Here is a 144,179-nt window from a genome sequence, read left to right as displayed (position 1 = left end):
AACAGCCGTTTACTGATCAGATACCAGTCTCTAGTTAATAGTAGAGAAATATCTATGACAGTTTTATTTTATCACTAGAGTTTAAGGGTGATGTCTGTGTTTGCACTGACTTGTGGCTGTCTTTCACTCTGACACTTTCATGTCATTCTGCCATTTCAGAGGTCAGTGTCATGATATTGCCTAAATACTCCTGTTGACTTTTTTGAAATTAATATTGCCATAGTTAAATTTTTAAGATGAAAATTCCCCATTTTTTTTCCTTTAGCTTGACCTTATTTTTCCTTTTTGCAACATTATTAGTGATGCCAAATGTTAATTTATAGTTATTTAACTTTTCCCTTCTTCCAAACAGTCCTACTGAAAATAGGACAGAACTTGAGTACTGGCTTTTCAGAAATGACTCAGTTTTCTCCTCTCCTGATTACATCAGTTTTACTGCTATGAGTTTTTCTGTCTTCTCAGATTTCTCACCTGCTTATGACACAGAATCAGAAAGATGTGACAAAGGTGGCATTTTGTCACACTTTCAGGGTCCTGGATATGGCCCATTCACCAGAAACACTGCAACTGCAGCTATCACAGTAGCACTCCTTTGTTTTTTTATTTTCCCATTCCAACTAAGTTTTAGTGAAAAGGGGGAAGACTTGTTTAAAAGTACATAAGGAATCCCCTGTTGGAGGAAAAATCTTCAGTTGGAATGGCTGAGCCAACTTAATATCTCTTGAAACAGCTTTGAGGGCAGGATTCTAGGTTGACAAAATTTTTTTCTCAGAGAGTTATGTTGACAAAAAGTGAAACTAGAGTGAAAGTGCAGATCTAAGACGTTTGTGGTATGAAGTCTCTGGGGTAAAAAGTTGTGTGTAGTATCTTTTGTATGTGAGCACTTGAACATCATGTGAGTGAGAATGACTCAGAGCTGTCTTTCTTCAATTGAATAAAATATCATCACATTTACCAGTAATATGTGCCAGCCCTTTTTGGTAAACTTATTTATTCTATATTGTGGCATGTGTCAGTGGAAGGTAAGACAACAAGTATAATTTATAGATGAATAATATTGTTTGGAGGTCTTCATGCTCATAGAATAGTTGGAACTAAAAGAAAATAGCCACTGTCTTAAAATCATGATGTGCAGCTTCTAAAAAACACATACTGTTTCTAATAGAGAGATGTATTTGCCTAATAAAATTAAAGAGCCAGGAGAATTTTTATGTTATAAATCTGGGGAAAGGGGGAGATGATTTTGTTATGATGAGTTGTTACTTTCCATGTTTTTGTGAATGATACTCTAATGTTTCAGATTTTTGTTGAAGTGTTGGAAAATTAATTAGTCAGAAGAGCTTAAAAAAATAGAAAAATGACTGCATGTGCAAGACAAACAAAAAAGGTCAGATGTTTGTATAAAGAAAGCAAGATTTAAAGTCTGCTTACATGAACTTTATGCAGATTTTTAAACCGAACTTTTCATATTCTTTTCATTTTTTCCCCTATAAATCTACCATCTTGTTTAGGATCTAACAGCAGAAAATCTGGCAGCAATCATATGCATGTGCTCCTCATTGCATGCTTGGGAAAAAAAAATCTGGCAGATTAAAACCAGTTGCTAAAGAAGAACTGTGTGCCTGTGAATTCTCTAACTTCCTGCTACTTCCTGGGAGGGTTATTGTCTGGGATGCTCTGAGCATCCAACCCACTCAGTTCCAGTCTTTTCTATAAGCATCACTTCTCCCATACATTGATCAGTCATGGGCCAAGTTACAGAGTGCCACTAAGTTGCCTTCAATACGTATGCGCTCTAAGGATTCAAAGCAGGAGTTGCTCTATTTTTTGTTGTAGTTTGTTTTCCTCTCTCTAGCTTTCTGTGGTTCAAGTGTGATGGCATTCATCAAAACTGGTGTTACCCTGTCAGTGAAATGGCAATACCAGCTTCCTTTAAGTGGAGCTTTTTGTAACCCCTTTGTGCTTCAAATTGCTCTGGGTATCTATGCTTAGTCCCAGCAGATTTCCCAAGCACAGCTGGTTACAGCAGAGGCACTATCTTTCTTTCAGAACGACAAACAGGCCTATCTCTTTGCATCAGTATTCACACTTTGCATAAGCCCCTTAGAAGAAGATTTCCATTTTTAATGGTTTTAATTAGCATTTATGAAAAACTGGTCTCACATGATATAAAGCAACAGATTAAATTTGTTAAGTGGATAATAATAAAATGTGGGTTGATTTGTTTCACTGGAGTTTAAAAGGCTTTTGCTCAATGGGGCCTCCATGTTAATTCATTAAGCATGCTTTAGACCTTATGGAGATTTTTTTTTTTTTTGGATTTAATTAACACAGATCAAACTCCCAGGAGATTTTATGTCCTCCACAGCAGTGTCTGATAGAGACAGTAATTTAAAACTTATTTATAGGTCTTTGTGTTCATTTACTGGAAAAAGGGATTAAAAAATTCTATGAAATCATTCTGAAATGGCAGAAGCTACTGAAGTACTTTAGAGTAGGAGTAAAATGTGCTTATAAATGATGTAAGAGCAGACTGGGCTTCAGAGGTCTGTTTTTTTTCCTGACAGCAACAATGGCTTGTTCTTGCTAAGCAAGCCAATTGAACATTTTCTCCACAAATGTTTTAATCCATGATGCAGAAGCCAGCTCTTGAGTTGGGTCCCAAGACCTCTATCCTTCCTTCTCACAGTGTTCATCAGTGGGCCTGGCTGAGCTCTATCTTAGTGTAAAGAATGGGATGAAAATTTGTGGTGTGGTTAGGGCAATCTCCTGGGAAGTAACAGGCTGGTGGTTTCTGCCTCAGCAGCCTGAGGAGGTCCTGAACAGTTGCTGGAGCACCGCAATAACATCTTACTATAAGAAATCACTTCTAAAGACTTTTTTGTACTTCTCTCAATGTGATTACCATCATTTTTCATTGAAGCCAGTGATTTCTAAGTCTAAGAATGCATCACAGATCAGTTCCCTCCTGTCTGTTTTTCATAGTGTTTTGGCTGAACTGCAGTAACCGGCTTCTGCATGTAAATTGTTTCTCAGATGATTTGAATTAGAATCAGAGGGGAAAAAAATAAAAATCACTTGCCTACAAAAAATAATGAGAAGTGGAGAAAGAGGCATTCAAAGAGAGAGAGAAAGTATTCATTGAGGAATACAATAGCAAAGAAGAGGATAAATACTCCCAAGTAGATTCTGTAAACCATAGAAGGAGATCTCAAACAAGCGTGCAGTGTCTTCTTCTATGCCTGAAATTCTCTTACTGTGTGTCCTATCTGGTTGTTTCTGTTTTCAAATAGGGTCTTGAGAGAAAATTATATGATATTGCAATTAAATAACATATTGTGTCTCATACTCAAAGGGCAGAAGAACAATTGCATACAGCATTAAAGTTGTTTTTCCAAGACAGGGTCCAGGCTGATTCTTAGTGGAAGCAGACGGAACAGAATGAAGCTATGCTTTACTCATGAAGTTCCATAATGTCGTGTTTTAAAATCCTTCAAAGAGATGGGATTTGCTCTGGATTCAGACAGCCTTGTGTCCACCTGTGAGCTAGCTGTCTAAACTCACTTGACCTCCGTGGATATCTGGTCGATACGATCAGAACTGCCTGGAGAGTGATTCAACTGACCAGCTTCTCCAGTGGGAACTGAATTACTCTTGTGTTGCTGCCTTGAAATAGCTGGCTGTAATGGAAGCTTAGATACCGAATGCAGTGAGGATTTCTACATACAGGCACTCAAACTGGTGTCTCTTAGTCTTGAACCTCAGTCAAAGAGTCCTCTTGATATACATGATTTTTGGACAGATATTACCTGAATTACTTCTGTAGCAGTGCATTTTAATCTATATGGTCTGATGTAAAAGTATATGAACACATGTTTTTACATTTTTTTTTTATGATTGTACTGATGGCTACTTTATACTCTTCAGAGTTCAGTAAAGATTTTTCAGTAGTGGGTAGAATTCTATGCGTGCTAAAATGTTCAATGATAAGAATTTTTCTATTCCATTCTATTCTGAGAAGTGCTATGTGACAGTAATTGGGCAGATCTGTATTTCAGTACTGAGATAAGGGATCACTGTCCTTCTGTCTTCTTTAGGATCATTAGGAAAACCTGGGCTCTACTTCCTTCATTCTTTTAGTCAACAACAAATATAAAATATGTGGGACTGTGTTGGAAGGTTGCTGCTCCCTCAGATAAAATGTCAGCAGTGTCTTTTCCAAATTTGATTTTGTGCATCTCAGAAGTTAACATTAAGTTATTATTAGTAGTATTTTATTTTTTTAATTATTTTTATTATTATTTCAGTTATTAAAATTATTATTATTCTGATCTGTTGCACTTTGCAGATTTTAGCAATATTCCTGGGGGATTTTTTGTGTTGCATTCCTTAAAATTGTGATTATATTTCTAAGCATCATAAGGATTTTCTCTGTGCTATGCCTTTCAAAAAAAGCATTTATTTTGTCTTTGAGGATTTCTTTTAGGAGCTCCCAATGATTACTGTCATTGCCTCTTCACTGCTCTTAATTCTTGAGAATATTTTAATCTCTATTCAAAAAAAAGAGAAAAGAAAGTGAAATTAACATCTTTTTAAGGTGTTCCTAGATTGTAATGATTTAATGCAGGATCTGAGGTTTTCCTGAGGTCTAGCAGAACATCTGATGGTCTGGTAGATTTTATCTTAGAAAAGAATTACATTTGGAAGGAACTCCTAGCAAGGTTCTCTTAGGAACTCTTAGCAAGCAACTAACAGCTGTTAAAATTGAACTTTCAAGGGAAATATGATTCTTTTAAGCCTAAGCTAAATTAAAATAATATGTTTTCCAGAAAACAAAATTCTGAATCCTTCAGTTTCCCCAGCACTTAAACATATACCTATGAGTGACAGTGCAAGTGACACAAAAACTTTACCAACTTCTGTACAACTGATGAAGAATGTTCCAGAATATGGGCTTATTACATCCATGACCAAGACATGGTCTATTCTGGAAGAGTATTACATCTGACAGCAGAAAGAATGTTAGTTCAGACCATCTATCAGGCTGTGTTAATACAAATCTATTTTTTTTTCTGAAAACTTCATGAAAATCCTATGCCAGCAAAGATTTTTGAGTTTCATCTTAAAAGAACATAGGAGTTATAGAGTATAAAAAGATAAAATAAAACTGTGAAGTCTCAAGGGAAACCCACTCAATTCCATCTGAACTCCATGCCATAGTACACTTTAATGCCTCATAATATAATGAAATAATACTGTTTTGACCACAAGAGTGTCATTAGGAAGCTTTATTAAAATACACAACATATTAGTATAGTTGGGAATTTTTAAAACACCCTCTCTACAAGTGTTTATACTGAACAAAATACCACTTATTACAAAAAAGATATAAAGTATTTACCACCTTCTTTACATTTTCATGTATTATTATATTATATTATATTATATTATATTATATTATATTATATTATATTATATTATATTATATTATATTATATTATATTATATTATATTATATATAAATATATATTTAATATGAATTTTTCATTTGTTTATGCTATTTCAAGATGGGAAATTAAAAATCGCAAATGGTAAATGATATTCCCAACTGCCTCTATATAAGTACAAAAATTCTTCTGATTCAGCAAATTGTTAGGAAAGAGCACCTTCTCCTGTTTCATGAGCTCTGGATCAAGTAAACCATTCTATGAGTTTCCTGCAGGAAAGGCCTTAAGTCTATATGCAGCTGTGTGTCACATACTTATACAAAATAGAGTTCACTTTGGAAGTTCCTCGTCCAGGATTCTGGAGCTGTATATGTATGTCAATCTGTGGATGACTTTAAACTCAATACAGTGTCAGTTAATTGGCCTGGGAATGGAGTTGTGGATTCTGGCAATCTGAATGTCCTTTTTTAGGGTGCAATTAACTTTGTGATTTCTTGGCTTCTAACCAAGATATGCAATATGTTATTTTTGAGCAGTGAAGTGGTGAGATGGTGGAGGTTCTCAGAAGTAATGTATCCCCCTTTTCCAGACATCACATCTTTTGCAGAGGCACAGGCATGACAGGCAACACTAACCTTTTCCAATATTTGTATAGCATTTACAGTCTGTTTTTGGCTCAGCAGATCCACTACTTTGCAAGTTTTATAAATCATGACATGCCTCCTTCCTTTTGAGGCTCCTTGAGATGCCTCTGCAATTTCCAAGCTACTAGTGAATGGAGGAGCAGAGCAACTACTTAAGGGGAAAGTTTTGGTGAGTGGGACTTAAAGTCATCTCATCTAATTTTCATCAAAGCTCATTCAGTCGAAACTTTTGTCTAGACTTCTTCTCAAGAGGATGGGGGATAAGAAATAGAAAAACTCCTCCCAAGGTGAGTAATTTTATCCTCTGAAGTTTTAAAACAGACATGAAATGAATCATTTTCCATGTATCTATTGAGGAGCCTAGATGGCGAGCTTAGACCACACATGAACTTTCAGCAAGATGAATGTAGTCTGGAAAAAGATGAGAAGGATAAATAAAGCAGAGCTCAACTCTGTAGAAGAGGATAATGAGTAGGCTTATGTAGTCAATGAACTTTCCCTTCTTTATGGTATCAGGACACTTGAACCACTGAGAAAGCATATGGTTTTCTAATAGGAAGTAGACAAAGCAGAGAAGTTGGGAATGTGGAGGGAAAAATGTATGAGTGTAGCATATGACAGAAAGAAAAGCTGAGGTTTTTACCTTGTCCACCAGATAAACTCTATGGGGTATCAAAGGGGAGTTCTGTCTGCAGACAGGAAAGGGTAGAAGAAAAGAGATGATCTGATATATTTGGCAATATTTCCCCTGCTTGATGTCTGCAGAAGGGGAACCCCCAGAGAGCTTTAGTCAGCCTGCCACGTGAACTTCAGGGAGGAAATGTTCTCCTTTTACATTGTCAAACATCCCTTGTGCGCAAGTTACATTTTGAACACTCTGAACACTATTTCTACCACAAAAAAAGTCACAGAAATTTTGCACTGTGTTAATTCAGATACTCTGCCCTAGTTTTGGACAAAATCCAGACAATCAAAGACCTCAGCTCTCAGTTTTGGATGTTTTGGGATGCTTCTATGAATTTTAGAGTACAGAGAAGGTAAAAGTCAACCCTTGCACATTATTCAGGGAAACCTTAACTCTGTGGTAATTTACTTCATTCTGTTTGTTAGTCAATAGAAGATGCAGTGAGCATGCAGGCTATATAAAAAAGACTGGTTCCTAGAAGCTGATACTCTCTCACAGACTAACACAGAATTAGGTTGGTTGCGTATTATCTCTGCTTTGCAGTCAGGGGTGCTCAGAGAGGCAGCTCTTCAGGGAACTGAAGGTAACACAGGAAGCCAGCAGTAAAACTGTGTTGCTGACTTTTGGACTAATGCCCAAGCCATTCATTTCAATTTGTTTGGCTTAATTTGCTTGAGGCCCAAGTGAAGAAGCATCAAATTGACGTAGTTTCACAAAGTGCTGACTGCAGCTAGTTGTATGTAGAAGAGGATGCTCCAGTTGTTAAAGTCACAAAAGATTGAAAGAAAAAGAACAGGAAATCTCATCTGGCTTATGTTTAGCCAGGGTGGCTACTTTTTCTAAGATATTTGTGACACCCATGTTCCTCTGATTTCTCTGCCCAAGCAAGAAGCAACTGAGGCTTCGTGTTGCTGCGAGAGGGAGAAACCGTTTGGTGAGGCAGGGCAAGCAGAGCAGGAGCAGCTCTGCTCCTGGTGTATTTGTGTTGCTGTGTGGGAGCGAGGGCAGCTGGAGGGTCCCAGCCACCCCAGACCTTTCCCATGGCCTGGCAGCCCAGCCAGGGCAGCTCTGATCTGTCCTCACACACTGAAAACATGCCAGCCCCCAGCCCTGCCAGGCCCTGCACGGCCCAGAGCCACAAGCCACAGAAGTGTGTAAGTGGGAGGTGTGGGAAAGGTTCCCAGCTGTGGAAATTCAGGCTGACTCCTGAGGCTTTGGTAGCAAACCCTGGGCACAAGCTGCTGCAGGTGACAGCAGTCGGGAACTCCTTGTGGGCCAGACGCTCAGAAGGGGACAGGGAAGCTGCTGCAATGGGGTCATTCCCCTGGCATAGGGGAATTCTTTTGTTGCTTTTCTCTATGAAGAGAAAGAAAACAACAGAAAGTTTTGAAAATATTTCTCTCTATTCTCTTTTACTCTACTTTTTACTGCTTCCCTGTTTGTTTCTCTGGGTCCTGCAACACTGTTGTTTCACCATCTCTTTTTTTGAGAAAGTACTGATCATCAGGGCTACAGAGAAAAAAAATCTTTGAGAGGAACCACCTGAAAATTTTCCTTCCAAAATCAAACCCTACACAAACTTGTAAGATTCCTGTCGTAAACAAAGTAAAAAAGCCTCTCAGCAGCCTTCTCAGCCAATTCACCTTTAAGACTCCCATTTTTTCCCACTGTAAGATTCTTTCAAATCTTTTACACAAAAGAAAAACAGAAAAACCCCAGAGAAAGTCCCCTGGTAGCAAAGAGTATGTGACTTCAGTTCTGGAAGTAACAAAGTTACCTAACTAATTGTAACAGATGGATGGGAACAAGAGCACTGGGCTTTGTTTCACTGCTTCTCACATCTTGTCATTGTTTGTATTGGCAAAATTATGCCTTTATTGTCACTGTGAATGCCGGTGGCTCTGCTGATGTAACCACTGGAAGGTCGTGGGCCTCTAGTTAGTGTTTATCATCATTCCAGGGAATGACTGAGTTGCAGAGTACTTGCTTTGGGTTATTTTTTTCTCTCTGGTACAGAAGCTGCTCATCTAGACAGCACTAACATTTTAGCTGATCCCCTGAGAGTCAGAAACATGCTGCTAAATGGTTCTAGCGAAGGCCCCCTGTTGCCTTTTACAAATCCTTATTGCATCCCTCAAAATAAGAGGCACAGCAGTCCAGGGCACTGCTCTGCTGTATCTGTGCTTGCAGCTGGGGTTTGCAAAGCCCAAAAGCCTGGCAGAGCTCGCCACGCCTCAGAAAAGGCAAAATTAGTTGTAGCTCAGTTTACCTGTCTCCAAAGTCTAATATGAAAGTTTTGTTTCCAACCTCCTACATTTTGGGGAGGCGGGAAAGGCTTAAAATGATATTTATGGTCATTCCAGACTTTGGTCTCGTTTTACTTTAAAAATCCATTAAAACTCAAATTAAGCAAGACTCCTGCTGTTAGCTCAGTCAGCTGTGAAGGGCTCTCTGAAGCTGCTGCCCATCCTTTGAAAGTAACTGAGTAACAGGGAAAAAAAAATCTGCTAAGGCTTCCCTTTTGATATAGAAGGATTTGTACAACAAGGTTTTTCATTTGTTTTAAGACATTGATTACTTAAATATTTTCAGAGAAGAAAGCATACATGATTCTTAATTTCTCCCTAAACTGGGAAACTGCTGTATCTTAAGCAAAGAATTAAATCGTTGTGTTCTTCTTGAGGATCTGTGTCTTGCTAATCTTCCAGACAAAATGAACTCTAGAATGAAATCATTAATCATGATATCTTAATAACATGCACTTCAAAGGAAATGTCTTCCCTTTCAGATAACGAATATCCCATCAGCGAAAGCCAATTGTACTGTGACTGGCTGGGGACATCTAGTGGAGAAAAAGTAAAATACTAAATATTCCAGGAACTAAAATGCTGTTGCCCTAAAATCAAAATCAGGATTTGCACGAGTGAGCAGAAGCTAGCTTTCTTTAAACCCTAAATTAAATGTTTCCGGACAAAAATAAAATAGTTTCCTATTTGTAGAAGATTCAATTGTATCTTCATAATTGTCTTTAAATAATACATTATAATTAATTCAATTTCATTATGGATGTGGGAGTTTATTTTCTGTTTTTTTTTTTTTTTTTTCCATTTTTTAATTTGTCGGGAAAATAAATTACATTTATTTCAGATTCCTTGCCTAACATAAAACAAAGATAATGTTTGCCAAATAATTGTTGCCAACTATTTTATTAATTTTGGGATGTTTGGATGGAAGATGCTACAAGCAGTTAAGTACAGCTAGCTTGAACATTTCTTTCTTGGAAAAGAATCATAGAATTCAGGCTTTTCAGAATTAAAGCAGTCAATTAAGTGGATTTGTATGACTGATACTACCAATGTCATTACATTTAATCTTTGACATTTTATATATGACCTTACAACTCAACTTGGTTTTGGAACTGTGCTGTCATACTAGCAAGAAAAATGCTTACTTTGACTACCTCAAACATAGATTCAGAATCCTGAGTCCTTCTCAGGGCAATTTCAAATCTTTGGGAAGTGGGATATTGGCTTGCAAGGACACCAGTGAGAGAGGTGTTCCTTGAGATTGGCCAATCGAAGGAGCCTGCAGGTTTTAGAGCCAACTTGGGAGTAGTATCAAAACAATTACTGACAAGCCATTATGATTGTAGACAGGCCACATGACATTTAATAAGCACAATAACCATCCTCCTATCTATCTTACTACACTTATATACTCAATTCACTTAGAAAGAAACCAACACAGGTATGTACAGTTGGGCTTCTAATATACTAAATCACTTCTTATGAAAGCAATCTGAGAGTGATTTCAGGAGCCAAAGACAAGGAAACCACCTCATTCCAAGCAAAGTTTCAGACTAGAAAACATGGGAGGTCAGGTGTTGTGGTATAATCTTAGAATTCTGCAAAGGTTTGGGTTGCAAGGGACCTTTAATGATCAGCTGATTACAACTGCCCTGTCATGTAGAAAACCATAATAAGGGATGCAGCTAAACTGAGCTGTAGGGAAGTAGTACACCACCAATGTGTGTTGATTTACATTTTTGTTGGTGAAAGAGTGTTGTATTTTTGGCCAATGGCAGCAGTGGTTTCAGACAGGGACACATAGTAATGCCTCTGTAAAGAAGCAGGGAAACACAGCTTGTGACAACCACTTTAAGGAAGAACTGGGCTACTCTGGGTCTGCAATCTGAGAGAATCAGGAAACAGTAGCTTCTCAGAGGTTATATTCAAGCTATTCTGCTCAGTCTATGCTATATTATTCTCAGTGCATCAAAAGATCTTTTGATGAAGGGAAAGGTGCTACAGATTTTTAGTTTAGCATAGAGTTTTTGAGGTCATTCTTCAGAAAGGCAAAATTCTGAAGGGGAAAAGTCAAATAAATGTACATGAACCCTGAGCCTTACCCATTGGGAGTTATTCTAAAAAGCAGTCTTCAGGAAGGCAGGTAGATTGAGGGAGTCCATGAACAGGAGTAAAATTTACCGCCTTAGAATTGTAGAAGAGTGTCCCTTCCTCTCTCCAGATAAATCTCATGATACTTCTCTCTCCCCCAAACTGGGTTACACTAACCAGGTTCTGAACAGTTCTGACTACTGTTTTCCAGAGACTAGTGACAACTATGTGTGGTCAGGCACTGCTCCTATGGAGTTCTATTGTAAGATCAGCAAAAGAAGAGACTCAGCTTTTTGTGTATTGGAATCTATGGGTTTGTGATGAACTGTTCCTTTATCTGCTATTAGTTTACGGGAATTTTCCTTTGAACTCTTCCCTTTTGCATCCTTCTTTTAATAGGCCCTAGGTAAATAGTAAAAGCATCTTTGGCAGAAGAATCAGTAATGAACAGTTATTTAAATTAGATTTTAAGCCTAAGAGAAAAGTAAGATTTTCCAAGATTCTGCATCATATAGTTAGTCATACAATACTGAAGTCCAGCTCTTACTCCAGTGAGAACCAGTCCCCTGGCATCACTAACTAGCCAAATACTATGGGTATTGGGTACTGTGGGTACAAATACTTTTGGGGACCTTTTTCAGCTGTTTCACATCTGAGAGAGTTTAATTTGTAGCTCTGATGAAACTACATTTGAACTGAAAATAGTTTGGGCATGTGTGTGAGTGGATTAGAAAAGAAAAAATTCATCCTCTGTTAGACAAAACCGCACCAGAGATTTTTTCCTGGCTGTAAGCAGAGTCCCTCTTGGATCAGTTGACCTCTTTAATAGAAGAGTCTGTCCTTCCAGTAAATCAAAGGGAACAGAAGTCAGTCCTGTAAGCAGGTGGTTGTCTCTGGGTGATGTCCAAGGTCAGAGTTTCTAACTCTTGTCTGAGTTACTGGGGAAACTGCCCATGAAATTGGAGACATTGTGAAGGTAGAGGCTAAACAAGCTGTTCACTCCCCTGCTAGTGTTACAGGGACTCAAGACTAATGGGTCTTTGTGAAAACAGAAATGCTTAAATTCTCGCTCTCAGACTTATGAGATTCTAGATAAGCTGCACAGTGCATTCTTCTTTATGGAAGAAAGTTAATTAAGTGCTACAGCCTTCTAGACTCAGTTTCAGCATTAGGTGAACCAGCTCATTGCAGAGAATGAAGGTATTTGTCCAATGATACATCAACAGCATCTTATTTCTATCGAGCAAAAGAAAAATATATTCTCTGGGGTAAGGGTGGCTTGGATCATATTCAAGATCAGGTGCTGATTGCAAAAAACCTGAAAAATATAAAGTGAGATTTTTTAGGACTGGTTTATCAAGGTGGCACTCGATATAAAGCCACGTGTAGGGTAGGTGGGATTTACTGAGGTGAGGTGCTTATCCCAGGGGTGTGCCTGTCACCTTGTAAAACAGTGGAACTGTATGGGAGATCTGTGCCCTTTTTAAAAATGGCTGCCTTAGGCAATAAAAAAAACCAACATTTTCTGAACTCATTAATGTGAAAAGTTTTAAAATGACAATTAGAGTGGCACAGCATAAAAGTCCATGTCATCTAAATTCGGATTTTGACTAAACTTCCAGGCATTTCTCAGTCGCAGATTTGTTAAAGTACTCAGCTGTGGCAGAGTGCTGTGAGGCAAAGGAGATAATCAATTGTGTACTTGGAAAAATAAGAAAAATCTTGCTTGACAAGAAAGTTACTTGCAACTGTTGAAAAAGAAGGCCCTGCATTTTTTAGTTCTTAAAATGTGGAAAATCTGACAATATTTTTGTCTAGTTACTATCTTTTTTACCCTGTTCTGTTTGAAACACTCACTTCTAGTATTCTAGCTACTTGATTTGAAGAATCTGACCATCGTTACTGCAAATTTCTTCATGTTCTTCCTGTCATAGAGTGTTCTTGGAGATGCTGCATAGAATTTTCAAGAATAAATGAAACAGAAGTCTAGTGAAATCTTGCTAAAATAAATCAAGATAGAGTAAATAGCAGAGGGCAATACTGGGAAAATCATCCAGATAGTGTACTGGGGATTTTTCAGCCCTGCCATTCTCTTTATCAAAACTAAGACCTCTAATGAAATGTTTACAAGCAGCCTGTTCAAATACTTACCGTCTTAAAATTTAAAATGTTCCTATTGATAGCAAATCTTAATCCTTTTAGCTTTTATCAAATCTGCAGAGGGCATGAAGGACAGTGTGTTTCATACTATCTATAAAGCCCTTTCATATATTGAAAGAATATTCCCTTTTTGTTTTTTGTTTTTAATAAAACAGAATATTTCTTTTAACAGGCCTTGGAGGTAATATCTTCTGTCTCTTATATTGTTAACTACTGGGCTGTTTCCCAAAGGAGAAGTAATCTCTGTATTACATTAGAGTACCCAAAAATGAACACTACACTCTATGTGACGTCTCCTACCCTAAACAATTATTATGTCTTGTATGTGATGCTCCTCAAAGTATGTCCTTGAATGCCTTTTTACAGTGGTATCACATTCTTGGCTTAAATCAAATGTCTGATCCACTAAAAGCCCAAGGCCTTTTTTCAGTATGGCTGAATAGTCAGCTATTTCCCTATTGTATTTATCAGTTGAATAATCCTTACTTAGCACTCAACTGAGCATATACTGAATTTTACCATGTTGATTTCAAGATGTGCCTTTTGTTTATTAACATTACTAAAAATATTTAAACCAAATTCTGCTGAACATTTGTAACCTGTTCTACTTTGAACAGCTCTGCAAATGTGACAAATATGTTCTCTAGTCAGTCATCCCAGACACTGAGGAAATTACTGAATGCAGTGTGCAATGGATGTCTACAGCCTGTCGCTTGTTTTCTTCTTACATCTGGGCTGATAACTTTAAACAGCTACCTTGTGAGTGCTTTTTCCTGGGTAGTAACACACCTATTTACCAAAGTTCACCAATTTGTACTCTGTATTTCTGTATTTTGTGAGCAAGAATGATATTTAAAACACTGCCAATAGCATTACTAAATGTACTGTCTACAAATATCTGATCGAATCACCCTTTGTGAGTGCTGAAGCAAAGATTATACTAACTTTTCAGCCTTTACTATCTGCTGCTCACTTTCTTTCCTTGTTAAGTAATAGACATTCTTTTTCTTTATGTCCTCCTATTCCTAAACTGGTTTTCTTGTTGCATTTTATGTTTCTTGTTAGATGAAATTAATATTAATTTTGATCCATACTGCATGTTATTCTTTTATAGTCTTACAGCTATTCTTGTAGGTCCTTGCTCCTGCTTGTGTATTTCTCAATGTATGTTTATTTATATTTATATTTTTCTGCTTTCCTTTTTCTTTTATTGTCTCTTAAAGAGCTTCTAACGGAGCTATCTTGCTCTCTTCCTGTGCTCCATGTTCCTTTTGCATCATGAGTGTCTACCACTGTATCTTTAGTATATTCCTTTTCAGTAGCTGTGTACTCTGTTGCAGTCTTTTTTTCCCCCCTTAAAGTAACTTCCCAAGAGTCTGCACCTTCCAGTTTCCTCAATCTGATGAATTCTACTTTTTTTTGGACTCCACTGTTCTTATTCAGCTGCTCTGATTCCTCCCTTTTTTAGATTTGTGAACTTCATAGTTTTACAATCACTTTAACCAGGATCACTTTCTACCTCAAACTTCTCAACCAGATCCTCCCTATTAGTCAGAATCAGTTGTAAAACAGCTGAAAAATTCTTAGAATTCTTAATACCTTCTCCCATCTTCCTAAAAGAAAGTTGTCCTCAATATTTCCTGAAAGCCTACTAGATTTTCCTCATCCTGACATTATTTTGCAGCACTTTTCTGTATATTGTTCAAGTCTCCCATAACAAGTAAGAGGGCACTCTTTGGATGTTTGCATAGAAAAAAAAAAGCCTACCCCAAAATGTACTGAGCCCCACTCTTCTATGTCCTCCTGATTAGGTTATTTCTATCATATCCATATTATGACATTTTATATATTTATTTATTTATTTATTTATTCAATTTAACCTTTCTCCTTGACATAATTAATGCACCTCTTCACCTCTTCTGGCAGCAGAGCAAGGATCTACACTTTTGATGTGCAGTGTGGCATCTACTTCTTTTTCCCTAGAGCCTGTCTTTCTCAACAAGGTCTACTCCTTTATCCCAGCAGCTGGAGGAAACAGCATGGAAACATAAGCATTACACAGCAGTGAAATCACAGGCAGCTGCTTAGTCCATCTGGGACTGTTTCTGTGTCATGTTCAATACCTACCTAATCAGTAACTCTAGTAGTTCTAGGGAAAAGAAGATTTTAGAAAGTTCCTCAGTTTTGTCATACAGTTACCTGTGTTTTTCCATCAGAAGAAAAGGCTTCAACAAACTTGAGTCTTGCTGGAAAATTAGTTTATGGAGCAAAAATAACCTCCTTTAATTATTTACACCATACAAAATTGTGGCAAATATTCCATCCTGAAATCTAGACCTTACTGGTCTGGATCTGGTCAGAAGATCTTATAAGAAACAGGGATTGTATTATAAATACCAGATTTTAGGTGAGGAAGGCATGGGAATTTTCCAGCAGAGTGGGATTGATTTTTCCTTTAAAAATTCCAGCCTATTCTTGCTGCAGTAGGCTCTTTTTAGCTGTGAGCAAATTTATTCCCAAAGCTACAGATATCTTCATAAAATTGGTGCCTCCCTCTAACCTAGTAGGGGTTATTTGGATTGCTATGAAGAAGCCACACCATTCCTGACATCATCCTTTCCAACACTTCAAGGGCTTTTAATAATTTCATGATGGAAAATACAAGCTCTCCCTGTCTGGTAAATAGCTTAAATTCAAGCAACAGGGGATGACAGCTACAGAGCTTCCCTGGGACTATTGCATAATTATGGAGACAAATTCAGAGCATTTATCCCTGTGTCAGAAGTTATTCATGGTGTCTTTGATTCACTTGTCCTGAAAAAACACAGAATCACTGAATGGTTAATTTGAAGGACCTCTGGCAATCCCCTAGTCCACCTTCCCTGCTCAGAACAAGGTGAGCTATAATACACTGCCCAGAGATGTGTGCAGTTTACTTTTGAATATTTCCAAGGATGATGACTTCACAACCTTCTCAGGCAACCTGCTTCTGTGTTTGAGCAGTAAAATAATGTCTTTTCCTTACATTTAATTGTTATTTCTTGTATTTAAATTTCTGCCCAATGTCTCTTGGGCCAGTCCTTGTGCACTGCTACAAGAAGTCTGGCTCTTGTTTTACTCCCTGCCATCAGGGATTTAGACTTCTCTAGGCTGACTAGTCCCAGCCCTTTCAGACTCTTCACCTGTCTCATCATCTTCATGGTCTTCTTTCCTTCTACCTCAGTAAGCCTGTGTGTCAGTTTTCCCCCTGTATCTTCATTCTTGCCCACCTTTGAGGTTGACATTTTCTTTCTTCCAGGAAATATAATCAAGAGAGGCCTCAAAAATGATACTTTGTGCTACTAAGTCTCATGCAGCTGTGCAAGAGTGGTGATTTATGTCAGACTTCCCTCTAGAGGAGGGGATATCTTTCCAGATGCCAGTTTGCAGTCTCCAGGGGCAGCATGCTGGCAGTCCCCAGGCACATGGGGTGGGTCCTTGTGGACTGGAATGCAGGGGAAAGGCATTTCCCATTTTTTGCAGCAATACCTGGGCTCATGAGTCAGGACACTGAGTTTTTCTCCCCTTAAAAGGCAAGATTTAGTACTTTCTCTCCAAGTGGTTCCTATCCTCTCTCCTTACTAAAAAACCCTAGAAGCTAAAAGCCTGTCTTCATTACCTGAGCCAAAATCAATGGGAGTAGAATGAGGTTCTCTGTGAGTTTAGATGGTTTGGATTTACAAAAAGGCATACTTTGTACACCAAGTATACATCACTGATTAAAATGCACTGATTGGAAAGGAAATACAAGTAATAATGCCATAAGCTTTTATTCAATAGCTGTCTGAAGAAACAACACTTGGTTGTAATGCAAATACGCCAACACATGCAGCCTTTCTTTCCAGGTATGTATTAAAAACTCTTGCCCTTAGACGCTCTAACAATTTGCATGTACAGAAGCCACTATGTGGAGCAAAAAATGACTTGCATAATGAATTCCACATGAACAAAAAAGAAGGTGTGCAAAATAAACACATCAACTAGCTGAATACTAATTACATATATGCAAAATCTGGAGACACTCAGTATGCAGAACCAATCAGTTATCACAGCGAACACCTATAACTAATTTCCTCCAGGAAGAAAATTTTCCATTAGCTTTAGTGAATTTATACCCATTATAGAAAGGTTGTAGCTAAATAAATATTTTTTTAGTTTAATTGGATTAAAAATTAGAAATGCAAATTCTGGTGCACCATGTCTCTGAGTCCTTGTCTCCCTTTTTATGGTAATACCCTTCTAATGGTTTAAGCCTATGAAGAAAAAACACTGAAGATTTTAACTAGCAGCTTTGCAGGGGGGCAGAAAGGAGCAAAGAAGATTTAGTGGTGAAAAGAGCAAATAAATAGGTGCTCCAAGATTAAAAAGAGGGTAGAAGTGCATGCTGAGCTGTTGAAAGACCTCTCTGTGTTTAAAGAAAAATATTGTTTGGTTCTTTCACCAGTGCATGATCAAAATAAGAGGTACAAATTAGTTCATGGCTGCTGAAGCTACAAAACATCATGCAGAGAGCTGTCTTTGGGAACGTTTTAATGAGGAGAAGAGGTCATCAGACTGTGACATTGCTTTTCAGAATTCTTCAAGAACAACACAGACTTCCTGTTCCAAATGTGGTAAAGAATAAAACAACCTTAGTAGTAATCGTACAACTTTTGAACCGTGTTCCTTGGAAATACTGTACCGTGCTCATTTTGTAGCTTTAGTTAGCTATCTCAAAGGAACTCTTCCATATTTTCCATGTGCTCTTATTTCAAAAGTACAGTGAAATGATAGAGCTTCAACAAGGATTATATTTATAAAATAAAGTTTTATTCAGTCTTCTAAAGAGATTTTAATGTTTTCATTGCTCTAGGTGAAATGGTACACTGTGGCTCTGTTCATTAACATTTAGCATCAGTGCAAAAATCAAGGATTACCACATACAGTTTGAAAGGACATCCAAAATGACTTTGAAATTAAATTCACTACAATCTTAGTTTTGCAGCATTTTAAACATGATTTTAAAATGTATAAGATAAGTTAATGGCATTCCAGGTCAAATATTCCCAGGACAATAACAAGTTTCACATAGAATGTCATTATTTAAATTTCTGGCATACTGTATATGATGACTGGGATTGAAGAAGTCCTCTGAAAATTTAATAAATAACATGTGTACTACCATGCATTTATTGTAAAAGAGGTTTCCTTAAAGATATTTAGACTATTAGCAAAGAGAAGATACTGGTAAATCAAATAATTATTCTAAGTTATGGATATCCCACAACTGGAATGGCATCAGGGTTGCCAATAATTATTGAAAAAAGGAAATAACTAGCAACTGACAAGAGTTTTTACTCCTGATAAACAATTGCTCCTGTGAAAGAAATAGATATTAAAATCATGATTTCTAACCCTCCTTTTCAAAGGTTTCTAATGGTGAGAAAGAATACAAATATATGTAAAATAATCATAGCCAGGTACTGTAGTTAAAATTTTGGCTAAAAATTGACTTATCTATTCATTAAAACAGAAAAAGCTGTATAACAGGCCTTTCTATTTTTAGAATGATTGAAATAAGATTTTGTTTGGAAAAGCATCAGCAACAATGATATAAAGCTAGTGTAGATGGTAACAGAAATTTTATTTCCATCCTTTTGTTGCATGCCCTTTTAAATTATAGTCACTATGGCAAGAGAGTTAAGGAGAACATAAACCATAATGAATAACACCTGTCTTTTATTTTTTCACTAAAGGGGTAAAACAAATTTGGTAGCTATCTTCTGAAGTCAGAAAGAAAATTTCTATCGTAGCAGTTTCAGTTTTTTCCAGACCACTAGTAAATGTCCACCACATGAAGTACGTAATTCTAACCTGAAGTCTAAGAAAACCCCATATATCTAATTGTTAACAAAGGTGTGCTCTCATTCAAAAATATATTTTACTAATAAATATTTATTTTTATGCCAATAATCTTACAGCTTCAGATATTAATTATTGCCTGCTCATTACACTCAGCAAAATTCTCACATGAATCAGTTTACTTAGGCATTGATTTTATATTCTGTGGTATTGTTTTCTTGTCTTTTATGTATAAATAGGCAGCTGGAAATATTTTAGTTGTCTGTTTCATATCTAAAAAATCCCGATGCAAATTTTTCCCACAGAGGCTAACGAGTGTGTTGGTTTCCAGTTTAAACCTTTAATCCTGTTTGAATGGATTGATGTCTTTTTCCTTGATTTACCAGATTCTTCTGTCAGTGATTAGGGCCTGGGAGTTTGGGCTAATCTGAGATTTCTCCTCTTTTTGTATGGTCATTCTAGCGCCCATTATTCTTTTATTTTTTTTTTTCCCTTTCCAAGAATACCACTGTATTCTATTCAATAACCATTGCTCATTGAAAGAAGATGTCTTAGATAGCCAATTAGCTGTTATGCATAGAGATTTTAACCAGCATGGTAGCAGTATTTGTTACAGGACTGTAAGCAAAGCATTGAAAAATAAGTGTTTTAAAAGAGAGGGGAGGAAAAGGAGATTCTGAATTTCTGAATTTTGCTTTCAATTATCCCAAACTACATCTAGAGCAGTAATGGCAAGTGTAAATTTTACAAATCAACATGATAGGAGAAAAGACTCTTTGATTCAGTGAATAAACTGTGATGTAGAAATCCTGCAGCAGTTTGACTAGTAAGCATGCTTTTATAATTAGAGTATCAATGATTCTCTGACTAAAGCAAAAGTGTTTTAGGGTTCTTTCATAACAAATGTGGGCAGCTCTTGGAAACTTTCATGTAACTGTCACAAAACAAGACTACTGATTTTGCCTGAACTGAATGCCATTAAATCCTTTATTAACTTCATTGACTGCAACAGATATCTGAGTTCTTCTTGCAACATAAAGATGTAAGTTTTGCAAAAGCCCTCCACATTTAGAAAGAGGTATAAAATAAAGGGTATAATCTAGAAAAAAATATATCTGTTACATATCTGTATATATAATTTTTTTTTCTGTAATCAGAGCTTGAACTACCACTCTTCTGTTAAAATCGTTTCTCGGTAAAGAAAACAAGCAAAATACACAACAACAAACAAAACACGTAACAACATACAAAACAAGTTTTTAAGTTTTTTTTTTGTTTACATAAAGTGATGTTCTTCATTAAATGGCAAATATACATCTTCAAAATGTAATGATCCATAAACTAAAATATCTCTAAGATTATGGAAGCAACATGCTATATGTGAATAACGTAATGTGACATTAGTTGAGTATTTATTTGTAGTTCTTTTAGTGGTTTTATCTTTTTAATCAAAATGTATAAACTGTAGTTTGATTTGAGCGTCTTCAAACATATTTGATTTGCTTACATAAACATATTTTTTAAAAGTTTTAGTAATATTTTTGTAAAATTCATATATTTATATAACACTTCTGAATATTTATCAAACATCAATTCTACAGAAAAAGAATTGATTTCTGGATCAAAATTAATTTTGCAACTTTATTTCATACAGATTTGTCTCTCAGTGTGAACTTTTATTTAGTCAACAAAAGTCTGCAATATTTTTGAAGTGGACTTATGTGCTATTTTGGGCAAAGTATTATAGCAGATCTTGAAAACAAGAGAGGTCAATCACTATAAAACAGAAAAGGCTTCTCAGGACTTTTCTATTGTAGAACATGGTGTTTTAACACAGAATTTTCTCTTAAGAAGCTACTCTAAATGTCTACTGGTACTACAGGAAATGTCTGTTGGTAGCAAAACAGCTGCACCCACGTTTTAATATTGCAGAATTAAATACAGTACATCTTTCTGTATTTTATCCCTAAAATTCAGTGCAAACAGAACATTCTAGTGAGCTACACCTCATGGGTCCTTGGCAAGAAGATGCCAAGATCTATGTATCATTGTACACCACATTATTATGTTCTGCATGCTTTGTGATCTTGTCAGGACCTAAGAAAAATATTTAATGAGTGTGAGACATACAGAAGGACAGTCTAGGTACTGTACATCACTATGGAAATATTTAAATAAAATTATTAGCTGACTATGTAATAAAGTACCACTGTTGCCATAGGGAGCTGTGAGACATTTTACATTGCCGAGTTATTGTTTGAATGAAAAAACCCCTAACAGTGGGTTTCATTGCAATCACCACACATTCCAAGGTACTTTTAGCAGGATGAGGAATGCTGAAATATACCCTAACTGATTTCCAGATGAATTTGTTAGGTTCAACACATCCATGGGGTTTCTCACACCATATACTATTGCATGGCTCTGCTTCTATCTTTTAAAAAGCTGTCGTGTGTCACGGGTTACAACCTTCTGTCGTGGTTGTTCTGTCAGGTCCGAAGGAAGCTGCCAAGGTCCTTACAGGGAATCACTTCCATAGCTCGTGGGTTTTTCCTTAACTAAAAACCAAACTAAAACCAAACTAAAACATGTTAAACCATTACACCTTCTTAGAAGGAAATTCTTTGTACTTAAATGGGAGAGGCCATTTATAAATGTGTTTACATGAAAAACACATTGGTAATGGGTACCTTGAGACTGGTGAACGGGGAGGGTCCTAAATCATAGGATTCTGAAAAAGATAACAGCTGTAATTAAAAAAGAATAATTCTCAAGAACTCTATAACTGATATTTCTTTCAGCAGTGTTATATATACACACACACACAAACATATATATATATATATATATGACAACAATGCATATGTAATCAATAATTTAATTAGGTCCAAGGTTTCTAGCGTGCCAAGACAGGAGCACTGATCTCAGCAGAGAATGGTTGGGATGGCATTTAGTCTTCCCTTGAGAATAATTCTTCTTGTCCTCAGGGCCCTCTGTGCATTCCTTCCATGCAGCCCTGCAGGTTCATGCTCAAAGACTGAAAGGTGAAAGAGAAGAGGAGAAAATCTTTCAGAAATTTCACAGAAGCAACCTAATAGACAGTCACAGTATAGTGAGGCAAGGGCAGCACATTGCTTGAAGGAGCCCTGATATGTGAAGGTAAATGGCCTTATCATTAAGATCCAGTAATTTAGGAGGCCAAACTTCCATTTTGTGGCAGTCATGAGAAAAGAAACTGTATCCAAGAAGAGGAACAGGAAAGGAACTCCCTGAGTAAAAAGTATTGGCCTGTTATCCCTGCAAGTCCAGCACAGAAAAATCTTACTCGGGGAGAATAAGTGAGAAGAGAAAGACCTAGAGGGAAGGCAAATAGAGAGAGAAAAAAATTGCACAAGATACTCATAACTGGTACTATTAGCTTGATGCTGCAAATTTCATACTCAAACTTGTGGCTTAAATGTACTATCAATGCACCTGTGGTGGTATTTATCAAAGCTTAATCTAGGTGATTTAAAATCCTAATCTTAGGACTCAGGACTCATTCAAATATTATAACTATGGGTAGGCAGAGGCTTTGATCCTTTTCTCTAGCACTTTGGGTTTCCCTTCATGATTGCTGATGAGTTGAGAGAAGTTCTACCTGGTACCATGCACATATCATATCAAGCACCCAATATGAGAAGTCAGGTGACATTTGCTTATATTTCTTTCCAATCTTCTGCAAGATATTTTTCCTACTTATACAAGAAAAAAGGTTTCAGACACTTTTCTGTTTCTCTTTTTCTCAGACTTGCAGACACATATTCTAGTTTTAAAACTTCCTTGCATGTAAACCCTTGTTTTGAATATGAGTGATAAAAAAATAAGTCTGGAGTCCACAATCCCTAAGTCCTTTCAGCTCCATGGAGATAGGCATTTCTATTCATATACCATGAGTCTTCTAGAACTGAGAAGGCAAAAATGAAGCATGTGTGTTTCACAAGCAAAACTATCAGGTTTTTCTCCCTCTAAGGCTGCTTCTGTAGTTACTAAATGGTAATTTATTATCTTGCCTAGGTTAAAATTTGACAGTTTTTGCAGATCTTATAACTGAGGAAGCTGCACAATTGCATATATAATTTTTACAACATCATAGATTGAAAGAGAATTATGTGAGATCAATTGTCCTGAGAAGTGAGCTCTGAAAGTAGGATGTATATATCAGCACTTACTTGATAACATAATAACTTGATAACTCAGCACGAGATTATCCATCCAAGTTCCTCACCATACCAGCACCTACTATGAGGAGCAAGCAAGCAAAGCGTAACAAGTAAATACATTTTTCAGCACAGGACACCCTTAAAGAGTGATACTCAAAGATTGAAGTTATTGCATTAGAATGAAAATTATCCTGAAACCTAGAGGAGGGAATTCTTGGGCTGCTTTAAAAGATTTTTGAAAATATCTGTGTATTCTGGTAAACCTGACAGAAGCATCTATTATTTAGACTCTCTAAACTTGTTAACCATATAATTGTTTCTGAGCTATTGACTGTTTTAGTTGAAACATTCTCATTCCTGGGCACAGCCCCAGCAAATTTTTGTGTGCATGTTTCTGTACAGAAAGCACCTCTGAGAGCAAGGTTATGGACAAAATACACTAGGCAAACATTAAAACTTCTTACAGTTTTCTGTTGGAAAAACAATTGTGCTACCATGAGGTAAAAATGATACTTTACCTTTGCCCTGCAGGCTACTGTGGATCAGAAAAATCTTATGTATGTAAAACATAATGATGATGATGATGATAATAGACATCATCATCATATCATATTATTAGATTCAATAGTTGTAGATTGCATATAATTTCTTGGGATTAATTAAACTATAGCAACAAATCTCTTGAGCATTGCTGCAGCATATATTTGCAGAGATTGAGAAAAAATTTTTGCGGAGCTGTTCTTTTGCCTGCTGAAGGTCACAACATGAAGATCAAAGAGATACCTCGTCTTCATTTCCAGGACTCCCCTTGGTACAGGGACAGGGAGATGGAGAAGAACACAAAAGCAGGAAAGTCTCCTATTAAAAAGTTGAGAAATATCAGGAACTTGAAACTGGCCAGCAGGTATTCACACTCTCTGTGAATACTTGTGTGTTCAGGCTGTCTGTGGAGGAATTTCTGTGCTCTTCATCTGGTTTAATATGTAGTAACTGTGCTTCTGGTAACAGAGCAGCTGCACACATTGTTACAGACTTCTCAGGGAAAATGTAGGACTGACAGGATTATGCCTTGCTCTCAATTTCTGTGGGTGGCTGCTAGCCCAAGGTCTAGAGCATGAGGACCTGGTATTTTTTTCCTATAGAAAGGTCACACTTCATGTATTAGAGTGCAATCCTCCTTGGAACATCATGACATGGGTATTAATGTCATTGGCAGCTTTTTTCAGATGTATATACCCATTTATCTAATGTATTATTTTATCTTCACTTCCTCCCTTGATACTTAGCTTAAAAAATTTAATACTTGGAGTAAAAATACAACCAGATGTATTCTTCTGATATGCAGCCCATAACAAGTATTGTGATTGTACATACAATGAAGATATTTTGTTAGTATTATGTGCTTTTTTCCTTAATGTCATACTCCCTCAAATTTTATGAATACAATAGTCTCATACATTCTACCTTTCAAAAATAAAATATTTTGGCTCTTCTGATACTGAAAAAAAACCTGAATAGTTAAGAAGCTGAAACCAAAACAATGATTTTTAAAAATTAATTTCATGAAATAGCATGCTTTTTGTACATTGATTGAACTCAATGGGTTCATAGCACTGCTTTAGATATACTTTGCATAAGGAGAGAATGTCAAACTTATCTGATCTGAATTTGCATTCCACACAGGATAGAATGTATTTTCATTAGAGGGTCCATGGAAATTGAATTTGTTCTTCGTTCATCTGAAAGACAAATATTCTATCAAAGGTCATGGAGAACATTGCATTGCATTGCCTAGGGGGTACTAAGGCTCTTACTGAAGGGACACTGAAGGATTCTGCAGAAGGCCCAATGAGGAAGCAGCCTGAGGTGGTTGCTGAAGTTTTTGGGTGGAAGTGGAAAGGAGTGTACCACAGTCTTGCCTTTTGACTGTGGTGAGATGGCCCTGTGCCTGTGTCACTGTGCTCACAGTGCACCTGGTGTTGATCAGGATGTCTGTGGACTGTCAGCAAAGTGGTGTACCTTGTGAGGGAAGCTCTGGGAATGGAGAGGGCTGTATGGAGTCTTCCTGGGCATTTCTAGTCCATATACAATCCCAGGCATTTAATGTAAACTAATCCTGCTGATTCACTGAGACACGAACTTCACGATGTGGTGGCACAAATGCTGTGTGACAAAGAGAGGTTACTTCTTCCATCTGTTTGGGGTGGACAGGATTCTTGTGTCTTGGCAATATAAAATGAACCAATCAAAGGATTTTGTGTTTATTTCTTTATTGTTTGTGGTGAAAAGTATTAATTTGTTTTATGGAGTTACACACTGCTTCAAGCATGTATCCTTATAGGCTGTATTATAAAAGTTCATGATTTTATCTTTTCAGACACAATTAGTTGTATTGATTAGTGGGTCATCTAAATGGAACAAAACAACCCCACTTAAATTGCAAAGTTACATTGTTCATCTTGACTCCAGATTGCTGATGAAGTTTGTTTCCCTCCTGGATCCATTAGGAGCCCCTTCCCCAGGGCCGAACTGCCCAGCACAGTGGGATCATCTGCTCCCAGAAGCCCTCACACAGAAGAGTTGCCACTGTGCTGGTAATTACATCTGGTTTTGGCTCTGTGAGCTGGAAACCTAAATCTCAGCATATAAACAGAGTTGTCCCAAGCTGAAAAGGAGCTTTCCAAATGAAACTACACATTCTATGTCAATATCCAGACTGATCATTTGGCAAATGTACTATTTTTAAAGAGATGCCTATACATAGTATTCATAGTCTGTAATGTTCTCGTTAACAAAATTAACAGTGCTAATCAGCATTTGAATACACTACTTGGCCACGTGCAGTTCTAATTTCCACTTTGAGTGCTGTAAGGCAATGTATTGCAGCCATGAACTGTAGATTGTTGTTAATCTGTATCTATATCTGTATCTGTATCTGTATCTGTATCTGTATCTGTAAGATACCAGGGAGTAATTAATCAAATAATTGCAAAATTACCATATATGCAGAAATACTATTAAAAAAAATAGATAAAATAGTATTTTTTAAAAAAAGAAATATTGACAATTCAGTTTGTTTTTCAGTATAAGAGGCTGAATGGTCTTTGATTCAAAAAACAGAAAATATTCCCTTTTTTTTGTAGCCTGGTGAATAGATTAATATTAAGGACCCCGGGACAAATACTGTAAGGAACACCTTCCAGACTGGAAAGTGCTGTGACAGCTGAGGTCATCTAGAGCTGGTGATCCAAGGCTCTCTACTAATTGTATTATAGACTCTGATGTCTGCTACTGTGATGAAATATTCATTTAATGAATTATTGGGATTTTATATCCCGCATTCCTGAATCTGCCTCTGATGCTGAAGGCAGGAAGATGCGCTGAAGAGGAATTTTCAGACCCCCTTGCTATGAAGAGCACATGCCCTTCCAAAAGGCCACGGGACTTGTGTTACATAAACACTCCTTAGAATTACACCACAAGAATATATAATCTAATAAATTTAGATAGTAAATTGATGGTGGCTCTGATGCATTTTAGTCTGGGTAGAAAATATAGTTGTGTTTACATGAGTGTGCATGTACACATTCAAAAAGCACAGCAGAAAGTTAAAACCAACAATGTCATAGAATACCAGAGGGTGTAGATAATTTCTCATTAAGATAATCCTACAAAGGTGACAATATCTTGTTGTTATACATTGGAAAAGAGAAAAAAATAGGTGTTACCTTACAGAAGACTTCATTACTTTGTCCTATGTTCTCCTTTCCATGTTGTCTCCCCAGAGATGCTCTTTGTTTCCTCATATGAATGCTTTAAGTGACCTCAGATGAAGCTAACAGCAAATTACAGGGCTTTGGTTCCACTTCAGAAGGAGGCAGAATAGGGTGGCCACATGCACAGACAGCCCCGCTTTGGAGCGTCATTAGCTGGAGACTTACTGATGCTGCCCTTTCTCTATGTCTTCTTACACTTATACATTAGGCTGGACACTCCTGCAGAGGTGACACACAACCTTAGTGGGGATGTAAGCAGTCCCATATTTATATTTAGCAGTCCCATATAATATTTATCTGTCCCGTTCACATGCTGTAAGCCTGACACCCAAGACAGCTGAACACACTTCTGACCTAGAGTGAAGTTGGAAGCCCTCAGGAAACTCCAGGGCTGGTGCTCAGACTTTGTGTTCACCACAGACCCAGGCCACAACAGATCTTAATAACCAGGGGTTGCAATTTTGTGTCACCACCTCCTGCTTTCATTAAGAGAAACCCTAATTGCCACCAGGGTCACCAGGTTTTTCCTGAACATCCTCACATAAAATAGATTTCTTTGGTTCTAGGTTATTTCTCAAACATTTTTCTTCTAATACTTTTGATTGCTAAAGATAAACTGGAAGTGGCATAGACAGGCATCAATGAAACTATTGGTAGGAGCTTTTCTTCAAAAACTGGTCTCTATGAGAATGGTAATCAGGAAAAAAGTTTGTGCATGAAGTCATGCTATTGCCTTACCTTTGAGACTTGAATTTTCAAAAAAGTTGATGGCAGGGGTCTGCACATTTTCTTTGCTGCTACTCCAGCCTGATCCCTCTGCATTTTGCTTTTCAATGTCTTAAAGTTTAGTTTTCTGTGCAGTCATTCACACTGAACCCTGAAAAGAAGATACATATATATTTATAACAATAAAAGAGAAAGAATTTCTTGACTTTTATGGGCTTCTGATATTTTATTAGCCAGTCTACATTCACCCTCACCCTTACTGGTCTCCCTGTGGTAGCTCTAGCTCTGCTGTTCTTGTAGACAAATGATGGAAGCATCTGACTTAGAGCCTTTTAGAATCAAAGAAGATTGAGAGGGAAAAGACCTGCTAGGTCATTTTGTCCATCCCCTGCCAATACAGGATCATGACCTACTGTACAAAAACTTCACTAATGTTTTGCCAAGTCTCAATTTAAACAAATCAAGTGGTGGGGATTATATCACTTTTTTTTTTTCCTTGGGAGCAATATATCCCTGTTTTTCCATATTTTCTATGAAGAATTGTTTTGATATTCTGCTTAATACTCTTAATATCACCATAATTGCAAGAATTATGTATTTTCTTCTTGTAATGTTTGTTTCTTTCTTGGCATGCATGTTTTTAATATATATTTTAACACATATAATTATTATATATATTATAATATATATAATATTTATGTTAGAAGCACATATATATGTTAGAATTATATATGTCAATATGTATGTTAGAATTATTTATCATGTAATCCTTCTCAGCTTTTTTCATAGCTCAGATCCTAAGTCCCTTAATTAATACAATTAACACTTGCTCTTTACTTCCATTTAATTTCCTTCCACTTTATTAATCTTTCTGGTACAGGCTGCTCAAAAAGACATATATTGCTCATTAGATTATTCTAGGTGTGATTCTCAGGTGTTAGTGTTCCACAAGCAGGGCTTTTTCTGAGTCACATTGTGATGCATCTGGATGTGTATTTCCAAATCTCCTCAGCATCCTCCCTTTTAACTTAATGCAGCTGACCAGTTCTCATTCCTTTCTTTTATTGCACCAGGATACCTTTTCCACACTGCTGAAATTCTGTTTTAGTTAATTGTCTTTCCAGTTCTCAAGAAAATCAACTTGCTCATTATCTTCATCACTTAGTATTTGAACCCATCCTATTTATTTCGCCCTTTGTAGAGTGTAAAACTTCTTTTTTTCAGAATTTCTGCATCTTATATTTTACTCAAACTGGAAATTAAAAAAGAACAAAACAAAAACAACAGCAGACAGACTTTGCATAACATGAAGTGTATTGAATTTTTAAACATCAATTTATTTTTACTGGAGTGGCAAGACTAAACTGCTACCAACATGAATACACATTTATTGCTTGCCATTGCTACAGATCAGAGTTAAGGCTATAATGGATTTTATTTGAATATTTCCAAACCAGTATATATTTACTTTTCACTTGAAGTTAACTTTCATGCAAATTTTTTATGATATTTTTTTTTTACTTTGAAGTAATTCATACATAGTTTTAATTTTAACAGAGCTTTCAATTATTTGTTTCTGTTGGAATTCTTTGACTTGATGATCTGACTAGAAAATTTTGAAAGCCCAAAATTATAAAGAATAAATGAAAAAGATATTGCATGATTTTTAAATAATTTTCTGGTACTACTTGACCTCTTCTGAATAAAGCAAATTGCATTTGAAATGACTGTAGAAATTAATAGTATTTATTATTTACCTTGGCTACTTGTAAGATATTGTGCAAACCATATAATTTAATTTGGATTTCAGCTTCAAAATATTATTTTAACAATATAAAAATATTTTTTAAATTGTAAAATTGCTTAAATAAATTAATATTTTATAAATGGAAGCATGTTTTAAGTTTCTGTATGTCTCTTATACTTAATGTTTGTGTAACTGTCCTTCTCTTTCCCCAATAATATAACTGAAAGATAATAAATATGTATTCCTTAATAAATACATATTCCTTCACTGTCAAAAGTAGCTCCAGGCAAAAAATTGGCAAGTAAAGAGTTAACAAAAAGGTCAATGAAATGTGAAGACATCTGGTTCTCAATGTGTACAAAAATAATGTTTGTGGCTTTTAGATGTCTTTCATGTTTCAGTTGTGCAAAAATAGATTTTTTTTTGATTGAACATTTTCAGCCTTCCATTGACTTAAATAGATGACTGAAATGACTGCCTTAGGGCGTTTTTGGAAGGGAAAACTAAAAGAAAAATGACTAAATTTCTTTGTTCAGAACTGCTGCTCTGCATATCCAGTAAATTTTTTAATACAAAGACGTATCAGTCAATGGGGAGTATATAGTTTGCAAAAGGACTGCAAGATTAGGTTTTTATTATGCAAGTGTGACCACCAAACAGGCATGATGAGACTGGTGACCAGGAAGGAGCAGGCACAGTCACCTTCTCATTTTTCATTTTTCAGAACTTTACAGGTATTCACATTGAAGTAGTCTCTCCAAAACAGGAGAGAGGCCAGGGAGGTAAGGAGGAGAAGTTGTTCACACTGCAGAACAGCTGGGAAGTAACACCAGCTAGTCCCATGGTTAAGGCAGCTTGATGCTCTGCCACAAGACCAAGGTGACTTTCTGGGCACATGGGAAGTCTTCAGTTTTTGCTGAGCTTTAGTCTGGAGCTGACTATGCATGTACCTGTAGGGCTGGTAAATAATGCAGGCACAATGGATCAAAGTCTGTGTACAAAAGAGCTCTCCCTGGCTAAGGAATGACATCACAGTTAGGAGGTATAGTACCTTATTTCATTTATTTTTGAATCAACACAGATCTGTTAGCTAGACTGTTCCTCAGCTTTCCCTCCTACTTGTATCTATTAGAAGAAGTGAGAAGCGGTGCTGTAGTTTTTGTGGTGTATGTCACATCAGAGCCTGAAGGTACACTGAAAGAAAAAAAGTCAGATCCTTGTTCTATCTGTGGCCATCTGGGAAGCAGCTTTGCAGAGAAGGCCCTGGAGACTGGTGGGCTATTTTTCAACAAGAAAGTCCAACAGCCTCTCCTTGGGTGCATCAGAAACCACACTGCATGACTGCATTAAGGGTGATCCTTTTCCTCTCAGCACTGGAGAGGTTACAGCTGGAGTGCTGGGTCCAGTTCTGAGCTGCCTAATACAAAAGGGACACGGATGTGCTGGAGTCAGCAAGGGACCACAAAGATGCTGAAGGGCTTGGAACTTGTGAGCTGTGAGAGGGTGAGAGAGCTACCATTGTTCAGCCTGGTGAACAGAAGGCTCAGGATGACCTTCATGTGTGTAAGCACCCACTGGATAGGGAGGAAAAAGGTGAAGCTAGAGTCTTGGTGGTGCCCAGTGATAGGCCAAGAGACAATAGGCACAAACTGAAAAGGGTGAAATTTCAATTCCTCATAAGAAAATTATTTTTTTTTAGTGTATACATGATCAAACACTGGAATAGTTTGCTTGGGGAGGCTGTGTAATCTCTGTCCTTGACGATACTTAAAATTCATCATGGCCCTGAGCGACATACTGTGGCTGATCCTGCTTTGAGCAGAGCAGTTGGACTAGATGATCCCCAGAGGTCTTTCCAACCTCACCCATGAAGGGATTCTGTGGTTCATCATAATAAACTCTGCTGAGGTCATCAGAGATTTTGGAATACTTCTTTACTCCTTTTTTTTCTTTTTCTTTTCACCCCCAGGGAAAATCATGTCATCAATAAACAAAAGGCTGCTCACACTGTGGTGTACCACTTCCCTCATTTTGCTTTCTGTTTATCTAATAGAGCTTTTTGTCAGGGCCTGGGCCAAGGAAGATCTAATGTCTCGTGCTGTTCATATTACAAAAAATGTTCACACTGCAGTGAATTAGTGATTGTGTTCAAGTCTCATTGTGTTTCCTGGGGCAAAGGCAGTATATGCCACTATAAACGTGCTTTTATTTTAAAGGGCTGGAGGTTGATCCTACAATCACTTTCTAGTGTGAGAAATTCTGATACAAGGTTTTCTTCCCCAGAGCTACTCACTTTTGAAAGGGTGACTCTTTGCAGGAGCCAATTGTTGTGTCGTATGTGGCAGTTTAGAAACTGGACTGTGAAAATATTTCTTCTTCTAAACACACAATGATAATGTGGATGGTTGTTAGCAATGCAATTTCTCCAGCAAATGGGAATGGTTACTGCATACAAACTCAGTTTTTCTTTCATTACTTTTCAATGTTACTTAAATATATATGTGTGTATATATATATGTATATATATATATTATCTACTATAGAGCAGGTAGGAAACAGAATGGGGAAAAATGAAGGCTTCTCATTTCAGTTGTGGTCCTTTTTTTAACTGGCAGTTGTTCCTGTTTTCAAGTGTTTGTTTCTACTTTAATGAGGATACCAACTTTCATCCAGTGAGATGTGTGGATCACTTTGTTAGCGCACTTGCACACACCAAGGCAACACACCAGCTGGAAATTTTGACTTTTAGCTGAATTATTTTTCCCCAGCAAATGGCTTTCCTTTTGACATATTTTAATGTACTTGCACACTGAGAGGAAAAGTGGGTGAACAGAAAACAGACTGTTTTATTAACCCAGCAGTCACCTTTGAGATTCATATGTGTCCACTTTTTTCTTGCCTTTGTACCTAATCCCAAGAGCCTGGTACCTGGCTTCCCTTGGAATAACAAAGTCAGTCACAAACCTCCAAACATGATTGTTAACTGAATGCCAACTGTTTCTTCTCATCTTTTTTTTTTTCCCCTTATTTTTTTTTTCCAGTACTCTGTTAGGAATTGTGTTCTTATGGGTGCCCTATAACCATAATATTAATTTGAGTTTATACTGAAGCTGTTTTATTTTTTGTTGTTGTTTTTTTTTTTTTAATAGTAGATGTACATTGTTCAAGAAATTAAATTGCTGCTTCTATTTTGTGTGTGTATTTTATAGTGATTTTTTCAGCTCTGCGAATAGTGGGAAGAAATAAAGCAATGCTGCAGGCACTTACTGGACTACAGTTTCAGCTCAGAGGAAAGCTACAGGATCAAAAGTGGCCAGACAAGCACCCTCGAGAAGAAGCCCATGCACATTATTCACAGTGTCATATGCCTGTTTCACAGTATCCTGCGTTCAATGGATTTTTTCCAATGGGAACACACTTTTCATCAGACAAAGCTCCAGCAATCTCAGAGGTACCTGTATTACCAGTAGATATTTACAAAGCAGATTTCAGAATGCTGTATTATCTGCTGAAAGCTATTCTTAATTGTAACATATTATCTCATTTTGGAGTGCACCTAAATGGAATCGGGAGAAAGAGGTGAGAATGAAGCTGCTGGAATTAACATGTTCTAAAAAATAAATAGGGCTCAAGCAAGCAAATACCAAGGTATTTAACTAGGTCTTGTCCCTGTGCTGCCTCAAAACATGTTCTTTAAATCATTAACTTTGGATCAACTCTCTAATGGTCCAGGGCTGACAATTTGCACTCTATCTTCATTTTGGATTGTGGAATGTCCCTGGAGTTTCCTTTCAACACCACAATGTACTTCCAGGCAGAAGACAAGCTAAGATCCAGCCAGAGGGCAGTGAGAACAGAGTCCAGCAGCTCCATGTTTGCTTTCTTGCCCCATGTCAGAGCAGGCAGCATCTCATGACAGAGGGAGAGAGGATGCTGCACCCTGGTAAATCTGTGCCTGGCAGAAAAGGCTTTGGCACCAGCCATTTGGGAATACACATTTTCGTGCACTGTTGTTGACAGCCTGGGGCAGTTCTGGAGCATAGTCTAGTCCCCCATCTCCAAGAATGTGTGATGGACAAGTGGTTTGGTACAGTGGCTGTGGTGTCCAGGACAATTTTGCACAGTCTATCTACTCCTTGGTCTTAGCAGGGGTGCAGAGCTGCCCCACAGCCACATCACCTCTTATGAGCTGTGAGTTACAGAGTGGAGGCTAAAAACCCGTCACTGAACAGATCAGATGATGCCACCATATTTCTTTATATTTGGAAGTAACTGTGGTATTTCAAATACCACATGGTGGCAGCTGTTGATAAATGCTGGTACTAGTTTGTTTTTCATTTTTAAAACTGAGGAATTATAACTTCCAGTAAGTGGAGCAGCCAGGTTTCAGACATTTCAGACGTGTTACATCAGGAATGTTCTGATGACTTGGTATCTAGTGCACTGAACCTTTCTTAGTTGACAGTGGGACCGAAAATAAAAATATAAATAGAGATTCAAACTCTGAATCCAACAATGAATATTTTAAACCTTTCTTTGACTGCTAATAAAATTTTCTTCCAGTTTTCACCACTCCCTTTCTCTTCTGGGCTCTCTCCACTCTCCCGTTCCTCCAGTATTCCTCACTGTAGCCTGGGGAAAAGAAGTTTTAGAAAAATAATAAAGTTTTTATTTATTCCTTACAGATTTTCTGCCCCTGTGGGCATTTGTCTGCCTGTCTGGCTAATGTGCTGTAATGAATCTGCTCTCTGCCATACACACACATATCGTCCTATCAATCAGGGAGAGGAAATGCTGAGTATGGTGAGCACTAACAAGCACTCGGAGGGGTCAGTACACCAGTGCACTACAGTGGCATGCTACTTTCCCTACAGGCTGCTTTAATTGGGGGAACATGAATGAGGCAGCATGTGGCTGGCACCATGTCTTCTTGCCAATCTCTCTGCTTTGGCAAACTGACCCTCTCTGCTTCACCTTTCAGGGCAGCGCTCACCCTCCTCTGGTTCCCGCTGCAACGCGAGTCCCTCTCAACCTCTTTGGAGTCTCTGGGTTAGCTGGAGCACATGGAGCTGCTGGAGGAGCTTGCTTGCAAAGGCTAGAGGGTGATCAAAGGGTGCTGCAGAGCCTGTGGGGATAGCATTTCTTTGCACGTTGGAAATCACGATGCAAATAGAAGTGGGAAAAGATGGAGAAGAGGGGACTGAGGAAAAATAAAGCAAGGGGGAATAGGAGAGAGAAATGGTGAAAGAAATAGGAGATGGGGAAACTGGAAGGACTGAGAAAAAAATGTTGAGTAAACAAATAAGAGGAGAAAAAAGATAAAGAAGTAAAAATAAAAAAAAATCTGGAAAGTCACATATTACTAGAGAGAAAGACTCAAAGGAAAAAAAAAGAGAAAACCAAAAAGATTCCTGTACCCAAATCAGGGAGACAGGAAGCAACACCTCCAGAAGAACTCAGAGATGAGTATTTTTCAGGGCAGGTTTCAGGATTTAAACAAGAAATTGTGTCAAATCCATAATTAAGTAGTAGTGTTTTAAGTTATATACATATAGATAGGTTGACTTCTAGACATGATTCCTTTTCACCTTTATGGGGTGCCAGTATGCCCTTAAGGACTCTGTCATTGCCTTATAGCAAGACTTACTACTGAGTAAATTTTCTGTTGGAGGTTTCTCAGTAAAGTCTTTGTTGGCTGTTTGGAAGGAGAAAAGGGATTTGTTGAGAAGAATGGAGGAATTACAAATCTCTGAGGGGCAATAACAAGTAAAGTGAGATCTTGTGGTTAACGGCATAAGTAAGGAGGGAGACTTGTACCTTTTGGCAAGTCTCAAATTTTCTTTGCCCAGAAGTTCTTGTGTTCACATCTGTAGCATGTTTGCACGGCAGTCAAGTGATAAAAATATCTTAAAGCAGTTTTTTGTTGCCCAGAGCGAGCGCTAATGGGGAATCCATCTTGAGTGAAATTTACCATAGAATGCCATTGAGAGCGCATCTTTGAGATCAAGGATTTGTGAAGTAGCAAGAAAGAGTTAGTTTGGTACTTTAGAAAAAACAGTAGCAAAGCCCCAAGAAAGAGTTTGAAGAATGAGGCCTCTCTTTGTGACATAAAATCTTGATTCAGATTAATTTCTCTGTTGATCAAGGGAAGTGCTCTCCAGGAAGGCAGGTTAACCTATAGAAATACCCAAGGCAGTAAAAGAGCCACCAGATTTTCCTCTGCAGTATTTGTAAGCTCTATAAAGTAAGAAGCTTTGGCTTTAGCAAACATCCTGATTGGAGGTTTTGAAAGAAAACCCAGATGAAAGTAGGATGCCATTTTTAACTCAAAAAGTGGCTTGTGCTCTTGAACTCTGTTGCCTGATAAGGTGAAAGTCAATGTTATGAGGAATGTCATCCATCAGTCACTGGGTAAAAGTTTATACCTTGCTGCCCTTTCCTCAGGAATGTTCCACTATATTAGTGAAAGTTCACCTTAAATACTGAATAGGAACACCCTTTGAAGGAAAATTTGTTTTCTCTAGGAGCAGTTTTTGTCAAATATTAGTTTTGGTGGAAATTTTAGTATCTTTTTTTTTCAAGCAATCACTTAAACTAACAAGATAGAATAAAATGGAATGGAATGGAATGGAATGGAATGGAATGGAATGGAATGGAATAGAATAGAATAGAGTAGAATAGAATAGAATAGAATAGAATAGAATAGAATAGAATAGAATAGAATAGAATAGAATAGAATAGAATAGAACAGTTTAGGATGGAAAGGACCTTAGAGAACATCAAGTCTACTGTTAACCTAACACTGCCAAGTCCACCACAAAACCCTGTGCCTAAGTACGACATTTACACCTTTTCTAGATACCTCCAGGAATGGTGACTTTGCCACTTCCCTGGGCAGTGTTTTCCAGTGCATGACAACACTTTCTGCAAAGAAATTTGTCCTGATACCAAATCTAAATCTTCCCTGGAGCAACTTGAGGCCATTTACTCTTTTCTTCTTGGAGTTCTTTATGCTTGAAACCTATAACTTTGTCAAAGACACGAGGCAGAGACCTCGATCAATTAGAAATGAGCAACATTGCAGTAAAAAAATAAAGATTTCCACATTAAAAATGTATATAAATAAGTAAATAATCATTGAGTAGGACTAGGGATACTGATTTAGCTGTGTGTTTGGGGCTGACCATTGCTGGATGCTGTGTAAATTCATACTACCACAGGTCCAGTAGGAAGCTGGTAGGAAGGTGAGGACTAGCCAGAGACCAGTAAATCATTAAAGTATAAAAAAAGATATAAATTACCATGAAAGATTTTGGGAGCATTATCTGTTTAACTAGTGTAAAACAGAATTTAAAGGCAACTTGCAGAAACACCTCTCAACAGCTAAGAGATACCAAAACATTGAGAACATGCTCTCCAATATACACAGCAAAGGTATATCATGGACAGTGATTGGAAGCTGAGCTCAGGCACCTGAGTAATGAGTAATTACTTAAGACCAATGATTTACTGCATATACTGGGAAAAGCTCTGTGTAAGAGTCTGCCAGTTGGCCACTTTGAAGTCCCCACTCTACTACTATTTTCTCAATGAGTGGTTGGGAAGAATAATATTGTTGCAGTTTCCTGGGGCACTCAGGAAGCTTGAAGAAAAGCTTCTCACAAATATTTCTGCCTGTAAATGGCTGCATTTTTTTTGGAAATAATTGTTTTAGGTTGCTGGGACTTAATTTTCATACTTTCTCTTTTGAAACCTTTCTGCGGGAAAATTTTGTATTTAAAGACGGAACAGGTCCAGTCCAGACATTCCTAGGAAGGAAGTCATGGCTTTTTAAAGTACTCTGAAAGTCACAAATACCTTTAATGCCCTGTGCTTGTATCCCCCATCTAGGGAGTTTAATTTGCCCAGTGTCTGTTGCACTGGCATCTTTCCAGCTTCTTTTTTAGATGTACTCTCTTGATTGCAGCAATGTGATTGCATCAACTCCCGCACTTCATACAATAATGCAAACCCTTTCTTAAACTGATACAGTTTTTTTGGTGGATAGGCATATAATTTGAAGGATTAGGAGACACTATGAAAGGGAGAACAGCGGTGTCTTACTACTCCTGCAAAAAATATATCATTTAAAAGCCCAAAAATGCACTCTGCGCCCAAGGAGAACCATTTCAGATCGGTGTATATATCCCACCTGCCTCCATAGGCTCTCTAATACCATTCTAGGGCTTTGCTCCAGGCCACAACTGCTGTGTAAATGATGTAGTAGCAGCCCACAGAAGCACAAGGATACTTAAGCTAGAATAGATCAGCTGTCCATAAAGCTTCATAATCTGTTTCAGAATACCTTCACTGGGCTTTTACCTATCTATGAAACAGGTGTCTGCATCTGAACTAGATGCTTTAGCAATTTTTGTAGCCAGTGGGGCAAGTGGACCCATTTAAGATCCAATTTATCTGGCTTATTTTAAATATGTACTTTGAAGTAAGATGGATTGCACCCTCAAAGTGATATTTTTCTCCCTGTTGACTGAAAAATAAGTCTAGATAATTAGCTTGGATGTAAGCATCTGCATTTTGTCATAAACACAGTCAAATAAATTCCACCTCTATGTTATTTGCTTCAGAGAAAGTGTAGAATTCTCAAAACCTCTTGATTCCATTTTGAATTAACTTATGAGATGATGCTTGAGGGTTAAAATTTAATTTTATGTTAAATTACCACAAGTAAAGTAATTGAAGTTGTTATGCTTTAAGTCTTCCTAGACTTTCTGCTGAAGCAGTTTGTAGCAGCAGGGCTGTCTGTGTCTGCAGATTGTTTCATGGCAGTCAGTTAAAATATCTTACTTTTTAGTTCTATGCACTATAATATTTTTATTTTTAAAAATAATACTTACATTTATGAATATTAAGAAAATACTTAGATATTATATCACTATTTCTACCATGAGAACAAGTATATAGAAAAGAGGAAGGGTTGAAAATTATGTGAAGGGGTTCATAAATAAGAGGGAAAAGGGAACTGGGAGAAAGAGCAAAATACATTTTGGAAGATCTAGAAAGAGGAGGAGCAGAATGGAGACCGAAAGAGATGAGTAAGTGGGAAATAAATACAGAGATCTGTGTAAGATCCTCAGGCTCACTCATTATTTTGTAGACTTTCATAATATATCTTCTTTTTTTCTCTTTTCAAACGTCACAGACTTCATCTTTTTAACCTTACAGTGTTTAAAGTCCACAGTCTCTATTCTTTCTCCCACATACCTCATGATTTTTTTTGTTTTTTAGACATTTTTATTTTTGCTATGTCTATTCTTGCACACACCTCTGCACATCTGAGCACAGCTATTAACCCACTTTTGTGTGATGATTCCTGTGGTATGGAAATCACTGATGTCACTGCGACTCAAAGAGTAAGTTCAACAGGTCCATTGCCTTCAGTAGCAGAAGAAAGCATTAGAGCTGAATCAAAATTTGATTTTTGTTTCAAAATTAGAATTACAGGTAACAATCTTTTAAAGGCTTGAAACAGTCTACTGTACAGGTGGTTCTTTTTAAAGTCTGATGTGATTCTTGATATGAGGGAGGCAAAGTGTGGAAGACAGATGTAAGAAGGGAGCTAGTCATGGCTTAATCACAGCATGTCCTGATTTCTTCCCATGTATTTATTCTCAGCTCAGAACCCTGAACAGTAGTGAGCTGTCTATCCACTCCTGTACATTTAACTATGCCTAGGGCACGTCCAGGCAGTCCTACTGTTAGGACAGTCCCTGGCACAGTTTTAGCCTATGCCTATGAATGCTGCCCCTCAGTGAGGCTTGAAAGTTACAGGGTCCTGGGACAGTTCGTAATCAACATTTTGCAAACAGCTGAATTCTTCTGGCTGTCAACGGCTTCAATGACAAAAACATGAACTCTTCCATGACTTCTGGGCTCAGCATCCACCACCATTCCTACCTGTGTCAATTTTATGAATAAAATTATAGCTTGAGAGGGTCCTGTAAAACTTTTCCTTTGACAACCATGTGCTGCTTAATGTGTATTTCAAAATGGGTGGTGCAAATAGAGGAGGAACCCATTTGCAAGAGATAAGCTTTTTTTTTTTCATGAAGAGTATGAACAGAATTAACAAAGATTTTACAATTATAAAGTAAAGAATAGTGCTGCCAATGCTGCTGTCGCTACCTTGAGGCTGTTCAGGCTTTTCCAGTGTTAATGAAAGGAGACTCAGTTTCTTGTCACCTGCAGCAAAGAGAAGCTCCACAATCTTGCAAAGAAGATCAGTATTTTTTGAAATGCTGGCCCAGGATTAAAAGCATAACAGGATTCCCAGCTTCCTACTGACTTCAGTGGAAAAGTGAGGACCATGATGGGAGTTACGATTCCAATATAAATCTACACTTGACTTGACAGTCATACTATTCCTGAACTGACAAATGGCAGCCAAGGAAGAAGTAGTCAAGCTGAAGGGTCACTAGGGAAAAAAGGAGCTTTGAGGGAGCAGTGCTAGTCTCGATGACAAGGGCTATAGTAATTGAATTTTGAAGAGACCTGACTGTTGAGATATTAAGTATTATACACTGCATTAGTAATTACATAACAGATAATATTAATGATTCTTATACAAGTGTTTGTTAAACCAGTAATTCAGATTTAATGAATAACCAATGGCCTTTTTTATAAGAGGGAATCCCATGCTTAATTTCTGAGATTAATCTTATTTAAAGCAAAAATTTTCTCTCTCTGAATAGCTGGTAGTATTCAGTTTAAATTAGCATCTGCTGAAGTGAGCAGTTGAGCTTCATCTGACATTTATTAGGACAAATGCATAAAGGCTGTGCTGTGGCAATACCATTTAATTGTCAAGGCAATTAGTTGCCACTTTGGATATCAGAATTGTCACTGAGTTAAAAAATAAGGGAAGAAGACATGGCAGAAATAGTTTCCTTTTTAATGGAAAATTGTGTCTGAATTTTATATTAGTCATAGAAGTGAGAATCTGATGACATGGATCAGACCCGGACATAAGAGGGGAAAAGTTATAATTTTAACAATGGTTGATCTACTTTTGACTTTAAACCAACACTGAATTTTATAAAAAATTATGTAAATCACTGGATACTAAGCTAAAATTCCCTGTAATGTTTATGGTTCCCTTACCTCCCTAGAAAAATCAGGATTATTTGTTTTTAATTCAACATATAAAAAAATCCCTCATGCACTATTCTGTGGGTCTTCATTTGCTTTTAAACATGTAGATCTTAAGCAAATCATATGTGCATGACTCCTGCCTTTTACTATAAGAGTTTCTTAGTTTTAATATGATTCCTATAGTTATTTTCTTTCAATATACATGTAAACTGACTACTGGCTGCATAAGAGAGTCCTCTTCAGCTGTGCTCATTATTGTACTTTTTGTTCTCAAATGTTTTCTAGAGAAATTTGAAGTCAGTTTTGTATATCTGCCGTGTAATATTAACAGAGTAAAGCCAGAAAAGTGCAGTGTAGAATGGGAGTTTATTTTGCCCAAGGCTCTGATCAAAAGTGCAGTGTCTGGAAGTCTATACTCTGGCAGCTTGTACAATGGCTGGCCTTTGGATTAATATAGGAATGCAAAGCTACAAGTCCTTAATCTTCATAAAGAATGACAACCATCTCTAAATGGCTAGAGCCTGTACACTCATCCCATCCTTCTCTGGTCCTCATCAAAGTGCAATTTATTTGTTTCAATTCTGTCCAGATCAACTTCTACAGTCCATATTTTTAACGTCTTGGTCGTTTCTGTATCTGGACAGATCAGAAAATGTTATTAGGTGATTCTCTGCTTTATAAAGAGGAAATTAGGCAAATTTTAAATAAAACTCTAGGAATAATTTAGTGAGATTTTTATTTTGGCTATGCTGGAGACCTCTGGGCTATGTTGTAATCCATCTGTGTAAAGGGAGAATTTTGCTTATCTCAGCTGCCATTTACTAGCTCTGCAACAGTGGCAATGCATCTCATACATTTTTTCAAGATTATTTCCAACCATCTCTCAAAGTTCACTATGTATTTACCATGAGGCAGATGATCCTGTCTCTTTTCTGAGCAGCACCAAACAAGATGAGGTTAGACAATAGCTGTATTATACTATAACTGAATTGGCTTCCATACATTATTTCTTTCTGAGAAAAGGTCTAGAACTTGTGGAGACCAGTGCTTCAAAACTTGGGAAAGTAATATTTTTTTCAGAGGAAGAACATTAAAAGTTTGAGCTACAAATAGAAGATTGAATCCTTAAAATGTATAGATCAATTGGTTTTGGGTTAATTTCTTTTGTTGGAGTGAGAGGCAAACATATTGAAGTGCATGGAAGCTCCAGATAGCCTTTACAGGTAGTTGAAATCAAACTGAAGTATGATTGCAATAGTGTCAAGATGTTGTGATTTGTCTGGGATTACCTGCAAGTCCAGCAAAACAAGAGAGGCTGACACCAATAGGATTTAAGAAATCTCACACTTTTCCCATCATGGTGTTTCTGCTCTTTTTATTGCCATCCTTCTTCTAAACACTCGTTGATCTCTGTTGTGATCTTGACTACTCTGTCTTTCCTCATAATGATTGCTGCTATATTCACTCCCAGGAAATTTTTTTCTTAGTGAACTTAAATATAGATCAATCTTCCTTGTTGATCAACTTTACCCAGGAAGGTAATACTCTTCTTTTTTTGTGATCAGTCATTATTCTAGGGCCAGACTTTTGCAAAATGCAGCAACTGGTCCTCATTTAAAATCTCTGTAGTGTCTCCCTGTACTATTTTGAAAAGGAGCTTTTAGTCATTCTCTGGTATTTCCTGAAGTGCATTTTCCAGAAATGAAGAACATGGTTATTGTCAACAGAAACCTGTGGTTAACCTTGGTCTTGATTTCTCCACTAGTTGGAAGAAAATAAAAACCTGAACTTGTCACTTCCATCTGTTCTGACTCACAGCTGGTTCTCTATTGGTTTAGTTACACTTCAAATGTTCTGCTGGATGAGCTTTGATCAGTAAAACATGGTTCAATATTTCATATTTTCCTCTGAGAAAACAATATAAACAGCTCTTTATAACTGACATTAGCATTTTTTGATTTGACAGGGAATTTTAGGATATTACAATTTTTTTTTCAGAAGTCAAATATACACCTAAAAACAGAGTCATCAGCTTGGGCCATTGTATCATGTATGACCTAGAGGTAGTTATTCAAAATGCAAGGAAAATGAAGACAATCATTGCCCATCAAATGCAAATACAAAATAAACCACAAACAACTCAACATGAATAAAGAACCACAAGGAATTATCTTCCACAAATTCAGTTGCCTGTTCATTTCTGTAGCATGGAACTACTTTTGTCCACCTAACATTTTTCACCTAATATTTTATCCTTTCTCAGGAGCCAGCTATTTGAATGCAATAATTTGAATCTGTGAGGTTGCTTAAAATTCACAAAGCTGCTAACTATAGAAATTGGTAATGAAGAAAAGTGTAATAAACAGAAGTAGCTTTGCTGCTCTACAAAGGAGAAAACCTGTTGCTAATGGCAGCAACTCTCTAGTGCCCATAAACACAAGGAAGAAAAGGTACTGTTATTCTACAGCCATCATAGTTTTCAAAGCAATGCTACATCCAGAGGTTGTCAAGAGAGCAGAAAAAACACAATAACCCCCACTTCTCTAACATTCCACATTCCACTTATTTCACCCAAGGCTGCATATTTATTTTGAGATTAATTTGGTACATGTAGTGTACATTTGCCAAGTTTTTTTTTTTTTTTTTTGCTATTTAAATCTTCAATTCCAAAGCTATGTATTAATCCTATTACTGCTAATTGAGAGAAGTCTGCAGTCTTTTTGAGTTAGGTGAAGTTCAAGTTGTAATTGGTATCAAAGAAAGACACAGTGTAAGAACTGAATATTAATATTTAACTCTTGCCATTTTATTATTTCCACTTGAAAATCACAGCAGTGGTTAAAAGACCTTTTTATGAGTTCATGAGGGTAGTGAATTGGAGACTATGGGATGAGATTTTTCATTCATGCAGCAAGATTGACAAAAATTGCTTTGTAAGAAATGTAAATGAAATATTATACTGGGGCCCAATAGTATTGGTTATAGCCACAGGTTTCTGAGTATTCCCATTACGAAATTTTCCTTGTAGGTTAAGTACCTGCACTGTAAAATTTTGCTCAAGGCTAATACAGCATACAAGATTCTAACCCAGGAGCTATTTTGCTCCAAATCTTCCATTTAGCCTTTTGCAGATCACTGTAGTTTTAGGTGATGTTTTGAATTTGAGTACTTTTTCAATGACTGTGCTTTTAAAGCAAAACATCTCATAAGATATGCACACAATGGTGGATTAATTGCTTATGGCGGAAAATAAAGACAAAGACCTCACAGGACAAAGGTGATCCCTTTGATATCAGATCCCTGATCAAGTACATTTATTTGTACATTCATTCAAAGACACAAATGGTGAATTTTTTCAAACGTCAAAGAAATGAAAAGAAAAATGGCCACTGACTTGTTTGCAGTTAATGAAGAATTTCTCCAAGTTTTGTCTATTTTTCTGCGTTTTATGCATTGGGAATTACAGGCTCTGCCTTTGACCATACCTATAGAGCATGTTCACTATTATACCCTTGGGACTGCTATAATCAATCGTTTGAGATCAAGCTGGATGGAAACCAGAATGCAGGAATCATTTTGGAACTTTATCTTGTTGAAAAATACACAAAAATAACGGGAAAATAAGGGTGCTTGAGAGGAGACAAAATGATCAGAGGTAATTCTGGAAGTCAGAGTAAACAAGAAAAGGGATCAAAACTTGGGAAAAAAGCAAAGAAGGGATGAAAAATTAGGGAAAGCAACACTGAAAATAGCAGAGCAAAGTGGAAACAGCTTGAAATACTGCATTTCCACCACTCTCTTTACATTAAAGAGGAAAAATTTTGACAACAATTAATTATTTTTTTATATTGAAATATTTTCTATCATATGAACATTGAAGATAGTCTAAACCAGTAATTTGACCAAAATGTCTAACTAGCAATGGTAGCAAATCTGGTCCCAAAGTGAGATATTTGATTCTAAACTCTTGTACTGTGATTTCAGACAAATGCACAGACAAAGCTTTGTTTATTTACTTGCAAATTTTTCCATTAATATTTTATATTGATTGACTTCAGAGTTTGTTACATTCATAGACCTTGCAAGCTCAGACTGAAAGTGGCTCCATGAAGGGCTGGTAACTTTGTGAGGTGCGTTGACACAACTGTAGTTGCAGTCACTTCCTTATGCAGAAGAAAACCGAACTGCTTTCTAAAGCAAACAAAAGGTTTTGCTATTTTTTAATATTTTTTTCCTGGAAAAAGATCATGAAACTAATACTAGGTTGGACTACATGATAAATATAAGCTTACAACTTTCATTAGTGCTGTTACAAATAATAGATATATTTCTAAAGAACAAACTCCACTTTTTGTTCATATCTGGATCATTAATAATTGGACCGTGTCCTGCCTTTTTCATATTGAAAGAGGCAGACTATAGTTACAGAATAAAGGGTGTGAATAATTAAAAAATAGATTGCATTAAGTCTTGAGATAAGCTATGTTATCTAACACAGAGAGAATGAAAAAAAATGTTGCTACTACAACCTCCAAATGCCTTAGTGAGAATTTCGCCTTGAAAAATTCAATGGAACTGAATACAAATAAGCAATGTCATCCACTTTGTACTATTGAAAATGTGGATTTCGTGTCATAGTGATAATATTGATAGTTAAAATATATTTAATACATAGTTCTTGAAGAATCATCTAGTTCATTCAAACTCCAAGATTACTTCTCTCTCTAGATTTTTTTCTTCAGTTAGTAAAAATGCCAACAAGATTTGAATACAAGCATTCAATTCATACCTTTTGAGGGCGGGGGGTCATTGACTCCAGCATCCTTTTCTATATATTTGTGTTAAGCAATTTTCTGGTCTCCACTGACATTTTGACAATATCATATAAATTGTAATATTTCACCCCCCACAGTCCAATTGTAAGGAAGGTGTCACACGTTGCAGGTAAAAATTTAAGATGCAGGGACACAAATTCATTTCCTCATAGTATAAGGTTTAGCTTCCATAAATGCCTACCTATCCTAAATGGATCCAGCTTTTAAGTCATGTAAATAATAGGCATCTAATTAAAGTTAGTTGCCCAAGTCTCCTGTCGTGAACCAAAAGAGTGGAAAAAGAGTGGAGCATGTCCAGAGGTAAGAGGAGGAAAAAAAAAAAAAAAAAAAAGAAGAAAAAAATTCCTGCTTTTATATGAAGTCTCCCAGGGTATCAGAAAGTAATTCACTTTTTGGAGATCCTTTCTTTTGCTATTGTCCAAAAGACAGACTTTTTCATAATGTAGACTAGAAAACTTCCTCTTAGAGATGAATTTCAGTTGTGATGAATGCTCAAAATTATCCAGGGACTCAAGTTCAGGCAGAAAATTGCACCTGAGTCTTTAATGTCTTTGTGTAACAAGTAACCACTGAGCTATTCTCCTTGCAACCCAGATGATCTTCCTCTAGAGACTGAATCCACTTGTAGACAAGTGAAGCATGAAGTCTTTTCTCCCCTTCAAGTCAGTAATGTGCATTTCATTCTTTCACAGCAGGATTACAACAAATACTGCTCTACAAATGACTGTGAGAAGCCAAAGCATCTTTCAGGATAGTGATACAGACAACTTTTATGACCTGCCTGACATTGTGCTCATCTTACATTGACCAGTGTTAGAAGCAGGACAAGATGAATTGGTAATTTGATGTCTTCTGATATCTAACACAAAATATTTCATATTAGATGTGTGTTAACTATCTGGAGTATCCATAATGTAAAAATTTTCTACAGTAGTTCTGCTGTAAAACAAATATCACTTTCCTGCAGGCTGGCTAAGGATGGCCACCTGCAAGCCAAAACACCTAGGACCAATTTCAAAACCCACTGATGGCTTTTTTACTTTATTGGGCTTTACTTTCAGTCTACAAAAGCAGAATTTTTAGGGTTACATGAAGAATCATTTTGTGTTCAGACAGAAAAATAGTTGTGTAAATATTTTGAAAACATTCCAGGCAGTGATACTTCCAAGAGACTTGGTCTGACCAGACACTCCACTGATTTCTACTTAAAATGTTATTAAAAAAACATGCTATGGAAGGTATTATTTTAGATCATAGGCAATAAAACTTAAGGGGAATTCAGCTCTTTAGAGCCCTGTGTCTTTTTGAATAAAATTGAACACATGTAAAGCGAAAAACCCCCAAACAAATCCATGAACCTTTTCTGTGCTCTTATTTGAAATCTTTATATCAAGTCAGGCCTCAGCGTGTACAGGGCTATTTTAAGTACAGTTTCTACCAAAAGAACTGCTGATGACATTTCAGAAGTGATTCCCTCACTGCTGTGCTCCAGTTAATGGGCCACTCTTGTGATAGTAATGGTATTGCTTCTAAAAATGTGATGATCTGCTGCAGATAGAAAAATCTTCTGCATTATGCCCATTGATTAAAAAAAAACCAACATACTAAAAACCTTATCTGTGGAACAGAGACTTGGGGTAAATGAGGCATAAGTGGACTTTATTCTTAAAAATAAAAAGAGAATCTAGTATAAGGAGTATGTTCTTTTCAGCCCCTTTCCCCCTGATGATTTGGTATATTTAATATATAAATATACTTATGACTCCCTGTAAGTATAGATATACCTGCTTAAAAGATATTCTATATGTATGTGTGGAAGTGTATACAAAGGTCAAAAGCTGTGAGGAGTGGTCCATTGTCACTCCACTGAATATAACACCATAAATATGCATATGAGCACTGAACTAGTGCTCCCAAATGCTTGCTCCCTAAGAGTCTAATTTCTTGCTATTCATAATGGATCAACAGTTTCATTGCAGAAATAAGCACCTGGTAATCAAAGAGACAAGCAGCCTATGATTGCTGTTGAGGTAGTTGTGATACACTATTTATTACATTTGTGCTAGATCAGGAGCTTAGATGAGGCACATTAAGCTGATATTCCCAAAAATGCCTTTACGACTGGGAAATGCAGCCTCCATGATTGCAGTTAATTAGTGAGTGCCAAATTATATAGAAAACAGGTGAATATATAATTTCTTCTTTTCATCAGTAATACCAACACTCTCCAAAATGTCAATAATATTAATCTACTTAACCTGAAGTACACTCCCAATTATTTTTTCTAGAATTGCTTTTTTCACAGTTGGAAGATAAATGTGGATTTTCTTTATAGCTGCATGGTGTTCCTCTAAATATAATCATATTAGTTTATGCAGCTTCCTTGCTGCCAATGTTGGCAGTCTGCAGTGCTTCAGTTCAGTGGATTACTTTGTGGCTCTTAAGTTCATAATGTGTGTTCTTTGAGAAAGTATTTCTGAAATACTCACTGAAAAGGGAATGTGCCCAGGTGAAATATAAAATGGTGTTCTTCAAGATTTCAATCAATACAATATACATTTTTAATTCAATGTCTTTCAGTATGCAAGTCACTGCATTTTCAATTATTAGATATTAGTCAGAAACTAGATCATACAGGATGGTATAATTCAAGAAAATCATAAGACTTCAGAAACTTAAAAGAAAGATTGGAGCTTCTGCTCACCTGCTTGAAATCCACTTTAGTGTAGACTGATTCAGGTCTGATTTTCAAGAGGTTTTTATATTTCTTTTTTTCCCCTCCAGTATTTTTAATATTAGTTTTACTGCATCAGATTTTTTCTCCTGTACATGCCCTTGCCTAAATCCTTTTCTACCTCTGATATGTGCTATTTACTATATATTAAACCAAAAGAAGTTATATTCCCTATCATATCTGTTTTTTACCTTTCAGTCAATATTAAAATTGGAGAGTTATTTCACAGGAACTCTTCACATTATGAGAAAATACAATATTTTTAAAAAATAATATTTACTGAAAGAGCAAGAGCATTGTTCCTTCTGTATTGTCTCGTCTTTATACCATTGTAGATGCAACATGTAGTTTTTCTAGGATTCAAAGGATACCATTTTGACTTTGTAACTTCTCTGAAATCAGTTGAGAGTTTTGGATTTTGGGTAAAACCTCCTAAAATTCCTGCAAACTCAGATTCAATAACTATATTTGATTTTTGTTTTAATAAGGAGGTATACTGTAGAAATCCAGATTTTCTTGTTATCTCTTAACGGGTCAGTGCTTCCTTGGGTTGTTCTGTATTCAATAAATAAAAACCTTTTGGATATGCTTCAGAGTGAAGCAGTGTTCTAGGAAGTTCACTTTCAAAGTGACATCCATCACTTTCCCAAGGCAGCAATATTTGATCATTTCTAGGACAGCTTCCTAAAGAAATGTGGCGTGTTTTGATGGCAGTTGCCATCTGTTTGCTCCTCAAAAACCTTCCTTTCCTTCCATCTCAATGTTTTTGATCCTGCAGTCCAGGTTCAATAGAACTACCTTGAGGTGTCATGGAAATCCATGGGCACCTAAGGAAAAAAGCATAAACTGTGCAATGGGAAAAGGTAACTCTTAATGAGCCCACAGAGTAACGAGCAAGGACAGCAGATGAATGGGGACGCTCAGGTTTACGCGGCTCAGGAGCCCGTGTGCTGAAAGCTTCCTCCTCTGGCAGGAGATGTGATCACCTCTTAGAAGGCGCAGGGCAGTGATCATGAAAAATAATCCAAAACTGCGTAACTTGGAGTCTTGAGAGAGAAACCTTTAAGGGAAATATAGGAGAAATCTACAGGAAACAGCAGCTTATAGGTTTCACTATTTATGGAAGAGGTTGTTCATCTGGAACATTCAGATTATACTGTGTGTATGTAAAATTCTCATGATAAGAGACGCTACAGCAATATTTTATTTATCATCCTTCTTCAGCCCACACTCATTTTGGGGCTGTGCCTCTGTTTCTATTTTTGCTCCACAGGTTTCTAAGGTAGTGTAACAAATCAATGCTTTTGACTGGTGTGTTGAATTTTGAACCAGGCTTTGTATTTTTTATTTTGCTAATCTTACAATGTTCCACATCTGAAAATAGATACATCTTTCATCTGAACACTTGAGGTCCCTTATCTACTTCAGTGGAGTCATGTTCAGTGCAGAAAATTTCATGGGAAATGTATAATATTGATGCTGCTGCTGCTGCTGCTGATTTCTGTACTTATTATTTAGGCACAGCTCCTAATCAATACCAATAATTTAAAACGAGAACAATAGGCTTTTTTTACTGTTTAAAAAAGATATCTTGCTTACTAGAATAGAGAGAGGATCTAAAATAAGATGCAATTTCCAGGGAAAAATCTCAATTTCTGAATTGTGTTACTGGAAGTAAAAAGATGAATTAATGTGACTAATTTCAGAATCAGTCTTGCTGTATTTAACACACAGCTGGCCTTGGACTGCAGCATTTTAAATGAAATTAAGAAGTAGTTTGGTAGGACCCTTTATGTATTTTATTTATCACATTACTGACAAGAGATCTAACTTGTTTCCATTTTGGAAAAAGGTGGTTTTTGGTTTAATTTTGGTTCTTATAGGGTTCAGACACACAGGTTTAAGTCTGCCTGGACAACATATTTTACATACAGTTAAGAATCTAGTTAAGAATAACTACTTTTTCTCTAAGCAGTTTTTTTTTTGCTGTTTGCACTCTTTCAACCTCAAATCAATTGTTCTTGTAGGCAATCAGCTCCTATTTCTGTTCCCTGCTGTATTCCATATCTAGTGCAAATTCAGCTTAGGTCTTGGTTCTTGGTGGCCTTTTATTAGTGTTCTGATGTAGAAGTTGAATATTAATCTGTAAGCTGGGATAGTATGAGTTTCTGTTCCTCCTGATTATTCAGGGAAAAAATAATTTACATTTCATATAGATTTGGACATGAAGGAAGGAATCTAGAAGACTTTTCATACTAAGCTACCACACATGATACGGGGCTTCTGACAGACCTTTGCACTGGGCTGCTCCTGTGGAAGTTGTAGGGAATTGACACTGACCTCAGCAACAGAGCATTTTCAGAAGCCTCTGCTGTGACTGAAACAGGTTGTAGTCAGAAGTTATTGGATAGTTCTGGTTTGTTCCACCAGATCAGTGCCCCAGTGTGCAAAACATTATACAGACATAGTGAACCACTTCCTTAAGGGCCTTACAGCTTTAAAAGACTTAGGGGCAGAAAGCACATCTTAAACTTTAAAAGTTTCAGTGTCAAATCCAGCAGTATAGAAAAAAGGTGGAAAGGATAGCAGTAATCATTTCATGCAGATACTGAAGTAGTATGTTGGTTTAAATACTGTTGCTGATATTTTACTATTCTGCATTAAAAAAATAGTTGGAACTGAGACAAAAAAATTCTCACTTCTCTGAAATACATGGCTGTTCTTGGCTCTGGGGATCACTTAAATGAGTGGGGTTGGAGGTTCTGGAAAGTTCTGAAATGTTCCTGTAAAATGTAATCTACCTGAAAAATTTGGACTGTGTACAAAGTAAATTTAATTGGCTTCTTTAGTGTAGAAAAGCATTTCTATACTTTTAAGTATAGAAAACTGACATATAGAAACTATCTTGTGCACTGGAACTGCAAATTCTCCACTGTCTCGCTCAGAACAGGTTATTTCATCTCAGCTTTAAATGCTGTGATGGGTTCCAGCTGAGTGAGGTGTGTGGTCAGATGCCCCTGCAAATATTGCCCCAGTTTAACAGCATTGTGAGTAATTGTGCCAGATACATTTTTCAAGTGAGAGAGAAGAAACTACTGGGAGACAGCAGCCACGTGCTGGAATGTGTCTGGTCTTCTGTGAGCAGCATTCTGAGCTAAGAGGCCAGAGGAACATGGTCTTCCTACCCTCTGCCTGGTGGAAATGCTCCTCAGCACAGCTCTTGGCAACACCATGTATGGTTGCTCCCCCATTTATGTGATATTTTCAGCATTATCAAAGGATTCAGAATTTGGAGGCTGGATTTTACAAAACAAATTCTGGAGGTTTATGGATTTAGCATAAATCTCTCTTTCAAGGAATGATTATTTGGGAATGTTTTAGTCTGTTGAAATTTTGACTATAGTATCACAAGCCCAACTCTGCACCATCTCTTCTGCTTTAGAGTAAGATAGCATTCTCCTATTTGTATAAACTATCTTAATTTTCATATGTTAAAAATTACAGTTCTTTGAAGAGAAATGAATTCATATCTGCTGTACCTGAATTACATATTAATGAGGCAAAACCTTATGCTCAGGCTATATTTAATGTGGAAAAAGTCAAGTCATGGAGTGTGAAAGTTCCATATTTTCTGCATGGACACAACTATGAAAAATAAATTCCTTCACAGACTTCTCTGGTTTTTAGTTTTGATGCTAAAAGAGCTAATGAAAACCAAGTTTAAATGGAATGCTTACTAAGTCTGAATTCATGGATGATGAGTTTTGTATTAGTCCAGTCAACAGGTCAGTCTATGGAGCGTGGTCAGAGGCTGTATTTTGTTTAGACTAACAAATATTTTTCACATTCTTCACCTGAAGATGGAGCTTGAGTGGTTCTGAATATATAAGCAAAGTATAAGTTGTCACACAGAACTGTGATTAATAACTTTCTTGTTGGACTTTGTACAGGGGAAGAGGCACCATTTTAAGCTTATTTAGATTCTTGTGGCAGAGAAATGAAATCTATAAACAAACTTTCTTTCTTTAATCTTCCTCAACTAACCTATGCTCCTGGGTGTTTTACAGATTCTAATGTAAGGCTCCTGTAATTATTGAACTGTTCTTTTGACCTGGTTGCTTGAAGGATATTGGATTTCTCTTATCTACAAATGGAGATTAGCATTCAGATCACCTGAAGTGCTAAAACACTGCTAATTTTTTTTAAACAGATTTATTTCAAAACCTTATTTTTTCTCCCTACCTTGGACTTCAGCATTCACATTTAACTCATTGTATTATCTGTTCAGGGTAATTTGAAGATTACATTCCTGGGATAAATTTTTAGTATGCTCTTTAAGGTCGCCAGTACAATTTTATTAGCTAACTGGCATCTCTGAAAAAGAGTAATTACATAATTAGATAATTACTTGGGTAATGTTAATAATAATTTAAAATAATTAGAGGGTGTTCTCTGTGGCTGCTGTTTCCTTATTATTTCAGTGACTGCTTTCTTAAAGGACTTCTTGTCTGTGCATACTTCATCTCATAGTACTCTCTGAGGACCTAGTTTTACCTCTTTTCTTTACAATTCAACTTTTCAGGTAAAGCCATTGATTACAGAGTTCCCAGACACATGGAAGTGTCTATGAGGACCTAAAATTGCCTGCAGTGTAACTGCATAAAAATTAGGGTATATCTAATTGTGAATAGGCTTGGTCTCCTAACACTGTCCCTTTTGATTTGTGCTCCCAACTTACAAATTTTCTAGGGCTGTAGGAGAAGGAAAATGGGTATATGTACAGGAGAATAACAAATATAAAATGAGTGGCCAAACCACGGAAATAGACATAATCTTTCCCCCTGCTTGGGTGAAAATGAAGAGTCCTAAGCTGCATTTTTCTGGAATTTGAAGCCCATCAGCAGTTCTGAATTTGTGAACAGGAACCTGTGCTTTGACCTCAAAGAATAGAAGCTTTTATTTCCCTTTTTTGTATTCTCTTTATTAAAATTCATTCCTTCTTTGTTACAAAATTTTGTACATGGTATTTTTCTTTTGTTAACTAGAAGACTATTCTCCTAGAAATTGTCTCTTAATATATAAAGTGATATCTACCTCTCAATTTAACAAAGACCACTTCTGAAAAAAGTGAAGAATGAGTAAGGACAGGGAAAAAAATGAAAATGAAAATTCAATATTGTAAAATAATTCTTATTTCTACAAATGCAAAAAGAGTACTAGACACCATGCTTGTAAATAAAGCAACAGGGATAGGGGGAGGAAAAGAGGGTCACTAGGGCCAGTGACCTCCACAAAGAATGAACAAGTCAGTTGTAGACATTATCTGTCCAGTTCACAAACCTTCTTCAGTCTCTGTTTACAAGCTTAAGAAAAACATTTTAGGCAAAGCTTTAAAAGAACCTGGAGGACTGTACAAAAATGCCAAGAATTGGATTAATTGGCATAATGCAAGGTGGCTGGGCACAGCTGGGGAAAGTGTCAGTGTAGGGAGAATCCCCACCAAGTAAGACTGTCTGTGCAATTAGCTATCTGAACTCTAACCCTTCCAGAATAATTAATGAATAACAGAGGGGATCAAGACAAAGACACAAAGTGATTTGGTGGGTGCTAGCAAGTAATACATCAAAGAATGCTGGTAATTGGCCCTGTGGCTTTCATTCTTTGCCCTATTTCTTTCAATTCATTGACTCAAAATAATGGGTTCAGGTTCATTATCAACAGGTTTTAGCTGCAAGAGCACAACACTTCAACAAAGCTATGATTGTAGCAGTGCTGGTGGCTAAGCAAAAGTTGTAGAGTGTAGCACACTCCCTCGAAAGGGAAAGTAGCAGCATAGTCACCGGCTTTGTCTTGCATGAAACTGTTGGTATTCACGAATTTGCTCCGAGTTTTCTAAGACTTGGTGTCCACTGAGGTTACAATGCTGGAATACAGTTGGTATGGGCAGGTATGTATATCTCCACTTCAAATGCTATTGTAGTGGCAGCATCTATATTCTGTTCCTTCAGCTGTAAGAAATGAAATAGAATTCCTGACATCATGTGTCACATGTACTTGACATTATTTGCATACTAGTGGAGACAGTTTGGAGACTTTTCTCTCTCTGTTTTGGTGGCATTGCAGTAAAGGGAAAATTTATTCTTTTGAGTCCATAAAAATATATTTCTGATCTGCAAAATTTTATTCGAGGGTTTTGTTTTGTTTTTTGGCTTTTTTCTCTCTGAAATCAGAAATGGAAAATCCACTCTTCTGTTTGTTTCTAGAAATGTAAAACATTCATATAACGTTGAGGAGATAATTAATTAGAATGGCTTTTGATAAAGAACAGAAGAAGAAGAAGCAGGATATTAGAGCAGTCATCTTCAAAGAGTGAATGATGTGTATTTTTTCTCTGCTGTCATTTTGCCATTGTCATTTCTCCCTAGTAAATATTGTTATTTTCTAACTATCGTAGTAAATACAGTTGCATTTATGGTTAAAATCTATATGGCACTATAGCTAAAAACTGCCCTTTTGATGTAGTATTTGAGAAATGTGAGAAGTGGTTTAAATTTATAAGCTTTCTTATAAGCACAAATGGATGTAAAATTATTTTTCTTCTTGGTTAATGATGTTATTCTTAATTTAGGTTCCTAGCAAATACACAAAGTGGTGTAAATGTTTTAAATAGCAAACTGTGCTCCTTATTCTCATATATAGCAATATAAAAACTTCCCATTTCCTTTGAGAGTCTGTGAGGAGGTAGCTGTTGGTGCAACTATTTTCTGTCTAAGTCTTACAGATCAGATTCTGATCTCCATTACACCACTGTTGATCTGAAAGAGCTTGAGTGAACTTTATGCAGAATTTCATTTCAAGACAACTACATTTTATGATTGTGAAATCATGCAATAGAATATTGAGTAATTATAAAGTTAGATAAAAAGTTTCTGATACAACCTGTGGTATTTCTTTTTTATTTTAGTCATATTTCAGAGAATAGCAACTACGTATTAAATATACAAATGCATATATGAATTACCAGTGTATAAATGCAGCTATAAATACAATTACTCGATGCATGACCAACAGCTTCAACCCTTTAAGCGCAGTCATGCTGTTTGAAATAATGATGTCACTGATCTGTGTGTAGCTGTTTTTGTTGTTGTCTTCTATTGCGCCGGTTCCTCCATCAGAACACGTGCCTTATCAATAGCTTTGCTTGTGCTGTAGGCAAAAGTACTGCAGTTTTGGAAAGGCTTTATTTGTGTGTATTCTAAACTGAACATCTATCTTTTGATAAATTCTAAGCAACACTTCTTAGAATTTTAAAATTTTAAATGTTTTAAAACACTGCTTAACACTGGGAGCAGTGCTCCAAGCCTGGTGTGACAAGGCTGTTAGTCAGAACGTTTGCTCTCTGCTCTTTGTGATTCCAAGTGGTTTCTGCAGAGGTTTCTTGTGAAAATCTCAGCATGACTTAGATGATATATGAAACACTTTGAGAGTATTTCAGAATTGTTAAGTTCAAAATGTAGTTCTTTCTGAGGCTTTTCATAGCACTGAGGAAGTCTTTTCCATTTGTTCACACCAGGACATGAATGCCATGAATATATATATATATATATATATATATATATATTCACAATAATAACTTCAGGATGGCAAATAAAGAGTAAACTGTGATTTTTAGTCTTGCCACTGTTATATGTTGTTAAAATAAATATTTAAACACTACTTGTATTGTGAAAAGCCATGCTCCTAGTGCCATCTGTCACACATATATTTCAAGATCCTGAGTTGACAAAATACTGATTGATCTTGTCTCAGAGGTTCTTACACTTTTTCAGAAAGTTGCTCCTCTTTTTGTATAATTTTGCCTTCAAGTGAATAACAAGACTTTGGGAGAGAAGGAAAATCGTTATTAAAAATACACACAGACTTGATCAAAATAACTTTGATGGCTAGAATGATGAATACAGTCGTTGTCTTCCTTTGACAGATTTTTTTTGTCTGAGATTTGAGAGCACCAATATTGATTTAGAGAGCTCTGCCGCTCAATTTTAAGTGAAATGTAAAACTTCTCCATTTTCTCACCTATCAGCCTCCATAAAAAAAGGAGGTGCTCTTGCAGGGAAAAGTGCTATTCTCAGTTCAGATACCACAACGTGTTTATGATGTGGGCCTTAACTAAACAGCTCCCCTTTATGTGACTAAGAAAGAAAGATTATCTTTATTTAGGGTTGGAGTTTTCACTGTAGCAGCTGGATACGAGTCTGGATCCTAGGCCAGACTGTGGGACCTCTATCCCTTTGAGGGCATTCTGTCCATCAGGCACCCTCTGCTTTTCTGCTCTCCGATGGAAGTAGTAGTTCGGCAACAGTAGAAGCCTATTCCCTGCTCTCCCTCTCCTGCGAGTAGTGGCACTCCAGAGGAATGGCAGAAAGCTGCATGTGATTGTGCAGCAGATTGGATCCTTTTGGACCAAAGAAAGTTTCCCTGAAACACTCAGGGATCTACTCGTGATTAGCAAAATTACTTTTATGCACTAAAAATGGATTTTGTCTGGTAGCAGAACTAACTGTAAATGGAAAATGAGGAGGAAGAGGGGCCGAGGGACAGTTGTGTCTCTCAAACATGCTCAGTTCCTCTCTTTTAGTGAGAACAGGAACAACTTGAGACTTTTAAGGGCGTTTCGCGGTTGAGAATTAAAATATAACTCATTGCATTGCTTTCTAATAGAGAGTGCACAAAGCCTGCAAAAGAGAAGGGAGTCTTGGTTGCTGAAGGCCAGCTCGTGTTTCAAAGGCTGACCTCCTTTGAAAAGGGTCTCTCTGCCTAGTGTTCCCATAGGAAGGGACCCAGGGGCTGGATTCACGCTGGCCTGCGGTCAGGGAAGAGCTGAGCTTCCGTTCAAATCACTGTTCCCTGAAAGAAAAAGCATTTCAGTGCAACCTTAGCTGTCTTTGACTAAGATCCAGATACTTTCTGAAGCAGGGTCTTCATTTGGCTGATATTATGTGCTTGAAAATCTCAAAAGGCTGTAAACTTTGCAAAATCCAGAGTAGTCTTTGCTGTAATTTTTTTATCTTAACTTGGTATGGTTTCATTTGGCCTGATATCTACTGCACAATGCATTACAGGAACTATCAGCAAAATATGGGCTGAACTGGTCTAGGAGAGAAAATAGTATTTTTTTTTTCAAATTTTTTGGTATCATAAAGGGAAAAACATAGGATGTCAGTAACTAGACTCAGGGAGAATCTGTGTTTCTAAGCTTTATTCCTAAACTTTCCTATACCAAATTTATTACCAAGTCTTCCAAAGATAACAATATTCACCATAACAAAGCCCTCTGAGTTTATTAGGTAAAAGGTTTATATAGTAGGAAAATAATACGATAGTGGTACTTTAATTATTTCTCTAAAAGTGATTAAAGGAAATGTTCATAGTTTTGGAACGGAGCTGACTTCTGTGATCAATAGTTTGTACCCCCTTGCAAAATGTGTTGTTTATACAAAAGAATAAGAAATCATGTCTAGATGTGAGGGAAAAGAATGGCAGGATGTAGAAGGGCACAAGGATGATGAAAAAAGAATCCTGACCAGCCACTTCTCATGGAAATTATTGAGGTGGAAGACAGAAACAGGGAAGAGCTGAGCAGAATGTTTTAGATATTATATCTAAGCTCACATGTCTTGCCCAACCAAGAAGAGTGTGACTAACCCATCTCTCCCCTCTCCCCTAGGGCCAGGCCTTCAATTTTTTGTGCCCTTTGCCTCCTGGTCTCTTCCATGATGGCTTTTATATCACTTGCCAGAATTTTTCTGGCTGGAGGTTTAAACAAGTTTTCTCATGAAAAAGAAAATAAACTTCTGTGAATGTTGTCTTGTTTGTAGACCTTTGAATCCATCTAAGATTTTCAAGAGCCCTGTGGGGAGCTAGGCTGTCCCTGTCAGGAGTAGAGCTCAGGGGAAGGCAAGTGCATGTCCTACTATCTCTTTTTAAGTTTTGCAATGCTGTGAGGATAGCAGTGACATCTTCAGCACTTAAGAAAGCATCTCTGTTTCAATGTCCAAGTGTTTTATCTGTCAGAAGTTTTTGTCCCTGAACAACTTTTGGTATATTGGATCTCTTCCTTGCTTGCCTGATATCAGAAGCACTATTAACTTTTCCCAGTATTGTTGCTAAAAATTGTAAACTGCTGCTTGAACCTCTGCCTCCTTGCATTTGGTTTTGTGCAATGCAATAAAAACTTGTTTGTGAGAAATTTCAAAATATTTTTGTAGCTTTCAAGTAACTAAAGAACAATTAAACCAGGAAAATGCCATGTTAATTGTAGCTCATTTGTCATTACTGGTGTCCTCCAATACTTGCCTCTCATGAAGGGTTAGATAAATCCTTTAATATTACACAGAAAATAATACAGTGTGACAGAAAATGCTGTTCTCCAAACAAAATTTGTGGATGAAGCTCCCACATTTGAAAGTATTTGAATAAGAAGATTCAAATATGTCCATAGCACTTACAGCAGTGTTAAAACTAGGCTTTAAAGAGGTGAACATACCTCCTTTAAGGCTCTAGTATATAGCTACTACTGTAAGAATAATAATAATAAAAAACCTTAGGGGTCTTAGTGCGATTTCTAGTGATTCCTAATTTGGAGGAATTAATTGCATTATATGAGGCTATTCTGACCACAGAATTTTTTAATCTCAATCTGAGGTAATCATATCTTCAACAGAACATAGACCTGAGTTCCCCTATTAAATAAAGAAAGCCTTGATCCATATTCAAGTTCTTTTCTTGAGTCTCCTTGCTGTGATGAAAGTGTTATCTCATCTTGTATTAATTTTGTCTAGATATGTATATATTATGAATATTATTATGCTATAGCTTCTGGGGAAGGTTTTCTCATATATTTTTGAGAATTTTAAACAGTTAAAGTAATACTTAAACTTTCCACCTCGCTTCAAAAAAATGTGTTTGTGAGAAGAGGGTGGTGTTATGCAAGCCCTGTCTATAACAGCCTTTGAAAGTCAAATAGAGAAGCAATTTTGTAGTGGTTCCTTAAGAAGCAAACTTTGTCCCCACCCTTCACGGGAAGGGAAGAGGGAGCTGTGAAACCCCTGTGCTTGCTTCTCTTGGCATTACTGACCTCCAGCTGTGTGGTCATGTCTGCCACACGTGCTATGGCTGAGGAGCTCAGGTGAGTACTGCGAGAGACAACTAACTACTCGCTTCTAGGGATTATTCTACTTCTTAGTGTTGGGGAAAACCAGCTGGCAGGAACTAACCTGGGTTCAGGGACTGCAGGAGAGGATGCAGGACCTTGCAGTGGTGGCAGCAGCACTGAGCAGGGCCCGAGAATCTCTCCAAGCCTGGCAGGCAGCACCAGGCTGTTGAGCGAGTGCGTGTGAGAGCAGCAACTGCACAACAGGGCTCAACTGTGTAGTCATTAACAATCAATTTTAATGCTTGTATTTTAATTGTCATTGAAGCTGCAGTGTATTTTTGTGGAAGGAACTGGTTGGTTAAAAAGATATTTCAATGCCTTCTGTATTTGGACCACATTACAATTAAACTATTGTACTTCTATAGCCATAGTGTTGCTCCACAGCTAACGGGGTTTAAGTTAGACCATTAACTTAATAAACTGCTTTCTGAGGAGAAAAGAAGATTTGATTTCACTGTTCTATAAAATTAAACTTGTACTACAGAAATGAGTAAACGATTTTTACTGCTTATTTACACAGATCTTCTGTGGAGTTCAGTGGAAATTTTGCCGATTAATTCAGAGCAAGACTCTATTCAAACAATATTCGCATGACAGCACATTTTTTCACTGTGCAGTTTACTGCTTTCACTGATCCATTTTATATTTGATTATTAAATAATTTTTAGAACTATAGTGACTTTAATGATGGCATGTACAGATGTTAAGTCCATGTTTATGGATGTATAGACAGCTATATTCATTCACAACTAAACTCTCCACCATAAAAACTCGATTTTAAGTGCAGGCAATTTGTCCTCAAGGGAAAGGAAAATAAAACCCAGTGATCTAAAAAAACCCTAATAATGGCCCTCTATCCTCCTAACCTATAATTACAATTTGGTATCTAAAGAATTTAATGATACTTGGTCTTTTGCCTCCACAGCCATGGACAAATCTGTCAAATTTGGACATCCAAAATGTAAATGAATTTTCAAAGTCTGAGAGTGATTTAAGAGCATGGTCCATGATAAGATCAGTGGAGACTGACATTATTTAGTCACTTTTGTGGTTCTCACAAGAATATCCTGAATGTATACTTTCACATCAAAGTCAGTATGCTCTCTGAAATGCTGAGCAGAGCAACTGATTTTTGGAGAGCTATACATAAAGATATTCTGGCACTACTGTGGCAACTTACAGGATTGAGTACTAATTTAGATGCCTAATTTTAAATCAAGGTTAACTTAAAAATTCCACAGTTATTTATCTAAAATAATATAATAAGCTGCTTCTAGTTAGCTCATCTTATCTGTATCAGTCTAAAAGATTGACATGTGAGCTGAGCCAGTTGTTGTGGAGAAGCAAGATGTAACACAGACCAATTCACCTGCCTATTTTAGACATAATCAGGACACAACTCCTAATTTATTTTAAAATCCAAAACTTGCATGAATTTGTAAGAAAGAAACATAGCAAAAAAAAAAGTAAAAAAAAAGTAAAAAGTAACAATGCTATATTTGAAGCCATTGTTTCTCTTCATGTTGACACGCTACCTGTTCCCCAAGGTCAGGAACACCCAACACCTCTGCTGAAGGGGAGGTGACAAATGTGACCAGGAACTGTGAGGAATAACACTTGCTTACTAGAGACACACTTCCATACTCTCCAGGGTAAATGTTGGGTGAATGCTGGGGTGAGGGTATACATAATTGTAAATGTAATGTGTTTAAGGAAACAAAGGTGTAAATCAGGTTGGTAAAAGACAAAGTTTCCCTTGAGCTGTGTGTTTTCCTGGTGTGTTTTGTTTTAATCCACCACTCTAAGCTGCTTCACTTTGATAGAGTTGTCCTGCCAGTACATGAGACAGTGAATGTTCCCAAACAGTTTTCCCTGCACCAAAAGCTACAGGAACACAGTGAGGATTCTTTGGCAAAAAGGCATAGTAGGGTTGTGCTGTGAAGCTACCTTGAAGCAGTAAGTGAGGAGCAAGTGAGCAGGGAAACAGGATTTGTCTCACAGTCATTCTTTTACTTTGGGAAGCTTCTTGGAACTGTACCAGTACTGTACCAGCACATTGCCCATCTAGATGATATGTAAGCAGGGCTGGTCAATATTGTGGTTACATCTGCCTGTCACTAGCCTTGTTCCAATGGGACAGATTCTGCTGAGCTGTGAAAGCACAGGCCTGCAGACTGTTGTCAGGACAAGGCTGGGAACTGAACAAACTCTTTTCTGCAAGCAATAATTATGCCATGGTTCAGTAAAGGAACACTTGCAAAGCCCAGTGGAGTGAAGCACAAAATAACCTTACTGATCAAACGGCTGTACCCATTGGGATCTATTAACTTTTCATCTTGGCAGAGACTATATAGGTGTGTTCAAAACCTGTTGGTTTGATGTTTATTTCAGGAAAAATTAAGCTAGGATAGGGGAAGCTGCTTCTCAAGTCTCAGGCTAGACATCTTGTAGGAAGTACTAATTGTTTTCCCCAGTTTCACATGGTGTTTCAAAGCCCCACTTCTTCAGAGTGGTTTGCCTTTCCGTAAGTGGGATCCCCCTCTTCAACTCCCTGCAATGGCTGGATTATCTTTAGGGGATGAAGTGAAATATTGTAGTGCAAAATAATTTTCCCCTTTTTTGGGTGTTTAATGAATTGTGACGTTGAAATGAAGAGTAATTCTGTTCAATTAACGTAAGTCCAACCAAACTCAAATAAAACTTTACTTAGAGATTTATTAAGTCTAAATGGCTACACAAGCTGTATTAGAGGCACTTCATCTTTCAAAAGGATCCAGTCCCTCAGTCATTGCATAGGAATACACCACCGCTGTCCTAAGATAAAATTCTTCACCGTATATCTTGGATCAATTTTAATTAAGTGTGTGTTACTGATTTTGTCATACTCCTCTGAACTTCCTTCTTGAGTCACAGTCTTAAGCAACAGCTGAAGGTTTGGGATGGGGAAGGGCTTTTCTGGAAAAGGAAGAGCAGGACATTTTGCAAGATAATCAGGCCTTCAAAAAAACCCCAAAATCAACCAAAACAAACTTTCAGTTTGTTTTACAACCAATTTCAGACACTGTTTAAGGGAAGTAGGGAGCCAAACACAATTCCACTGTGAACCAGTTCAGCAATAGATTTTACCACATATGCTTTCAGTTGTACTGATATGAAAATGGCCAAATAAACAGGAAAATTTGGATTTTTTTCTGATTATTATATTAACTGATCATGACAGAGCTGTAAGTGTAAATTCAGAATCTCTACCACATACTTTGTGGATTGAAAATTTGGAAATATCTTTGATATCACTTCACACTTTTCACATCTTCCATTCTGTTAACAACATAACTTCCCTTTCTCTTCACAAATTCCATAAATGTAATCAATATGTCTGAGGACCATGAAATATTATTTTATAATTTCTGCTGTTTTTTGCAGAAATGCAATTGCTTTAACAGCATCATGAACAGTATGTAAATGTAAATACAAGCTGTCAGTGGACTATATTGACAGTATTCAACATGAAATGTGTTTCACACTGGGGGGAAAAAAGGAGGGAGTGCAGAAATAACATGAGAATAGTTTGAAAACCAGGAAGTTCACCACCTAACAGAAACATGAATGAGATGGCAGACTTAAAAGATGAGAGCTAGGAATGATGTGGTGAATGAAATAAAAAACAAAGATGTTAATAAAATTTATAAACATTTGTAGTCCAGATGTTTACTTACACAAAATTTAACCTGTGAATCAAATACATGTTGCCTCTCTGTTCTAAACTGAATCTTCTAATAAAAGAAGTCAATCTTCTTTTTAATTTCAATGTTCCTAAATCTTCGGTCTCTGGGCTTGACATCTATTTTAAAAAAAGGACTAAAAATAGGAAAGTGAAGTATAATGACTTTGAGCAATAACAGCATGACTCAGACTACTTTTTCTTAGAGTCCACTGTTATCTCAAACTAAGGATGGACTCTGTTCAGTTTTAGTTTCTAATACTAAGCTATCGTTCTGGCAGAACTTCGGTAAAGACAGCCCCAATTTTTGTTGTATAAATTATGATACCATAGAAACTTTAATTAAAGAGGTGCAGATACTCAGCTACTATATCTCACTATTTAATGAAATGAGTTATAATATGTCATGATCTCAGACAATGTGACCAGCATACAAAATAAAGATGGTCATTTACCTTACTCATATGAGATAATTCCAGAACCATATAATTGTCAGCATTTGTAGCTCAACAGCATTAATATATGTAACAATGACAAAACAAAACCTTTCCACTGCAGTGTGGGAAATTTTCAAGTTCTTTTCCCAGAAATGTTTCAGGACCTTTGGGGTAACATAATTCCTGCTGCTGGTATCTGGCCACTTAAGACCCCCTCAAGTAGTAATGTCTTGAGGTGGCTGAAGCTGCTACACAGTGAGAGTTTCCTGTTCTCTTTAGGGAACTACAGACAACTGAGATTGACTCTGCACGTGCCTGTCTAATGTCTCTGGGGTGCTTCCTGCTCCCCCTCAGAGTGGATGATCTGGTTGCTGTTCAGGGCACCCATGAGCTGTTCAACAGCTGGAAAAAAATTGATTTTTCTGAAAATGAGCCCTGAGAACAGACAGAACCAAAATATTGTCTTTCTCCTCCTAGGAGTAAATAATTTTGAGAGAGCCTGTGCTCCCACAGGTAAAGGAAGTGTATGTGTTTCCTTAGTGCCTACAGATGTTTGATCAGGTCTGAAGCTTCTCGTACTCTACAGTGAAGACTTTGAAAAAAGATGTCCAACCAGTTACAAACACCAACAAGAATTTAGCTTATCTTTATAGTTACTAACATAATAGCATGTTAAAATACTCCTACTTTTTAAACCAAACTGAATTAATCAAAGCTATCTTTTTCTTTGATGCACATGAATCCTGTTCTTTCTGCAAAATGCTCAAAGGGTTAAATTAAAGATGAAATAGAACACAGAAACATGCAGGATAACCTCCCCCTCCTTCAAACCAAATTTAAATTATAAAAAGCCTTTCTACAGGGTTAAAGTCAAATTGTAGATTTCCTGTTATATTTAATAATGTAACTCCTTCATACATAATGATAAAACTTTATTCTTGTAAATTCAATTTTTGCAATTACCATAATTACTTATGTCAGAAAATAATTGAAACAATTTATTTTCTGTTTGTTTGAATATTGCTTAAGCTGACTATTTTTTATGCACAAACATTTTTCTATCAGTTTTTTTCAAAGGACTTTATGTTTAAAGATCTTTCGAGTTAATTCCATTGGTTCATTATTTTTCTCCATATTGCTATTTCTGAATTCATACTATTTCAATTTGATTTTATTTTAAGCTATGTTACATTTATTATGTTAGCAAACTGTGCCAGAAGCTGCCAAAAAAACCTCTGTGTCAGTGAGGACAGTAATGATTTAATATCTGTAAAATGTCAACAAATTTATTAAATGAAATTCAATAAGATAGCTTCAAATATATACATATTTAGCAGCTACTGAAAGTCAGGGTGCACCATTGTTGTTTTGCTCATTTTTGTCACACAGTACAAGGAAAAGCATCAAGGAAATAAAAAAATATCATATAAATATTCCTATTCAGGTTTTTTGAGCTTCACTTAATATGCATACAGATGTGCAGAATTTGTGCAAGTGAGGAATATTCATAACTGAATGTTATGAAATGTTAAAGTAAAATGAGTTCAGAGAACTCTTATTTAGAACTTCCTATTTTACCACTACTAACTTTTGGTTAGAATAAAAAATTAAATGAAATATTTGTATGCTATAAATGTCTGTCGTGTTTGCTCTGTGCTCAGGGACATAGCTCTCCTTTGGAAAAGAGGAAGGTGAGGAAAAGGAGTAGCAGATGTCATTAAGTTAGGCACTGCCTGATCAGCTGTAAGACAACTACATCCATTGATGTATGCAAATTAAGAATTCCCTAATCTAAAAATAAAAATCACTTTTTGCAGGGAAAGTAGACAGAGACAGCTTTTTTTCATATCATCAGCTTATCCACTCCTCTTTCTAGAAGACGGGAAGCCACACTTAAGTAGGAGTCCTTGTGTTCTTTGTAAGTTTACCATACCTCTTAGATACATTTAGAAACCAAAAACTTGTTGATATACTTGTTCTGGGAGTGCAAAATTTCACATAAAATTTTGAATCTAAACTAGCCCATAAATGGGCAATATTAGTTTTTATTTAGTCTCAGCCTTATTGAGTACTATTTTTCCAACATTCCTACATTGAAAGATGCAGGTGTACAAACCTGTGCTGTAGTTTTGAAAATTGTCTACCTATGTTAACCATTATCCAGGAAATCCTACTGTGCAAAGCTGCATAAGGTTGTGGGGATTGTACTCTGCTAATTGAATAACTGGTGTTCCAGGTGGAGCCTGAGGTGGGATGCAAGTGTTGTGGTGTCTGTCTGACCTCCTCCCACATCTGTCTCACTTTCATGAGCACAACAATTTTGCACACTCTCATTTTTTTCTGTTAGAAAAGTTGAGCAGTTGGTGCCAGCCTACATAATGTCTGGCTATTATAGTGCCGCCTTTTTTTCATTAAAAAAAGAGATCTGAATATTCTTTAAAAGTTGGCATTATTTCATTAGCTGTTGCTGGTCTACGAGTAAGCCTACTGAAAAGAGTATCATGTTCTCTGCTGGATATCTCCATGAATGTTTCTAAAACATGACTTCCCACAAGCACGGAGGACCATATAGCAAGGCAATTAATAGACATGGAATGTGTATTCCCAGACTGTTTCTGTTCTCTTGTTAGTTCAGAGTTGTATTGATTTTTACATCTTTCATAAATGTGTAAGGACCCAATCAAGCACTCCAAAAGACAGAAATGGGTGTTTGTTAAATTTCTCATCCCTTTTGAGTTCCTCAGTTTTAACAAAGAGGTTTTTATATAAAAGGATTTTTTACCAGTATTACAGAAACAAGTTTCAGAATGTATTCCAAAATTAGAATTTCACTATAGGAGCCCCAAATATTCCAGTATATTTAAAAAATCAGGAAATCTGACATGTTGTAGTACAACCACAAGGTGTTTATAACTATTGGCTGATTATTCCTCCTGGGAAACTTGAAATTTTCAGGCACAGAGCCTGAAATTCTCTTCCAAGCTTGCAAAATATATAGTGTGAAGGGTTTCTGATGTACCATGGGATTTTAGGAGTAACATGGCTACTGAAGGGTGCAGCTGTATGGATCAAGGAGGTGACAGATACTGGATGCCTGAAAGTAAGTACATGATGGGTTGGAACCACATTCCATTCCTTTCATGTGCTCCACTACTGCTTTGTGCTTCTATAAGGCAATACATAAATAATAATAAACTGTAATGGACAGATTTTGCCTGCTGATGTTTTGAAGTAGTATAAATGGGTAGAGAACTTATGATGAGTGTTGAAGAGCAAAAATCATCCTGTATTGTGCTCACAAAAGAAGTATGAGAAAGGGAGGTTCATAAATCCCTGCTGTTGTGAGCATTCATCAGTCTGGATATCTGATGCATATAAGCAAATATTCTGATTTTCCCATGAACTTCAGTTATGCTTTCAAGAATAATAACTAATTCCTGAATTTTAGCCTCTTACCCCAGAAAAACCTTCTGGTATCTGGCTATACAGGCACTGCTGCCAGCCTTAAATACACCCTAACTCTGTCACATCCTATAATGAAAAAGAGACTGTCCTTATTAAAAGAAAATAAAAATGACACAGTGAAGATGAATCATCAGATTGTTTTTTTAATTATATAATTTTCAGTAAAACTCCAGCAGTTGAGGTTTGTGCTTTCCAAGTCCCTAGAATAATTTTAATCCACTGTTTTTCACCTCCATGTGGACTAGCATCTCTCTGTGAACTTTCAGCCTACAGATCCATAGAATGAGTTGCAAAGGCTGTAAATCAATAGAAATCAACTGCTTAGCGCCCTATCCAGAGCAACTCACTCATGGCACATCATTGGGGGGTCAAGCAGACACGCAGAGGGAGTTTAGGGATGCTGATCATTTGTTAGCTATTCCTGGTTCTTGACCGAGGGTTCAAAGATCCTTAGAAAACATAACTGTGGTAATGATGATCCAGCAGGAATAATTTGCCAGAACTAGACCTAGAACATTTTTTACGTGGACATAAACTAAATGGACAAGGAAACGCCTCTTATTAAGGAAATTATTTGTTCTCATGTCTCCCTGTATATTGTCTTGCTGCTGTTGCTGCTATGAAGGGAAGGCTTAATCCTAAATTCTTGATACTGTGAGTCAGATTAGGCTTTTAAAATACATACATTCATACGCAGTTACATATATATGTACGTATGTAATTGTGTGTGCACACACACATAGAACTAGGGTTTAATCTTAGTGTCTGAACTAGCTGTGTAGGAACTCTTAGTTATTTTAGTTGCAAAACTTGTGAATGTTTACTATCTGTCAATGCATTAAGCATTTTTGCATAGTAATGGCAGCATTAGTGAAATATTAGGAGTATTTGATGGGGCAGCTGGGACCAAAAGCTGCGGTGTTGGGTGCTGGACTTATCTGGGACTTGAAGCTGACTACTACTGCAAGGATTGGAAGCGGAGTCATATCTTCCTGAAGTAGATTCATAGCACGTATTTTTTCCTACAGTAGGCTGCAAAACATATGAATTAGAACAAAACAGGCAGCTTGTTCTCCACACAGAGGTTAGGGGTCAAGGTGAGGCTATAATTTATTTGCGGAATTTATCATGTGGTGGTGCTACTTGTGTAAACAAAGCTTTTAAATTTAAGTTTTAGCGTAAAGCAGGAAAAAAAGTAAGTGAAACCAACTTAGAGACTCTTGAAACATTTTTTGGGAAACAATTGACAGGTATTTTGTGGAAATGCTGCGCCATTTCATAACAGACTTGATTTGAGCTACTAGAACTACAGAGAACAAGAGCTACACTTCTTCTTCATTAGGCCAAGTCCCAGTAGCTTGTTTCACAGCTCTCATAGAGGTACAAAAATGAAAGGCAATAAAAAGCCCAAAATATGTTTTTTGTGTGTGTTGAAGACGCTGGCTTTGAAAAATATAAGAAGTGTAACTTGTCATCAGGTGTAAGTGGGCTTGGCTGGCTGTGGTTCCACTGCAGCTGCATTAAATGACACAACCTAAAGACCCATGTATAAATTTTTTTTTTCTCTCATAGTTTTGAAAGCAAACCCACTGGTAAACTCTTTCTTCTAAAACAAAGAATGCATGTAAAAATGTGTCCTCTATATTCATCAGACATACTGCTGAATTTGATAGACCTGTCATTTGTACGCTTCATATATTGTTGCTTTAATGCATTCTCTCACTACTTTGATAAAAGCCTTAAGATGTTGCCACTAGTCCTTTGATGTTTCCTTCTGATGTTGCAGTACCTTTTTTTTCTTCTTTTCCAAAAAATCAGTTTTGCATAAACATGAGCAGACAAGACACTTCTAGTTAAGGATAGAAACATCAAGTTCTATCAATAAAAAGACAAAACGAGAAGCTATATCTAGAGTTTTATATACTCTTTTGAAGCCCTTATAGATGAAAATTTTCTAAATATTTTAGAGAAAATATAATAATATTTCATTAGTTAAAGAAGAAAAACTAATCTTGGCTGCCAAGAATTTTCTTGTGATGTAACAATTAATTTTCTAATAAACTGGAAAAATAAATCTTACAGTGGCAAGAAAGTACTTTACTGTCTGTTCTTGTCTATAAACTACCAATTTCTTAACAAGGATTTATAGTTTATTATCCAAGAGAAAAGACTGAATTTTTATATTTAGCCTCAAAGTTTTACATTGTATTGTTAAAAATAAAGTTGCTTAATCTGTTTGGTTTTTTCTACTGCAAATAAGTAAGGCATTATTATTATTATTGGTGGTGGTAGTTATAGAAGTAGTAATAGAAGAAGTAGAAGTAGAAGTAGAAGAAGAAGAAATGTTTCAATTCAAGATCCCAGTGAAGAGGTGGTGACATTGTCCCAAGGGGACTGGAATTATTGTTGCCCTCAGAATTTTCCAAGATGAAAAAGATATACTAATAGTGATAAATAGACACTTATTCAAACTTACCAAGGAAAATGGATTCAAAGTCTTGCTCAAGGCTGTACAGGGAAGATGTAGCAAGGGCAGGGAACACAGCATTCTTGAGTGCCAATCCACTGTAATTTAAATTACTGGCAAGTATTGTGGTGTGATTTTCCTGTGAATGGCATGATTGTTTTGCTGCATTCAAGAAGAACCTAGTGTAGTGGAGCCACATCATGGTCTGGTGATTAAAAAATGTTAACTTAAGCCAAGAAAGCCTTAAAGTTGTCTTATGTCTTCCAAGACATACATATTGTCTGGCTATTCAAAGCTTCATGATCACTAGGGATAGAATTTCATGTAAATAGGGACAGTATATTCCTTCTTTTTCACACAACTGAAGTATGGTATACTTCTTAAAGACTTTTTTCATAGCTCACTAATGCAGGATGCTTTGGACAATTACTGATTAAAGCTCCAGTCCTACAAACAATTGTCCATATGACTACTTTCCCTGAAATCAGTGAAAGCCCTTCTCAGGATACAATGGAAAACTATAGATAGTTGCAGCATCAGGGCAAGAAAGGTATTAGCAAGGATAAGGACATCTTGAACTTATAAGCAATGATAAAACCAAAACAAACACTTTCACCATCACACCTCCAATGAGATGGATGGAAATAAAATAATTAAAATAAAGGGAAATAAAGTAATTTCCTTGCTACTTAACAGGGAAATCTGGGAATTGGAAATAAGTAAGTAAAACCCCCCTTCTATTTATCTGTGGAATCAAAAACTATTCAATTATAAAAAGTTCTAGAGGAACAGAAAAATGGAAGGAAAAAATGAGAATTAATATTTATTAAATACATTAACTTCTTACCCTCCTACAAATAATTTACTGCTTTTGTGTCCACCTTCTGTGTTCTCTGTGTTGCTAAAGCGAAAGTGCAGACATAGGAGGAAGGAGATGTGGCCTGAGGAGGTCAACATCTGTTGATCACTAGTAGAGAACCACTAAACCACCCCCCCATTTTTCATCTGCAATATTCTATATATGCTATTTTAATACTGATTGATTTTACTGTTCAGCTATAAAACAGAATCTATAATATGTTTCATTGATCAGGCTGTAAACAATCTCTATACGTCAAGGATTATATGTAGATTTCTATTTCCTGTGGCCATGTAGGACACTTGTTGCAATTCTCTTCCTTCCCTTCCAGTTTTCTTACCAGCCTTTCTCTTTTGCTTACCCTCCACACATTATCTTCAGAGACAATGTCCAGATCTGAAGCCTACAGTGAAATGACTTAGAATTTTACTCTACAGCAGCCATGAGCACCATGAGTTATTTTAACTTGTCTTGCTTCTGTGCAGACTTTTTTCTCTATCTGTCACATCAAGGGAACCACAGAGTGCCTTATATCAGACCCCCCAAATGGTGGACTTTAAAAGTAGGTTTAGGAAATTAATATCCATGTTCACCTATCTTCTAAACACTCTTCACTGTATTCTAAATCCTAGGACTACAGGACACCCCATATACTGAAAATGAGATCTGTAAAGAGGAATCAAGATTAAAAATGTTAACTGGAATTTTCTGTGACTCTTAATGACTCCTCAGCCAAAAAAAAAAAATAAAAATCTGCAGGTCCCTTACTGCTCAGTATTTGAAGTATAGTTAGTAAAAAAATTAATTTCTGCCCAGGATTTCTCTTCCATGAGACAGTATTCCCCTCCAACCCACAGTAGTTTTTACACAATGGACACGCACCTTTCACACTTTAACATAAAATCTGTTTCAAAAAAGTTTCTGTGTGCATCCTCTTAACAGTGAAACCATGCTGCTGGTACTGTCTTCTTGTTTGTGAGATAGGCTGAAATTTACTTTAATGAAGCAATAAAAGCTTTAAATTATTTACCTGCCTATCCTCTGTATGTCCAAAATTTACCACCTTGAAGAAAATCTTAGCAACAAAAAAACTACATATTGTTTGGATCCATAAGATGATCAAAACTCCTGCTGGGAGTATGACTGTTTCTTGTTTTGCTGGTAGTCTTTTGTATGATTCCCAGCTCATGCTGGCAAAGAACTTTCTGGCTGATATACTCCTGTGGTGTCTTGAGCTTCATATCTAACATCATGACACTTTGTTCTGTAAAAATACACAGAAGTCTTCTCTTCTCCAGTTTTCCTTTAATTCTGTTAAGGCTTGTTTAAGTTTTCATTATGACGACAGACTAATCTGTCTTTTCCTTTACAGTTGCTGTGGTTTAACCCCAGCAGGCAACTAAATACCACACAGCTGCTTGTTCACTTCTCCTTCCCCTTCCTCTCCACCCAGTGATGTGAAGGGAAGGAAAATCAGGAAGAAAAGAAAATACAACTCATGGGTTGACATAAAGAAATTTAATAATTGAAGCAAATAAAAGATAATAACCATAACAAGGACAACAGTTCTGATACTACTTCTAATAATTGTCATAGAAAGGAGAGGGAGAGAGTGAGATAAACAAGTGATGCACAGTACAGTTTCTCATCACCTGCTCAATGATGTTGTCTCTGAGCCACAACTGGCTCTCCCCTGCAGGTAAATCTTCCCTTATTTATATTACATTAAGGGGTTGTTGGTTAGAGATGGAAAGGGCAATACTGGGCATGTTGTTTTGTGGTGAGGAATAGTCTTTTGGCCATTTAATGTCAGCTGTCCTGGCTATACTCCCAACTTCTTGGACAACTCCTCACTGGCAGAGCACGAGTCACTGAAAAGTCCCTGACTTACAGCAGTTACAACTTAGGAACAGCATCTGTGTATTATCAACATTATCCTCATACTTAACCCAACACACAGCACTGTACCAGCTACCGAGAAGAAAATTAGGACATTAGTTTTATTCTATTTGTTTTCTTTTCAAGGGCTTTTCTTTCCCCTCAAGTGTTATGGTTAGGAATAGAGGGAGACCCAAAATACCCTCTAAGTAGGAAGTGATCTTAATGTTTTTCCAATTGCTTTGTATTCTGATAGCTTTTTTTTCAAGGCCTATTTTTTTATGTTTATATTATCAGCTTAATCTAGATCATATACATTTTCTATTTTTAATTTGTCAAAGTGTTTTCCTCTTTTGAAATTGTATTAAACCCAGTTCTTGTTTTGTGGCTACTCATCCTGAGTCAGCATATCCTCTTCCTCCAGCTACTCTGAACTTTGCCTCAAAGCTTTCCAGTAAATAATTGATGATAATATATAATATTATATTATATAGATATTATATAGATAATGCCATCTGCAAATCTCAGGTGACTTGAGTATTCTTTGTTGATACTATGGTTAGTTTCTCATTCAGGGTTTACAGTGACTTTACCAGGGAAAAGAGGCTTGCTGACATAACTGAAAAGGACCTTTTCATTTACCTTGTTAAATGTAAATTTCCACTGAACTGCACTATAAATGTTTTTTGAAGAGAGGAAATCTACAATAATTTAAAATGTATTTTTGGAAGTGAATATGAATGTTCAGTAGTCTCCATGAAAATCTTGCTTCAAGAATTGAAAATGTAGGTTAAATTAGCTGGGCTGGAGACTCATAGATTAATGTGACAAGCTAAATTCTTTGGCTGAAAATCCAGCCATGAGGAGGGGCAGCAGCAATTTTTCACTTCAAGTAGTGGGATTTTGTAATCTTTAGAGAAGGATACTCCTACCTAATGAAGAGATCATCCTGACTAACTGTAAGCTGTGCACTCATGCATGTGTGGTCAAAGAAGGAGGAAAAAGGAAAGAAAATCTCAGAGATCAGCACAGCTATAGTCTGAAGCCATGTTTACCTATGGTGTACTTTGTGTCAATTTTCTGTAAGAAAGACTTCCTCCCACTGACAAGCACTTATCCATCTGTTAATTCAGTGGGAGAGTCCTGAGGGCCACTAATGTAAGGATAAAATCTGGACTTGAGTGAGAAAAATAAGAGTATTACCAAAATTTAATTGTCTTAGGTATATGCTCTGCATCCAGCTAACAGAAGTGTGATGAGCCTGAGTAAATCTCAGTGAACTGTGTTGTTAAACTACTTTGAGACAGTGCTGAATAAACTGTGATTGTGAACTGGGTTGAGAATAACCCTAGTGTTTTATGTTGAAGATAATTATCTCATTCCAGATAACAATAATAACAAAAAACTAGAATAGGAAGACTTCTGTGTCACAAACCATTTAGGCATTGTGGTCTTTTGAATGGCAAGATGATGACAGAAGTGACAAAAAAAGATTGAAGGAAACTGCTAACACAGCCATACTGTTACGCTATTGATTTCTTCTGGCACATACTATTCAGTTAAAAACGCATTTAAGACACAGATAAGAAGTTTATTTCCTTAAATGTTCTGTATCACTTCTTCTTTAGCTGAAATTCCAGCCAGAGTTAAGGAAATGCCCTTATGAACTGTTTCTCCTTTCTTCCCCTCCAACCGACTGGATATAGATAGACATGCATTATTCATGGCCAGATTTGTACTAGTCTTTTCTTGTTTGCCATTCTGTGTTTGGGTACCCAGGCTCTGGGACAGTGCTGTTGTGTAGAGGTGATAAAACTGATAGAAGTCCAGGCACTGCAGGTAGGTGATGATGCTGACCAATCAATAATTCTGTGCTTTTAGCTTTCTGATGGAAATAAGGCTAACTGATTCATTTTGCACGTGTGATGGAATCACAGTTTTATCTGCCAGCTTCTTAAGCTAGACCACAGAGACTAGCATTTGCCTTCTCTCTGTAACATGGCCTAGTAATTATGCAGCAAAATGCTAATTAACTCACTTGATAATTAAATAAATTTGTTAATACTGATAAACTCCCTTACTGAATCATAGCGTTAACGTTCACAGTACAACATTTTATTGCAGTGCAAACACTGTGACATTTTCCTGCTGAAAGTTCTGGGGAAAAATACTAGAGGATTCTTTAAAATACCTATTGTTATCCAAAAGTACTTCACACAGATACATAGATATCACAGTAATTTTTCTAGGCAACCCTAACAACTTCTTTTTAAGTTGCACATTCCTTTCCACATTAGGATCATTTAATTTGAAAGACTTGTTCTGTACAATACAGCTTATAAATAATGCTCTTAATAATGGCTTACCAGTAGAAAACTTTAATTCCATATTCACACAGAACATTCATTTAAACTAAGTGGGAGTTTCTCTTGATTAATCCAGTAAAATCAATCATCTTTTGTTAATTAATGTTTTTATTTAGTGGCTATTAGGTGGAAACTGTTAAGTAGTTTGAGCTTAGCCTAATATCACTCCTACAACTCCAATTCTGTAGTGTCTAGTGAGTGCAAAAAGGTTTGTTGCACCTAAATTGAGATGGAAATTCTGCAGAGTACAACTGTAATACTGTAATAGTGCTTGTTTCTGCTAGGCTGACTTTTGATTCTATTTATGGTGGTTTTACAGCTGTTCTGGTTCTAAGTTTTTTTTAAAGGCTGATTTCAGAATGTTAAGGCTGAATTTTGATCTTTGCATATTAGTAATGGTATTAACTTTTTTTTACTAATTGAGTTAGTACTGTGGAACATATTGTGAACTAAGATTAGTTTCAGTACACATCAAAAGGCAAGACTGCTTTCTCAGTTCAGTACTGAAAGTACCAATTATGCTATTTTTGTGAGCTTTCCAGTCAACTGCAGAGTGCAGCAAAACTTAAGTGTTTGGAGCTTTGTATGCTGTAAGTGCTCCCTGAATAAATTTTTTGCTTGCCTTGTCTTCAGCAGATGCTTATCAGTGTTAGTCTGAAATGGATGTTTTCTGACTCAGACATACAAAATTATAGTTCAGAAAATATTCCTCAAAATCAATTACAAATTTTTAGGCTAACTTTTATATTCATGATCATTTCTGGTAATATTATGTGTTTTTTCACTTACAGATAGGCTCTTTATTTAACTCTTATTTTTAAGAATAGTGACACAAAAATTCTTTGAAGTTATTAAAATATTTCAAGGGCCATGTGCTTAATGCATTTTAAATCCACTGTTAGTACTCTCAGTCCATAAGTGGAAGATTATTGCCGAAGTACACAGATTGCCAGAGTACACAGATTTCTGGCTGATGTTCAGGTAATGAAGGTAATATTTGCCAACCCCATGAACAGCATGTCAGCAGCATCCTTGGGCCATGAACACACTCAGACTCATTGCCACTTACAGACAGAAAACGCATTTGGGTACAAAATAGGCCAGGTAGGTTTCTAAAAAATGCTTTTGCCAGCTGATATTAAATTTATCTTTTTTTTTTACTTTTTTCTCCTATGGCTACCCTTGAAGTGCCATTCCTGTTTTTGACAGAGGCATCACCTACTGCTGTCAGCTAACCCAATCTGCTCTCTTTGTATGAAAGCACACTCTGTGGCCAGATCCTAAGCTGGCTTAAAATGATGCTGCTGCCTTGACTTCACAAAAACCATGTTGTGAACCTGAACCTAAGATGCCTACTTTGAAAGCTTCCCCCTTTTCCCTCTTTATCATTCTGAGACTGAGGAAGTAGAAATAGCACATCTCTCAGACTGAAGCTAGTTTTGTCTGTGCCTTTACAGAAGCTATAACCCTTCACAGTCTTAAAATATCTTGTCCCACAGATGAGCCACCCCGATGTGACTGTCTCACCAAACCACCTTATGGCACAAGTTTTATTTCCTCTGTTCTTGCAGTGCATGGGCTGGGGGGGTGCATATTTCTTTAGTTTGTTTTCAAAATGAGGGAGGATTGAAACACACAAAAAGGGGGCAGTAACAAGCACTGCTGTCATCTGGTGGTGAAATTGTTACCACTTTTAACAAACTGACTGTGCTTTCCAACCAATAAGCTGCTTTTTTTTCTTTTATTGAGGATGTTGGTGTAGTCCCTTGGCATACATTCATGAAGCTTTCATATTAGAAACAGGCAAAGCCTGAGATACAAAACACTAAACTTTTCAAACTTTATTTTTGTGGAAGAATAGCACACCAGAGTTTGGTTTACTATGTTCAGGCTTTGAAATTTTCTTCATCTCTCACTGTCAAAACAAAGGAGTCCAAAGGAATGAGGAAGTAAGGACAAAAAGACACCTCTCCCTCAGATATATACTTAAATGTGAAAGTTCTGTTTGCCCCTCTTACAGTTTTACCATCAGTACTTTCCTGCCACGTTATAGTTGATGTGTATCTTTGCATACCAGGAAAATACACCTTTTAGATTTAGCTTCAAGGCTTTAGATCTGTTTTGTGGGATGTAACTGAACAAGAGGGATATTACTGCCATCACTTAATCTCAAATGACGCAGTGTATACTCCTCTGGGGAGCCAGAGAAAGCTTACAGCAAACAATGACAAAACTGTTACTTCATGATGCCTCTTCATACTTTTTAAGGCTGACTCCTTTCTGAGTTCTCTTAACCTTTAAAGTGAGACAAAATTGAAAAAAAATATAGTTGCCACATGAAAAAAATTAGAAATCAAAGAACAAACCTAAGTATTTTGAAATTATTGTTACACATAAGTGTAGTACACATACCAACTGCATTTCTCCAATGTCAGACTCATATGACAAACTTTAGAGATGAATAACAAAATAGACTATATGTGTATTTATAATATAGTCTGTTGTACAGATGTACAGACAAATACAGTTATCTTGTCTGAGTTCTTTCATTGGAAGTCAAATGGTTAAAAATGCTGAAATTAAAATATAAGCTTTTATGTCCACAAGAATTTTCCTTGTTTTCTATTAGCCTGTGTTATATGAGTCCTATATTTTGGAGCAGATTTCTTTTAGATGTATGACACTTACCAGAAAATCTGGAACTGCTGAATAAAATACATCATTCTGATGGTGACAGATTTCCCATGCTGCTATAACTAATTTCTGCATGTGTGTGCTAGTCATTGGAGTTGACAAATACAGAACTTTTAATGTTGCTATTTAGTTTCTCCTGCAAGGACTGAACAACCCACACTGATGGAAATTCACTGACACTAACATTTTTAATTCAAAAGGAGATGATTGTGCTTTCTATATTCAAAACTGATTATTTTTGAGCCTGTTTGTGGTATGCTCTTCTCCATTTAATAGCGACTTAGTAGCTGACCTAATTTGAATAACTTCTGGAGGCAGAGACAAGTAGTTAAATAAAGGTATCAGGACCTAGCTCTTTAAATTATAGCTAGCCATACAAAAAGTTTCTTTACATTCTTGAAATGCAATAGTCATATTCACTGTCCTGTAATAACACCAACAATAAAGAGGAACAGGAACAGTAAAGATTTATTATATTCACAGATTTCATGAATCAGTGAGAGGATGGACAGGGTCACTCTGCAGAGTAGAAGTAAGGATATTAGCTGGGGTTTCTTAATTTGATTGTGAACCATTGTTATGCTTGTGTGGCCTATTACTTGTAGCGGTTGGTTTTATTCACAGTTTAGATTTTCAACTTAAATTCCAAGTTAAATCAAAGGGATGGTTTTGTAAAAATACTTCCTGTAGTTTGCTTTGCTTAACTTTATAAGATGTTTTTATAGTGCAATGTTAAAAACTTGATTCTTTTCTACCAGTGAAGACCATAAAGTCATCGAGACTCATTGTTATTTTAAAACATGACAAGCTGGCCTTAAGACCTTAGGGATCCTTTCTTCAGAAGTCAAGCTGGTGATGGATAAGAAGCCATCAGAGCTGTGTGTATCTTAACTGCAGGAGTTCAATTAAGAAGCCAAGAGTGTCTCAGGTACACGGGTGCAAATGGAAGTGCTCTCTTTGATAATGTCTCTGTAGTTGCTCAGTGCAGGTAGTTGGCTTCCCCCAAGTCATTTCTGATTGCACAAGGAGGTTAGCACAGAGGAATACCTGAAAGGACTGAGCTCCATCAATGTTCAGTGAGTGCTAGAGAATACCACAATGGGGAAATGTTATCAAAATCCCAGTGCCTGCATAGGGATTTGTCAGGAAATGGTTAGCTGTAAGATCTAGCTTCTATTAGCCACATCCCTGAGAGCTCTGCTGCCTTTCTCCTCCTCAGAGAAACACTGTTTTGCTCCCTATTCTGTGCAAAGAAAGTTTTCTCACCCAGCACTGATTTCTGAATATCTGTTTTGCAGTTGTTTTGCTCCTACATTCCTCTTGCTTTTCATAATACTTGAAAGTGTGATGGAGAATTTCCAATTACTCCCACTCTACCCTACATTTATCAGCTATTTTTAGACATTGAGAGACCAGAATACACAAGAAGTAGTCATCGTTGAAGACATGGCCTTTGTCAATGAACTTTTAAATGTTTCTTCTTCGGTCCCTCCACCCTTGAAAGAATATTCACAAGTTCCTGATGAATATGATGTCAAAGGTTAAATAAGATGAGAAATAGTGCATTAGAGTCATATGAGAATTTTTTCTTAACCTGAAAGCTACTGTAAGGCATCAACTAAAGACAGTTGAGTATATGTAAGTTTCCAGACTAGATGTCTTTTGTATTCTTTCTTCATGCATATTAATGGGAAGGTCTCATCTAGTCAGATCAAAGTTCCTATAGGAAAAATATTCACATTAAAAAATTAATTACTGTGTTTAGCTTAAGTAATTAATTGGCATAATCACGCATGCTTTTATAAATGAAACATTAAAGTCAGCAACTACAGTATTTGGTGATAGTCTTTAGGATAGAACAGAAGTGTATAATTCCCAAGTTAAATTGAATTTTCATTTTATTATGGAATAATTTTGCAAATAGTCTTTCCTCAAAAACATTTAATAAAGAGAGCAGGAGAAACAAACAACTGATATTCATTTGTAATAGATGTTAAAAAGGATTATTTCATAACTAAAAATGCTTTTTTTTCCTAACCCTTAAAATACATTTGAAAGTCCTCAGATACAGAGCAAAAATAGTCTGTGTTTTGACTGTGTTTCTTATCTTAAAATGGAATTAAAATTTCTGGGTACTTACGGAACATTTTAATAATTAAGAGTGGATAATTAAATGCTTATTTTCTAGTACAGTGGCTGAAAAGAACATGAAGTCCCATCACTCATTTGCAGAGAGGCGTTGTGTTCAGGACTGATGATAAATGATGCAATCCTATCAGGGTAAAAAAAAATTTCTTCAAAAGCTATTAAAAACATTGAAACAAAGTAATATCCAGCATAAATGGCAAACTTCAGTGAAGTCTGCTGAGTTCTGTACAGTATTCTATGGTCATCTTTAAGCTTATTATTTTGTAGCAGAGATTTAAGTATTTATTAAATTCAGAGTGAATTTACATCAAAGTTGTCATTAAAATAACCAGCTCTCAGGTCCAAAACCCCATAAAACTTAAACACAGCAAGAGTTATTAGACCCCTCATTCTAATTCCTATAAAGTCATGGCCTTTTGTATTGCAGTTATTACCTTAGTACTCAGCTTTGAGTCCAGGAATATGTTTGATAAAAGTACACCTTGGATTTGGATACTCTATCTCTCCCAGAAAGTTACTGATCCTTTGTTTGAAGAAAACAGTAGTTAGAGCACTTCCTTTTGAGTACTTCGGTGTTTATGCACACAATTTCTTCTGTGTCTCACTTCAGCTTGTGGCTAGTGGCTCTTAATATACTCTTTGTGCTAGCTTTCACATTCAGCATGTCCCATGAATTTCACAATTTTTTTTCACAAGCTGACAACAAGAATGTAACTGAGTTTTAAACTTTCATTGAAATGCCCTTTTCTCAGTTTTCAATTGTTTCCATAGCTCTTTTCTACATACTTTCTATTTTTCAACAATGTTTCAAAAATATTTAGGGTAGAAATATTTTTAGGATACCATTATTGATCTTTCCTGATCTATAAATAAAAGCAGAGTAAAGACAGACTCCTATTCACTATTTTTTAATGCAATTTTTTCTTTCCTTCTATAGCATGAGTAGGACACTCCTGCTGAGTTGCTGGCTTGTTTTGACCCCAAATTTTTTACAGACTCATTGCTCAAGGTGCTCACTTCATTGTTGCATCCTGCATTTCTACCTCCAGTATACGCAGATTTGTATTACTCTGACTGGGAACTAAAAATATTTATGCTTTTTAGTTTATTTTTCATTAGTCCCAAATCACTGATGGTAAAATAGAGTAAATTCAGTAATACAAGACTGAACAGCCCCTCTTTCTGATGCCAAGCCTTTGCTGATCACTCTCTTATGCGTGTTCGTTAGCCAATGCTTAATCCAGTTAAAACACGCTTTATTGATACTGTGCAGTGCTATGTTTTTAATTAGAATATTGAGTGATACTAAGTCAAAAGGCACACAAAAGTTGAAGTGTATTATACCTACATCGTTACCTTTGGCAACCTAACTTAAAATCTCATCAAAGAGCAGAAGTAGATTTGTTTGACAAGGCTTATTTTGCACAGAACTATGTTGACTAGCATTAATTATATTCCTATCTTTTAATAATTTATTAATTGAATCTCTTTTCAGTTTTCCTATTATTTCTCTCGGGAATGATGTTGGGCTGAGCAGCCTGGGAATACAGATGTCACCTGCTTGCTCTTAGTGGAACACCAAGAAAGATGTAGCACTGCTGCTTAATGGAATATCAATGTCATTTTTCATTCTTTCTTTAGGTCCCCTAAATAGGTAGTTTTTCCTAATTTTGACATGCTATATATTCTTTTAGTAGCAGAAGAAAAATTCCATCAGCAAATTGTGAAGTAAAACATTTTATGTAAATAAACTACTGAAAGTCTCGCTATGCCATTGTGCAATGTATTAAAAATGAAAGCAAACAGTGTGAATATAGGAAAAGATGTTGCACAACTGTACTGCAGTGTTACAACAGGATGATGTGTGCTCAAATTAGAAAGAACAATTGAAGAAGTCTGAATATGCATCTGTAATTGTGAAAGGCTGTTATGTTCTTGTTCCCAGAACTGGCTTGTCAGTGAGATATAAAATAGAAATAGGTACAATCAGTTTCCTGTGCATTGAGATCTTTTTCTGGATTACAAAATCCATCTCAAAGTTTTCATTTCTGTTTCAACTTTTTGGAACTGGTGGAGTTATAATATTTGCATTTGTGTTGGATGCTTTTGACTCCCTTCATGCTTGAAGCTTCTGGTTCTGTGTATACTTTAAATTCGTTGTGTTTGGGAAAGCAAGGTATTAAACAAAAGCAGTGCCTATTAAGGGAGTTAATTTCCTTTAATTCCTCAAATAATCTGGGATAAATAGCATTTAAAGTAGATGGCTGCTGCAAGAGAATGTCTAGGAGGAGAACCAGCACTTCATCTGCACAAATCCATCACCTTGTTACACTTTGCACATGTGGAAAGTGCTCAGGAGCGCTTGGCAGGAAGGGCCAGGTAAGTGACTGTACCATGGGCTAGAGCAGATGTACCAGTAGAACAACACTGAATCCTGGGCTGTGTTTGAGGTTTGTCTAAGTCAGGGTTTGGAACATAAGGTGGTCACTGAGTGTCAATTTTTTTAACCTAGAGAGTCCTAGAAATCAGGTATGCCAACAAGGTCATCCATCTCACAAAGCAATTGGATGGCAGAGAGGCATTTAATAGAAAATGGTTTGCTGAGAGCTAGGAGATATGCTTTATCAAATTACACTGCTTAATTTCTGTCAGAGGTGAGAATCCAGGATCCACAGATATGCCAGATTATTGGATGCACTATCCTGAAAATCCTTCATGCTTTTCTACTTAAAACAAAGGATGAAATATTCATTGTCCCACAGAGATAAAAAAAGGAAGGCAACCCTATATTCAGATTGTTGTGGCAGTAAAAGGTATATCAGCATCAACATCTGAATCATAAAATTCCACATAGGCTCTCGTAAAATTTTATCACAGGTTATGGGAATTTCTCAAAAGATTCTGAATTGAAAAATCGGTCTCCCAGTACTGCTGGAGGATACCATACTAGGATTATTGGGAAAAATAACAATTCTTCTATTCTGGAAAATCTTTTTTTTTCCCCCTGTACTTTTTGAGAAGGATTGCATTTTGCAGATCTAAAACATGCACATGATTAAGGTCTCTAAGCAGCTAAGTCTATATTGATCTTGGTTATTTTATTTGTGATATTACTTTATGTGGAACTGATCTTTCAGGTCTTCTGCTTTTTGCATTTATTTCACTGAACTTCCTAACCTGACACCATCCTTTTTCTACCAGACTTGATAATGGTTATTAAGTTTCTATATGTAGACTGTCAACTCAAATTTCCTTGTCTGTTTTTAGATTTCTTTTGCTTCTTCAGGTTCTCAGGGCCTTGTCCAGAAAAGTGTTGTGAATCTCCAAGGATGGAGATTCCATAGCCTCCCGGGGCAACATATGCCAGGGCTTAACTGCTTCTTGTGCATCATTAAAATGAAGCTCAAAATCAAGTCAAAGTTTAACATTTGGAATTTTGGCAATACTTACTTAAAAGAGTCAAAGTCATCTGCAATATTCAGAAAATCTAAGTTGAAACATACCTTCATACCACTGATAAAAGATAACAGAAGTCATGCAACATCCTAATGGAGAATAAATCAGTCATACTTGGAATGAGACACTGTGCTATCTGGTTTTATAAAATTACAAGGATTTGAGTTTTTGCTACTAGTTCACACATATTATATGCACAGTTTTAAAAATATGTTCCATGTTTAGAGAGCTTGACTTGCAATCTCAATATTTCTTTCTCGTAGTTTGAATTTCCCCTCCCCCAACTTGCTTTTATTGTACTTTAACAATATGATTACAAAATAGGTTTCACATTCTGCTTTGTCTTTACATTGTGGTTTACATTTTAAAAAGTGCTTTACTTTATCAGTAAGTACTGAGGTTTATTTAGAATGTATAAAGATGAAAATCAGGGCATAGATCCATTTTTAACCTCAAAGATTCTGCTTTGTAATGACTGTAGCTGGCACAATAAGGGGTGGAAAGGTTTCCAAAACCACAGCAACATAGATCACATCAGCAAAGCTGTGATTCTTTTTCTGCCTGTGTAAATTCAGGACAGTATCTAACCACTGAAAAATTATCATACTAAATAAGCACTTGTGATAAACTACTTTTTACCTCATCAGCAGTTAGCTGAATGTCTTTCAAAGATCTTCCCTTTGCCCAGTGGGATGGCCCTGTGGTGATTCACTTAGAAAACAGGATGTACCAAGATTTTGGTCTGCCACTAGCAATCTGGGGCCCAGAGGAGAAAAGAAAAAGTAAGCCATTGATTTTTCAGCAGTTTTCTTTTAGCAGACCTATAAAAATTCCTTATTAAAACCAAATTTAAAACAAGAGAGTATAGATTTTGGACACTGAAATTTTCTTATGTTTCTCATTTAATTTGAAGGTGTAGGATAATCTTGTTTTTAAGCTTCAGGTAGGCCTGTAGAAATTCTAAGGCAGAAATTCATTGCACGTTACAAAGGGTTCATCAGCTTCATTTAATATAAAAAATTAATAGGGGTGAAATGCAGTAAATTCAATTGTTGCCTATGTGCTGGTCCCATTTATACTGCATAAAGAATCTGTGCTTCTGCACTACTGCAAAGAGATCTTCATCAGTTTAGCTACCAGAAGGCTCTGGGTAGTGGTGACTTTGTGTGGGTTCAGTCAGTGAGGGTCCAATCATGACTTGTCCATGGATGCTATTGGAAGAGCAGCAGAAATGAGGGTACACAGAGAATCCCTATTCCAGCCATCCAGTTCCCTTAGTAGATTTGATTTTGCCCAGAAATAATACTATGGTTGAACTGACATGCAATAGATTTAATTAGGTTATCACTTAAGAAAATACTTGAGTATCTAATTTTCAATATGAGCTTAACTATGAAGGACTAAATAGAATTAGTATCTGAATTATTTGTTATGATTTTACATGTGTCCTTACGCATGATAAATCAGAGCTTAAGCAGTGCATTATGTACTTTCTAAAACTAACACAAAATTCTAAGTTAAGACAAATAATGATGTAAGTAAATTCCAAATATACATGTAATTTTTGCAACCTTATATATTATGCATACCTTCCTAACATAAACCTGGGGAAAATTCGAACAGTGCATTTAAGATTTTATCATTATTTTAATGGAATATTATTTAATAACTTTAGGCCTTACATCAAAATAATTAATCTCATATTCATTACTGCATGGCTTAGTATTTTTTATATGAATGGAAAATTAGTTTAAAGAAACATAATTAAAATTATACTATAATGATTAAAAATAAACTAGGTACTGCAATATTGTACAAAAATATAACTACTTCAAATGAAAACTGCTTTTATGGCTATCTATCTCTGCTTATATATTTTAGGGGAATCAAAAAGAAGTTTGCTTAAATTGTTTAATTTGCTTAAATGACTACATTTCTTTTAGAAAAATTCTTCAAAGCAAGTCTGGCTATTATTTAACAAATATTAATCATGCTTACACAGAGGCCACTTGAGAAAAATTTATAACAAGACACTTGTGACCAGTCATGCCATAGGAAAAGGAGAGAGCCACAGGGCTGAAATGACAGAAAGGTTTGTGTATGCAGTGCTCCTCTGGTAGTTACACTGTAGGAATGTGACATTGATCTGAACTGGGAATTGTTTGAAGTAGCAACTGTCAATCTCTGTAATCAAAGGATGGCCCAAAGTCTAAATCAGCCATTTTGGCATGACCACTCAGTTTATAAAGCCAAATCCACTAAAAAAGTGATCTGTCCTCAAGAGGTGCTTCAAGAGGTCTGCACAGTTTGTGGATAGTGTGCAGTAATTCAGAGCTATAGCTTGGACTCTACGGCAAAAGTACAGCAATGCCTCATTTTAATGACTGTACTTATTACAAGGTGAGACAAATGTGGATTGAGGTGTGAATGAATGTTGCTGTTGATATTATTTAAAATTGGTTGGCGATATTAATCTTTGTGCATTTATTTACTCATTCATGTACACAAGAATCAATATTAATTTTACAGTACATATATGCATGTAGATTTGACTTCAGGGATCTCAAGAGAGATCACTTTTAATTGAGAAAAATGTGTAGCACATTTCTGGTCTTTTCTCAGGATCATGGTTATCTTTTCTAATTCTGTTTTTCTTTAAAATTATTCAGAGTGTTTGTTCAGCTGTGCAAGGGGAAAATGGTAAACAAATATAAAATGTGTGTGTGAAACTGAAAAATTAAAAAATCATAATTCTATCCAAGACTTACTAAAGCTGAATCTATTGTTTTGAAGTATTTTTAAGTGAGCACATGTATAACTACTGATACAAGCAACTTGAATCTTCAGCAATTATTTCCATTCCTTCCCAGGTACAAACACACTTGGAAAATCAGTCTAGATACCACATCCAGCAGAGCCAGAGGCACCAGGTGAAGCAGTACCTGACCCTTGATACCAAGCTGTCCAGCCAGACACTCTCCCTGTCCCACTCTCACACAATCCAGCCGGTGGGAGTGAGCTCCATTCTCCGGAACGCACACATGCCTCCAGTGAGCAGCCCTGGCGCTCCAGAAAGCCCTGTCACCAAGCTGCTGGCCCTTGGAGGCGAACACCAAAATGCGGTAGGGCAGAGCTGGGTCGAGGAAAGGGGAGCTGGGCTTTGTCTACTTATACAAAAATGTTACATGACCCACCTTGCACTACAAGTGGGCAAAAGATGACTTTTTTAACTTTCAAGGGGCCTTTGGTTATGGCACTTGCTTTCTGTATCCTTTTGAATTATGTGGGTTATTCCCTTGCGTGTCTGTGAGTAGCTTACTGCAGGATCAAGCTTTTAGACTGTTGCCAGATAAAATGTACCATTGCTTCTTTTTATACATGCATCATATGTTGCTGTACATTTTCTGAATATGCAGTTTGCAAAGAAAAAACATCCTTTTCTCAGATGGGAGTTGTTTCTGTCTAAAGGTATTAATCTAGCTGCATAAAAAAGTTAAATACTGATTACCTTAAATATATTACTGAAAAAAATCAATCACTCATTTTTAGTTAGCTGTTATATTTTTATATGGGTTATCTCGAGTAAATTGGCAAAGATATGCCAACTTTAGTGCCACCATGGATTTTAATAAAGGTGCAGCTATAATACAATATCAGATTCTTAGCCAGTGTGAGATGTAGGTCATTATGGCTTTTAATACTTCAGTGGATTTCAAAAGGGACTGTTTATTAGGTAAAAGGGGAATTCCTACAAAATGAGAAATGGAGATGCTGTATCATGTCTTTGACTTTAATAGAACAGAAGAATCTTACAAATACACCATGACTCATTTGAGCATTTGGGTGTTATGTAGCTAAGCATGAGGGGGCCCATAAAGCTTCTTGGAGAGTTCATCTGGTGCCTCTCCATTCCTTTGGCATTGACAACTGACATTTTAAGTCAGGTTTATGGATTACTGGAGCTACTTTAAAATGTTATTTTAAATGGCCTTTGTGGACACCTGTGTGACCACCTCCATGTTGGCAAAGTGCAGTGTTCTGGAACTGTTCTCAGGCATTTTGGGTCTGATCTGCCCTTGTGTCACCCTCTGTCCTGGTGAGCAAGAGGGCATCTGGTGAAGACTGGGAGGGTGATAGCGGGCACTGGCAAGATCCTGGCAACTTTGCAATGATTTGGATAATCTCATCTCAGACTCAGGGGGATGACTCACAGTGTAATTTCTTAATGTGGGTGTGCCCTGCAGTTGAGAGTAGGCTATAGTTATATTAGTAAAGAACATAGAGCAACATCCAGGTTGGTGCAGTAAACTGCACTTCTTCATGTTGTTTAACTGCCAGCATTTCTTGGTATCATTTTGGCCCTGAAGGTATTTCCCTAGATAAGTCTGGACACATTTCCTGGCACAGTACTTTGGTTTTAGAGAGGGAGAGGAAGGCATGTATGAGCTGTGTTGGGCTTTGTGGCCTAAAAGTCTGTGTTGAAAGGTCCCACTTCTGTGTGATACTTTTGTTGCACAGAACCACTTACAATTCCTTCAGCTCCCAAGAGCTGCAGATAGTAGAATTAAAAGTGACATGCTTGTCATGGGGATCTCTCCCAAAATTATATTGTGAATAGAACCAGATCATAACTATCATTGAAAACTCACGTTGTACTTTGTCCAAATCTATATGTATCTATAGGCCTTGAAAGTATTCATTCTTTCATCCCAAGTAATTACTGAGCTATTCCCTCTGCCTCAATAGTTTTTGGCTCAGATTAGATCAAAAGTGAGACCAGAAGGCTGTCTGGAAAAATATCCCATGTACTGTTAAACAAAAAAACCTCTAACTGCAGAAGAGGGCAGCATGTAGCACCAAACCTCTAGTGTCTCATACAATTGCAGAGCCACAGGTTCCTTCCAGTCTTCCTGCAGCAGTGCAGCAATGCACTATGGATATGACACATTTGATCAAGATGACAGGTCACAGTTACAGCTTAACAATGCATTCCTGACACCTGCTTGTGGTGCTGCAATAAGGGGTTAAAATAGGACCATGGGCTGGTGTTTTAGAGAAAGATGTATCTTGCTCTTATCTAAACCACAACTGTTTTCACAAGAGGTAAAAAAAAAAATGTGAATATTGTATAGAAGTGTTGGAATTGTCTGAATTTTAAGATATAAATTTCTGAAATTCAGTTTCATTGCTGTTATAGATATTCAATATTAATTCCTCTGTATTTTAAAAATAACTTTTTTTCCATTATTATTTGTAGTGATTTGTCTTAAAATATTATTTTATCAGATGGAAGAAGTTATTGAAGACATAATCAATATGGAATCAAATTTTAATGATGAAGTGATAGGTTGTTCTGAAACTCCTTTACTAATGCAAAGAACTGTAAGTATTTTGTTGAATTTCATCTTGCTTTTTATACTAGAAAACTTCTTTGAATGATTCAAGCATATCACAGTTCAGAGACTAAGGAATAGTATCAGTGGACTGTTCTCCTTTCTCTTCAGCTGATTGCCTTTTTGTCAATAATATTACAGAAAAGGACACCAGTGTGGTGAGACACAGCTGTTTTATGTGGTCTGAATAGCATTTGGGGTTCTAGCCCAGCAAAATGTCTGGTGCATAACCCATTGGAGTTACTAATTTCTGTGCAGTGCTAAAAATAACAAGGATAAAAAGTCTCTGGACCCTAGAAATCCTTTTAAAACCTTGCTTAAAGATCCATCAACCTCAACTAAAAAAAAAAAGTCAAAACTTCCCCATGTAGTAGTTCTCCAGTGTCTTATCCTGAAGCGAGGCTCTAGTTCTGGGTTTTCATATGGACAAGTTGAGTTTAGTTGAATAATTTCAAGGACAGATAAGAGGAATGTGACTTCTTCACAAGGATTACCGTAATAAACTTCGATTTTGTGATGTCTCTTTGTGAATAAATGTGAGAGGACTAAAAAAGACTATTTACGTTTCCATATATATTACATTTTGAAGAGGAAGGATGGAGCACTTCTGGACGCAACAACACATAAAGTGTAATTTATGAAAGAAATACATATCAATAACTGTAATGCACTTTGCAGAAGGGTGCATGTTGTCCTCTCTACCCTAACTTATGTCCAGAACTGTTTGTCCTCAGGGATTCAAACTGTAAGCCGATAGAGGGGAACTTCACCCTGATGAAGGCAGAAGGATTTCCGCAGGCTTTGACACTCTACCAAGCTCATTTCAGAACAGTCAGGTGCTTGCTCTTTATCGCCGCCTGGAGGAACATCTTTTTCTGACTTACAGAACTTCACTGGCTCCAAAAATACCTTAGGAGACAAGTTCTTGATTCTTCTATGCTGCCCACTATAGAGTCCAGCATTAATGCCAATTATCATTTCAGTGAACACCTGATACAGTTGTAGTTGACATTTGCATGCCAGCTACAGAATTAATGCAGCTGGACTGAATTACACATATCTCACTCAGTACAGAACACAGCAAAGAAATGGTCCCTGGGGAGTGAATTAATATTTTGGCTCAAATTAACGTGAGGCAGGGGAGGATAATTTCAGGTATGAAAGTGTGGTATGGTGATGAGAGGCATGAATTCTGGGTTGTGGGTTGAAGCTATACTCCCTTAAAACCTTTTAAAACTGGATGATGTTAATCTATGCTAATTCCAGGTTCATTAGCCTCTATCTTCAGCCTTGAAGGACATTTGTCTCTAAAATTTATTGAATACCCTACTCTTGATGAGGAAGGAAATATGCAAAGTCTTTTAGACCTTGATGGTACTTTACGTGCAAAGATTTGGGACTCTTGGAGTGCCTCTGGGACAAGCAATAATATTTGGATTTTCATTTGTGCTCAGGAAATCAGCAGGCTGCTAGGTAAGCCAGGCAGTAGCACGCATTTCCAAATCTCTCCGTTCAGTACTGTGGCAAAATAAAGGCTGCCTTCAGCAAGGCATGCAAACTGCATCTGTGTGAGGAAATTGAGTGGAGATTGTCTCTGCTTCTTCTGTCTTCTCTTTTAGCATTGTGTACTTTAAAAATATACAAAAGAATTAGGTATATGGAGATGATCTCAGGTATTTAGCTCATACTACTTGGTTTTATGCCATCTTTCAGGCAATATCCTAGATCTCCCAGAAAAATTTTGGTCATAAGCTGAGCAATAGGGAAAGATAGAGGCACAGGTAGAAAATAATTTTTCTATCCAGTTTTGCATTATCACATTAAACATAATGAAATTTCCTTATCTGAGCTAAACATATATGTATTACAAGAGTGTTGGACTAGGAGACATGATCAAGAATGAGCGAACATCTAATTAGAGAAGATGTGCTGAGTCTGTGCTGTACTTCAGCAAGGGGCCATAGTAGCTCTGACACCTGCGCAAGGTGCCTTGCTGTAGTGGCTGACACAAACATAGAGCAAGTGAGATTACAGGTGAGACTGAGTTGCCTGTGTATCTGGCTGATATTGCGTTGGTTTTCTCTTCAAAATCTCCAGCATAATGGCTAAGAATTTCTGGAATTTCTTCTTAGGCTTTCCTTACTTGAGATTGTCTTGATTTTGCAAACTGTGCAGAGTAGTGTCTGAAATTCTGAAATGGACCAACTTGGTTTTCAGAGTGTGGCAAGAGGCTCAGGTGTTTTTTCAGCAAAAAAAATCAAATTCATGGTGCCATATTCCTGTCTCAGTGTTCTCAGTGGATAGTGGCTGAGTAATCTCCACTTTTTACAGTGCAACCTGTTGTTTGTTGCAGTGAGCTAATGTTTGCTTCAGTTAAATGCACCCATGTACCATTTTAATGGCACATTAAATGAAGACATTGAATTCTGTGAGACCACTCATGTGAATAATTGCTCAAAGGCTCATTGTCTGACCCTGAATTAATGAATTACAGTTATGTATTAGTAGAATCAGAGAAGTGAAAATAAGAACATTCCTCCATCTCTCATTAAAATAATTACAGCTTCTGAGGAGTGGATTATCTGGATTTTATTGTGTTTGGATCCAAATTTATAATTTCATGAAACTTTCTGGTTTTGAATGGTCACTTAAGAATTGTTCAAACTAGGGAATTTCTGGCTGTGTTTCTGTTGCTCTTCAGAGTACCCTAATGGCAGAAACCTACCTTTTGTAGCAGTTTTTTAGAAGTTCAGTTAAAATGTATGACAAGGTCCTCCCTGCATACAAGAGGTCTTGATTCTCCTAATGGAATTTCTAAATCAAATTATATCTTTGGTCATACAGCAGAACTGATATAGAATAATAACTACCATTTAATGACAACTGTTTGTTCATTATGGAGAAGGTAAGATTTAATAAAAAGAAGACCCTTGAAGATGGCACCAATTTAAAGTAATTTTTCCTTGTTGTAATAATTTAGTTTTATGAAATTTTTATTAAAAGACAGCAGAGTATTTATTTATTATAACAAAATATTTTTTCTCTAAGTATCATATTAGGAGCAACGGGTTTGTCCCTTACCATATAGGAATCATTGAAAAAAATGAAACAAATATTATATGAGTTTTAGAAGTTAGCTACTGTCATGTAAGTCAGATATGGTGACAAACATTTGAAAAGTAAATATTTTTCATTTCTATCATAAGTTCATTCTCATTCAAAATCCTCACAGTCTATTTAACATTCTGTAGTGAATTTAAAGTATATTAATACTTCCAAATGTTCAGAACAGAGGAAGTGTAGATGTTTAGGTCTGTTAATACAAAGTGTATATTACATCACCATTAATATTTTAGGGCAGGTAGTAAAAAGCTCTGCTCTACATTGCTTTTAATATCAGCAAAGAGAGAAATCTAAGAAACATATTAAAGCAGATGTGGAGAGCATTAATCACAGTGAAGAAAGAGAAAAAACAGGAAATAACAGGATCTCCATTCTTTTCAGGGTGTGATTTAACAGCGTGTGATCTTATGAATCACTTATTTGTACTAAATATTGTTTTGATAATATACATATACAGCCCTAGGACTCACCAGTAAACCCAGTAATCTAGCAATTACAATGGAGATCTGTATGAAAGCAGTTGGCAATTTACCAGTACTTTCATTCAGAAATAACTGTTGCAGTCCAAATAATCACTGTACAACTGGGATAATGCTCTCTACTTGACATGCAGTCCACTAAAACTTATGTCCAAAGCATTAGGAGATTGACTGGCCTAGAACGAGAATGAAGTGAGAGGAAGTTAATGTTCTGCAATGACACAAGCCTCTCTTGCACAGACCTGGGTAGGAAAAATAATATAATCCTGGGAACATTTTCAAGGATTCTAAGTTGTCTTTTTTTCTGGTGCACAAGAAAACTGAGCTTTCAGTACTGTTTTTGAAGAAGCCTGGGGAGAGAGGCTCTTTAACAGTTAGATGGCTGGCAATGAGAACTAAGAAGTAGCTGCAGAGCAATGCTGCAGGCGGAGCACTACCATGAAATTGGATTTCAAAAAGTCACCAGGAGAGGCCCAGCTGCTGGTATGTGCAATCAGTTCAGTTCCATGTTGCTGGAGTAGTCAATACTGAATGACTAAACTAAATGGAGCAGTTCCTTTCAGTTTGCTTGGAAGAAAATTGAAAGCTTCTTCATAGGAAACCTTTCCATGAATTTTTTTTCCATGTCCAGTACTAAATAGAGGCAAGAAAAAAATATTTCCAAGTTGATGTAGGAAGAAATTCTTTACTGTGAGTGTGGTGAGACGCTGGAATAGGTTGTTCTGGGAAGTTGTGCATGCCCCAGCCCCGGCAGTGTTTAAGGCCAGGCTGATTAAGGCCTTGAGCAACTTGGTTTGGTGGTAGGTGTCTCTGCCCATGGCAGGGAGGGTTGGGACTAGATGGTCTTTAAGGTCCATACCAACCCATTAACATTCTATGATTTATTTGTAATATTTAAGAAATGTTTTCTTTAACTATCCCCTTGAATGAAATGTTGAGAAAATAATAATTAAATCACTACCAGAGAAGGGAGGCCAAAGCACCTGGGCATGCTGGAAGTCAGAGGTTGTGCCAGCTGTGAGTTGGGGAAGCAGCTGGGCAGGGAAAAGGTGGCAATACTCTGTAAAGGGGGTGCCTTGCAATGGGTCACGTCTTCAGGGATCTTCTGAGGCTTCACTGCTTCACTTTCTTGACTTCATTTCAAATACTCATAGTTCACTATTTACCAAAGTTGGGAGCTACTGTGTTTCCAGTCTGCTTGGGAGTCAAGTCAGTGGGATTGCTTCACTTCTGCCACTCTGGCAGGAAAAGAGCTTGTGGGGAAAATCTTTAGTTGCTGCATGGCTTGCTTGTATTTGTTTTGCTCCATTGGCATTTGGAAAAAATGTTGTGCTGTACAGGTATGGAGTAGAAGTTAGATTGGGACAGGACAGAAAGAAGTTTTCTTCTTTAATTTTTATTATTCTATTAACTACAGCTGCTATAAAGTTCTGATTAAATCTGTTAACTCTGCATCTGATTTTTAGGGAGACACTATTTATTAGTAAAAGCATGACTCACTCTGTCTGCAAAATCTCATTGCTATTACAAGGTCTTTGAGGTCACAGTTTCTCATCATGACATTAATAATTTGTATTTGTATTAATTATTTGTTAAATATTGATGGTGACCATCTGGATGGATTGCAAAAGCTGCTGTCTGTCCCATTCTCAGAAATCATACAGAAGGAAGAAATTCAAGTAGGTATGCTCCAAAGTATTTAGTTCAATAAGAGCTGCAACTATTCAGACATGAAGTAAACCCAGCTTTCTCTTAGAGGTGCATGTAGCGCTGCTGATCTAGGCAGCCCCCTGCTGCATAAACATGAGTATTTTTTATTTAGTGAATACTGATGTAATTTGGCAACCCTTTTAAGTTGATAAAATCTGCTAAAGTTCAAAACCATTTTAGAGAAAGGGCCAGAGTAAACATTAACAACCTCATTTGCTTAGGTTGGCTAACTTGAAAAGGCTGCATAACATCAATGAAAATGCTTTGTCAATCACATTCTACACTAGATTAGTCTTAAAGTCCAAGGAAGAATCAAAGTTCACTTAAGTATATAAACTTCTGTCTAGCACTCTCTGGTATCATTTACAAGTTTAACAAAAAAGAAAAATGAAGGAGAAGGAACAGTCAGTAGCCATTGAAGAAATAATAGACGCCTCAAAAATAAAACTGGTGAGCAAATATTTTCTTTGTCTTCCTTCAATACTATAAAAGTGTTAGGTAGGAAATTGTGTCTTTCACTTGTTTCAGTTGCAAAAAAAACTAACTCTGAAAAGCACAAATTCAGAACTCCTCAGGCCTGTTTCCTGCAGCTGGAAGTGTCTTTTGTTATCACTGCCACTGCTGTTTTGAATGTCATACGAATGTCAGATGAAGGTTTGCTTTTGGTATTTCTCACAATTTAGTGGTTTGAGGTGGAAATGGGCAGTGTACATACAGCCCTCTTGCCTGCACAATTTACCTCATGCTGTAGAAAAGGTCTTCCTGGAACAGAGCATTCATTACTTTGGGTCAGGAGAAGAACTGTGGTCTACTTTTACATAGCTGCAGCATTCAAAAGCTGTGCAAAATGACCAAAAAGTTCAGCTCTGTCTCTAGTATGCTAACAGATCAATATCTACTAATCCTTTTCTATTTTGGGGATAGAACTCTCTGGCTAAAGGGAGACAAAAGACTCAACCTTCATGTAACTGTAGTAAAGTTTCCATAACTCTGAATAGAAAATTTATTTTTCCTTTCTGGTTTTCTCTTTCTAAAAGGTAAATAGACAGAAATTAAAGTATTATTCAGAAATATACAGTTTGTATGCAAATACCTTTTACAGACATGGTCTTTATCTCAAACCTTAACATTTATTTAACAGTAATAGTAAGAGAAAAGGATAGTTAAAATGAGTTTCTAATTCTCCCAATATTCATTTATTATTAATTCTAAGCTCCTCTGCAGCAGGATCTGCCAGCAAATTCCTGCTGTTTGGGGCCAACAAGAAGATTCTGTTTTATCCCAAAGCCTCTGCCGCATCTTGTGTTGTCTGTATACAGCAATGCAAGACACTCAGAATGTGGCAGGCCATAAAGAAGATTATAGTAAGCTCATGCAGCATGGTTATGATGCCTTCTGGAGAGAAAATTTACAAATTTCTGACAGTGGCTTTTACATAGGTTGAATAAAAAACTTGTGAGCTCAGAGGCAGCAACAGTGGCCACTTTGTTCTGCAGGCGCAGTCAAGTTTTTTACTGCAAGACAAAACTAGCTTGTGGAAAACAAAGAATTTCTTGAAGTCCATTTTGATAAATAAACTTCTGAAAGTAGAACTGATTGTCTTAGCAGTTAATTTTCCATCAGCCTAGGCTTTCAGTGATCTTTAATATATATGTAAAGTAGTTTATGAAGTAGCTGACTATTTACACTTCATTTTAATTTATATTTATACATATTTATATTTACACTAGAAATACGCATTAGTGTGTTTATCTGAAATCAAGCACTGCAGAAAGGTTTTCAACCAAAAAGAAGTTCTGCATAGTGCACCTATATGAACACACTAGAACACAGAAACTTTACTGCAATATGATCAGAGACTTAGGTGTTAGATGACATCTCAGAGGACATAATATAAAGCATATAATACATAGAGTATAATGATATAAATAAATGTGTTTTTCACTTCTCCCCCAGCCTCAATTTCTTCACTTGTTTTTTGTACTGACATTTGGTCATTGCTTTTAGAGGGACAATTTGAATGATTTGTTATATGTATTTACATGCCATATCCAACAAAATTAAAGTAAGGAGGAAGCAGGAATTAGTACATTGGTTGGTGTTACTTGTGAAACAACAGTAAAACAGCTAAAAGATCTGTCATTTAATTGTCATCTTTGGTTTTCAGAACCTGGGGTTTAGTGGGCAGTACTCTCATGACTTGATTTCCAGCTGCAAATTGGATAATGACGTTATCAGCGCATCACTTCTCTTCTGGACTGTCTGTTAATTTTGTGACCAGAAAAGACAAAAAGAGCTAAAACCATACAATTCAAAGGTGGAAATTGGAAAGAGCAAATATGTCTTGTAAAGGGTTGATTCTCCAGAAAATTCATTTTCTTGGTCATATTTGATTAGACATTTATCTAGACAATGGACTGCTATGTATATGATCAGGGCAGAAATGTACTATGACTGGAATATGAAGAGAGTTCATTTTTCTCTGATGAATAATGAACCATCTTGATGATCATTACTGGAAGATAAAAAATGAACCAGTTTTCATGCATAATATATAATATCTGATATAATATATCTGAACATTAGGTCCCTGGTTGAGGATTGTGTAATTATGAAACATGTTAAAGATAAATATAGAAGGAAATACAATTTGTTCAGATGAAAACAAATCTGAGAAGGATAGTATTTTCTGCTAGTCTCTTTACATAATAAAAAGAGAAACTGAAACATTTTTCAATCATTATTGCTAAGACCATATGTACTCAAATATAAGTATTCTGTACTGCAATTACAAAAGGACCAAAAAAATGTAGCTGTAATGGGATCTTCTAGATTCTAAAAACAGTATACTACAACTTCTTTGGCAATCAATAGTGCAAACACATCCTTACAAATAAAAAGAATAATGCAACTTATGTTCAACTTTCTTCCAGCAGCACAGCAATTGAAAAAGAAAGCCGAATCCTGGTCTTTCAAACACAGCACTTGTATTGAAAAGATTATGCATCCTGTCTGCAATAAATTTGAAAAGATGAAAAGTCACAGTTTATTAAAACACACATTTAAGATGCAAGAGCTGCCCCAGTTTTCCCCCTGCCAAAACCTGCAAACACCCATTACACCAAGTGTTATTATTTAGAAAACAAATTTGTTAATATGTGTTAATACACATTTATCAATCAACTTATTATTTGACCGAATTCAGTGCACATTTTGATGTCAATCTGTGAACTTGAAAGATTGAAAAAAGTTTTGTTTACCTGTCATGAATAAATTGTAAGGGCATGACAACCAATTAACTGTGTTTTGATGTTTGGAACCCCAGTAACACAAACACAATCTTTTACAAGATATGTAAAATGAACTGTAGACACAAATCCATATTGGGATTTTTTTATTTGGGATGCATATATGGGATAATAATGTAAACATTTTGCAAAGTTCCCATTCTTATTTTTTTCTCTTTTTTTCTTTAATTAAAATGAATAAGCAAGAAACACTTTGAAATAGATGGGTGCTTACATTTTTTGTGGCTAAGAAGGAGAAGTAGCCTCATTTTACAAAACTGCTCTTTGAAGTGTTGTTATCAATTAAGCTTGTGAAAATGTGATTTAAGTTTAATATTTAGGAGTGGGAAATGATAAAATACTGCACTAATCTTTTTTTTTTTAGATGCAGTCTCAGCAAGTACCAATTTTTACCAGGAACCAAAACAAATTTTCACTTGCAGATACAGTACTCAGCCTTTCAGTTTAAGCAGCTGCACAGTCTCTCTCTTCTTGTGACAAGTCAAGCCGCATGTGTTGTGGCTCCCTGTTAAGTTTGCCGAGTCTGCAGGTGCGGTACAGGCGATCTGACCTGGTGTAATAGGGTCAACAATGCTCAGAGTGGTCTGTAGGGCACAGCAGCTGCTGTGGAAACATGCCATACATCGTTACTGCAGGAAACAGGCACACTTGGTGAGTTGTTTGTCTGCAGTTATTAACCCTGGAAAAAAGGGTAGCAAAGGAAGTTTCTGCTAGCAGGGCTATTCCTTCAACTTGCTTCCCACTTGCCTCTTTCCATGAGCACTTCTGTCCAGGCAGAATGAATATGCGTGGTGCTGACCTCTGTCTTCTCTGTGGACATCTTGCCCTTCCTAATCACACTTGGGCTTGTGAGTGTGGCTGTAAGGAAGAAAACCCCTGGGAGAAATGGCAGCTGGATAACAGGACAGTCTACCCTGTTGTCTGTTTACAGGTTCCCCAAGGGAATGCAGACTCTCTGATGAGCTGTTCTGACCTGTCAGGACACTCTGGATACCTTTCATGATGAGCTCTTGATATCCTTGGGTTTAGCCATTTTAGACAACTAGAACATGTCAGGTGCCTGCTCTTTAGAGATATACATACCCTCCATCATCCTTGATAGTGGCCTCCTTTGGGTGTATGGAGATCTGTTTCCTACTGGAATTAATCTTTTTTAGCTATTCCTGCTATATCCAAGGTTTGCTGGTGAGAACTGTGTATGAACACATTTTAATAAAATGCAGTACATGTTCTTTAGAAAGTAACTGACAGAATTCCTTTCAGGCTAAGGAGCAAGCTAGAGAGACAATAAAGGTTTTTATTTAAAATAAGAAGATATTAATGAAGTGCACCAATAACCAATCCTTGATCTCAGTTTACTTATATTTTCGTTAGTGATCTTGGTACAAAAAATACATTTATGCTGATGAAATTTATGGAGGTAGCAAAAGTAAAAAAGTACTGCCAATACAAAGAAGGATGAGGACAGTGTGGAGGAAGAATTATGTGACTGTGATGACAGAATGGTCTAAATGGAAGGAATGTAATAGTACTGAGTGGAAGGTCATTCATTTAAATACTAATAACAGGAATGTCTTCAGTAAGCTGAGAGCTCATTAACTGGAGATGACAGAAAAAGATCTGGTTACATTAGTTGTTCAGTGGATAACTATAAGCCATCAAAATGATGGGACTGCATAAAGGAGATAAATATGATCTTAGTATCCATCATGAGACTGTTTTCCAAGAGACATGAGGAAATATCCAGTGTGGGATTCACTGGGCACAAAACTCCTTGAATCCTATAGTCAAGAAAAGGGTGTCCACCCTTCAGAAAAACTAATTCAAAGCAGGAAAGAGAGGCTCTTGTTAGAACATGTCACTACATGGGAAGTCTATCTAAAGAATCATGGCTTGTCCAATTTAGCAAAGCACAGTCTTACGGGAGTCATGTTCACTCCCAATAGTCACCAGGGATCTTAAACAATGACAAATGCATTAAAGAGACACAAATCAAAATAAAATTTGTCTACAAATGAAAACATAATATAATATAAGCTTTTTGACAACAATTTGCAATCATTCAGCATTTTTTACATACTCCAAATAAAAATATTGGGAATATGAAACCTAATTGATTTTTGACAGAGTATTATTGGCTCATGAACTAGATTATGTAATATGTTAAATGACCTCAATGTTCAGGAAATGTTTTCTAGTCCAGACTGGGCTTTACCATTTTCAGCAGAATTCTTAAATTAAGAAAATTCTAGCTGAATTTGGAAAAGGGTTGGGCTGTTATTTTCTAGCTGTGCAACACTGATTGTGATACAACTGTGATCCTTACAGACTTGAATGTTACTATAAGGCAAACACATCATGCAAAGATTAGCCAAAATGGAAAAAAAATACTTAAATAATATGTGATCATGCAAGTGAATACTATTGTGACATAGACCTGTTTCAGGACTACAAGTGAATAAGCACAGACAATCTATATTTATACATTTTTATGTCTGCATTCAGAATCCTTCTTTTGGAAGATATGGAAATGTTATTGGTTTAAGTCTTCCTTAGAATTACATGATATTTGCCAACAGCTATCATGCTATAAGATTTGGAATACCACATAATTTCCTTTGATAAGGCAATGCCTTTCATGTAATGTTTTCCTTTATAAAACCCCTCAAACTTGGTATTAGAGAGTGCAAATTGTGATCAAAGCTGTCCATTGCTAGTCATCCATGCTGTTAATAAACCCTTAGTATTTGCTACACAATCCTGCCTGCACAGCAGTTCAGACCCAAGTTATTGAACATAACAATCTTCTCTTGATGAGACCTCCACAGCACTTCCCTTGGACACTGTCAGCAAGCACAAGGTCACAGGCGCCTGTGAGGTGTATTCACTCAGGTAGTCCAGCTGAAGATGGCTTTTATAATTGGTCTAAGCTTCAAAGTTGAGTATCTTTTAGGACTGAGCCCCATGAATGGAAATTCTCATGTTCCAGTCTTTGCACACAGGCATTGAAGATCCCATGACACTTTATACAAAAGGAAGAATGTTAACCCCAATGTCCTTGCCAAATGCTAACTTCGTTAATTACAGTCTTCTTTCTTTAATGCTCCTTGCAGTTTTAATTAGAAATTGTATTATTCTCTTCCTGTACTACATTGTCACTGGTTATTCCCAGTTAACCATTTGTTGTGCTCAAGGTTGTTGATCTTTTGTCCAAAGCTGGCTGAATTTCAGAACTGGGAAAGATAGTGTATTATATTCTGCTGTTTTTAATATTTACATTCTCATTCCTTATGAGACACTTGCATCTAAATTCCTAGATACATATACATAAATATAAGTATCATGAATGCAAGGTTTGGAAATTATGTGACTTACAAGGATTTCTCAGAACAACAAAGGTGCGAACCAATATGACACCTGCAAGATAAATGATTTGCTGGTACCAAGGAATTTTCATACCCAAATGTCTGTGTTTCCACATCTAAACCGAAAACAAGAACATGCTTTTGATATGGTGGAATCAGCTGGATTTTTAAAGCATTTCGGGATTCATCAGGTTTCACAGTGCTACAGAATTTTAAGATCATCATTGTACACATATTGTATAATTGTGCCATTTTAAATGATTTGTACTTTTAGTAACATTTTGTTGAATTTTATGAAATTATGTGTATATATATATATATAAATATATATATATATATATGTATGTATCTTTTGATGTAGGCCTGGAAGCTATTTATAACCTCAGTACTGAAAAAACTTTCCCTGCTTAAATGACACAATAAGCAATAAATTCTGTTACGATGTATGAAGTTTTGGTATACATCCAAACAGCCAGATGTATTTTGACTTACAATTTCTATAATATATTGTGCTATATATTTTGATTTTATAATTTGAAAATTAGTTGTTTACAGATGTCTACATTTCTAAAAGAACTTCCTGTTTTGTCAGACAAAAAGTATGTTTCCTCAGGTTGTATAAAAATCAGCCAATTTCTACTATAAGATTGCTCCCAGTATCATTTGCAAATAAATTCCTTGGAATTTTCTGTGTTTGATATCAATGCAGAGCAAATTCGAGTAGAGAGTTTCAACAAAATACTTTGACATATTATTTGACTATTTTATAAAAGTCTCTGGTAATCAGAAAAATCATTAATTTTAAAGGAAATCTTTCTTATGTGATTTTTAAAATAAGAGTTTATTTGGGAATTTTCACGTTAGGAGCTCAGTGAGGTTTCCTCAGAAGGTACACATGGGAGGCCTGCAACATTCACCCCAAAATTCCTTCAGACTCAAGAATAAGAGACAGAGATCATTCAGTTCATTTGGACACATTCAAGTTGTCCAAAACAAATCACATTAGTCACTCTCCATTTCTTCTCCTCATCCTGAATCCTGACACTGAGAATTCTTCCTTGCACCCTAATTCATAGTAGATATTTTGTGCTAACTGTGAATGAAGACAGTGTGCCAAAGGACACCAGTGACGGTATCCACAAAGCCACTTATCTGTCATAGTGGCCATTACAATAGAACTGAGATTTCTACTAAATTCACAGAAGAATTTCTACTAAATTCACAGTTGATAGTGCAATTGGCACTAACTTTCCATAACATTTCCTGTCACCTTGGTTAAGATGACAGGCCTGTAGTTCTTCCATCCTCCTCTTGTTCCACCTTGTAGATGGGCATGGCATTTGCTCCAGTAGCTGCAACCTCCTCAGTTAGTCAGGACTTCTGGTAAATGACTAAAAATGGCTCTGTGAGCTCTTGTGCCAGCTCCCCCAGGGCACTCAGGTGTATTCTGTCCAGCCTCATGAACCTGTGTGTGTCTAAGTGGTATAGCAGGTCACTGACCATTTCCCTTGGATTGTGATGTCTTCATTCTGCTCTGTCTCCCAGGTCAGGTGGCTGGGTACCCAAGGAACCAGTAGTATTAAAGACTGAAGCAAAGAAGGCATTGAGTACTTTAGCCTTTTCCTCATCCTTTGTCACTGTGTTTTCTTCAGCATCCAATACAAATATGGAGATTCTCCTTAACCCTCTTTTTGTTGCTGATTTGTTTATAGAAATATTTATACTTGTCTTTTAGAGCAGTGGCCAGATTAAATTCTAATTAGGTTTTGGACCTTCTAATTTTCTTCCTGCATAACCTCCCAACATTGTTGCTGTCTTCCTGTGTTGCCTGTATTTACCTCCATTATGCTTTTTTCCCCCTCAGTTCCAGCCAAAGCTCTCTGTTCAGCCAGTCTTCCTCACTGGCTCATCTTTTTGCACATGAACATTTCTTGCTCCTGCATCTTCATGGTTCAGCGTTCCTGGACTCCTTTCCCCTTCAGAACTGCCTCCCAAGGGAGTCTTTCAACAGTCTCCTAAACAGGCCAAAATCTGCCCTCTGAAAATCCAAGTCTTGGTGACCCCTCTCCTCACATCCCCAAGAATCAGAAACTTTAATTATTCATGATAGCGATGCCCAAGGTGGCCTCCAACGGTCACGTCTCTGCACTGCTTGTCTGTTCACAAACAGCAGATCCATTGGTCACCTTCCCTAGTTGGTTTTCTCACCAGCTGTCAGGAAGTTAGCTGTCACACCCAGGGATCTTCTGCACTGTTTCCTCTAGGCTGTTGTACTTCCAGACATCTGGTAAGTTGAAGTTCCCCTCAGGAACAAGGGCCAGCAATGCAAGACTTCTCTCAGCTGCTAATAGAATACTTCATTTGCCCCTTCATCCTGGTTGGGTGGTCTATAAAAAAGTCCAACTAGGAAAACTGCCTTGATGGCCTTCTCTCTGATTCTTACCCATAAACATTCAACCTTATAGTCGCATCATTAAGCTCTAGACAATCAAAACACTCCCTAAAATGCAGAACTGCCCCACTGTCTCTTCTTCCCTGCCCATCCCTTTGGGAGTAACACTTATGTACCCCCTAACTGAGAGTGAGTTGATAGGATTCTAGTTATCAGTAGCTGGATGACTTAGGTTTGGGCTTCACTTTCATCATCTGTATATGGAGTGGTGATTCTATTTTCCCAGTGGTTGATAAAAATGGTGAAATGACTAGTGAGAGAATGCTGGAGAGCGTCTGCATGAAACAAAGTTGATATGGGGCATTTGGAAGAGATGCTCTGCAAAGAGAATTAGACAAATTACTGGGCTGGACAGTCACTGAATGAAGTTTAACAAAGACAAGGCTTGGATTCTTCACCTGGGATGGGGCAACCTTGCATGTATATAGTGAGTGAGGAATGAGATGCTGAAAAGCAGTGCCACAGGAAGGGCTCTGAGGGTCCTGGTCAGTGGCAAGCTGAATCTGAGCCAGCAGTGCCCTGGAAGCCAGGAGGGCCAAGCATGTCAAGTTGAATTTACTCATGCTCTTTTGAACCATCACACAATTTTGAACTTTTATGTGTGTTGGCATTATTTTTTCCTTGCCAGCTGAATTGGCCATTCATAAGCCTTTCTCTTTGATTTGGAGATTGTAATTTAAATTCACACCTTTGTGAATAGACTATAGAAATTTAACTATCTTTCAAGGAAAAATTTGAATTTCTCTTTAAAATTAGAAGTAATCAGTTAAGTATCTCATATTTGTGTCAAATTGTGGTGTACAAGCTTGTTTTTTTCACTAATGGCATTGACAATCTACTAAATTGAAGATTGCCACCAGTTTCATGCAAATTATTGAACTTATGTACACAGCTGTGTGAAATATGTAATGAATGACAGATATGTATTTCTCATTTGACAGATTATTTATTAGTTTATATTATTTTCAGTGTTTACTATTTCCTAGCACTTCACAAAATGTAGCCTCAATCACATAGCATTCTTGCCAAAGTGCACTAGAACCTGGACGTGTAGGAACGTAGGAGTCACATTGATTCTCAATTTTTTATGTCATTCTGTTTTCATATCATTTGAATAAACTAAATTCATTTACATGAATGTAAGAAGTAATTAGATATAACTAGAGCTGATATGAGTTCACTCTTGTAATACAGTTATCACTGGAATAAAGAAAATGCAAAGGTAAAACTGCAGTGAATTCTGTAATACTTGTCAGTTTACCCCTCAAATGAAACAAAGGTACTTAATGTGAGAATGCTCTTAGCATTCAAATCCTGCATATTAAACATAGCTTGTTCTGAGTAATACTCATCTGAATTCCAAACATTCTTTTAAGAAGTATTTTCATTGAGAGATCAAATGTATAAGCAGATTTTCAAAACTGACTTGGTGTTATGATTTCCAATGGTATTCAAGAATTTTCAGTTTTCCTAAGTAATGAAGCACTAGTTTAAAAATGAGCATGTTATTTATGTATACTCAATAAGAATTCTGATTGTTTCATTTCATTGTATGTAATAGAACTGGAAGAATTTCACTCAAACTAGATTCTCAGGTCATCCAGTAAAGTTATTAGTTAATTTAATAAAATTATTATTTAAAATAAAACTAATTTAAAATTACAGTTTTAACACAAAATATAGGAAGCAGTGCCATGGAACAACTTCACACTGAGCAAGTAATTGGAAAAATTGTTTCCATTCAAAGTAACTTGTGGTGAAGTTCTCAGTTTCTACAAAGAGAGAAATTGTAAGAGTCTGAAAAAAGCTGGTTCCCAGCAGACCTATGGTTGGTGTCTCGATGACCTGCGTGGAAAATTCAGGTTGATTCAGGATCCATAGGTGCTGTGGAAATCTGTAACAACACATTTCTTCAGTAAACTTTTACATATTTTACAGTTATTTCATTTATGTATAGTTATACACGTAAAGGTAATTGTGCAATTACCTGAAATCCACATACTTTAGCCTTACTTTTCTTAGAGTGCATTCTTTGGCTTATTTAAATAATATTTTATTATATTTTTTAAGGGTACACATTATGCACGTTAAAGCCATTAGATTATCTACTCTATCATGACAACAGTACAGCTCCTCAAAGCATGTTCTCTGATGTTCTGTCCACTCTAATTTTAAATGCTACATATAACTAGGTCCCTGAGTCTCTATATTGCTGGACCAGGCCCTATATGAGGTATCAATTCAGAGTTTAGAGTTGTGGTTAAAAAGTCATACAGGGGAGTATGGTCAAAATCAGCACGGTAAAGCTGACTTTCAACCTAATGCATATTTGAAGAGCAGTCATGGAAACCCTGGATTTAGAAAATATAATGTAGAAGCAATTGAGAAACAGACCCTGTGGCTCATATCTGGTCATCACTAGATCTGAAGCCCACACAAATGGCACCTGTAGAAAAATAGCAGGCCCATTTCAGTGACCCTTTGCTTTTCTTTCAATTTTAGTTAATATTGTGTAACAGGAAACCTGCCCCTTAGATTTATAACCATATGCTCCTTCTAAAGAAAACCAGACTCAGACTCATATCCAAAGATACTTGCTCGTTGCATGCATGGTGGTGTTTTTTGGTTTTTCTTTTTTTTTTTTTTTTTAAATATTTTAAGCCTTTTACTTATTTTATTTTTTTTTCCCCTTATTCTTCTTTCCTTCCCTACCCCTCAAGCTATCTAGCAGCATTTTGGATATATATAACAGTGACCAGGGAATGGCACCAGCTAATATGGGTCTCACAAATGCTTCTTGCCCAGCTAATCTACCAGTAAAAAGGGAGCTCACAGGTAAAAGAACTCTCAGATTTTAGTATATAACTGCATAAGTGATGGTGTGTGTCTTAAAAGTTGAATAGATCTTATCCATGAAAAAGATATCCGTAATTAAATTCCTGAGAATTTTCAGTTTGTGGTTTCATTTAAGGAAAAGAATAAAAATCAAGGAGAAATGTTTTCTTTCTGTTCTTTTTAGCAATTCAGAAACCATATTTGTCCCCTGTTTTTATGAACATCATGCTTCTGAAAAAACTTAATATTTTAGAAAACAAAATATTCTTCCACATGTCGGCTCCTGACCAACAACATAAATAAATTATCATCCATTGAATTTGTTCCAGGGTAGACCAAATAGTTATTTTAAAACTTTACAATAAGGCTATTCAAGGTAAAGCTATATTTGTGGATTAAAGAACTTTAAAAGTTACATTCAATTAATCCAAAGAATGCTAAAAATAATGTACAGTTTATTAATGTCACTCAGAGGAAACAGTGAGTTTATTCAATATCTTACAAATCTTATTAACTCTTGCATTATGGGATATAGAAAATCCATATTCACCTTAGTGTATTGTAAGTTTTATCCTGATGTAAAATACAGGAAATTGGAGAAAAATACCCCTCCACAGCATTTCTACATTCTTAAATTTTAAAAAGTGCCATAAAAAAAATGTTAAGCAACCTGCCAGACTTGCTCAGAGTTTAGTACTGCTGCAATAAAGATTTGCCTATGATCTGTTTTAATAATAAAAATAGTAATGCAGTAAAAGGACTGGAAGTCTGGTCTTTGTGACAAGAGGCCATTTTCAAAAGATGAAAGAAGTACTGGAATTGCATCTTAAGGAATATTTTAATAAATGTTACTTTCTGTCAGAAGCAGATACAAGAGCAATGGCAAAGGAGAGACAAAAAAAGGATAACCACAATCTCAGTAAGTATATGTTCATCTTCCGTCTCATTAAATAGAATGTATGGAGAATGCAAAACCATTATATATTAGCTACCACATCTCTGCTCTTCTTCCAGACCAGCATCTCAGCAGGCTAATCAAATTGAACTCAGACTGCAAACAGACAACCAGAAAGCTTTCCTTCTTGAAATTAATTTCTGACTTTTGTCTTTCAAAATACTTCGCATATTGCAATTAATTTATTTCCATATAATCTCCTGCTATTATTTTTTCATGGTAGCAACTTGATGTTTTCTCTAAGAATTACAGTGCAAAGCAGACAAGAAAAGAGGCAGATTATAAGAAAAACAACCATGTGAAAATCCAATCTTCACACATTATTTACTGAGGCACCAAAGCATATATCTCCTTATGGGTGAAGGGGTTGAAAAAAATTTGCATAGGATATCAGACAACTTCTGAGTGGTTGCTAACCTCTTAAAGTTATTGAAATTTTTGAAATTATGCTCCTTATTGAAAGGAGATCAGTGCAGGACTATGTGAGACCCACCAGTGTTCTGGCTCTGCCATACAAGCCCCATAACCCCTGTCATAACTGTTCCCTTTATGGACAAGAGTGCAGCTATGTACAGATGAGAAGCATGTTTGTCCTGGATTTACAGTCTTAGAGCACAGTGAAATTCATTGTTAAGTGTCCAAGTATTAGAATTACAAAAATAAAAAACATTTTAGTTAGAATAGAATAGAATAGAATAGAATAGTATAGAATAGAATAGAATAGAATAGAATAGAATAGAATAGAATAGAATAGAATAGAATAGAATAGAATAGAATAGAATAGAATAGAATAGAATAGAATAGAATAGAAAAAAATAAGTTTCATTACTGGGAGAAGATTGCCTATAAAATGACACAATTTTTCCTCTAAAGCATAATTTGAAACAAAAAGCCTGCAGGACTCTTTTTGGAAAGTGCTGAATAAAGTAGTTACAATTTTCTAGTTCTCCTTTCCAGTTCTTCCAACAAAAATACTATGGGAGTTAGATTCAATGATCATTATGAATCACTTCCAACTTGAGATATTATTCTATGATTCTATGAATTTAAACCTAAATTGGTAATTAGTTAATAGCCACTATTTATATCTTTATTCTCTTACTTCTATCTTGTTTATCTGGCTATTCCAGTAATCAGAGGTATTTATAGCTTTACTTGCATGAACTGACTTACCTGAAAGTATACATCCACTGGCACAATCTGCTAGCAATCACTGTGGACAATCTTCTGCTACTTAGAATTTCCAGAAGGCATCCTTATATGTCTGTAATTTTTTTGTGGATTACAGACAGACCATGAAATTTTTAGACATGTTGTTAGCACATGATCTCTGGAATGCCAATTCAGCTGCTGTCTGTCTTGGTAGAGCAGAAATGGGGAGTTCTGCTGGACTAAGAAAGGGGGTGGTACAAGTTATTTGGAGCTGCGTGGGGAAGAGAGGCTCATCATAGATGCATTAGGGATGCCAGGTTTTACTATTGCCTCCACTGTTTGCTTTGGCTTGTATTTGTCCTTCGTGATCACAGAAGAAATATCTGAGAACTTTCACCACTGGCAACTAAACTGAAGGACGTGAAGATACCACTGCAGACAGGCAGCATCTGTTTTGGCTTGGCTACAGAGCTCAAAGGCTCTCTGGACATAGCTCTACTATCTAAAGGCTTGGACATAATAATGAATCGAATATAAAGGCTTTATCAGTGTGATTTACTCTTTTATGAGGATCAGATTTCTTAGTGATGGTCTGAAAAATCAGTTTTTGAAAGTTGATTGGAATTATACAAACTTTGAATTTTCAGATTGAACTAAGGTCTACATTTCATAAGAATGTTCTTGTGCATTCTAATAACAAGGAGTAATATAGGCACTGGAAGAAAGTTCCATTTGAAAGACTGTATATTGAATGAAACCATGAAAAGGGATTTAGATTTAAGAAGTGGAATCCCTTCATGCAACAGAGTTTAAAACATTATTTAATGTTTTTTGACTTTGAGGTTTTTTAATCATAATCCTGTCCATGCATTTTGAAAAAATAATTTTCTGATTTGGCTTATGTAAAATTTGATGCTTGAAATATTACTGATAACTCAGGATATGTCTGGAAAGGTTACAGACATACATCAGGGAAGTTTTATTGCAACATGTTTCCAAGTTAAAAATCTCCCCCCCAACTCATTGACATAACCACTGGAAGTTTCTTTTCAGGAAAAAATGCAAAAATATAAAGAAAAAAGAATTCTGTAAGTGTTGACTTTTATTTTTTCTTTGCCTTGTTTTATAGTTAATGATCAGTTGACTACTTTTTGATGAATATCTTACAGAGTTTTTCACAGTGTAAATATTAATTAAACAACAGCTATTACACCATAGCAGTATAATTAAAGCATATTCTTCAATTTTGTTTGCATTGCCATTTTTCCAACACAACTGAAATATATTTTTAAATTTTTTCAGTTGTTATGTGTTTTTGTACACTGGGCTCTCCTACAAGATCCAGCACGTTCATTCCAAAGTGATGTTGGGGTTCACATAACAGTACACTCAGGAGGATTATAACACTGTCTTCTGAATATGTGACTCATCACCAAAAAACCTGAGATGCTTTAATTTGTTAAGTGAAATTCCTGTTTCTATAGAAAGCAAGACAAGATAATATAACCCACCAAGGTAGAGTACTTTATCAGAGTAAATAGTAACACTCAGGTTGTTCCTGGAGCTTGAATCTGCTAGGGAGGAAATAACTGACTGCTGCACAAACCTAGGAGCCTCACACAGAGAGGAAGCAAATCATTTTATGTACAGGAAGAAGAGCACTAAAAGTCATCCATGTTGTGGGGCTGAGACTGGAAGTGGCATGCTCATATGACTATGAGAAGATTGAAGTCAGCCTTGGAAGACTCACAAGGATTGGCTGGACACTTATAACTTAGCTCTACTGGGCTTTTTGTATTTATATTCAAAATTGGGCCATTAGACTTTAAGTGAACATCTCCAAACACAGAACATACATTCATTCTGCTCATGTTCTAGGCTGGCCAGGGCTGGTCTGACAGTACAGTGGCATGAGCATATTGAGCCCAAGGTAAGGTCTTCCAAGGTGCAAAGGACAAGAGGCAGAGCTCAGTGTTATTTTAGTGATGGAGAAAGTCTGAATCCTGCTTATTCAGTGAGATTTGGATTGAATTAAAGTGGAGGCAAAGAACAAATTGTGAGCTCACACCAGAACACCACTAGAGATTGCTGTTTTCCGACACCCAGCAGTACCCTAATGGGACTACATTCTCACTGAATACTCTTTCTGGGTCAAAATTATATACAAGTAATTCCCCAAAGAAATGAGATATCCTCTGCACCTATCCACTAGAAAAGTGTGAAGTTTCTGACATACAATGCTGATAAAGTGAACTGAGAGCACATAGGGTACTAATTTTAAGAGATTTATTTTCTCTTTTTTCCTTCTAGCTAAACTACAAAGTGAACCAAGACACCCTACATAGCTTGTCCTAGGAGAACCATAAATTTAAATCCAGAAAATATGTTTGATTGTTTAAGCCATGCTGGGTTTTTTCCATTTTCTCTGTTTTAAAAATTACCATAAATATTTTTTGTGCTGTCCATCACCAAAAGAAACAGATGTCCAGGGGATGAAGTGCTTTTGGGACATAATCTTGCTCTGTTTCACTGAGGGAATATGGTTGTAGTTGCTCTGTGGGTTTAAATGCTGGTGCTTGTAAATAAGGGATAGTGAAACTGTTACTTTGTGATCTGTAACAGGAGTTCTGCCAAAATATCAATTGTTGGATGAATTGTCTTGTATCCCTGTTGAAGTCACCAGCAAGACTCCACTAAGCTGAAATCTCTGTTCTGTGGGAGCACGGTGGAGAAAGACTATATAAACATCACTAAAAAAAATGTTACCTCACATTTAGACAATATATGACTATTTAATTCTCTAGAAGTCTAATTGTAAATGGAGGAAAACCCTATGGTTAAGGTAAGATAGCGGACAGTACTAATGATAGAGTTTGTCCTGAGAGCAAATCAGAGACAGATAGGAGCTTGTGTTGGGACTGCTATTTGAGGAAGATTGTTTTCTGTATATTGACTAACATGCTTTTAATTAATTAAAATGTTTTATGTTGAATTTCTCAAAAAATATTTCACCATAAAAATAGTAACTGTTTCTTTTTAACAGTTGAGAGAAGAAGAAGGTATAATATTAATTACCGAATCAAGGAGCTTGGCACACTCATCCCCAAGTCTAATGATCCGTGAGTTCAACTGTCTTTCTAATAATAATGTTTATAGTATTAATACAGGATAAAAGAGACAGTTGTGTATACTGGCTATAGGATTGAGTAATGGGATATAAAATCTTCCATGCCAGGTCACTGGCTCAGATCAGGCTGGTGAAGTAAAAAAACTCTTGACAGATTTTTTGTGCCTGCTGGAAAAACTTATGTGAAAGCATAATAATATGAAAGAAATTTCAGGATGTTTAAGAGAGACTTCCACATCAAGGGAAAACAAACAAACAAACAAACAAAAAAGAAAATGAAAAAAAAAGACAAGCCAAACAACAGAAAGTCCATCCCTCTGTCTCTGAGCACAATTGTGTGGTGTCTCTGGAGAAGGAAGTAGTGATGCTTTCAGCTCTTGCCATGGCCCTCTAGTGGGATAACACGAAGTTTACGTTGTCACTATCTGCCCTTTGATGAAGAGAAAAATAAAATCTGTTTAAGAGTCTGCAGACTGAGCATTTTTCAAAAGTATTCAATTTAATGCAGGGAAAGCACCAGTCCTAGAATGCAAGGATAAAAGTAATAATTGCTATAATTGCTATAATAATATCATTTTATACTAATGCATATACTTACAGAAACAAAAAATGCATATTGCTTGAACTATATGTGCATTCCCTTAAAGCTTATATTTGTCATCAACAGGAAAAAAGCTGCCTTGTAGAAAAGCCCATTGCAAGATTAACAATAACAATTCAGAGTGATTTTTAATGCAGAACTTTAGCCTTGGATTTCTCTTGTCACTTAGGGAAGACTTAATACAATGCACCAGCAGGATTGTGACTTGCATAAAATTGATTATAAAGATTTTGTCTTTATCATTTGCATGTCAATACAGATGTGCATGATACTTTAAATTAAAACATCTATTGATATTTCAGCTTTTTCAACCTTAGGACTAAGAAACTTTTAATTACTTTAAGGATTTCTGCAACAATAGAAAGCTGTGTGAGACGTACACAAGTAGAAGGTTGGCTTTACCTGAAGTGAAGCCATCAGAAAGTTAACATACTGCATCCATTTTAGAGAATTCACAAACTCAGTTCCTTCTGTAGCATCCACCATAGATTGGATAAATGGGCATTTTTTTTATTATTAATATGGAATTAGGTGTTAAAGCTGAATTAGAATAAAAAGCGCTTTAAGGACCTAAATAAAGTTTTAGACATGTGATCCATTGCAAGCAGAAACTGATAGAAGTGTTTTAATTTTGTTGTGCATCTTTCAGTATTCATGCCATTTGGGCAAGTAATTGAAAGATTTCTCAGAAAAACAGTGGATGGCACTGTTGGTTTGCAGCTATAAAGCAAAAATAGGAACTGGTTATGCTGCAATTAGAGACGGGCATGGGGTACAAATTCCAGCTGCACTTTTTGATTGCCTATAAAAGTGTTTCACTTACATGTTTTGGTCTGGATTCAGATTGACTTTGTGAACTCAATCAAAATATTAGTACCTAGAGTAATCATTTAAGCTGTTCTTAAAATGATTTACCTGAACCTGCAGTTCTGCTCCAGTAAGTGGATGACAGACTTCACCCTCGGTTTTTGGTGTTGCCTGATGAAAATGTTTCGGATATAGATTCTGAAATCACTGCCTTATCTTGTTTTAGTTTGCAAACCCGTGACTGAGTTCAGCCCTGTGACCAGACCCAGAGTGGTTTATGTTTACAAAAGAACAAGGTGAACTTAAGTACCTCAATTCTGAAGACTGCTGTCTTCAAAAGACTGATAATCAGTACTCCTTTGGAAAGCAGACCTACTGAAAAGCTTTTAAGTTGGTGCTAAGGAAAAAAAGGCATCAAAACATGCAGGGCTTTTGAAAAACCAGGTTGCAACATAATTGAGGTATAGCTTAGTGAAAAGATAAATTAATTCAAATAAGTATAAGCACTTTTTTAAAAAATTTGTATATTTAGGTGGAAAATATTAATTTGAACGTATTGTTTTGTTGGCTGAGGGGATTATTTTTATAAGTTAATGTAATAAGTTAAGGTAATAAGTTATTATTACCTTTTGGTATGGTCTTGTTTTGACAAATCATAACTCAGCATCCTTATTCTTTCTTTCAGTTCCTGCTTTTTACTTCATAACACCTTACTGTGCCCCCAGTCTGCCCTGTCTTCTTTGAAAGAACGAGATTTATCATGGCTTACAATACTTTATCTGTAACATTTTTATCACACATAGCATTTTTGCCTCATATTGATGTTAGAAGGTTCTTCTTATAGTGGAAACTTGGATGTAAAAGGAGAAAGCTTCCTGATACTTAGTCTAATGACAGTGAAGAAAATCAGCCTCTGCATTGAAGAGCAAATACTACTATAACTAAGCCATTGTGGTTAGCATGCCTGTCCCAGATGGCTTGCTTCAAAAAGATTACATTCAGAATAAGAAAAAGAAAAAGGACATTTTTTATGCCACTTGAAAACCTTTTGTGATTTATATTTCTTAGAAGAGCTGTGTGGGGTTTTTATTTCACTTTTGTTTTGTTGGTTATATGGTGAACTTGTTTGGCGCCTGCAGAGCTTCTGCAGGGTCTTTCTTTTGACTGGATTAAACCCCTATTCTTTCAATTTTTTCATTTTTTTTTTTCTAATTTAATGATGAAAAGTGTGGATTACATTACATAAATGAATGGGTGTTTTAAGTTCACTTCATCAGCATTAGAAAATGAAGATAAGTTACAAAGAACTATGACTCTTTTGTTTAATTTTCAATGCTTAGATATCCAAGTGCTAGATGATTCAGAAATGCAAATCAGTTTTACAGAATAATTCAAAAATAGAATTTTAAAAATGCCAGAAATACTCAGTTCTTTTTGCTGAAAAACTCATAACCTGCTCCTTTAATTATACCCGCCTTTCCATTTGTGTTCAACCTTTCAGAATCCACCTTTTAGGTGGCTAACAGGATTTCTTATTGTGATGGAGTCTGGCAATGCCTACACAAGAACAGTTTCATGGTAGTCGGGCTTAAATTACCAGAAAGCTCAGCGAGAAAAAGCCCTTTCCTTCAAGAATTCTAGTAGTTTTACAGAACTGGACTGTTAAGAGAACTGCTGAGGATTTGGGCATAAGCAGTGGGTTGCTCTCACTCTCTCCTTTCTACTCTCTGCATCTATCTGTGCCTGACCTCTGTGGACAGACCCTCTAGCAGCCAGCACAAACACACTTCTTGCAAAGGAAAAATTGTGTACACTCATGCTGGTATAGAGTGGAAACTTGCTGCCTCTTTCAGAATAATACACTTGGCAACGGTGCAAATCCTCAAAACAAGTACAAAGTCCTTCCAAGTACTTTGAGCAGATTTCTTTAGTTTAAAGCTAATTTCTCAGAAATAGGGAAAGAAATGTTCTGCAAACACAGTTTTAACTTTGCAAATGATTTGTTATTGGTAACTGATCTGTGTCTTGCAAACTCTGTCACTATCACAGTCTTTCAAACACTGCTTTTATTAATTAGTTCTAATCTTAGCTGATCAGATGCTCCCATCCTTCCTACACGAGTTCCACTTCCGTAAGCTAATGAAGCTTCTTTGACTTCAACAAAGTTAAATTAATGGAAATGAGCTGAAGTCTCTTTTCTATTTTTTGTTTCTCCAAAGTGGGAAACTCTACTTGGTGAGAGTTACATGCTTTGTTCTGGGCATTTGAGTTTTGCAGACAGAATCAGATGTTAAAGTTAGGAGGAGACAAGATTCAGAGACTAATGTGTTTTTTACTTTTTTTTTTATTTTCCATACAAATCTTGTTATTTTTGTTAAACCTCTGTTAATTAAACTCTCTAACACATCTGTAGCTTGCTAGAAACTTCAAATTTCTCCACCACATGGACACACAGGAAAAAAGAAGCAATCCTCCTTTGCAGAGGCCATTTCTGATGAACAGACCTACAAAACACCTTACTGCTTTCAAATGACTTGGCTTGGATGTAGAATTTCCCATGTATTTCAGTATTTATGGGCTGGTGCCGTGCATGCATTTAATAAAAATAAAGACTAAGAAAAACAAAAGCAAAATAAAAATATAAAAAAAAAGCAAAGCAAATTTATAGAATTGAAAGATCAAAATGAAGAAAAGAATTCCTGCCATATCTGAACATCAGCAGGTCTATATCTAAATTTTTAGCATCAAAACAGTTAAGAGTGCAAGTATTTTGTCTGTTTTTATACAGAAGTTTCAAATTAAATGAGGAACAACTGCTAATGATTCCTCAGTTTTTAAAGGTTCTAAAAATGTGTTTGTAGGCCTTTTCATTTCAGTCTTTATTTCTAAGCACAATCCACAAATCTCTAAAAAGTGAAAACTACAATTTCCTAGTGATATTTTTATAACTTTTCAGGTCATTTTATCTAGAATTTATTGTTTTCAGAGAAATAACAGAAACAAAATAACTGATCAGAGAATTTCTGAATTCTTATGTGCTTCTCGTGCTTCTCGTTAATCAATTTTCAAATGCCGAGTTGTTTTTTTCTTCCCATCATTGATGAATCTGCTTGCCTGCCTGATATGTAGAGCTAGATGCATTTCAGACAATTGGTATGCAGGAATCTCACCTTCACCAGCCCAAATTTGCCTTCATCCTCACCAGCTGCAGTGTTGCTCTTCCAGCCCTGTGCATCTGCACAGAGCAGGGTTTCTCTGCAGCCCTGTCCTGTGGCTGCTGTGTGCTGCTCTGGGCTACAATGGATGGAGAGTGCTGGGCATGCAGAATCAGCACAGACACCCCCAGTGTTTTGGTTAGATCCTGGGAAAGAGAGACACAAAGTGAAACACACGTTGACTTTTAAGGCCATCAGCTGTTTCTTGGCTGTGTTGCCTTCAGGCATGGGAAGGTTTAACTTCAATATTCCTCGTTTAATAGGACACCAACCAGTATGTGTACATGTGGGAAGTGATGTAGAAGCCATATGTGGGATACACACACATGCACAGACACACACACATATATACACAGGTTAAAGAGCAGCCTCTTAAACTAGAGTAACCACTGCCTTTTTGTCCTAGCTCTCCATTAGAGTTTTGCCTCTCACATCTGTAAATATTACCACAAGAGATATCTATCAATATGTATCTCATGCAAAAGCTGACCAGGTCCATCTCTCCGGCAGTTTGAATATAGGAATTAGTCTTTCAGTGAAGATTTATTTAAAACTATGAAAAAAAAATCATTACCATAGAAATAAAAACTAAAACTATCAAGGAAACATGACCTAAAAGTAAGCCATATCACAAGGTGATATTCAGTGTAACAATTAAGTGTAACAGGAATGAATTTAATCAAAAAATATTTCAAATACAGTCATGAATATATGACTTATTCATATGTCAGTCAGAAAAATCAACAATTTTTTTTTTTTCTGATTTTGAATTAGTAAAATATCATAACTGACATGAATTTTTTTGGTGAAAACACTATGAAATATTTTCTAAATACGTGATATAGTGAAATTTTTCTGCTGCTGTTACATTTACTCAATTATTTCTCTTTTCCAGTTATGGTTTTTTTTTTTAATTTCATAATACTATATCTTTAGGTTCAGACCATCAGTTCAAAGCTGTCTTAGTTTTGTTTTTAGTATTTATTAGAGACTAACTTTCTTGCCGAGGTAGACTGTGTTTCTCCATGTAGCACATAAAGCTCATATCTGAGATGGCAGTGGAGAGTCCCAGTTTGAAATGTTCTTGTCCTGCTAACTTTATTTATTCATTTAGCTTCTTTATTCATGAGTGGTCTGGCATAGGCAGACGGAAACTTCGCTGTCTTTCAAACTCCACTGCAATTTAGTCATAAACAGGGACCTCTCAGTATTTTACCTAACTTTCTAAAGAGGTGTGACAAAAATGAAATTGTGACATGGTGATGGCGGTCAAAGATTTGTCCAGAAAATGTGTGTACTAAAAGCTTCCTTACCCATTACAGTTTGAACATAGGTAAGCCATTTGAGAGAACAAAGTCCTCTCCTAGGAGGGTGCCCGCCCATGGGATGCTGGCAAGAAATTCTGTCCTCCCACCTGCTCGAGAGGTGCAGGAAGGAGAAGGCAGAGGAGTTGCCAAGAGATAGTTCAGCCATCGTGGGGGAGATTTATCCTGCTCTTGGCTCCTAGTCGTACCTCTGCTCTAGCTTTTTTGAGCAGGCAAAGTCTAAATCAGAATACATACCCAAAGATGGTATTTGGCTTTGTAGACAGCAGGCTTGTAGATAACAATTAATTTCTCTCTGACCTCCTTACCTTCTAATCCCAAAAGCTGTGCATTTCTGGCCTGCAGCACTGAGAGGAGGGGAGGTCCCAGTATACTGGAGCCTCACAGTTTGTATGCTGTCCAGAAAGAACTGATATCTGAATTTGAGCGCTCTTGAATCAAAAAGATGTTACTCCCAAATCTCTAGCAAATTATCTAAATTCTATGGTATGGTTAAACACTGTGATGCTTTATAAAAAAATAATTTTGTGTATTCTTCTTAGTGTCTTAAAGTTATCAACTCCATAAGATTTTATCCCTATTAAAGCATCAGGAAAAGCTGGGTGGTCTGGATCCCTAAATCCTGTACCTGCATGGCTTTTGCACTATACATTCAGAAGAAAAAGAAATCTCTAAGTGTGCTTAGCCTAATGAGGAGAAATGGAGGGGCAAGTACCAATCTCTTCACTCTCGTTACCAGCAACAGCACTCAAGGAAATGACAAGAGGCTGAGTCAGGGGAGCTTTAGGCTGGATATAAGGAAAAGGTTTTCACACAGTGGGTAGCTGAGCCCTGGAAACAGGTTCTCCAGAGAAGTGGTCATAGCACCATGCCTAGCAGAGCTCAAGGACTGTTTGGACAATGCTCCCAGGCACATGGTGTGATCCTTGATGTGTCCTGTACAAGGCCAGGAGTTAGACTCACTAATTGTGATGGGTGCTTTCCAACTCACCATGTTCTATGATTCTATGAATAAGGGAAAGTGATAATAGTCAGGCATATAATTTATATTTTTTTTCACTCCATAAATAATAGCATGTAAATATCTGTCTTTGGAATAGGTATTGAAAAAATGCTTGTTTCTCCCAGCATCAGATTCTTGTTTTAACAGCTTTTCTTTCTCACAGTTGTGTTTGGGACCAGAAGCTTGGCTAACCACCCACTCAGCCTAACCAATCTTGCAGTGAAGTAAATAGTTTGGATAAAGCCCGTATATCTGTATATTTAACACAGTGAACTCATCCTGTATCATATAATTCTGAAATTTATTAGAAATAAAACATTTTTTGTAATATTCTTTCTTGTTCCAAGACCTTACTTAAAGGAATGCATGAAAATTTGATAAATGGATACACGGAAAGTCTTTGCACAATTACATCTGGACAAGTGTTTTGCTGCTAGTAAGGCTGTTTGTAAGCTGGAAGTCAAACCATGATTTCCTGAATGATAGGCAGGTTTAATCTCATTTCTTTGCAAAGCTTTTTTTTTTTGAGTTGGGGTCTGCATGTAGCTGTAGGTTTTAACTTGTTTTTTTAATATTGTTTCAAGATTTTTGAACATGATTTTTGTCATTCCCTAGTCATTATGATTATAAAAGTGTGATTTTTCTGGTCTGTCATCAATGAGGAGTGGCATTCAGCACAGATCATTTTTTTCTCTACAAGCATAAAAGCAACCTCATTAGTAAGTCAGGTAAAAGGAGTAGTATATTCAAAATGATCTTTAAAAATTTAGGCTTAAGTCCTCAGTAATGTATATTTCCTAGTTCATTAATGCAGAAATACTGCACATAGATTTTAATCTTAGAGTTAATAATAAAAGCAATTTTCACTAAAAATATAAAAACTGTAATGGTAGAATCATGATATTGCATTTAGCTCTCCCACAAAAAGTCACTTTATTACTTTCTTTTGACACTTATTTTCATTCTGGGATTAATTTTACTATATAAGGGCTTCTTAACTATTCTATTAAAATTTCCATTCAGAAGCAATAATATCTAAGAGTGAATAATAGTCATGTAAATCATTATTTCATATTAATGTAAAAGATTTTGTAAGTTCTTATGAATTCTGCTGACATGCACAATTGTGAAAAGGTTATCTCTACATTCTGCAGTGATATGCGCTGGAACAAAGGAACTATTTTAAAAGCATCGGTGGAGTACATCAAGTGGCTACAAAAAGAACAACAGAGAGCCAGAGAATTAGAACACAGGCAGAAGAAATTAGAGCATGCTAACAGAAGACTTCTACTCCGAGTCCAGGTTTGTATAAGTGTTGCCATGAACTACAAAGCTTTCTCAGTATTTATCCCCCATCAGAATTTGTTAATCTACATAATTTTTCTTCAAATGACCTTTATTAAAAATAAATTGACTTTACCTATTTATTTCTGTATATATTGGTGAGGGGGTTTTCTTTAGATTTCTAGGAAATTTCTTTGATAATTATACCTCACATAAGGTAACTACTGGAAAAGTAATAAAGTATTTTTACAAACAGTTTCATGATGCATGTGTTAGAAACAAAGACAAAAATAATAAGGAAATAAGTATATTCCTGCAGCCAAAAAATCAATACTGGACACAAAATTCCCTTCAATGTTTTAATTTTCCCTTTCAAACTATTTAATGCATTACACTCCCCAGTAAAAGTGTCTTATGTTGTATCTGCTTTTGACACAGAGGCAGAATATAACCCTTCATGGTTCGAAAAATAAGATTCTAGTATTGACATACACCTATGGAAATGGGATGGGTAGATAGGTAGGCAGACATAAAACTGATCATCTTACATATGTTGATTTACTCATATATCTGTATAATATAAGCATTATCAAGTAAAGCATCTTCTTTTTCACTGAATAGCAGCTTTATAATGAACTGTCTAGTTGCAGCATTCTTCTGCTACCTTCATTGGATTCAGTATGCAATGGTTTTAGAGAGGCTGTCCTACCTCTCCTGTTCTTGTAGAATAGTTGCTTAATGACAGAAAGGGGTACAAAAACACTTGAGTGGCAAATTTTCTTAGATAAAAAAATTAATATTTAAAAATTTAATCTCACAAGTGTGCTACAGGTATAATACATTTTCATACATGATTTGAATATTTCTGCAATTGTTCTGAAGAGACTGATTTCTCTTTTAAAATTGTTGTCTAATTATTTTTGTTTGAAATGTTAGGAACTGGAGATCCAGGCACGTGCACATGGCCTTCCAGTCATGTCTTCGCTCAGTGCTGTTGATTTAGCTGCACAGGTCATCAAGCAACACTCTTACCCAGAGGAGAGCTCTGTAGACTACTCTCAACCAGTGCCTCTGGTACATGGACAAAATTCTGATGTCTGCGATGGATCCACAGCCTTTTCCGATCCACTTTCACACTTCACAGATCTGTCCTTCAGCGCAGCTTTAAAAGAAGAACAACGACTAGAGGAAATTTTATTGGATGACACAGTGTCACCATTTGGAACAGACCCACTCTTGTCCTCCACATCTCCAGCTGCATCAAAAGGGAGCAGCAGAAGAAGCAGCTTTAGCACAGATGATGGAGATGATTTATAAAAGCAGAAAGGGTCTCATACTTCTCTAAACCATGTGTTAAAAGACTGAGTTGAATATAAGCATGGTGTTTGCTCTTATTTTAAATACCTATAAGGAGAGACACTGTAAAAATCAATTACTACATGACAAGGGTTTCAATCAGCCCTTACTTCACAAGAAAATAAGATGGACATGAACTCATATCACTCTGCCCCAAATTCACCTTCTGTTCACAGCTGACATTTGCATAAATCTGTCTTCACTGGGAATATTTTTAATATCACTTTGTGACTTTTTATAGTACTATGAAAATCATTACCACAAAAGGTATATCCATGTTGCAAAACTGTATTCAAACTCTTTTCAATATTCTTATACTTTTCTCTGCTACAAATATGAGTTTTAGTAATTTGTTAATTTCCTTAATTTTTTTGGTAACTAAAAATTCTACAAAATGTGAAGCAACAGAGAACTATTTAAGCTGGAAACTGCGGAGTTGTTACAGGTTTTAAAATCTAAAAAAGTCAAATGGTAATGCTTCCACACAAGTAAGCATGAAGTTTAAACTGTGTGGTCTTCTTTTTAAAAGGAGAAAGTCCATTAAGCTTTCCATGGAATTCCATTAGTTTTTCTGGTTTTGTTTGTAGAAAAAGAACATTTTTTTATGGAAACTAACATAATGACAGTGATTCAAATGAACTCAGACAGAAAAAGACAGCATTGCAGCAGAAAGTCTGTGTGGATATACAAGGCAGTATAGACACTCCATGTTACAGTTAGCACAATTTAAAACAACCACTACTTGTGACAGTGCTATGTCAGCTACTTATTCCAAGAATATTCAAACTATGTCCTTTTTTATGTGAAAGAAATTGGAATTCAGTTACAACACTGGGCTGTTGGGTGGTACTTTCAGTGTTCTTTGACAGCACATTGAGGTTTTTCCAAAGGGACTCTATCCATACATGTGCTTTTGATCCATTTGGAAGCAGAAGAAAATGACAAGATTCCCATTGCATAGACCATAAACAACAGAATTTAATTTCATATTTGGCTTTGGACTCCCTGAAGAAAAGCTGGAAAAGAAGATTCGTCAAACTGAAGGGAATATTCAGAAACACTGATGTGATGCACTACCTCTCATAACCAGCTCGCTAGGAGGGGGCATTCAGAAAACTCACTCCTACACACAGTGAAATTCTGGAGAGCGATGTACGTTCCTGAAGAACATTAAATGAAATAATTCCAACTGTAATATTAAAACATGGGAAAATAAACTGGAACGGGTTCTTCATAACTCTTCCTCAATCAAAACCAAAATCACATTAGGGTATTGTTATGGTTTAACCCCAGGAAGAAACCAAGCCTCACTCAGCCATTTGGTCACTGTCCAGCCAGAGTGACTAGGGAGAGAATTGGAAGGGTAAAATATGGAAGGCTCTTGGATTGAGATAAAGACAGTTTAATAAGGAAGGCAAAAGCTGTGCACAAAAGTGAAGCAAAACAAGGCATTAAGTCACTGCTTCCCAGGGGCAGGCAGCTGTTCAGCCATGTCCAAGAGAGCAGAGCCCCATCACATGTAAAGGTGACTTGGAAAGTCAAATGCCATCACTCCAAGTGTCCCCCTCTTCCTCCTTCTTCCCCCCACTTTATATATTGAGCATGATTTGATGTGGTGTGGAATATCCCTTGGTCAGTTTGGGTCACCTGTTCTGGCGGTGTCTCCTCCCAACCTCCCATGCACCCCCAGCTCCACTGCCAGTGTGTCAGTATGAATGCAGAAAAGGCCTTGGCTCTGTGAAAGCCCTGATCGGCAACAACAAAAACAGCTATTATCAACACTGTGTTCAGCACAAATCCAAAACACAGTCTCCTACTAGCCACTGTCAAGAAAATTAACTCTACCCCAGCTGAAGCTACCATAGGAGTTCTGTCATGATGCAAAATATGTTTCAAAATTGCTTATTTATTTTTCTGTCACAGCCTGCCTCACTCCAGAAGTGTCACAGGTTTGGAAACAGTAAGAAGAGATTAAAGTGGATTACATCTTGCATGAACATTTTAAGTTTTTAAAAATGTACTATCCAAAACCAGAGCAATTGTTTCTTATTATTGCCTCTTTTGTTATTGGTACCTGGGGCCTCCTTACAGTCATTGTGAGGTTTGTGCTCCTACCAGGCCATAGCACATGCCTGACCAGCCTTGGCAGTGTCACAACAGTTTCACAATTGGAAAATTAGGAGCTGGATAATAAATCATGCCAAGATGGCTATGTAATATGATGGTGTGTCCAATTTCACAAGAATATTTATAATTTTAGGAATCTCAAGGTTTTCTATGAGTTTGTGCAGACTACTTGGATGTAAGGCGACCTGTAAGCACAGGCCTGACCGTTAGAAGAGGCTTTGATACACTCACACTTCATGTATGAAAAAACTACAACAGACAGGGTTCTGGTAATTTTGTTTTGTTTTGGTGGTTTTGTTTGTATTTTTTTTTTTTTGTTTAGGGTTTTTTTGGGTTTTTTTTTGGTTAGTTGGGGATTTTCTGGTTTTGTAGCATATCAGAAAGACAAAGAAGTGTTAACCAAAGATAACTGGATATAGGACTGACTGCCACTTTGGATTAATTAAAAGAGGAAACACTTTGTCATAGTTTTGTCAAAGACAGAATATTGACATTGAATACAAACATGATGAGTTAAAAGTAACCTTTATGCCCATATTATGTCCAGCATAGTATGAATATTGTCCATTTCAGCTGATGAAAGGAAGGGATATTTGGTTGATATCAAATGCCATTTATCTTTGTACTGCAGTTTCTACTACATTAGTTTTAAATATACCAGTGTGGATTGCTCATAATGGAGAAAAAGAAATTAAATATGAATGTATTACATGATTTTCCCATTGAACTTTTACATGTGAGTTAGACCATACTTCTGAACTATACTGACTTTAAATAAAATCCTGAATTTCATCTCTTTTATAAGCACTGTTCTAAAAAAACATTATAGTGCATCCATTAAATTTTTTAATGTTGATTTTCATTCTTCTGACAATTGCTTCAGTCTAAAACACCAGATTTTTTCTCTCTTCTTGCATGAGAAACTTAAAATAGTCAAAGCTCTTTTTGCAAGGCACTGTATTGTATCTATCATTAAAAATACACAAGCTGTCCTCCTTCACACAAAACCTCCAGCTCCCTTTCCCAAAACAATAAATGCATCAATCCTTCTGGTATTTCTCCAACATTGCATTTTTGCTAATAGGAAGTCATCACAGTTAGTATTTCAGTTAATAATTATGGCCCAGATTACAGGTTCACCCTTGAAATTTAGTGGTGGTACAGACTGCAAAACCAGACTAGGACATTCTGGGGATTAATAGGTATTTGAAGGTATTAAGGAGATACATGTGCTGGCAGTCACATCCCAAACTTTCTGGAATAAACACTCCCTCTCCCACCACAGTCTTGGAAATGGTGCTGTGAAGCTGATAGGACTTCTAGGGCAGAGGCAAGCCCAGTCCTACCAGCTTCTGCTGAGGAAAGGGATTTCACAGCTACAGGGACAAATCCTGACATTTTCTGTTGGGCAGAATTTCTTTGCTGTCTATGCAAACTTTATTGGGTTGAGTTGTGGTGCAAGCAAAATATACTTTTTAGCTTTTTCTAGCAGAGAACTATTTAGTGTAATCTTATGAAAGAGATTCATAATATGCCTGTGGCTCTGAGCCTAGAAAAGAGTTTGAAGTCTTACAGATCTTGACCTCAAGCAGGGCAGGGGGTAGAAGAACTGGCTATTTTTGTCAAGATGCATTAATTGAGGAGTTACTGCTTGTTTTCAGTAGCAGCTGTTCAAAGCTAGTGGACATATTCCTACAGAATCCACAAAACAGCAATTACACAAAAGGAAAGGGAGTTGAAATACTAACATCCTGTTTAATTCATGGACATAGATGCTATACTAAGAAAAGAAAACTAAATTATTTCATTTTGCATAGCATGAATAGTGTGAATAGCTACCATAAGTGCAAACAGTTTTAACAAACAGGAACAGTTGCTTTATATAATAAAATAACTAAATATAATTCAGTTGCTTAATCTTAATAAGAACATTGATATTATAATACTTCCTGAATTTAATAGAACTGTATATATAAATGGAGGATGTAAAATTATTGTAATTTAAAATTATGTTAAGTTTCTTAGACAAGTAAAGGCATTTACATTGCTACTATGAGACTGTAGAATATTTTTATAATAATTGCTATTTTTCATTGTTAACCATATAGTATCTTGTTTTCTAAGTCATTGTATGGAGACAGAATGTACTTTATTACACACTATATATGCAATCTTTTTACAATTACATTTTATACTTGCTGGCATTTATTGTTTATTGTATGAATATAATTAAAAGACTGAAAACATCTTTTTATATGTCCCTTGTGGAACTTCACTGTCCAGACCCTCAAAAATGCCACCAAAAGGCAATATAGTAACATCCAATAACATCTGAGATACCTAACAGACAAAACACTTCACAACTGCTAAACATTTAGTCCATTATGATGCATCATGATCCAGTAGCATCCCATTAATAAAAATAATTGATACATTCTTTAATATGGTCTCTTGCCATCTGCTTATTCCTGCTGCTAAGGCTTTGATTTATGGAAAGTGTTTCAGAATGTTGCAAAATTGCTAGCAGGCATGATGATATCAGTTAAATCACTAAGAAGCTCTACAAAAACCTTTTAATGTACTAGATGTTCCCCAGACAATCTAGGATAAACAGAATATTGTATTTTAAGATGTAAAACATTTTTTAAAGCTGATAATTAGGTAGCATTTGGCACTAAAAGATACTCACTTAAGGAAGTAAGTAAGGATTCGGATTTCATTTTGAATTCCTAATATCAAAAGTGCTGCCTTCTTTAGAAGATATTTGGTACTTTGTGCATGAAATGATGTAAAAGTTGTTGAGTAGTAATATAAATTTAAACTATAGTTTTGTAATAGTTTATCATTTCATGTAAAACAGTGCTCATTGTTTGTGTACATCAGATAAACATTTTATTTGTACTAAAGATTTCTTCAGTCTCTTTATTTTGTCAAATCATTAAGACACCCCATCAGTATTAAAATTGAATATTAATATTATTTAAAGTTCAGTGATTATCTATGGAAAGAAGCTTTGCTTTTTTACATATTTATTATGTACTTAGGATTTGACCATAAAAGGTACTCAGCTCCTTTGTGAAGGGACTGAGATCCCCCCTTTGCTTTGTAGAAAGCCAATGCTTATCCTGTTTAGGACTCAGACACTTAATGATTGAATAAACAACATCAGAAAATATAATCAGAAGTTATTTCAGAGATTATAAAAGCCCTATGTGAAACACTTCTTGAATAAAAGTAGTGAGGTTTTCAACAGACAGACAAACAGATTTAATGTCATCATCATTTGTGGTGACAACCAATGGGAGATTAGGGGAAAATGTATGAAGTTGTGGCAATAATCAGATCAAAAGTCTAATTATAAAGGAGACTGCAGCAGTGAAGTATGCTAAGGCTTATTGGTTAAATCACTGGTACCCATCAAGTTAAATATATATCAGTTTCATTAACTGGAAACCACAAGACAAGTGTTCTATATTCAGGGTGGTGATGATTTTGATATAATCTACCACATTGTGGTTAAGTATATGATTCATGTAATAAGAAGAAGATGCCTCCAGGCTATTGTTCCTACCATGGATTAAAATTTACATATTGCTTCTCCTTATGTCAAAACATCTGGTGCCTGCAAATGCTAACATTTTGTTAAAAAGTTTCACAAGATAGGAAAAGTGGATTGGAAACATTGCATGTGAATCATTCAAGCACTATAATGGAATAAGAGGTTGAGTTATGAACAGGCAGATTGAACAGTAGCATAGTCAAATAGATTCATATGCTTATGAGTTCAAGACAATACTTTGTATAAGAAGGGGAAATGCCTCAAATCATAGAAATAACCAGTGAGTTTTTTTCAAATGTCACTGAGATATACAATCTGTCTTTCCAAGCTGCATTTTCCTGCCCAAATAAATCCCTGTATCTAAGCATATATACTAAATAGCTAAGATTGTATTAAATATATTCATTTAATTCATGCAGTTTAAGATGTTGGCATCCTTACTTGCCATTAAGTTTCCTCAGAAAATTTCTTGACTCATATTTACTTTCCTGTTTTACAGCACTATATATCAGGGTTGAATCTCAAAAAATTTCACTGGCAAATTATCTTAATTATCTTGCCTCCTTGAAAAGCCTATGTGTCCTTGCATTAGCACCTAGACCTAGACTTGACACCTTTTTCCCTTTGATTTTCAGGTGGGACTTAAGATGTTAATTTTCAGTTATTGAAACTTTGTGGGTTTGTTTTTTTTTTCTTTTTGATGCTAGGTTGTCAAGAAAGCTACACACCACAGATTGCTGTGATTAGCAGATACATTGCTGTAGGAAACTTTCCTGTGTGTGAAAGGAGGCAATAAACAGTGTTTTCTGTGAAGGGCCTTGATTCAAGTGATATCATATCTATCCATTTTCTGGAATCAATGCGTAAATATCCCTAGATGGATATTGTGCTTGCAAAAGAGGAACCGTTCAAAAAGTTGTGGCTCCCCAAAGTGCTTTTGAATTTTTAAAACATACTCCTTGGATCAGAAATTTACTTTCAGGCTTCTGGAATTCTAGAATATGACATTCATGTGGCCTGAATCACCACCCAGTGATACCTCTGGGATGTTTCAGGACCACGTGTCTGGGAAACTGAGGCAGCAGTGACAGCAATCGCTCCATTCTGCCAGTCCCACTGCCAGGAGATTCAAATGAACCAAGCCTCTGGTGGGGAGCTCCATGGTCCCATCTCTCCAGGGAAGGGTATCTCTTCCCAGTCTCACTTTCCATCTGGATTTCTTCTTAAGATGGCTGGTCACAGGGCTCCTAATCATCCTGCCTCAAATGAGGAGCTGGGTCACTTTTCAACCCTGCTGATATCCAACAGGTTCAAAATCTGTAAGCATTTGTAAGTATATCTGACATTCTGCAATCTGGTATTGGCCCATGAAAGCAAGCCAGGATTTGGCAACAAACCTGAGCTCTTCTTCAGACCTCCCAGACTTCTGAGCCAAAGAAGATTTGAACAAGAGGGCAGCCAAAATCTCAACCAAGAGCACTCCCTCCTACAAACCTGCTGAGAACATTAATTTTGTTAATGGTGGTTAACAGGAGTTTTAGTTGGTTTTTATTTTTAAGCATTTTACTGAAAACCACGTTTGTACATTGTATTTACTTGTGATGGACGTGTCTTCAGTTTCCAAAGATCCAAAACTGTTTAAGTTTAATACCCAGAATTTGACAAAAATCTGTTAGCTGAAGTATTTTACATACTCTTCCAGGAGTAGGTTGAGTTAAAGGAAATGTGTCTTTTTAAAACATAATGTGGAAACCTTAAAATTTCTTAATATAGTATCTTTTCATCAATTAGTTTTTTTGTGACATGTGCACCTCCTGTCATCATTAGGGAATCTCAACAAAAAAAATTCTATTTCTACAGAGCCACTTGGAAAGTAAAGGGAATAACAAAATAATTGCAGATATACCATTCTATCATTTCCTCTGGAAAATAGTTTCTACTGTAGAACAGTTAATATACACAGCTGGCTTGCTATGAAAACAAACTGACACAAAGCAATTTAGTCTTACTGCAAAGTAAAGTAAGCATGGTCAATTTTAAGCATGGGCCAGAGAACTGACTCCTGCAATAAGCACCCAAGGGGCAGTGTCTCCACTTGGAAATTTACACTCCAAATTACATTAAATTTGACTTACTCTTTTGCACTGGGCAGAGAATCCTTTGGGCAAGTAAAAGCAAATCATGAGACAACTGAAGTCAAGGAGCATGGAAAACAAAAGAAGGTAAATTCTTGATCCCAAAATGTCACAAATGGGATTTGGTACACCCAAAGGAAGATCTCTGCTCAAGGGCAAATATAAGCCTGAGAAGCAGGCAGAGGAGTACTAGACTGGGCTCTGGCAGAACCTGTCCCTTCCCAGAGGAAAAGGGAGCTTATTTCAGGGTATTTACAACTTCCAGTAGGGTAAGTTATAAGCACCACTTCTTGCCCATTTCTCACATTATTCTCTCCCTCTTCAAACCATGACTAATTCTAAAAGAGACAAAATAAATTCTCCCCTCCCTTCTTCACTGCTCTTCCTCCTTGAGAGGTGGAAGTGTGAAGAGCATCAGCTCCTCTTGCTTCTCAAGGACCAGCTGCAGCTCCAGGTGAACATGTCAGACCAGTCAGTGGTTTAACAGGTTGGTAGCTCTGGAACAGTGCCAATGCATTACTGGTAACAAGTATTTATGTGATTATTTTAAAGGCCAGAATGGGTTTTTACATATCTTGATCTTAAAAGTTACCAATCAGGGAAATAAAATAAACATATTTACCCTTTAAGCCCTGCTGCTTCAGAAGAGCTAATTTAATTTTGATGCTCAGAGTATTGAAATCCTGTAAGAAATAGATACTTGGTTCTCTCAGACCCCTGAAGTCCCAAAATGGATGGTTGTTGGCTTCAGGCACTCTTATTGTTGCTAGGGAGTTAACAGGGCTTGTTGGTAACCTTGCTGGTGGGACCAGATTTTGCATCAAGAGCATGTTGACTGAAGATTACCTTCTACATAAGAGTTCATGCTTGCACTTTCAAAATTATTTTTTGGATAGATAAGAAAAATACAGTTATTACTGCAACCATGAGCCTCATGACCTGTTTTGAATAGTGAAGTAATGCAGAGAATAAAGTATATTTCACACTAAAATATTTGCAAAAATTTTCCTATTTGGACTTTTCTCTTCAAAGCCCATTTCCTGAAGCAGATGTTTGAAATATGAACACAGGCTATGAATTACTTTGTTTTGGAGAGCTAAGTTCTTATGCAAACTGAGAGAAAGTGATTCAGGACTATTCATAGATTGTTTCAGTGAGATGGTAGCTTTATAATTTTCTTTCTTTATTTCCTTAAAGCATTTTTGCTAGATGCCAGTAGCAGCCAAAGAAGCTAAAAGTAGAAACAGAGAGAGTGATGTGATTTACAGACAAATTGGACTTCTGTATATACTCAGAAATATGGACACAGATTTTGTGTACAGAAATAATTAAGGTCCTAAGTGTCCTCTGCAAATTCCACATACCAGCATAGCTCTGCTGGTATGTGGAGCTAAGATGTTACTCAGAGAGCAGCACGAGGAACTGATCTTATAAAAAGCACTGCAGCAGTATCACACTTTCCAAGACTTGTTTCTTTCCTCCTTTATGAAGTAACTTCATAAACATCACATTTCTATTCCATTATTAGAGCACATCTCTTGTCAAGAAGGCTGTGAAAGCCCTGTTCCCATTTAGTGCAAGGTCCTGCATTATCTCCTTTGTCTATAAAATGCAGGGATACTTAGGTCTGTATTATAAATAATAATACATGTATGCAATGGATGGTTCTAATGATGTAGTTCAGTTTCAGGTTTTTACAGCCATTCATAAACTGCTTCAGCAGACTTCTTGTAATTTATGATATCAATAGAGCCCCTTAAATTACATCTGAGATTCTGCCATGTATTGCCCTATGAAAGAAAATGGTTTTGTATTCAATATCAGTGTTAGAGGAGTGCTAAAGGGAGAATGAACCAAAAGTCAAGTGCCCTTTATTGAGAGTGAAAATTGCCTTCATGGTGTGCAATACGTGAGAACTGGACACTTGAAAACAACTGCTGTAATCCTCAACTTAACTGCTTGCTTTGTAGCTATGTGGAGCTCCCTAACACTGGTTTGCGATAAGCTTGTCAGAGTCACAAGAAAGGTGAGTGCATCTTTCACTGTGCTGTACTTTTTGGACCCACAGCTTACAACTCAGAGAATGTCAGGGTCAAAATACCTCGTGAACATTTTTGAATTGTCCAGTCTTATTCAGGATCTTCTATGTCTTGCAGGGGCTGTCTACCATGCCACGACCTGCTGGGGGGAAGCAGAGCTCCCAGCCTGAAAATATTAATCCTGAAGGCCATGTTGTCCAGAGTAGTGATGGCACTTGTAAAAGAGCCAAATATTCTTGACTGTAGCATGAATCTGTACTGACAGTTTTGAGTATTTCCAGTCTTGACCCACGTACAAGTACAAGTTGTCTTGTCTGCCTTTGTTAGGCAAGGGGATAAATCCCAATGCACCCATTAGAAGATGGATCACAGCATGGTAGGTTATTGCCTCCACAGGTTTTTTTTTTCCCTTTATTCGTCTTCCTCCTGTAAAAACCCTCTAAGGAGGTCAAGAACTGCAGGTGGTGAGGGGACTCTTCAAAACTAGCCAGAGAGAACTGGCCAATTTAGCACTGAGTTATTTTAATTCAGGTGCTTTCTTCTTCTGCAATGTGTAAACCTTCCTTGAGCAGAGGACTCCTGGGGGTTGTGGCTGGAGGGGATCCATTACTGTCTTGGCTCCATCAAAGCTCTTCTGGGGACGGGGAGGTGACGTGAAGGCACTGAACCTTGCTGGGGGACAGCTCATGTGGTTCCCCACCACATGAGTGCTTTTATTCCTGTCTAAGGAATTATATTCCACCACTAAAAATCAACAGAAAATGAAGTTTTATAGAAGCTATACTTGCAGAACCAGACAAGCTTCTGATTTCAGAACTGCAAGCACATTCAACTGTTTGTGTTTCAACAACAAAAGCCATTTGTATAAGATATTAAATCTGAATTAAGAAGAAACACGATAGCCAGGATACTGGTCAAAATATTTGAAATGTAAATGGATTTTTAGTGGGTTATTTTTACTATTTGCATTTAAATGGAGTTTGACCTTGATTGTTACCTCGGAGGAAAGGCAAATTTAGAGACATTCTTTTGCACAAGGTGCAAAACAAAACCTTAGCAGATTTTATATATGGAAGAAAAATCTCGTAGTTTTCAAGGGTGTTCAGCTGATATTGGAGGGGATAAATCAGATTTATTTTGTCTAAGCAACAAGGGAGACACAAAGAAAAGACTTGTTCTGAACATCCCATCTAAGTTTAAAAATACTTTGTCTTGGCCTGAACTTTGAGTGTTAAATATACTGACACCTTGAGATCGAAATGCAGCAGAGGCAAACAAGACATGGCATGTGAAAATTTCTTGGCTTTTTAGATAGTACTCTAATCCTATTGTACCTAACAATTTATATAGCAGAACATATCAATTCATAAGAATATTATCTAGACTACTTTTTATTGCTTTTACTGTTTTATTTCTTTTTTTTTTTCCCAGTGCAATTTAATTCTAGTGGCACTGTGTAATTTTCATCAACAATAGAAATTAAATGTATACAGTAGAAAATGGATCATGTTTTAAAAAGCTCCAACCTGTCAGATGTCCATTAATCTATATATATATTCCATGTAGGAAGTAGAAAGCAATATGAGTTTTCACATTCTTTGTATTTAATATTTACCTGTGGGCATGTATAAAAAAATTCTAATAAATCCACAGCTACTTACAATTTACAGAATGGGACTAATGCTGGTAGTTGATCCTAAACTGACACAAACCAGATATTCTCTTAATGTTACTCCAAGGAATTTTAAACTGACTCTGTTAAAGCCAAGGTTATTTGCCTTGGGGATGCCTAATGGAAGGGTTATTATAACACTGTCCACAAATAGGTGTCTTGAGAGAGCCAGGGCCATAATACTTCATTGACAGCTAATAGATTGTGCTATTGCTGTATCATAGTCATCTTTAAGGCCAAAGGTCGCACCTCTTCCTTAATATTTAAATAAAGATACTTGACTGGAGCAGAAAACAGCTTATTGCCAGTGATGGCTGCTGCTCAATTTACAAGAACCTTTACAAAGTCATGCTAATTCCTGGCCTCCTTAGAATGCACGATAACCTTTCATAAATCCATCTTTTCCAGATGTCCTTGGAAATGACAGTTATAAAACTACAAATGATTTGTAATGCAAAATGGGACTGACAGACTTGGAGATTAGTTCTCAGTGTACTAAAATGACTAAAGTCTATAGCTAACAGAAGACTTAAACTGCATCAATAAGTATCTGCCAAAACAGCTCATGAGTATCTTCAACATGTACAGTCAAAGCTGGAAAATAAGAAGTACTCATGATTGTAATATAAAAAGTGGCAAATTTCTCTCTAAGGGTCTCAGAGCAGAACTTTGTGTCTGTGGGTCAGTCTGGAAGGCAGATTTTGAATTGCTCATGCTTCCAATTCAACATTTCATTTATCTGTATCTTCTCACTCACAAACAGGACTTTTCATGAACCAAACACAGTTTTTTATGAGATGAAATTCTATTCACATTTACACACATCACAGTTCAAATTGATTACAGAGTGTATTTAAATTTAGAAAGTGCTGCTGAAAATACATTTTGTTAAAAAAGAAATACTCATTCCACCTTTAGGGAGAATATCCTCTTCAAGGTTTTGAAAGTATATATATATATATATATATACACAAATAATGTTTCTGAATTTCACTATAATACACTATAATTTTTATATAACTAAAGTCTGAACAAAGGCTAAAAAAATCTTCAGAAATAACAGTTGTTGTCAGGATTACCTAGAAATACAGTCTTCTACCTGAGGCAAAAATTACTTTCTAATACTAAAAAAAAATTAAGAGGAGACAAACCCAAGTCAGATAAAACATTAGGGTGACAGCAACACCTCATGGAACCAACTGTAGGAGAGCAACCTGCATTATAGCTTCTACTCATGACCCTTCTCTTTGGTTTTCTTTCTTAGTTTCAATGTACTTGCTCACTTTTGTTCTCAGGTCCTTTGTCTAAAAGACGCTAAGCCTAGGAAGTATTAATTTTTGGAACTTGGAAGCATTCATTGAATTAATGAAGTATTAGTTGAAGTAAATAAGAAATGTTATCCATCAGGTTAAGGATGTATGTTATTATGAAAGTAATTTTGTTCATCATTTCATATTGTTAAATCTACCTGGGTAAATAATAATATATGTTAGAAAAAATAACATAGATTAATTGGTCACAAATATGTTCCTAGCTTTTGTACATTTGGGAATTAGTTCACAGTCCTGGTTTCTACAGTGGGATTTGTAATTCCAAAGTTTTATATGGATTATCAAAATATATTTGAGCCAATTGTCTGCTCCCACATATTCTACCTCCCCTGTACAGTTTTTCTTTCATGCCAACAATGGTTTGCCAAGACATAATGATTCCTGCTCCCAGACTGAATTAGTGAAAATTATTAGTCAGTCACTCTGTAATTTATGAAGAAAAACTTATTCATAAATATTAAGGAATAGCATTAATAAATCCATTTGAAAAATAATTCTTCAGCTTTCAATCTATTGTTTGTGAGCCGTGATCTTATTTTTCTCTGAGCTCTATTTTGTTTATTTTTATCAAAAAGTCTGATTTTGTATTCTGAAGCTCAGACACCATCTCTGTGATGTCACCTGTTACGATGAGTCAGGGAGGTAAGGGAATAGAGCCTATGCAATAATGACTTTGTCCTATCTTTTCTTTTTATGGCTTGTGGTGTGACTCTTGGGGATGTCGTGTGCAGGCCACAAGTTGGATTCAATGATCATCATTCCAACTCAGCTTATTTGGTGGTTCTGTGATTCTGTTGATCCAGCTGGGAGGTCTTTTCTCAGCTGTCACTATTTGTTCATTCTCACTGCACATCCTTTCTCTTCTTGTCTGGGACCTTCCAGCTTGCCTCTCCATAATTTATTGCAAGCCATAGCTAAACCAACAATACCAAGAGGAGGAGGACATGGATTTTGGCAAGTGCTCTGAGTGTCTGAGGACCACCATGCATTTGGTAGGGATGTGCATGATCATGAAAGGAAACTGTGTGTTGGCATAAACTTGTTTGTAAAATAGCTACAGGAATCTGAGATGAAGCCACACTTCAGATGTTGGTTGTCACTCCTCAGGCTTCTTAGCAAGAAATCCAACAGTGGACTCAGGTGCAAGGAAAAACAGGTTCACTTGAGCAAAGCTCTTAGAGGCTGTAATGAAAGTGAAAAGCAACAGCCTCAGAAACGGCCACCTTGCAAGCAGATTCCTCACCACTTTGGTAGAATATTTTCTAGGTGTTTTTCCTGACAATTCAAATAATGATTATGTACATGGTTAACCTATTTCCCCAAGAAGTATACTCCCTTGCCTATTCCTCTCATTTGAGGGACCTAAGAGCAGAGTGTTTGCCTTTATAGATGTTTAAGAAAAATGTACTCAAGAAGTAAGGAAACAATTCTGATATTTTAAGTTTACAAATTTTTATCCATTTGAATTATCAGAAAATGAAAAATAAAAGTGTGAAAAAATACCACAGTGAGAGAATCCTTTGGTTTGAGATTCCTTAATTCCAGAAAAGAATCTCTGAACTCACCACATGAACTTGGAAATTAAAAAGAAAGGGAGGGAGCTCCATGTGAAATGGTTTTACTCTGCCAACCTGTTTTAAACCACTAATTCAATTTGAGTAAGAAAATTGAAACCATGTGCCTCTTTGTTGCAATGGTTGGCAAATTACACTAGGTTAACCATTTTCTTCCTGCTTATCCCCAATATGGTGTCTTTTCTCAATTTTAAAACATTTTTGCAGGACTAGCAATGAATCTTTTCATGTTTAAAAGATCAGCACATATTTTATGCACAAAGATTGCAGTGCCAAATAAATTTCTGCGGTAGACCACCTCCAGCAATACTCTAAATAATATTTAGAGAGGAGTCCACCTACAGGGAGAAAGTAGCCCAGACACCTATCTGATCAGAGATGATGAGGCAAAGATGATGAAGTTATTCACTAAAGTAGACTCTGTAGTTCTTCTGCCATAAGCAATATATTCAAGGAACTGATTGATAAGACTTGTTTTCATGCAATAAAAATTTGAAGGATGAAAAATGAAAACTGAAGATACACCATGTAAGTGTAAATGTGATCAGAACACAAAAACAGGTGGTTGAGAGGAGTTAATACAGCATATGAACCATACCATTAACTTGTCTTTTGTCTTCCAAAAGGAAAGGGAAACCAGAATGTAAAACAAAAAAAAATAAAAATCGAGGTTTCATTCTTTTTTTTAGTGTCCTTGCTAACCCAATCCACTATATACTTGTTTCCTCAGTGGCATACTACTGTCAACTAGAAAACAAAGCTATATGAATAAATTTTATGTTACTAAAATGGAACGTATTGAAAAAGATAAATGCTGTCTTTGCAAATTGCAAAGTGCCAGTTGGGCTTGCTGAAATACCAACACACTAGTAACAAGTGGGTTATTTAGGCAAATTGCTCAGAACTGTTGGTAAAATTCTTGAAAGAACTGTGAATAACCTGTGTGATGAATGGGGTCGAGAAATCTCATCATCTTCATGTATCTGAGGACAGCTTAATTAATTCAAATGAAGAAATTAAAGGTGTATGAAGGGGATTAAGGCAAAAGCTGAAAATAAAAATAGATCTGCAAAATGTTAGATCTCTCCTAGCCTCAAAAGAGATCAATTAAATCTTTACAGGAGAAAAGGCACTGAAGAGGTCTCCTGTGAAACCAGCAAAAATCTGAAGTGTAATATTTTGGAAATACCATAAATTAAGGAGAATACAATGTGTTATTTTTATATGCTGCAGAACTCCACAGCTCCACCTCCTTTTCCTTTTAAAAATGCTACCCAAATAGCTTAATGCTCAAAACTCTTTGACACAGTGTCCTGGATTTTAACACTTTCTGCCTATTGTATTTTCCATGTCTGCAGCAGGTCCAGAAACCAGTCCTTTCAGAGTTATTATTCTCCATAAATCAGAGAGGAGTGATTGATTCCTTTATAAATTACATGTACCACAGGGCAGACTGGCTGGTAAACACTGTGATAGTAAACAGGCCTTCTCTTTATACCTATATTTTTGAGAACCCTGCACAAAGTTTAAATTTCTGATTAACTGCTTGCTCCTTCTCTAATTAGCATTAACACTAAAAACACTATTCACTATTCATATTTGCTCATCTCCTTATCTTAGATTAAGCAGTGTTTAATATGTGGTTAAAATTATTCTGCACATCATCAACTGATCTATGTGAAACAGCACAGAGAACAAAAGAAGCTTAATCTTCCATGAAGCTTCAGTCAAGTGAAACTGTACATAATCCAGAGACAAGTTTCTTTTTGATAACCTGCACTTAATACACAGCGCATGTCCCCTCTCTCTCTGCCCTTGCATTATTTTGAATCTGCTTATTAAAACAAAAAATTGCTCTGATTATTATTATTATTATTAGCGTTTTGCTAGATTTCACACACTTTGGGCCTAATTGTGCCAACTCTTTGCATTGAGCATGATGGTTGAGCTGTCCCATGGACACAACACTGTGCTTACAGACACGGCAGCAGCATGAAAGAATAAGTTATTCATTTTACTTAGTTATTTTATGGCAGCAGCCAGAAAGAAAGATTTTGTGAGATGAGACTTTCAATAGTGACTGTAGGTGCAAATGCCTTGAGACAAGTAGTTGTCATTTGGGCTGCTAAGACAAAAAAGAAATTGAAAAAATAAACAAGATACCTCCCATTAACAAGTAAAGCAACAGGATATAAATATATGGAATTATTAAGGTGTGACAGCACTTTCTTATTGGTAACCTAAGATGCATCACTAAGCCCTGAATTCCTCACTTAAGTAGGTCAGTGATCTCAACAAACAGGAGCACTAAATCAACCCAAATTTTCTCTGACTTGAAATATTTAATATTTAAAAAAAAGTCACATGGGATTTATGGCAACTTTAATTTCTAATGTCATGTCCTGCATAACGTGATAAATTAAAGCTTGAAACGGAGAGAAAGGCACTTTTGTCCCTTTAGCCTGTGGCAGCCTCGGGATGCCGGTGGTCATTCCCGCAGAGGACGGCAGCCCCTCGCCCGGCAGCCTGCCCTCCGCACGGGGGAGAGCTGCGGGGGTGCTGCGGGCTCGGTGCGTGGAGCCCGGCGCTTCTGGTTCGGGGCAGGGCGGGGATCTATCCCAGGGAGTGCTGCGGGGCACGGGGGAGCAAGCGGTGCGGTGCGGGAGTGCGGGGCACGGGCGGTTCGGTTCGAGCGGTGCATTTCCCTGCGGGGCCGTGCGGTGCGGTTCGAGTGGTGCGGTGCTATGCGGTGCGGTTGGAGCGGTGCAGGTCGGTGCTGTTCGGTTCGAGCCGTGCGGTTCAGTTCGAGCCGTGCGGACCGGTGCGGTTCGGTTCGGCTGGAGCCATGCAGCCCGGTGCGGTGCGGTTCGGCTGGAGCCATGCAGACCGGTGCGGTTCGGATGGAGCCATGCAGGCCGGTGCGGTTCGGTTCGGTTGGAGCCATGCAGACCGGTGCGGTTCGGATGGAGCCATGCAGGCCGGTTCGGTTCGGTTCGGTTCGGTTGGAGCCATGCAGGCCGGTTCGGTTCGGTTGGAGCCATGCAGGCCGGTTCGGTTCAGTTGGAGCCATTCAGGCCGGTTCGGTTCGGTTGGAGCCATGCAGGCCGGTGCGGTTCGGTTCAGTTGGAGCCATGCAGACCGGTGCGGTTCGGCTGGAGCCATGCAGGCCGGTTCGGTTCGGTTGGAGCCATGCAGACCGGTGCGGTTCGGTTCGGTTGGAGCCATGCAGGCCGGTGCGGTTCGGTTGGAGCCATGCAGGCCGGTTCGGTTCAGTTGGAGCCATGCAGACCGGTGCGGTTCGGTTCGGTTGGAGCCATGCAGGCCGGTGCGGTTCGGTTCGAGCCGTGCGGCCCGGTGCGGGCCAGAGGGAGCCGGCCCGCCCGGCGCGGCGCTCCCGCCGCTAGAGGTCGCTCTCGGCCCAGCTTTGCCGCTCCTCGGCGTTAATTATTTTACTCCAAGGAACAATTCTGCCTTTTCGATCGGAATGCCTCGTTTTAAGCGGCGTGCTAGAGAAAGATATAGTGCCTCCTTAGCTTGTTCTCCTGCTGATGAGTAGCTGTTGGGTTGAGTGAATGAATCATCCCGGATATTTTAATACGCAATGGATATACTTTAGCAGAGAAGTTTGACTTTCGCCTTGGCCTCCAAAAGGTGGAAAAATTGATAGGACAGATAAAACAATATGCCCTGGTAAAAAAGAGAGAGAAAGGCTTACTATTGAGAGAAAGGCAACATGAAGCTTCAGACCCTCATGAGGACACCTAGGATCTGGTATATACTTAGATCCATAATTGCAAATGTAAACCCTTTTACAGTTGTTTCTATTCCTTTGTTTTGGGGGAAAAAAAAGGCATATTTTTCCCTACATGTTGACAGTGTAAGTTCTAGTGTATAACTACTTCCACTTTCTCTTGCATTTTTTCTTTTAATAAAAATTGGGATATTAACTGTGGTAGTCATCTTTTTTATTACAACCTTATTATGAAATAAAAGCCCTATCAAACTTCTTTGTTTACCATGTTCTTACTGCTTTCAATGCTTGTATGATGTTGCTTTCCTTATTCTTCCTACACAGATAAAGCACAACACTATCCAAGTCACATAATGTTATGTTAATAAAAACAAAGGGCATGAAGCAAACTGAACAAAATGCAAACACAACCCCATCCCCCTGAAAAAGGCAAACTGTATTTGAAGAAAGCACAGCAAAGCAAATTGATGTCAGCTGTAAGGGAATATAAAGATCCATGGGATAGAAAGAATTTCCCGATTTCCAAGGAAACTAGAGGAAGACGAGTGGAGAGAATCTTCTTAGCACAGGGTGGAGAATGTGGGAGGTAAAGAAGAATATGCTGCAACAAATCATTGACAGTAACATGCTGAGGGAAGTCAGAGTAAGGGAGGAGATTCCTGTTAAACAGAGAAGAAGACACTGCAATGATGGGGGGACATAAAAAGGGGTTTGAATTAGCAGTAGCAGGATGATATAACCTGGCCAAAACTGGGAGACAAAAAAGAAGCCAGAATACTGTATCAAAAAATACTATGAACAGAGCAGGAAAGCACTGTAAGGAAATGTTATGGGGCCGTAATCATACCATTGAGGCTATGCTGAAAGAATTCAAGGTGAGGTCTATTTCCTACCAACAAACTGATAGGTGGAGTTACAGGGTGAGTACATACTCCCCACAATATCTTATTGGAATTGTTAAAACGTTAGTGTAGGTCTGGATTCTGATTTCACTTATATGCTTTCACTGTTGTGCAGCTGGAAATCTCACTGGAGTTACTACTTATTTACAGTCCTTTGAGATCACACTCAGGATTCTGAAAAGCAAAGAGGTTCTCAGTATTCCTTTTATGATTCTCAATTGCTTGTTCAGTGATGACAAAAAAATCTTTCTCTCAAAGATGAAAGATCTTTTAAAGGGCCTTATTTTCAATTTCCAGCTCCATCTCCCTCTCTGTTCCCAAATTTCCAGACTGAGTGTAGAATACTTTCTACAGGCCAATTTTGCCTCGTGGCATTCTGTTTGTCTAAGCACATAAAACTGTGCAGGTGCTAAGCAGTAGAAAATCATGCCCTCATAATTCTTAGTATACTTGGGGTGTTCAAATCTTTAATAGACCAAAACCTGGACCACGATACTCCCACTGCAAGGCTTTTGCAGAGCTAGAGACCGTGGCCAGGCTCTGGTAGGCTGATACATATTGTGAGGCTGTTGGCCTACGTTATTGAAATGGCTGGCACCTGGTGAGACACTGTTGTTTCATCACTGGAGAGTGGAACTGAGTTATGCAGCTGCCAACTTGTGTGTTTAAATTTAGGTGTTCAAGTGAAACAAGAAGTAGATTTTTGAAATCAGAGAAGACAACATTGAGAGTAAAACCACTAGCTTGTAAAAGAGCATGATCACTAAACTTGGAGCTTTCCTGCACTGAGCATCTTCTTGACCCAGTGCAGAGAGGTAAATCCCTCCTTCCCTAACTAACAGAAATCCTGTGAGACTAGGAAGTTTTCATAGTTCTCTGAGCCTAGTGGCTGCAAGTGTCTTTCCATTATGTAGGAGGAAGGTAGTGTTAAGAAACCTTCTTCATCTTCTCCTTCTGCATGAGGAGGTCATTTTTGTTTTGAAATCCTAGTAGACATTCAATGCAGTTAATTTCACCATCATTTACAGTAGCTCCACACGGATCATTGTAGCCTGAGGGCTATCATTACTGCTAGGGCTTACAGAAGGGGAAAGAAAGACAAAATTCATTATTCATTTGTACTGAAGGGAGAGAAAATGAATCCAGAGAGACAGAGTGGTCATACACAGAACCCAGTTTTCCCCATTCACAGTGTGTCCAGTGGGCTAGGCTGCCTTTGGCATGCATCAGGGATAAAGAAATACATTAAGTACAAGTGTCTGCCCAATTGGCTGTGCAGCTCCAGTCCATCTCCTGGGGCAGAGCAGACCCACTACTGCTTTGGAGCAGGGACTGCCAAGTGATGGCAGGGGCCTAGAGCTCAATCCTTCCCTGTGTGGGGAAACATCCCAGCCTCGTAAATGATGGGGAAGGGCTGCCACGTCTTTAGCTGGAGCTGGACACAGTTGCCATGCACACATAGCAGTGTTTTCTTCAGCTTGTGACACAGAGTATGTGCCCCTTATTTTGTCTCATAAATCCATTGCTGTTAACTGCTGCATTAAATAGACCCATGACCTCAATATTTTTAGTTCATCTTTTCCTGGACCTGGCTTGGCTATTACTATAAATTAAGAAAATAAGAAAGGATTGTATTATCTCTGGAAGTGTCCTTGTTCGTCAGACCCCCCTACCTGCTATCAGTAGTAGCTACAGCTTTCAATGAACCTGATTCTTTGATTTCCAAGGTTTTGGAAAAGTTTGGGTTTTTTGGGGGGGTTTAGGTTTTCTTTTACATTCACGTAGGACAAAACATACCTAGTCAGCATGGCAGGTTTATAGATGATGTTCTTTAACAGCAGTGCTGACCAAGCTGTTATCCTATGTTACCTTTTTTGGGAAGATATTTGTCCACATGTTGGTCCCCACAAGGGTTTCTATGTTGCTTCTTCAGGAGGGTGTTTCTTGGAATGTTAGACCCACAATGACTTTGGTGGAGGTTTCTGGGAAAGACTGTCAATGTTCAAGAATAGCTTTTGAGAAGAAAGCCATCATGTATTACAGTAAGTTCACTTTACCAGAGTAGAAGGTAGGCCTTCTCTCCAGATGCTGTGGAGAACATGTGTGGTCTGGAGACATGTCTGCATTTTTTAAAATAAAAAGGAGAGACAAATTTGCAATTAAAAAGCTCAAATGAGAATGGCACTGGGTAGGGAAAAACTTACTAGTGTTTTGTTGCAGAGGAATCGGTTCCAGAGGCTAAATGTTCTTCAGTAGAGCTCAGTGCTTTCGGATCCATATTGGTGGCTTACTCACTGTTGTATGGACTGGTAGAATTGCTTCTTTTGACATTGGTTTGGCACGATCAGGTCAGGTATTCATCAGTGACTTTCTTACTGAAATATGGGCTAAGCTTTACAACTACCAGCCTAGAAAAGAGAAAATTCTATGTGTATAGAAACTACTTTGCCTGGGAAATACTAGAGGTAATACTCCATATGTAACCACCAGTGGTCCAGGATCCAAAACCTATGGAGAGCTCGAGACAGAGTCCACCTTCATCCCATTTGCTGAAAGTATTACAAATTTTCACACTAAAAAAAAAGTAGATTTTGTCATTGACATTCGTTGTTAGTGGAAGCTACCCATTCTGTCTCTGCAAAGCAGAATATTGCCTTCTGGTCACACAGTTAGGGTTTTGCAGCAGATCAGAAGGATTTTGAACTTTATAACTCTGCTTCACAAGGATGTTAACACCAACTATCAGACAGTTTGTGTATAGGTATGAAGAGGTAGTAAGAGAATAATATTGCAACTGAGATCCACTGTGAATACAAGGAAACAAAATTCTCATGATATTAATTCTGACTCAAAGGAAGTATTTGGAGATGGCTTATTCCCTGTATGAATTGTACTATGGAGACTCTTTACCCATTACATTTGTATTGTTTTCATGTTTGGGATATTATCAGCCTGTTGGGCTGATATTAGATTTATATTTAAAGATAAATTTAAGAAGAAAAGAGAATCAGACAAATTGAACTGCTGAATTGCTATAGAACCATCTCTCTTTAGTTTCATTTCAATCCAAAAATGTATAAAGAATGCCAGAATACTTATTTAAACTGTGGATATATGTCTGCACATTTCTTGGCACTGAGCTTTCAAAAAACTCTTTGTCAGTAGCCATCTGATACATAAATGGCTTTGTTTACAGCAAAAATGCTGGCATAAATAAATAGGAATATTGAACCAGAACAATTGCCTTTAGCAGCCAGTGCTGTAAATCATACACAAGCTGTCATCATGAGTTGAAACACGTCTGCATACTTAGTACCATGTTTAGCTTGCTTAATCAGAACAATATGTAAACCGTTAGTGCACAAGAGCTTGCCAAGACAAAAATTATTTACAAGTTGCATTTTGTGTTTCTGGAAATTTTTAACAGAGGAGAGGAGAGGAGAGGAGAGGAGAGGAGAGGAGAGGAGAGGAGAGGAGAGGAGAGGAGAGGAGAGGAGAGGAGAGGAGAGGAGAGGAGAGGAGAGGAGAGGAGAGGAGAGGAGGGGAGAGGAGAGGAGAGGAGAGGAGAGGAGAGGAGAGGAGAGGAGAGGAGAGGAGAGGAGAGGAGAGGAGAGGAGAGGAGAGGAGAGGAGAGGAGAGGAGAGGAGAGGAGAGGAGAGGAGAGGAGAGGAGAGGAGAGGAGAGGAGAGGAGAGGAGAGGAGAGGAGAGGAGAGGAGAGGAGAGGAGAGGAGAGGAGGAGAGGAGAGGAGGGGAGAGGAGGGGAGAGGAGGGGAGAGGAGGGGAGAGGAGGGGAGAGGAGGGAAGAGGAGAGGAGAGGAATTTGTTTTGATATTATAAAAAATACATTTGGTATAGTAATCAAGCATATACACAAGCAAAATGTTTTCCTTGACAATACAATATCCCAGTTGATGTAAATCAGTGAAGCTGTATATATTAGCTATAATTCTGCCTGTTAAGTTTTTATTTTCACTTAAATTCAGAGGAATATAAACAAATAGTTAAAAGCCACATGTATTTTTTAGCTTGATTCCATTCATCAGATTGTTGCCTGTATATTCTAATCCTAACAGTCCTTTAATCTGTGGGTGGGTATAGCCTTTAAAGAATATGTACACTGGAGTAGATTCTCAGCTGTATAGATTGGATATTTGATTTGAGTTGCAGTTACTTTAATTTGTATTCCCAGGTCTTTGTTTACAAGAAACACTAAAATCCGTTTATTTAACTGAGAGTAATATGAAGCATGGGCTGCTCACGTTCCTCTCTCTACAGCCCTCTGATGTCACCTTAAGCACTCTCCCTGATTAGGCTTTTGTGTATGGATTTACCTGGAGACACTTGTGTTACTGTTGCTGGGAACACTTAATAGGAAAATACCTCCAGTGACATGAGATTGTGTCTTTAGCATTGCTGGAGGCTGGTGGTAAAGACTAAGTGTGCTATTAACAGCAATGCATGAGACAAAGTGTGTCTACAGAAGTTTCTGATGGCCCTTCAGAGTCTGTGTT

General features: G+C 36.8%; 1 protein-coding gene across 2 annotated transcripts; it reads left to right on the top strand.

Moving 5' to 3' along the window:
- The first annotated feature begins 59,488 nt into the window (after positions 1 to 59,488).
- Positions 59,489 to 125,581, top strand: TFEC (transcription factor EC). Of its 2 annotated transcripts, none has more exons than XM_014248846.2 (8): positions 59,489 to 59,569; positions 85,958 to 86,209; positions 88,374 to 88,469; positions 105,638 to 105,752; positions 106,618 to 106,671; positions 110,903 to 110,978; positions 119,092 to 119,239; positions 120,158 to 125,581. In XM_014248846.2, exons 2-8 carry the CDS (start codon positions 86,129 to 86,131, stop codon positions 120,536 to 120,538), a joined length of 951 nt encoding a protein of 316 aa, XP_014104321.1. In that variant the 5' UTR covers positions 59,489 to 59,569; positions 85,958 to 86,128; the 3' UTR covers positions 120,539 to 125,581. The 2 variants fall into 2 exon arrangements, with proteins under 2 accessions (XP_014104321.1, XP_087911616.1); XM_088055490.1 differs by having other exon boundaries at positions 106,615 to 106,671.
- Positions 125,582 to 144,179: the final 18,598 nt, after the last annotated feature.

Source organism: Pseudopodoces humilis, chromosome 5 (genome assembly GCF_049639895.1).
Source record: "Pseudopodoces humilis isolate 2021_Gansu_Grassland_sample_001 chromosome 5, ASM4963989v1, whole genome shotgun sequence".
NCBI lineage: Eukaryota > Metazoa > Chordata > Aves > Passeriformes > Paridae > Pseudopodoces > Pseudopodoces humilis.
Note: the sequence above shows the minus strand (reverse complement) of the source record. Positions and strands in the feature narration are given on the sequence as shown.

Coding starts and splice junctions, on each gene's coding strand:
- TFEC (XM_088055490.1), top strand. CDS start 86,129: ATGCCTCCAGTGAGCAGCCCTGGCGCTCCAGAAAGCCCTGTCACCAAG. Junction 105,753..106,614: donor AGTAAAAAGGGAGCTCACAG/GTAAAAGAACTC, acceptor ACTTTCTGTCAG/AAGCAGATACAAGAGCAATG. Junction 110,979..119,091: donor ATCCCCAAGTCTAATGATCC/GTGAGTTCAACT, acceptor TACATTCTGCAG/TGATATGCGCTGGAACAAAG.